This window comes from Capricornis sumatraensis, chromosome 10, assembly GCF_032405125.1.
Source record: "Capricornis sumatraensis isolate serow.1 chromosome 10, serow.2, whole genome shotgun sequence".
Taxonomy (NCBI): Eukaryota; Metazoa; Chordata; class Mammalia; order Artiodactyla; family Bovidae; genus Capricornis; species Capricornis sumatraensis.
In genome coordinates this window covers 56,397,601-56,519,496 of record NC_091078.1, presented here as the reverse complement: position 1 = coordinate 56,519,496, position 121,896 = coordinate 56,397,601, and the positions used below count along the sequence as shown (strand labels likewise).

The following is a 121,896-nucleotide window of genomic DNA, read 5'->3' as shown; positions in this document are numbered from 1 at the left end:
GATGAGCAAAAGCACTTATACAGGGACCAAGGCAACATGGGTTAAGGGTGCTCTTCCTGTTGGTCTGAATACATCCAAAGAGAAAATTTGTTAAAAGTTTGTTGATGGTAGAATTTTTTTCAAACAAAACCTCACGGAGGTTATACAAAACCTCACGGAGGTTACACATCAATATACAAAACAAGTAAAAGTGGAGCAGCTCTGAGAGGAGAGGAGGCCCAGAACCTTGTCCTTTCGTCCTGCCCCTGGCTCTGCAGGGTTCCCTGAAGCATGTCCTTCCAGGAAGCACGCTTACACTTGTGCCGGCAGGCAGGCTGGATGCCCTGTATGAGCTCAGCTGATTGGTAGCCACTGTACTGAGCTGAGAAGCGTTTTGACAAACTGCTTGCATTCAGCTCCCCAGATGTCACCCACTCACTGCATTCACACCCTTACAAATCCTTTCTGAATCCTCCTCTTGAGACATGGTGTGAATTTCCCCACCTCTGAATTCTGAGTTTGGCCCAGGTTGTGATCTCAGTGGAAGCTTCCAAAAGGGTTTGCAGGTTGCCATTTCTGCTCCTCTATCTAAACCTTTGTTATTGTCAGTAGAAACTGTTAAGCAAGACAAGAATTTCAAGCAAGGCTTTAATGGGACTCGTGCTGCAGCACAAGCGAGCAGAAGTAACAGGTTCCCTTGCGCCCAATGGCCGGCTGGTCTCAGATGGGGTGGGGTGGCGGATGGTGCTTCAGATTGCTGGGTCAGGCCGGAGGGGTGGCTTAGGTGGTCTGCCCACCCCCTTGGTGGTGCTGTGTGCAGGGACCATGTGTGGGGCCCTGCTTTGCTCCCAGTACCTCACAAGTGGCAGCTGGGTTTTGGCCTTTTTGTGTCTTATTGCTCATAATTTGTCCCAACGGCAAACACACAGTTTCCTTAGTCCCTTATAGTTTCCTGTATTCTGTTGCTCAGGGAGTTTGTCCAGGTGCAAATACTGCAGCAAAGGGCCCGCGATCCCACCCTGTCTCAGATCCCTTGCCTAGTGAGTAAATGGCCAAGCCAGACCTGGAAGCCTACCTAGCAGGCTGGCCCCAGAGTCTGCATTCTTAGCCAGCATGCTATGTTGCCTCTCGAACAGATTAGGGAAATTTAAGCTCTTTGGAGCTTTCCCAGGTTCTTTCCCTGGGCCTAACCTAACCTTCAAATCCAAGGTGGCTCAATCTAGGAAAGTCGGAATGAAAACAGGGAAGAGACTCTTCCTAGCTGCACTCATTTCTCCTGGTGTGTCCTAATCCACTGTGATGTGTGTGACAAGTAATTGGTTCCTTAAAATATTAGTATTTGTGACTAACTCACTTATAAAACAAGTGAAAACAAACCCCTGGTTCTGCTCATAACTGTCTTCTTATTGCTCCCTTGTGTTCCCATGTCTCCTTAAGAGAGAAAGAGGTCTTTAAAATTTTTCCCAGTCTTAAAATGTTTTTTTGTTTTTAATTACAGAAAAAGTACTGGTACATTTTATCTTCTTTCTTAGTTCACTTGTTCACCCATTCATTCATTTATATTCAATACACATTTATTGTGTGCTTATTACATATTCCAGGTCATAAGGATACAGCTGTAGACAAGACAGATAATGAGCCTGGCCTCTTGGAGTTCTCATTCTAGTACAAAGAAAACAATAATTTTTACTGAGGGCAGGCAATACTTGATGCCCTGAAAAAAACTAAAGAAGGATGAGGAAATGAAGATTCCATGGAAGTGACCAGGGAAGACCAGAGAGAGTACAGAGGGAAGAGTCAATGAACTTATAAACAGAACAAGAGAAATTACTCAACTTGAACAACAGAAATCAGGCTGAAAAAAAAAAAGAACAGGGCCTCTGGGACTCGTGGACTATAACAAAGCATCTAACCTGTCATTGGGGTCCCAGAAAGAGAGCAGGAAAAGAAGAGTGTAGGGCTAAAAAAAAATACTCAAATAATGGCTGAAAAGTTCCCACATTTGGTAAAAGACATAAACCTGTAGATTCAAGAAGCTGGGCAAAGATAAACCTAAAGAAATCCACACCAAGATATCACAGTCAAACTTCTAAAAACTGAAGGCATCACACTATCCTGCAATAATTTTTTTTTTTTTTTTTGCACAGTGTGTCAGTTTTTACTACGTTATGCTATAGTAGGGCCTCCCTGGAGGCTCAGATGGTGAAGAACCCGCCTGCAATGCAAGAGACCTGGGTTCGATCTCTGAGTTGGGAAGATCCCCTGGAGGAGGGCAGGCAATGCCCTCCAGTATTCTTGCCTGGAGAATCTCCATGGACAGAGGACCCTGGCAGGTTACAGTCAATGGGGTTGCAAAGAGTTGGACATGACTGAAGTAACTTAGCATGCACACACATGCTATAGTAACAAATGACCCCCAAATCTTAGTGGCTTATAATAACAACTACTTATTTCTTACTCTTGTTACACATCTGGTCAATGTATCACTTATCCCAGGGCCCAAGCTAAGGGAGAACTCTGTCTCATGTCTTTATCTGTCTCATGACAGAGATAAAAAGGCAATGGCTGAACTATGCAAGGGCTCTTAAAACTGCCGCTCAGATGTGGCAAAGTTATGTCCACTCAAAACTCACTGACCAAAGTCATACAGCCAATCTCAGTGTTTAGGTAAAGAAATGTACTCCACCCACTCTAACAGTAGGTACTGTGAACCCAGATAACAAAGTATGTGGATGCATGATCCAAATACAGGGAGAGAGAGAAGAATTGGAAGCAACAATCTATTCCACCACAATCTGCTCACTGGGTCATAAATATTCATTTCCTTCCTGACTGCCCATAAAATACATTCATCATCTTCCCAAAATTTCCCCAAAGTCTCACCCAATTGTAACATCAAACATTATATCCAGGATCTCATGAGCCACCCCAGATCTTTTCTTGGAAACCTGTGAATGAGAAATATGAATTATCTGTCCTACCCACTCCCAACATACAGTGGTGGGAAGATAAAAAGGGACAGGGAAACACACTACACATTCCCCATTTAAAACGGCAGGGCATGGGACTTCCCTGGTGGTCTAGTGGCTAAGACTCCAAGCTCCCAATGCAGGGGACCCAGGTTTGATCCCTGGTGAGGGACCTCAATCCCACATGCTAGCACAGTCAAATAAACATTTTCCAAAAAATTAAAATAAAAGGGGAGGGGGGCCCAATCCAGGTGTGTGGAAAGAGAGAAGCAGCCTTCCTGCAGCAGGGGAATAAGCAATGGGAAAATTATAAGAGATGTACCCATACCCACATTTTAACCCATACCTACAATTTTGCTCTTCAGAGTAAAATTTTTAATGGCCGTATTGTTTACTGAATGTCGTATACTCACATATGTTTGGTGTTTGGACACTTCTGAAGAACTTAACAACAAAACCTGACTAAAGAGATCTTAAAGAAAGGCACAAGGGAACTGTTATTATTACAGAAACAATGGCTGGAGTGTGGAAGGAAAGCCCCTGCCTCGCCCACACCCCCACCTACACCTCCACTGGAGCACCGCTGCAGGCATTGCTATTTCAATGTATCTTTGACACTTCAGATCTGAGTGAAGCTCAGTTTTGAAATGTAGTGCTCGTAAGAGTATACTGATTCCGAATGCTCGCCCACACATCATATCTTTGGAATGTTTGGGGAAAGAATGCCAGACAAACCTGGCACATGGTCTTCTGAAGTGCGTCCGTGTTTGGCAATCAAAGGTTGCTGAGAGAAAGACGGGTTGGTCCTGGATTGTTCTTTCCAATGCGCTTACAATATGGACAGGCAGATCATCATGGAGTATTGAATCAAAATGAGTATCCTAGACGTTCAACAGTAGAGAACATGGTGTTAAATGATGGTATCCTGAGGATAAAATATCATGCAATTAAAAGCAGTTTCACAGAAATTTTAATAGGCCTTAATATAATTATAATTGTAAGCATGTATACACACACACACACAGAGCCTATTCTCCCATACAAGCTTTGACACATTAGAAAAATACTCCATGATTAAATGCATTAAAAATCTTTCCAAATACTTAGCAATTCAGCGCTCTTGACAAACAGTTCCTCATCATAATTCACCCAGACATAACATAAATTCTAAACTACTTTAAAGAGATTTCAATTTAGGAAAAAACACAATAAGCACATTTCATACAGTAAATAAACTTTATTTTTCTCTTCTGAGATGACATTGCCAACAGTCACAGATTTGCATACGATACAGTTATGTATTGGCTATTTACAATTTACAGTAGTATTTTTTTCCTCTGAAAAATATAAGTACAAAAGCTAAGTAAACAATGAGGTACTGCCATTTGGATTTATCATATGTCAGAGCTTAAAGAACTAGTCTTTAGCAAATATTCAATAAATCAATCTGGATAAAATAGTCAATTAAATGCTCTAATTTATCAGAAAAAAATCCACTAAATTTCACCTCAAAATGTATTGCACAAGTCTTTAAAAAAAAAAAAATCACCCTAAAAATAAATAGGAAAGTCAAGCAGTTCTTTAAAAAGAGGGACAAAAAGAATGGAAGAAAGGAACATAAGTGAGCCCATAAATCAGATTAAGTTATTCAAAATATCTTTTAAACAACACAAAACTCTTCCCAACAACAACAACAACAACAAATTGATAACCCCCAAAACTATCATTGTTTCTCCACTGATATAATAATCTATTTTAAAGGCAGTCTGCAATCTTTCCAAGGGCCAATGTCAGATTTTTCTTTGTCTTCTGGCTACATGAGGGGCCCTGAATACAGCTTCATACTAACAACAGCAAACGTGCACAGTTTTCCAGGTCTGTCCAGCATCACTCTCCCGACTTCTTTAAGATGAAGGTCGCAGCCATGACTGGAAAAGAAAAAGGATGAGGAGAAAAAAGAAATGAAAAAAAAAAACAAACTTTTAAAGCTAACTTTTTGGGAGATTTATTTTTTCAAGTTAAATTATATTAAATTATATTCTATAGTCTGAAGACTGAAGTACAAATATTCTAAATATTAAATCCTGAAGGAATCTTCTAAACATTACAGTACTTGGAATGATCTTTTAGTCAGCAGTCCTGAAAGCAGTATTTGTATATGAAATCAGAAACTGCACCGTTGCAGCATGTACCAAAGGCTGCCAGGCCATGATTAGAGAAGGCCAGGAGTAAGCGCTAGCATGGGGGAAGCTCTCAAGGATGCAGGCTAGATTGAAGAGGAGAAAGGGCTTTTCCTTCTTCTCTATTGATGTTTCTATATATTACAGTTCTCCCAGGATGCTAGGCATAGCAGCAAGGGACAACTGCCTTTTGGTTTAAAAAAATTATGTATGCCTCATCTGAAATTAACAAACTTAATTTTAAAACCTTAATATGCTTATAAGACATGATGTTAAACCTTCCTAATAAGATTTCTCTAGATAAGATTCTAAAAGCCAGTGGTCAAATCAAGTATGAAGTTAAAAATGCATAAAAATAAACCACCAAAGAAGATTAAGTAACAGAGAGAATCTTTCAGTTCTAGAGAAAGTAATAAAGTCTTCTCAACTTTATTATAATCCACCACTCAGGATGTATTTCCAAGAGTTTACTATTTATTAATATAAAACTCATTCAATACACGGTAGTCCTAGAAATCTAGAGAAGATAAAAAGATCTCCTGTGATATTTAAAACCCTTTTTCAGTTATTATTTTCAAATGTTAGCTTGCACTGTTGCAGGAACAGAAGTTCATGTGTGATTCAATAATGTTGCACAATGTCAATGTCGTGAGAGACCAAGAAAAGGCTGGGAGGACTTTTCTAGTTCAAAAGAGACCTGAAGAACATGAAGACAAAATGCAATCTCCCACTGGATCCTGGAATTTTAAAAATTATGAGACATTATTTGGAAAACTGGGAAATGTGAGTATTTACTATATATTAGATAACAGCATTGTGTTAATATTAAATTTCCGAACAGTGGCAACTGTATTGTGAGTATATAGGAAAAGGGTCCTTATTCTTGAAGATACTTAGTAAGATATTTGATTTATGTTTGGCAAGAGTGAGAGTGAGAAAATCTGGCAAAATGTTAATAACTAGTAAATATAGGTGAAGGGTGTATGAGTGTTTACTTAAGTTTAACAAATCTTGCTTGAAATTTTTCTAACTGAAAGTTGAGAAGACAATCAAGTTATCAATCAACAGAAATGCTACATGGTAGCATTTTAAGTGATAAATGATGCTATTTAAATACAGTAAGGAGCATGATACAGTATTTATAATATTATAAACAAAGGTAAAGGTGAGGACTTACTGAGTTAGATATGGGATTTACATGACTAATGATAGCTTTAGACAATCACTAAAACAAGTTAACTGATACACATAAAAAATAAAAATGAGATTCAAATGTAGGCAGAAAGGATATTTGAACTTAAAAGGTTAAAAAAATGCTGTATATTAACATTTTAAAACTTGATATTGTTAGTTGCATGTTAGTTGAATTAATAATCACAGAGAATCTTTAATTATAAGTAAGCTCTATTGACTGTGATTCAGCCTGTCACTTGTGAAAATTCATGCAAAGTTTGAGATAAAGACATACCCTAAATTTTTAGGGGGTACTAAATCATGCTAATAGCATGGATAATATGGAGAGGTGATGGGAGGGGTGTTTAAATGTGAGGACAATCAAGTGTGTCCAAACATGTTAGATGCCTCCACCTCATTGCACTAATACATTAATTAGAAACAGTCACATTTAACTGAAGCAGCTGCCTACAGGTCTCCTCAGGACAAATGCATTATTTTGCTATACTGCATGCTCCCTTGGAGCAGGGAACGGCACCCCACTCCAGTATTTTGCCTGAAGAATTTCATGGAGAGAGGAGCCTGGCGGGCTACAGTCCATGGGGTCGCAAACAGTTGGATACAACTGAGTGACTCACACACATGATCCCTAGAAGTAATAAAACTGCCATTTATTTTCAAATTAACTTTACTAGTGCTCATTACCTCAGACTAGCCTGACTCTAAGCAAGCTGTGTAATATTTTACATTCTGGATTCGTGAAACATATCACTCTTATCTAGAAAATGATTTTTCATTTCTCTCTCATAATCTTTATTAACTTTGAAGACCATTCTCAAGAAATAAAACACAAAAAGGAATATAAAATACATAAACATTTTGGGGAGGATTTTTTTGGCAAAATTTCAAACAGCAATTTTGAAACTTTCAATTGCTATTTAAAGAACTAAAATTTCCAAGAATTATATAACATGGGTGGTGGTGATTATTAATCTATATATTAAAGCAAAATTAACAGAAAATCCCTGTATTAATCCATAGCATAATCATATTTTCATTAAACAAAAGAACAAAAGAATTCCAGCAAAATGGTTAGTATCATGCAATGCATTTGATTTTTTGCACAAAAGACACAAGACATATTATTCTTCACTCACCACATGCTAACTAAGCACAGACTGATGGTTTACTCAGAAGATACCACTGCGAGGTGAAGTATACTACAAAGCCAGGAAGAAAAAAGCTTATTGGGTTAGTTTTAAGACTTAACATAACACAGAGATTATATGTATTTATGAACTTCAAAGGATTAAACTGAATGTACTTAAATTTCTCACATATCCCCAGACCAAGGAATCTATAATCACTCCCTCCCATCCTAAATAACACTACACAGTGGAGATTTTACTCAGAACTTAAAGAACACAACTATAGATGTACTTTATACTTAATTACATATTTATATGCTAGATATAATAAAGTCATGATTATTTGGTTTATAAAAGGATTTGTTTCATAATTCCATTCAAGCATACATTACAATTTGATTTACATAATTTCATTTTACCACCAAAAATTTGGGGGGAAATGTTGATGAACATGAATACAGTGCATCCATACATCGAATTTCCCTCCTAAAAAATGTTAATTTTATCAATGAACAGCTCTCTTATTCAGAAATAGTTCCAGGAATGATGACCCAAACCAAAGTTTGCCTTCAAAGGGACCCAACCTCTGCAAACAGTTTAACTGTAGCAACCTTTTGCAATAAATTCAATGTTCTATTTAACATGGTCATAATCCAAGATTATTAACTGACTTCCTGGTTTGCTTTAAAACAGTATCAGCAAAGACAGAAATTGTTTATAAGATCTGAGCCTACTCTTAGTGTGACCAACCTTGGAAGCATCATTTTATTTATCAATTATATTTAATGTGAGGTTAGTAAGAAGCAACAAAATCAAAAGACAAACTATAAAATAATATTTGCAACACACACAACACAATAAGGCTAACATCCTATTGGAAAACTTGCAGGAGTATGCAAAAAATATATATATATGTATGTTCCCTGTGTCTATGAATGTTAAGTATTCAAAAACTAAAATAACCTACATGTCTATGGATAGGAAATTGATGAACTCAACTGGAGGACATTCATATATCAATCAATCAAAAGAAGAAGGTACATCAGTTTCTAATGAGGTGGAATATAAAAACAAGTGAAAAAAGCAAGCTGTTGCACACTCTCATTTTATAAAGTCAAATACCTAAATGATAGAGGAATAAACATACTTATGTAATTGTAAAGCTGGGGGTGTTCACAACACCAACAGCAACCATGATCTTGTCAGGGTGGAAAGAAAGAGCTGGGAGGCTGAAGATCATCAAGGTCTCCCTTTCTAAGCAATGTTTCTGCATTGTCTGCAGTGTTTCTCTGCAATGATCACATACTATGTAATCTGAACAAAATTAAGAGGCAAAACCACTTTTAGGATAACAAATACGTGGTCTACAGGTGCAGTATTTTTCACTATGCATCGGTTTTATGTGCATCTGCTTCTTGAATCCACCTTGCATGCAGCTACAGAGACCATGCAAAGGAAAACGTAAATGTCCACTGGAATGGAGAACACTTCCACCTATTGATGCTGAAAAGTTCTGATGGTTTTATTAATTCAGAGCAGATTTTTTTAAAGGAATTCCAACCAAAGGGAGAGAAGTGAGAAACACTAAGTACAAGACTATGCCTAGAGTAACAACTGATTGAGGATTTGACACAATACAAAGGATCAGCATGAAAGCAAGGCAATAACAAAGTACAGAAGGTCGGCCTTTAAAAATGACCACATTAGATGGGAAATGAAAACAAGCCAAATCTTATTCAATAGAATAGAAAAATTTTCTTTTAACAGAGTCAAAGAAAATAGCCATTTAGTTTAAACATGTCATTAAGTTTGCTAGCACTCTAGAAGAACCACTTTTTAAATAACAAAGAACTTCTCAATCCCAAGAGGTCATGGAAACAACCTAGATGTCCATCAGCAGATGAATGGATAAGAAAGCTGTGGTACATATACACAATGGAGTATTACTCAGCCATTAAAAAGAATACATTTGAATCAGTTATGTTGAGATGGATGAAACTGGAGCCGATTATACAGAGTGAAGTAAGCCAGGAAGAAAAACACGAATACAGTATACTAACACATATATATGGAATTTAGAAAGATGGCAATGACGACCCTGTATGCAAGACAGCAAAAAAGACATAGACGTGTATAGCGGACTTTTGGACTCAGAGGGAGAGGGAGAAGGTGGGATGATTTGGGAGAATGGCATTGAAACATGTATACTATCATGTAAGAATCGAATTACCAGTCTATGTCCGATGCAGGATACAGCATGCTTGGTGCTGGTGCACGGGGATGACCCAGAGGGATGTTGTGGGGAGGGAGGTGGGACGGGGGTTCATGTTTGGGATCGCATGTACACCCGTGGTGGATTCATGTCAATGTATGGCAAAACCAATACAGTATTGTAAAGTAAAATAAAGTAAAAATAAAAATTTTTTTAAAAAAGGTAAAAAATAAATAAATAAATAAATAAAATAAACTTTCTTAGTGTAATTATCCTAAATAAATAAGACTTTCTTGGAAAAAAAAAATCTGATGGTGTAAGGGCAGTCTTACTCAATTAGACAATGAGATAAGCTAAACACTTGTGTATTCACTATTGCTCCCATCCTGAAACTGAAACTACTCTGGCCATTTAAATTACCTGCTGCCGCTGCTGCTAAGTCGCTTCAGTCGTGTCCGACTCTGTGCGACCACATAGATGGCAGCCCACCAGGCTCCCCCGTCTCTGGGATTCTCCAGGCAAGAACACTGGAGTGGGTTGCCATTTCCTTCTCCAATGCGTGAAAGTGAAGTCAATCAGTCATGTCCGACTCTTAGTGACCCCATGGACTGCAGCCCACCAGGCTCCGTCCATGGGATTTTCCAGGCAAGAGTACTGGAGTAGGGTGCCATTGCCTTCTCCCACCCATGACAAAATCAAGCATCAGGCACAAGATGCTACAAACTGAGAGGAGTAAAAAGGCTGCCTTAGGGAACACATGCTGTGTGCATCTGGCATGGTCTTTAACTGACTCCTGCATATAAGACCATTTTTTTCTCACTTGAAAGAACTTCAAAATTTACAACTAACTTAATACTTCAGAAGAAAAGAAACCTTGCAGATAGAATAATCCAACATATTAATTTTGCCAAGCAAGGCTAGAAATATGAAAAGTGTTTGTTTGCTCAAAGTCATCTAGGGGCTGAGCTGTTGAGTGCTAGTTCTCCCCACAACATAGCTGCTGACATTCAGAGGTGCAGAGACTGGAGATGGGACATGGCTGGAGCAGGTATCCTTCCCATAAAGTGACTTGACTGTCGTACTGAGTGAGGTCTTTCATGATTTATCTTGAACATTATTAGTTTACCTTTCCAAGTCTCATTGTCTAAGAAAGACTAGTCCTACCCATTGCTACATGGTGGCTAAGGAACCATCTCCACTAGCCCCACCATCATCACAAAACTCCAGCTGGGGCAGTAAACATACTTTGGTTCTTCAATAATCCTAGCAAGATGTTAGTTTTGTGAAGAACCAAAGACACTGTAAAGAAACAAGTCTCAGAGATTCTGAGACTTGTCAAATGAAGGATTAGAATTCCTTTTCTCCACACTGTGATCCTTAAGTAAAACAGACTTTAATTATGCTCAGCAATGTAATCGTACTTAACAGATAATAGTTTCTCATCTACAAAGTATGTTCTTGAAATTAGGTTAAACTCTGAAACCACTTATTAAATAGTAACTGTTGAATTCTGTAGTGGGGTTTCTCAAAGACTATAAAACTCACTGAAGGGAAGGGAGATACATATGGTACAGAGGTGATATACTGAAAAATACCTTACGAGCAGTCAGGGACAGTTTTTGATCCATGCCAGAGAGCAAACTTATGATCATTAGGATTATAAAGCAAAGGTTTTAGACAGTATCCCTCCTCTAGTATCTGTTAAATAATGCCAACGCTGATGTGGCCCACACTGTCGGCACAAAGTGCAATGCACCATCTCTCAAGCGCCCCAATTACTAACAGGCAGAGGAAAAAGCTCTGCAATGTGGCAGGGTTTGCTTGGCTTACTTATACCAGCTTTGCAGCCCTGAAATTTAAAATAACAAAGCAGTCAACACTGCTGATTTTAACAGAGAAGAAACTGTAGCTGTGGTTACAACGAATTGCATAAATGGCCCATCTGGAACATACATTTAAATTAAAGCTAAGGTGACTAAGTAACTTTAAAATGATTATTTTAAAAACTTCTAACAAGCTTTGCTTTCTATACATTTAGATGTCTTTCTATTGGATACTTCTACAGAAGAGGAGTTACTATTCTTAGCAGCACTTTGCTCTCATCAGGTACAGCTCATCAGTGTATGAAGTTAGTTGTGATTTCTTTAAGAGGTTTGTTCAAAACAATGATTCCCATCATTCATTTATGAATGACAGTGACCTTAAAGCCAATGTGACTTAGGCTTCCACTTTCTCCATATAATCTTAATTTTCCATCAAATAAGGAAACAATCATGAATGACTCTATCAAGTACCAAAAATCTCTTTATATTGACAAAAGTTTAATCAAATTGATGTATACGTAATCTCTGGGATCTCCCTCACTTCATGCTCACTATAACATTTCAAATTTCCTAAGCATTTGCTTTTATAACTTGAATTATATTACATAACCATGTCTTTTATTCATGTATGAATGAATGGATGCTTTTCCCTCCACCTAAAATGAAAGATTCCACAAGGTCAACAACCATACCTTCCATGTCTTCAATTTTTATTTGCCATAACAAGCATCAATAGAAGAGTTAATTGAACTCATTTATTAAGCAAAAGATAATGATGGATGAGACTGCTTAAAATAGTAGTGGAAGTCTGGGGCTTTCTTTCTGAGCCGGTCAGCCTCTGGGATAAGTAATTAGGAAGGACCAGTCACCAATTCATCCCTATCTAGAATGAATACCACTTTATTCATGAATAAACAATGTAAAGTTTTGCAAAGATTGTTTTTCAGTTAAACTCAAGAAAGAAAGAAACTTTTCCATCTGTCTTCAAAGGTTTTTTGTGTCTTTTAAAATTTTATTTATTTATTTTAATTGGAGGCTAATTACTTTACAATATTGTAGTGGTTTTTGCTACACACTGACATGAATCAGCCATGGGTGTACACGTGTTCCCATTTTACATGATTCACTATTTACATGTAATCTATTTGAATAAGGCTGCATGTGGGGGACCGGTGGGGGTGGGGCCGGGGGAAAGTGGGGGACGGTACACGGTGAGGGCAAATGTCCTACCACATTTGCCAAAGCAGTGACTTAGGACGAGTCTGTGCTATATTCCAAATCCTGACAAACTGCAGCCTAACAGTAAGAGGAGAGGCTGGCCATACCTCATCATCAAGTAGAGGCTACAGGAGAATGAACGAAGATTTAAAAAAACAAAACTTTCTATTTACTTCATTTTAAAATATTTTCTAAAATATCTGGACCATAATGACAGAATCATGTCAACAGGCTCAAACTGCATTGGAGATTTTGTTTTCATAAAGACAGTTGTTTTACTCAGTGAAGAGGAAAACCACTCTGAATGAACTACAGGTTACAGAATTGGATGTTTGCTAGAATTTAAAACAACATTCTCTCTAGTGATGAAGGGCATACATTATAGTTACCTACTTCTCTATCAAAAATACCTATAACCAGAGCTAACTACAGAGGTATGACAATATTCTTCAGACCACTAGATACCAGGGAGAAATGTTTTACGAAACACACACACACACACACACACATACACACACACACACACACACACACAATTAAAGGCTAGCCAGAATAACTGCAGTTGTCCCAGAAAATATATAACAGATAACACAATATACAATGGAGTTGGGCCTAAAGTCAGGGATGCTGGATGACTTTCAAGGACGCAAGGAAGATGTCAGAGTAGGCACTGGGTCAAAGGAAAGGAGCATCACAGGGGGCTGATAAGTGCCAGGGGCCAGGGGCGTGGGGGGGCGGGGGGCGGCGGCGGGGGTTAGCCTGTAGGATAAAAGCCTTCCATCCAGGCCCTCTCAGGGTTTTTGGTTGAGTTCCACAGGTTAGAACCAGAACAGACTTGCGACCCCAACAGAAAGGGCGATTTGGGCTCATGATAAGCCAGAATTTGTTTAAGAAACACACAGTCTGTAGAGACAAGATGGTATTCTTTGAGATGTAATTACTTATTGACTTAGTCCTTCTTACTGGAGACACTCAGACGTGGGCTAACCCATCACTAAAGAGTAGATCTTTGTTTGCTTTAAATAGGAGCATAAAAGAAGAGCACTACTGTCCTCACAAAATAGGTAAAGAGATTGCAGGGGAAGATGTGCAAGTCCTGCAGGCTACTAGCAAGACAAGAAAAGACAGAAGAGAAAGTTAGGGGTCAGACAGGAAACATCACAAAGTTCATACTCTGCTTAGAATGGATCTTATTCCGGTATTGGTGCAGGGCAAAAAGAAGTTAGGCAAGGGGAATTGTGCATAATTTATGAAGTGTGTATTTGTTTCATTTCAATCATAGCTGACTTCGCAGAAAAATTTCCCAATAATTCAATTATCTATTGATACTTTCCCTTGTAGGGTATAGGCCAAAAGCTCAAAAATGCTTAAATTCTTTCACTCAGAATTATTACATTTGGAAATCAATTGAAATAGATTTAGGAACTATAATCTACCAAACACCTACATCATGATATAATTTGGTTTAAAAAAACTATTAGTCAACATAGCAGAACAAATGCCTTTTCTGTCCTTCTCAGAAAGAGCCCAAGTTCCAGAAATCTCATACAGTCATGTAAGTGTCAACCTCATATGTATTATTAAATAAGATTATTCTTTCCTTGAGGGCATCCATTCAGATTTGCCCTCAGTTTAATATTCATAATGTAGTTTTATTTTTCAGGCTATATTACAATAAAGATGAAAACTTTTAAAATTCTCTTACCAACTCAGTCTTTGTAAATGAGACAGAATGTAAACAGACAAGATACAGTCGTCTTCTATCTGTAGCCTATACTTAAAGCTTACCATGAGTCGAGCATCTTCCCTTTCCAAAATTTTCTGAGTCTGATCATCAGGGAACTTCAGCACAGTGGTTATAACCTTTGCCATGGTCTACAAGAAAGATAAGAGTCAGTCACTAGACAGCAGAGCAGATGACTCTCACCCCATTCTGACATGTGCTGCCAGTGGAATTCTTTAGTGCTCTCAATGGAAGCCACGACCAAAGAAGTATGATGTGAAGGTATCAGTCAAGGAAGTAACAGTCAATCCCAGAATTTCAATTTGAAAGGACCCCTCACAATGCCTGGGTTGATATTATTTCAAGAAGATGTATTTATAATAGCATGAAGCTATATAAAGTTCTAATGTTCTTGGCCCTTTGTCTTATTAAAATGAAACTTTATTACTCATTCATTTTATAAGGCTTTTTATTTGTAGAAATCTATCTAATAAGTGATGTATTGCCAAAACATATGCTCTAAATAATCAGAATTAGATACTCCCAAGTTCAGCTTGAACTAAATCACATCATATATCTCGTAAACATGGGCTACTGCATGAACATGAACATGCTTATAGGTATTTTTTTAAGACATGCAGCACATCAGCCTAATAGAAATACAAATTACATTTTAAATAAACACAAGATGTTTTGTTTGGTAGAAAACAGGATGAATCAAAACATTACACATGGTGGCTTGCAAAACAAGATCATAAACTGTGCAGATCTAAATAAATATACCGTAAGCCAGACTGTCACCCATAAGCTCGTGGAAAATTCTCCTCAAAGGCTGAAATTCCCTATTTTGTATCAAGGTGAGATGGTTTGAGGGAGACAGAGAGGAAAGAAGATACCACTTATGAAATAAGTAGGATAACAAGGTCAGCGCTCACATACAAATTCAGGTACTAGTGCTCTGCTGAGGATGAGGAGCAGCGCTCCTTACTGTAGGGCTACAGAGGACGGGAGGCTCACCCAGGAAACTGACTCTTAACATCTGTGTTCATATTACATGACTGTGCATGTGTTCTGGGAAGACTGCAGGGAGGGAGGGAAGTGTGACTGGAGAAGGTCACGGAGCAAAAGATGACATAATATAGGTAATCAAAATTTTAGGAACACACAGCATTAGGAGAAAAGCATAATTATTTCCAGGAAGAATGGAGATGTTAGAAAAGAACTAACATTTTAAAAATTCCTATTATGTGTTAAGCCTAGGCAAGGCACTTCATGTATTTCTAATACTTATTTCAGCTAACAGGTCAACTAACACTATTCTTCAACCCCAAACCCCAAACCATAAAGAGCAAGATTTTAGTGTCTGACTCTCCTTTCTTTATCTTTGCCTCTGCCAGCCTGATGATCAAAAAAATACCTTTAATACAACTTAGTTCCTGGAGAATACCAAAGGCATTTTACAAAAATCCTCACCCTTTAAACTGTATTGCCTAGACAGAATAGAATCTTCTGTGCTAAACTGAAGTCTAGAAACCAAGCATATATGTGGCATGAAATGGCAAGAGAAATAAGCAGTAGTAATTGTTTCAATATTCTTCTTATTAACACTCTGTAAATTTGGCTTATCAAGTTCGAAAGACCCCAAAGTCCATTTATACCCATTATGAAACCATATATGTTATACACTTATACACAAGCATGTCTGTCAAAAGAAAAAAAGAACTGTGGCTAGTTGCCTCATCACACTTCTAAAAACATTAAATGGGAAACCCACCTCTAAACTCATCAGCGATGCTGAATTTGCAGCTGGTTACCCAGTAAAGACTTACAGCTCTTCCCTGGCTTTAATGGAAAGCCCAGGTTCTCTGCCATACCATGGGAAAGAAATCAGCCTGTCTACTCTACATACAATATCCTCAGGCCCTGGGAAGTAAGGAAAAGTTCAAATGAGCCACCTGGTTTAGAAGTGGCCTCTCCTACCAGGTTTTCCTTAGGGAGCGAATTCAATAAAGGATAGAATGAGAAACACTTTCTATTGAAAAGGAGAACAGGCTGAATCTAAGTACCAAAAATAGCATGAAGGATCAAAATCCAAGGGAAAAAAGTGCCAGGACAGAAGAAAGAGAGGAGTTTACTTAACTTCATACTGTAAGAATGTGTATCACACATGTGGTCTTTAAAAAATCATCTGCCTCATAAAGTAAGGAACACTGTGTGCAAAGGCAGATGAAGAAAAACAGGTGGGATGACATACAGATTCTGCTGGACAAGAAACAACGGCAGATGACGATCAAATCACAAAGGCCATTCATGTATCCTGGCTCATTCTAAAACCACAGCCTGGTCTCCATTTCAAATTCTTTGTTAATATATAGGAACTGGGCAAATCAACAAAAGAAATGTCTAAAAACAGACACCGTGTCTACCCTTGAGGGTGTCAACTCTTGCTTCAAACTTTTCAGGGCCACCCTCCAATAACCTACAGGTAGAATTCTGAAATACTCCAGGCCGTCTACACCTGCAGCCCTAAGCAGAGTCACTTCTGCACCACAGAGGCAGTGCTTTAGTTGGAGCAGACTCCCTGTCATTCCAAAGCCCACACTCACTTTCCTGTCTAGGACTTTCTGTCTGGGCTTTCCTCCTCTCTGAGCTCATCTATCAAAATTTATGCCCCCTTGTAAAGGCCTGTATACACACCTCCTTCCCCAGGATGCCCTTGACCTCCCCACAAGTAAATATGGGGATGCTGCTTTTCAGAGCCCTTGCTACACTCTGCATCACACTATGCCTAGTGAGAACAGCTCCACCTTCCCACTCTATGGTAAAACAGCTTAAAAGTAGGGATGGTATCCATTTTCATCTCCAGATTCATCATGGCAATAAACATCAGGCCACATACAGGAAGTGTTCGATAAATATGCAATAAATTAAACTGAGTATCTACTACAATTTTCAATATTGACTTATAACATGTGATGGCAGAATAAAAGACTACTCATTCTTAGTAACCAGGAAAGCACACTGAATGCTGAAGATACAGCTCACAGGGAGCCACCTCAGCACAGATCCCTAGCTGCCCGGGCCTCAAAAACATCCCTTATAACCTGCCTCCCGGATCACGGCCCAGGATAACTGCAGAGCTCCAAAAGCACACGCTGAGACCTGGCTGATCTGGCCCCACCCCAGAAGGTAACTCCTGCTGGGCTGGGCCTTTCTTTAGGAATCAGACTCTGAAAGGATCTCACCCCATACCTGCTTGCAACCTCTAGGACACACAGGCTGAGGCAGTCACACCCTCATTTCATAGATTGAGAAAAGGCTAAATAACTAATTTAGCAACAACTCTGGGATCATAGCTTTAGACTCATAAATACACCAAAGGAGCTAAACTTCTGAGAGGCTATTTTTCTTAAAGAAATGCTTTTCCCCTTTCCCTGCAATAACAAGGTAACTTTACCTAAGCCACCTCAAATACAGGCTGCTATCCAACAAGGGCATACTAACAGAAAGTTACATTTCATTAGCTTTGTTTTTTAAAGATAAGAAGAAAATTCAGTTTTAGATATCCTTTGATTTAAAAAAAAAGTTCTTAAGAAAAAAAGGCACTGAATTACTGTGAATTAATACATCCATCCTATGATGCACATTCAGGATCACACTGGATATTTCTTCAACTTGAACTATCTCATACACTGAAATTACATTTCTGTTGTATCAAGGACTCAAACGATCTCTAGCCCTGTAACTCCTGATGTTTAGCAGAATCTACAACCTATAAATTCTTAATATTCTTTTAAGAGATTTTTCATGCCCTTATTTTTAGGTCTTATTTGCCAAAACAACCCCTGAACTGTCTTAATTCCTGAATTTAGCACTTAGTAACTCCCACAAACTCATAAATTAAAACACTGACTGACTGTTTCTTAGAAAACTCATTATCCCATTCTCAGCTAAGATATAAGGACAATGTAAAAATTCATGAAGGTAAAAAGTTGAAACAGTATCAAAAGCAGAAATTGCTTCAAATGAAAAATTTTAAGAAAGGCTCATGAATTTCCCTAAGTATATTTAATTCAATTAAAGATGTATTTACAAAATGTCCAATATAAGACTTTTAAAAACACTGCAGGGATACAAGTTAACAATAAGACTAGACTCCACACTATAAGGGACCTTATAGCAAATTTAACATCCTAGAAAACAAATTAACCAAGCATTATTACCTATGCAGTGTGGTCATTTTTAAATGATCAATATTTTATATGTACAAGAATAACTTTCTTACACTGACCAAAGTACAATATTTCTAAATAACCCTACATAGTCTTTCTTAATTAGGACCATTTCCAATACTATCCACACTACCCTTAAGTCTCCATGAAAATGAAATTTCATCTCCTAATCTTAAGATCCAAAGTCAAAAATAGCCACATGCTTCACAAAGTATTAAGTTAATGAAATTTTTATCATTATTATTTAGCATCAACAATCAGTATTTTTAAATTAATATTTTATAAATGTAACAAATATAAGCAAGATTTGCCAACTCACTTTTGCAAACTCAGAGCAATAACACAATTACCTATTGCCTACTATCAGCACATATGGTCTGCTAGCAGTAAACACACAACATCAATATGTTTATTAAAAATGGGATACAGTTCCTTCTAAATTAAAACATATGACAAATCACCAGACACGATTTATACCTTAGTCTCACGACCCATCATATACTCAAAAAGCACTTTGCGCAAATACTCAAACTCGGTAGGTTCTCCAAAGAGCGAAACATCAGTATGGTACAAATTGCCACCTGTCAAACAAACAAACAGATTAAACTGTAAAGAGAAAACCAGATAAGCTACTTAGCACTTAGAAAAAGATAAACTAAAAAACAAAGCAACAGAGAGGCTTTACCCTTGTATTAACTGTATTGTGTTAGATTGCATTACGATATGTATATACATTGTATATGATAATGCATATAGCATTCCAACTGGTATTTTTCCTTTAGAAGAGAAAACAAGTATTATTGCAGCAGTTTTATTTCTCACATCTTCCCCCTCCTCCAAGCCTTGCCCTTCTTCTGCTTCATCTTTCTGGCATAACAATTTAAAAAGACGAGGCCTAGGGAATACAAAGATTCCTTAAAACCAGTATTTCTCTCCCAAATACTATGTGGTTGGCTTCAGACAGTCTATGGTGACTAAAATGAACAATTATTTTTACTTTGTTAAGGAGTTCAGTAGCTCAGAATAGTATTTTAGTTTTTCTAGTATTCCAAACCTAAAAGCACTGAAGTTTAAATCAAGTTTTCTAAACTGTTTTGAAACATAAGGTAGATAAAATAACTTTAAATGCATTAAGTAGTAATGCCATTTTAGTGGTTTTCGAATACTTTGCTTCAATATCTTAAGACTGTCACAAAATATATAGTTCATCTATTAGATCAAGCTCCATTTCAATTTAAAAATAAAGAATAAATATAGTTCAAGTATATGAAATCATAGTATGAAAAACTTTAATCTGAATAAATTCATAATTCTGTGCTATGTGAAGTCTAAACTCGCATTCACTTCCAGTACAATGGCACACTAGGTAATCTGAAAATCCTTCTGCACTAAGAACTATCTAAAAGCAGAGCAAAGAGATTAATGTGCAAATTCAACCAGATTGCTAGGATTGTTGACAAGAATTAGTGAACTGATAGACAAACTATTTTATAACAGTGCCTAACACTTAGTACTATATGTGTGTCAGCTATTAAAAAACTGTACATTTGTGTTCATTTTACAATTTAAAACTGAAAAAAAGAAAGATTAAGTATGAAATCCCTAAGTTGAAACAAAAAAAAAAAGAATCAATACTATATTCTTTATGTACTGCTGGGCACCAATTCAGCAGTTCTATGCTAAGAATCACATATGTTGACTTAGCTATGGAAAACAGTCTCTGAACCAAGAGTCTTCTCTGCAATGAGCCATAGGAAACATCCATGTTGGTTTTCTCTTCTTTTTGAAGTGTGTTTTGGAAAGAATCTAAAGCAAGTCCTTGTTTAATTAAAAACTGTATAATATCTTATGCTATTTCATAACATAAGAGTTTTCAAAAACACAAAAGAATGTGAAATGGCTTAGATTCATGCCTGAGTGCCTTACAGGAAAAAGCAGAAAGATTTACAAAACATTTAGCAAAATAAAACTACTCTTAATACAGCAAGGCTGTGCAACTGAGAATGGGAAATTGTTACAAGATTATTCAAAGTCATGACTATCTCAAGGGAACAACTACATAAAGACTCAAGCTCATCTTCAGAATTCTTTGTAAGCAGCATACATAATTTAAGTCAAGACAATAATACTTTCAAATCATCCTTCGCCACTTTGAAATGTTATTTTTACGAAATTCTTTTCTCCTTAAATCCTGGTTTAAATATAGCAATTAGTATTAACTAATTAGTAAAAACAAAACAAAACCAGAAGCATTTAAAATATGTAACTCTGTGTTTATATGGTACATGTAGTGGAAATTCTAAATGTTTGCATATACACAGAAGAGTCTGGAAAAATATATGCAAATCGTAAACTAGGTCCATCTGGAAAGTTGAGAACAAAGTGGGAACCTGCAGTTTCACTTATACATGGCAACACTGATTTTTTTTCCAAACAACAAATACACATTAATTTTGCTTTAGATTACTATTATTCTTTCCATAAAACTAGCTGTTATTGATTAATTTACATATATTCCTTCTAAAGAATGAGATCAGCAAAGACAAAAATAAAAATCATCCAGAAGTCCCCCAACACAAGATACGCATGGATAACATGAGAGATTATTCCTACCTTTGTAAGGTGTCCCTACAGTTGTTGTATATACATTCTTCTCATATTTCTTCAAACGATCTTCTAAATTGTGAATCTAAAAATAACAAATATTTCAATCTCAAAATTCATATGGAAATAATGTTTAAAAAAAACTGCTATAGCCACTAGATTTTTTTTAATGTGGAATACAGAATATAGACAAAAAGAAATTAATACATATGGTTTCTCAGATACGATACCAAAGGCAGAGACAAAAGGAAAAACATAAAATTTCTGTGCCTCAAAGCACATTATCAAGAAATTGAAGAAAACCCACAGAATGGGAGAAAATATTTGCAAATCATATATCTATTAAGGTACTCATATCTAGAGTATATAAAGAAGATTTACAAATTCAGCAACAACAAAAAACAAATAACCTAAGTTAAAAATGAACAAAAAACATTGCCCTAAAGAAGATACACAAATGATAAGATGCTTAACATCATCAGTCATTAGGCAAGTACAAATTATAACCATAATGAGATAGCACTTCATACCACCTAGGATAGCTATAATCAAAACACCTGCTAGGGAGGATGTGAAGAAATTGAAATTCTTATACTTTACTGATCAGAATGTAAAATAGTATCCACAATGTAAAACCATTTGAAGGCTCTTCAAAGAGCTAAACAAGTAACTTCCATATGATCTAGCAATCCCACTACTGAGTACATAACTCAAAAGAAGGAAAGAGGTGTTCAAAAAGGAAATCAACCCTGACTGTTCACTGGAAGGACTGATGCTGAAGCTTCAATACTTTGGCCACCTGATGTGAAGGGCCAGCTCATTGGAAAAGACCCTGATGCGAGGAAAGACTGAAGGCAAAAGGAGAAGGCAGCGGCAGAGGATGAGCTGGTTACATAGCATCACTGACTCAATGGACATGAATTTGAGCAAAGCCCAGGAGATAGAGAGGACAGGGAAGCCTGGCATGCTGCAGTCCATGGAGTAAAAGAGTCAGACACGACTTAGTGACTGAATAGCAACAAGAAACAATCCAAACATACATCAACTGATGAACAAACCATAGGATCATCCATAAAATGAAATATCATTACTCCATCAGAAGAAGGAGTGAAGTACTAACGAATATTACAACACAGATGAACCCTAAAAACACTATGCTAAGTGAAAGAGGCTAGGTTAGAAAGGTCATGTATTATATGATTCTATTTACATAAAATACTCAAAAAAATAGGTATTTTGAGTAGTTGAGCATGCCCTGGAGCAGGGCATGGCAACCCACTCTAGTATTCTTGCTTGGGGAATCCCCACAGACAGAGGAATCTTGTGGGCTATAGTTCATGAGCTCGCAAACAGTCAGACACAACTGAACGACTAAGCGCATTTATATAAAATATTTGGAATAGGTAAATCCACAGACATAAAAAGCAGATTAGTGGTTGTGAGATACTGGGGAGGAGGTAATGGGGAATGAATGCTTAATGGGTACAGGGTGTTTTCTTTTAAGGGTCATGAAATGTTCTGGTTTCAGAACACTGTGAATGAACTAAATGTCAATTAACTGTGTACTTTAAAATGATTAAAATGGTCAAGTTTACGTGTTTACTACTATAAAAATAATCAGTACAAAAATTGTTATGCTAGGACAGTTTGAAGACTTGAGTGTGCGAAGAGAAGAGAATTTTAAAGCAGTAAACTTGAGATAGATGAGAAAAGCAAAAACACTAGGAAAAAAAAATAATAAGGTAACACTGGGACTTAGTATCTATCTTTGGGAATTTTAAAAAATATATTATGAAAAGTTTCAAACATACTCAAATACAGAAAGTATACTACAGTTAATGCCCATCACCTAGTTTCAACAATTATCAACATTTATATGTACATACGAATTGTAAAAAACTGGAAAACTCCTAAAGACTTAGTCTTCAAACTCAGCCAGTTGACTTAGGTCACTCTTCCTCCAGAGTCTGGAAAAAGACTTAAGTACCATGCACCACAGGTATACATACACCAGTGTCTGCATGCTTGTGCATCCTTCTAGTGTACACACATGATCCCATTTATATTTAATCACTAGATAACACATGGACAAATAATATTAAACCAAGACATTGTAACCACTAGGAAAAAGCAATAAAGACTGATGTTAATGTACTTTCCCTCTGATAAAAGCTTCTTTTATAGAACTTAAGTCATTACAAATTAAATACAAATTGTTATCCAAAATGTTAAGCACTAGAATAACAGGATGCAAATGTTCTTGTTTAAATATACATGATCACAAATTTATAAAGATATCCTCCAGCACTTTCAGATTTAGAAATAAAATTTCCTGTGTGAGACAAGATTGGAAAACCAACTATTAAATGAGTATTAAATCAGTTCTTTTTTAAAAATTAGCTAAATGAGTTCCAAGAATATACTAATATAAATCAAGGAAGTCATTTCAAAATAAAAAGCACTGATTAGACCTGTACCTGTTCTCTGAACTCCTGCTCTTTCAACTTTGAGTCACTGATTAGAGTAGTCTTCTGTGCTAGTTGTGTCTGAAAGAACAAACGGTCAGATCTGAGACTATGGGTTTCATCATCACTTGGACACACTTCTATACTGCCTGCTAAGGTTTCCTTGTTAAAACAAGTCTCTTCATATTATAACTTAAAATACAGAATGCTCCTGAAAATGGATTACCTTCACTCAAATTCAATGAAAAACTAGTCTTACCTGTAACTCCATAATTGTTACCTAAAAATGGAAAAGAAAAAAAAAAAAAGAAATAAGTCCATGCACTAAAATCTACAAGAAACAACAAAATGGAACAATATGAAATTACAAGGAAACAAAAATTCAGTGTTACAGTCTTAATAGAGTGGTCAGATTTGAGATGAAACAACTTTAACTACTTGCTTTTAAACCTGGTCTATGTTGCTATATAAACTATTACAATGTAAATATACATGTGCGCACTCAGTTGCTCAGTTGTATCCCACTCTTGCGACCCCATGGACTGTAGCCTGACAGACTCCTGTCCAGGCAAGAATACTGAGGGGCGTTTCCATTTCCTCCTCCAGAGGTAAATATACATAAACTCAGGTAAACACAAAGAAAAATGACTAGAAGGTCACTTGTGAAACTCCTAAGAATGATGACCACTTGGGAAAAGAAGGCACCCACCAGGAACAGTTTATCTATATACATCTGTATTATCTGACTTTTTTTTTTAACAACAAGAATATATTTATCTATTATTCATACAATTTTAAAAAACTAAACACATTAACATCTATTTATAACATATGGGCTCTTTAGGGAAAATTCTAAAGGACTATTCTAGGAATCCACTGTATGCAATAATCACAAATTATTTCTCACCCAACTCAACACTGATATACCAGTTCAAGACCTCTCAGAAGCACCGAAGATGCTCAAGAAGGAAAAGAATAAAAATTCAAAAAGAATAAAATAGAAAAACATTTTTTAGAGCAGGAATAAAAATTAAGGATATTCTCTCCTTTCTTATGCTACAAGTTAAAGGACTCAAAAGACCTCCTGAATATTAATTTCACAACGTTTCAATACTCTGACATCTTGACACAGGTCTCAAGGCCACCTTATACAATATTAGTACTTAATTTGATACTGAGGAGAACAACACCTTAGAGAGTACAATACATGTATCCATCTCATAGGAAGCAACATTTAACAGTAACAAGTATATTCAAATAGTGACCAAGTGGCAAAAAATTTTAAAATTAAAAAAAAGTAACTATTAAATGTAACTAGTAGCTCCTGAAGAAAGAAAGGAAACTCGCTCATTGCTAAAACCACTCGCTCATTGCTAAAACCACTCGCTCATTGCTAAAACCCAGAATCCGTGCACCACGTGGCCCAGCATGGTAGAGCTGTCTTACTGTTGCTTAGTCACTCAGTCGCGTGCAGCTTTTTTTTGACCCCATGGACTGCAAGCCGTCAGGCTCCTCTGTCCATGAGATTTCCCAGGCAAGAATACTGCAGTGGGTTGCCAGTTCCTTCTCCAGAGCCGTTTATAAAGTCCTTTTCTCTCCATTTTGGAAAACTGATCCATGCAACTGGTTATCTAGAAAATTACTATCTGGTCGCTGACTTCTTCAGTGACTCCTCTGTAACCCTGGAGGATGAAGCCATGAACAGCGTCCACCTCTCCCAAGGCCACTTGACAGTGCTATGAAGATCACACTAGATGAGTTAGAACATATCAGAAGGAGGACGGCCCACTGCCCTGGCCTCTGAATGAGGGCTCACAAGCCCTGAGGATATGCATTTGTTGGGGTGCACAGCAGATCAAGAAGCCACAGGGTAAACATGGTCCATCTTTCATAGCATCATTTTTACATAAAGACTGGGATTATAAAAAAGCCCAGATATGTAGTGCCAGATCTCTTTGAATTGAGCCCAATTTTCCAAAATAATCCCCTTGCATCTACAACTGAGGAGAAAACATTGTTTTTCTCAAAGGTATATAACAAAAAACATTTTTAAGGATATATTATAAAGCAGAATATAAAATATATATGAATTTTTAGCACAAAATATAAAAATCTAAAACTGAGATACATTCCATGGACCGTTTTTGGCTCTGCCCCAGGGCTACAAGGTTAACTGTCCTCTGCTGTCCTTTCCACAGGGAAGCCTGAGAAGCTCTGGTATCACAGAAACACCTAGGTTTTGAAGTCTGCAGAGTGGATTTATATTCCCAATACAACACTTACTGTGTGAGCTCCAACATTTTATTTAATCTCTTTGAAATTTAGTTTCACACTCTATAAAGAGAGGCTACAACTTCTCTCTTCAAAGATTTTTGTTAGGGTTAGATGAGGTAGGTGTGCATAGTAGGAGGCGAGTCAACAAAAACAACAAGTTTTCAAGGACTGAGTAAAGCCCAGTCCAGGTCCCCTCACTTTATCGCTGCTGGGAGTCTCCTCCTGCTCTAGCCTTTGCTGGTATTTCTTCTGCAGGTCCTCAAATTGAGTCTGCAAGTCCATTACTTTTGCAGTCATTTCTTCTTCACGAGCCTTTGGAATAAAAAAAGATATATATGTTAACAAACATCTCAAAAAGAATGCAGTAAAGAAGCAACATGATATTGCAAACTACCTCTGTGGAAGAAGCAAACACCTATATATTTTCTAAAACATAAACCACTATTTTTATTGTCATTCATTTCTGTGCTCTTTTCATGCCTCACTTTTAACTCCAAGCCCTTTTTAAACCTGCTCATTATTCCTACGATCACTTTTCCCACCTTTAGTCCTCTTATCCCCACCCCATAAAGCTCGTCAAGCTGACCCTTAAACTAGGATTCCAAGGTTTAAGCAACATTGAGGTGTGTGACAGCATTGTGACTGAACTATAATACAGAATCTATGTTCTAAGACTTCCATACTAGGATTTAATTTCCAGAAAATATCCAATATAAACCAGCTTTATGCACACCACAACTCAACTAGCTAGACACTTACTGATCAAAAGAAGTATGAGTTTTTTCCTCCCCCAGCTCCTTGCAATGAGCTGGTCAAGTCAAGATGGTTCTCTGTCCTAGTTAGCAAACCTGCACATCCCCTACACAGACTGAAAACCACAACAGTTCTTCTTTGGAGTAAAGTGTTCAACTATAATCTATTTCTGAAGGGAGGGGAAAAAAAAACTGTCCAATATATCAGTAACTAACTAATGTAAGGTATCCATTTGCCTTGACCTTGGCAGAAAACAGACAAGGCTGCAAAAGTAATACGTCACTTATTGGTTGAAAACTCCTTCTTTCAAAATTTGGCAGACAAATCATTCTCTCTTCTGTTCTGACTGCCCTGCTAATAGGCCTGCCCATCCTAACATCTTTTCATTTGTCTTGATAATTGCCATCATTTGTTGTACAAAGCAGTCCAGACCACTCCTTGCTCTTATAAATCTTGCAATAACCTTTGTGCTAAAAGGACATTTGGCACTGGAATATTGATCAGATTTGAGTAATGAAGACAGGACAAGTGTTTGCTGTAAAAGGCTAAACAGGAAAACAGCCACAAGCAGGTATCTGATTTAACAGAAGCTGACTTGTCAGAAGCAAGAAATGTCATTATTCTCAAAAACAGGTCCAGAGGCACAAAAAAAGAAATGAACCATGAGACACCTCAAAAGTCTAAATAACTTGTCATAACTTATAATTTGTCATGAAAATTCAAACAAATAAAAAAGATCGAAGCCCTTCTCACAACATAAGCGAAGCAGGAGTCTCTCGTAACTAGCCCCCGACATCTGCCAGGGAGGCATTCGAACATAGCCTCCACCCCTCACACGCTACTGACCAGAAATTACTGTAAATCTATAACTGCCCACAGTTCTGGCTTATTTACTGTTTTTATTCTACCATCACATATACTGTGTGTATGTCTTGTTGATGTGGTCCAGCTTTGTTTGAAAGATCACCTCTACAGCTACGAATTTGGTTAGGCTCAGATTCTGATATGACAATTAGCTACATCTGACATTTCCTTTGACAGCTGGGAGAAACCAATCTGGAGCAAGCCCACTAAGAATTAGAAAAAAATCCTTGATGTGTCATTTCTAATTGAAGAAATAGCTCTGTGGTTTCCTTTGTAAAAGCTTTCTGTCTTCTTCAAGGGAGGAGGGGGAGCAATATTGCTTGCTCTTAACTAAAAACAGTAAGAAAAACTAAACTAAGTATTTATGCACATACATGGAAATTACGTTTTAAAGACTATTATGCCAAAGCCAAATCACTAAAATGTGCCAAATGTCAAGAAATCAGTCTTGTATCTAAATAGCTGCAGGAGCTCCTCCCTCCCAGTGAGGCTGCTCTGAGGTCGGGAAGGCAGTCAGCTCCCTTACTTGTCAGACTCAGTTCCTTTAGATGTCACCACCGTCTTTTCCCAAATGAATGCTCCCTTGCCTACCAGGTGTCACTGCCTTCAAATTCACCAAGTGTCTAGTATGTGCCAAGCATTTGGCTGGGTCCTCAAGACTTGAGATGGATAGCAAGATCCCTGCCCACAAGATACTAAGAGTCCAGGGGAGAGGACAGATACATTAACACATTCCTACACACATATGTATGTATGATAAAAATGACATGTCGAAAGGAAGCAATAAATATAAATAAATATAGAATATCAAAGGAAGACAGGTGCAATTCATTCTGCTTTAAAGGGTTGCAAAAAACCTAAGTGAAAACAATATGCTGCAGAAAAGCACATTCAAAAAGCTAACTCTGGCATAGGACTGGGAAAAAAAGAAAAAAGAATTTTTTTTTTCCTGTCTGCATAAGTAAACACAGGACTATTACATAAGAGACTAACGGTCACCTGCGGAGGGAGAAAGGGAACAGGTCATAGAATACAGAGAACAGTGTGGGGACAATTTTCATTAGGGACCACCCTTCAAGTATACTTTTTTATGTTACTTTGATCTTTAAATCATGGAACATATTTGACTCAATTTTTTTTTCTAAATACAAGTTGAATTTAAAACTTAAAAAACTGTCCAAAGAGAGATGACAGCCAGCAGTACTAACTCATGAAGTGTGAGAATGAGCTCTTATGGCTCCAGGAAAAGCAGGAGCAGAGGTGAAATACAAGGAGGAAGGAGTTAAAGCTGAGCTCGGCTGGACCACAGACTGACCCAGAGGAGGGGCACCAGGACAGAGGGAAGACACTACACGTGTTCAGGGCAAGGGATATGATCCCACGTTTATCTCCAGACAGACAATAACTCTGACAGGAAGAGATGAAAAACCAAGAGCAAAGAGACCAACTGGGAAATTAATACAACAGACCAGACCAGATGCAATATAGCAGCAAGGACCGTGGAAGAAGTGGTGGAATTAAGAGGAGAGGAACGTTCAATGTGATTCAATGAAACACTACAGCTGAAAGTCTATTACATGTTGGAGACCATGCTGGAGATAACACAGTTAAAGGGAGAAAGGTTCTCTCTCTCCTCAGGAAGTCAGGGAAGATAAACAGATTTCAGGTTCTAAAAGGTGTGTGGATGTGGATGCGGATGTGTTAGGGACTGAGAAAGACAGGAGGCATGAATCAAGCTGACAAAGTTCTCAGCTTTCTCCAATGGGGGGGAAGCAACTCTAAGAAAGTGAGCTAAGACAGTAAAGGCAGGAAAGTGAAACTGTCTCTGTGTTCCACTTTGCTAGTAACAAATCCCACAATAACTTTAATGGATGACCAAAATACAGCACTCTACAATGTCATCATTAAGACAAATCATCGATCTGATAATGGCTTTTTTAGAGGGAAAAAACACTAGCACATAATACATACAAATCGCATATAAAACTCCAATTCTGGAAATTTTTAAATGGGGAAATGGTAACAGAATATGCCTCAAAACCAAAGCAATATAGAGTGTGCTCAGTATTGGTAATACTAATACCTTTTAGTTATATTTACTCTTTAAAAAAAAAAAGAAATCTTCAAGACAGAGTATGTATTTGGGAGTTTGAATGGGGAGTGCTGATTTAATTACCAAGTCAGTCCTGGAGATGGCATTGGAAGTCTGAGGCCACACTGTCTAATACAGTAGCTGCTGGCCACCCTGTATAGTAGGTATGAGCACTTGAAATGTGGCTAATCCAAGCTGAGACAGGCTATATATGCAAAAATACCCCAATTCTCAAACAATTAATATATATATAATATGTTAAATATAATATATATATATCACTTTTATACTGACTACATTTTGAAATGACAATGTCTTGGATATAATGGGTCAGTTGCCATATTATTAAAATAAAATTCACCTGATTCATCTCTTTCTAATGTGGATAGTGCTGCTACTGCTGCTGCTAAGTCGCTTCAGTCGTGTCCAACTCTGTGCGACCCCATAGACGGCAGCCCATCAGGCTCCCCCATCCCTGGGATTCTCCAGGCAAGAACACTGGAGTGGGTTGCCATTTCTTTCTCCAATGCATGAAAGTGAAAAGTGAAAGTGAAGTTGCTCAGTCGTGTCCGGCTCCCAGCGACCCCATGGACTGCAGCCTACCAGGCTCCTCTGTCCATGGGATTCTCCAGGCAAGAGTACTGGAGTGGGGTGGATACTAGAAAATTTTAAATCCCATTGTGGTTTGTACCATATTTCTAGTGGACAGTGCTGGTCTAAGGTACAGGAAGGGGTCTGGGGAAGAGTCCACCCAACTCCTCTGGCCCATCCTCTACTTCCTGTCTCTACTGCTCTACTGCTCTAAGCCTGAAGCTGGGAGGACCATTTATTTTCTAGTAAACACCACATCTTCCAGAAGGAACCATACAGAGGTCAACTGTCACCTGTCTCCCTGTTCACTGACCTCTCTGCCTACAGAGGTGTGCTGTGATCTGCAAAGTCTGCCTTGTGCTACTGGTCCCCTGACACACACACTCAGAGAGACAGAGAGAGAGTTCACAAAAGGGAACAGTATAGCTCTGGCACGGTCTATCCCCTGCACATGAAGCTCCCTGACTTAACTACCCATGATCTATAACTGTTCCCTTCCCCAAGTTCCTTTCTTAAAAAAAAGCCTTTATAAAATACACGAAACTAACAGAGTCAGCGCTCTACTACTCGCTTTGTAGTTTTAAGGAAATCATTTAACTATGCTGAACTCATTCTCCTTCTGCAAAAAAATTAAATAAATAAACCACAAAAAAGGAAAAAACAGAAGGTAAACCTAAAACTAGTTTTAATGTATCTTCCAATACCCAACATTCTCTAAGCATTCAAGAAACAATGATTTTTTTTTAAAGCTTTGCACACATATACTCTAGGAAAGTATACGAAAATGTGAAATTATTCAAATTTTCTTTCATATTGAAATCTATAGCTCAAAAACTATATTAAAGAATCACCAAAGAATTGATGCTTTTGAACTGTGGTTTTGGAGAAGACTCTTGAGAGCCCCTTGGAATGCAAGGAGATCCAACCAGTCCATCCTAAAGGAAATCAGTCCTGAATATTCATCGGAAGGACTGATGCTGAAGCTGAAGCTCCAATCCTTTGGCCACCTGATGCAAAGAGCTGACACAATGGAAAAAGACTCTGATGCTGGGAAAGATTGAAGGCGGGAAGAGAAGGGGACTACAGGATGAGATGGTTGGATGACATCACCAACTCTATGGACATCAGTCTGAGTAAGTTCTGGGAGTTAGTGATGGGACATGGAAGCCTGGCGTGCTGCAGTCCATGGGGTTGCAAGGAGTCAGACGAGACTGAATGACTGAACAGAACATTTATATTCATGTAACATATCCCAGAATTCCAGCTTTTTCAATTATATTTAAAATAATTATTACTAGAATCTGTTCCTGGCTCAGACCTCTACTGCTGCCACAGCCAGACTAAGGCAGGATTCTCTGGTTTACCCATTCGTAATCATCAAATGGTTCTCAGCACATTATGAACTAAGGCTTGCAGTAACTAAAGAACCTGCACTCCAAGAAAGAATAATTTACATTGTTTTATACTCAAAAATATTCTGGAGTCCAAATACTCACTAGCATTCGGGGCTTATCTTTATACATGAAAACGACAACGCTAATCCGCCACTAGCAGAATAAACAGTACACTGCATTTATCTTTCAACTGCATATAAAAGGTCTGGCTGGTGTATTCTTCTTTTTCATCTTTTTCCTCCCTTGAGATCAACAAAAACTATGCAAATCGGGTAGGGATGAAATAAAATTAACTGGCCCTCCTGAAAAGATCCCAGTTAAGCTCATACACATACTAACTGTCTTAAACACAAGCTCTCAATTCTTAGTCTGGTGATCTCACAATTTGATCTGAATCTGGGAGATAGAGAAGAAAATCCATTCTTCCCCTTACTAACTCACTGTTGCTTCAAGTATGCCTGGTAAGCAGACACTGATCAGAAAACTACAAACCTAGCAGAAATCAAATAGACTCCTCATAAATCTGCAAACAATGGAAAAATACTAATTTCAATAATACTGAACTCCCCTCCCCCCAAAAAACCCTCTACATTAGAAAAACAGGAAATCTGACAGCCCAGTCTTCTTTAGCACTACCATGAAATCTATTTCACCTAAATTTTAAGAGAGAGAGAGAAAATAAGGTACATCAAGGATTTCTTCATATCTTTTCGCCGTTCTTTTTAGATCATCTTCTTTTTCTGCAATTTTTTTATATAACTGATTTGTCTCTTCTTGATGGCTTTCTAAAAGTTCGGCCTCCACTTCCTGGGCTTTATCTAATCAATAAAAAAAATGGACACATACAAGAAAATATATTAGGTAAGAATTAATATCTATATCCCACTATCTGTAAGAATCCTTGTTCCAAATTATCAATAAACTTGATTAAAATCAACTGATCAAATTGATCAAATGTATCCTTCTCAGGGAGCAGCAGTGCCTTCATCAGGTAATTAATCAGCCAATGCTTTCAGGTTCTTCCACCTGCTCCTTCCCTCTGAAAGGCAAGTCACTTTCAAGTAGCACAGTTTCCATCAGTGAGCTTTCTTGGGCAAGAATCATTTTGTTTCTACTGTTTATAATTACATAAAGCACTTAGCACAATGTGAAAAGAATAAGCTTAAATTATAAATAGCCACTGCTGACTGATTCTGATTTGATTTTTATTGAATTCAAAAGTTTACTTACCGACGGTCTCCTTTATGGTCATTTCCAGTTCCTGTTCCTTTTGTGCCAGCTGTGTATGAAACTCTCTCATCAGCTGTTTTAATGTGGAATTGTGCTTCAACTCAAGATCTTCCTGCTCCTGTCTGAGTACCAAAATATGAAGAGCTAATTATTGCCATACAAAAAAAGCAGTGCATATAGTCAGATCTCACTGGTATCAACCATATTTAAGTGTGTGTGTGTATGAGCACACATGTATGTGTCTCCAGCCACAGAAAACTTCTGGAAGGCTAAGTAAACTATGATTAACTCTAGGGAATGGTCCTGAGGATTTGAGAATTTTCATTTTCCACTTAAAATTACCATATACCATATACATCATATACATCTATATAACAACATTAATACTAAAAATAATAGAACAAAAAATAATTACTGGGTTATGTACCTAATAATCATTTCATATGCAAGGAAAGAGTTTTTCCCCCTTAAATAGACATGGAAAAACACTGCTTCTTGCATTTTATTGCTTTTATTTCTCTTCAGCATTTAACTTAACTATATTTACAAATTTGATTATTAGCAAATTTAGGTTATGAAACTTAACTGTATTAAGACACAAAAAAGATTTCATTAGGGAAGATTACCTCAAAAATAATCATACTGGAAAAAAAAAAAGAAAAAAAAAACTTCCTTGGGGCTTCTCTGGTGGTCCAGTGGTTAAGACCCCCGCTGCCAATGCACAGAACACAGGCTTGATCCCTGGTCCAGGAAGAACCCACATGCCTCGGAGCAACTTAGCCCATGCACTACTAACTACTGAGCCCACTTGCCCAGATCCGGTGCGCCACAACAGGAGAAGCCACCACAATGAGAAACACATGCACCGCAATGAAGAGTAGCAGCCTCTGCTCACGGCAACTAGAGAAGGCCTGCACACAGCAACAAAGACCCAGCACAGTCAATAAATAAATAAGATAAATAAAAGCTTACTTGATTTTCTCTTCCATTTCTTTTTCATACTCTTTCTTTACTATATCCAGTTCTTGCTGATGCTCCTTCCGCAGCACTCGAATATCTTTCTGCAGTTTAACCACCTCCTGGCTCAGCTTCCTCTTCTCCTGCTCCGCCCCTGCTAATTTAAACTCCAGGTCATTGTGATCGACCTCCATGTTACTAAGCAAGCTGGGCTGAACCACGTGTGATGTGGACTTTCCTTCAGCACTTTCTTCCAAAACTTCTGTGGGTTTACTTTTTCCATTCATCTGTTGTTGTAGAGCCTGTAAACTTTCAAGTTTTGAGGTCAACGCTTCGATTTCAACTCTGTGTCCTTCCCTCTCTTTCAATAAGCAGGAATCCAGCTCTTTTATTTTTTGCTCCAAGATCTGACAGGTCAAGTCCTCCCCCTGGAGCGTTTTCTGGACATTGTCAACCACATTTTCCAAGTTCTGCTTTGCCCCTGTGTTATTTTTATCTCCTTCTTCTTCCAAATGCTGGGAAGAAACCAAGGAGTGTTTCTTGTTTTTTCCTTCAAGTTCTTCTTGAAGCTGATTTATCGTCACTCGATCCTCATGTTGTTTTGCTTCGGCCTGTTCTACCTTTATTAAGAGCTCCTGGTACTTGCACTGTATTTCAGAATGAGAGGAAATTATTTCTTCTTTTTCCTGCTCCAGCCTCTGCACTAACATTCCCTTTTCAATTAAATTTCTTTGTAAGACACTGAGTTTTTCTTCACATGCATTCTGCACACAGCCTTGGGAATCTGCTTCTTCTTGCTCAGTACACACTGCCACATTTTCTGACAATCTAGGTACAGCTGACGTTTCTGTTTGTGGTGAACTTTCCACGGACTTCAGTTTTTCTTCCAAGACGTGAATTTCTCTGTCTCTTTCCTGCAGTTTCATAGTTAGCTCACTCAGATGGCTTTCTTTGTCTTTTCTGTATTGCTGTTCTTTCTCTTCCATTTGTGATAACAACTGTTTCTTGATGGCAGCAATCTTTTGTTCAGCTTTTTTCTTCAGTTCTGCTAATTTCGCAGCACCTTCTAATTCAAGTCTATCTTCCAATGCTTTTAACTCCTCTTCTTTGCCTTTCACAATTGAATTCACATGTTCCAATTCCTTCTTCACAGATTCAAGTTCAGATTTCATGGAAGATGCTTGCTCTTCAAGTCTTAAGACTTTTTCTTCAGCCTCTTTAACCCTGTTGTCCTTCTCTTCTCCTAACTCTTGGATGTGCTGGAGTTTCTGAATCATTTCTTTCTGCTCACTATCCTTTTGTTGATGGTAATTTTTAAGAACTTCATTTAAGGACTCGATTTCAATTGTTTTCTGAGCAACATGCTCCTCTAATTCCACAATTCTCATTGTTTGAGTTTTTAACTCAGTCTCTAAATGGAAATCCTTTTTCTCCATCTCACTCTTCTTATCTTCCATCTCACCCTTAAAATATTCAAATCTTTTCTTTTGCTGATCAAGGTCCTCCTTCAATAAAGTTAACTGCTCATCCTTTTCACTGGTTTCCTTTGTTTTTAACTCAAGCTGCATCTGCAATTCTTTACTAGTATTTTGGTACTGTGTAAATCTTGACTGTGCTTTCTTCTTCCACTCGGAGAATTTGATGGACAAGTGATCTGCCTGTTCCAGAGCAGACGTTTTCTCTTTACTCAGAGCTTCAACTTTCAAAGATAAATCTCGCACTTGATCCAGCAATTCCTGCTGTACTTCTTCATGTCGCTTACTTAGTGATGAGATGGCCGCTTCTTTTTCAGCTAGGCTGATGCTATTCTGAAGCTGGGCATTCAAATCAGCTAGCTGTTTACTAAGACTGCTGATCTCAGCTTTTTTTTCTTTAAGCTCTTCTTTCATCATGGTGACAGCATTGATGTTTTCTGACAACTCTTTCTTCAACTGTGTGATACAAGATTCCTTTTCTGAAGCAGCCTGTTGCTGATTTCCTCCTTCCTTCTGTAAGGCTTCTTTTTCTGTGACAAGACCTTCGATATCAGCCTTCATGCTCTTAATCTGACATTCTTTTTCTTCCAACTGATGTGTAGCATGTTGAAAAGAACTATTTAGTACATTCTGCTCTTCTGTTAGCTGTCTAAGTTGTGCTTCTAATTCAGAAACCTGGCAAGTTTTGCTTCGTAGTGCCTCCTTCACTTTAGCTGTGTGCTGTTGACAATGGGAGATTCTAGAGAGAATGGCACTGATTTTACTGCTGCTGATGTCGACAAGCTCACTTGTTTTAGCCTGTAGTAAAGCTTCAGTTTTCTTAGAGTAAAGGTCTAGCTGAACTGCTAGCTCCTCGGACAGCTTTTTGAATTCCAGGCTTTTGTCCTCCAGGCTTTTCTTACTGCTGTCGTGTGAAGATTTCAGACTCTGGAATTCTTCATCTGTGGTTTTCAGCTTCTCAGTAAACTCCAAAACCTTGAGCCTGTCTTTTTCTGCCCGCACCTTCAGCTCAGCTACTTGCTCTTGCAGGAAAATGTTTTCCTTCAGAGAGCCATTCAAGTCAACCTCCAGCTTTTCAAGTTCAGCTTTTAGTTTAGTCTCATTCTGTGTGAGAGAATCCATGAGAGCAGCATTCTGCTTCAACTGTCCCTGTAATTCCTTTAACGCGGTATCCTGCCTAGCACCCTCTTCCTTCAGCCACGCCATTTCCTTGTTCATCTCTTCTTTTTCACACCCAAACAGGAGCATCTTTTGCTTCAGTTCTGCTACCTCTTGTTCTTTCTCCTGTAACTGGATATCATGTTTTTCCTGAAGTTCTTCGGCTTGCTGACTAAGTTTCCGCTCCCAGACTGCTATGACATCATCGAGCTCTCGCCTGTGTGCCTCAGTGAGACTTTCTATTTGCTCCTTTTGGTTTGTCTCCAGTCTTGACACCGCATCATTGATTCCAGCTGAGTTAGCCTGTGCCATTTCCAAAATTTTGGCATTGAACTGTTTTTCTTTCTGACTGAGCTCCAGAGCAGTATTTTCAAGCTCTTTTTTAAGTTTGGCTTCCTGATCCAACAATTTCTTCTTTAACATTTCTTGCATCTCCTTTGCTTTCTGCTTAATTTTTTCCATCTTTTTCTCTTGATTTTTAAATTTGGCTTCATATTCCTCTTGCAAAACACGAATACTGTCCTCCTTGGCTGATAATTTCTGTTTGAGTATTTCTATTTCTTTGCCTTGGGCTTCTCTCATTTGTAAAATAACATTTTCCTTTTCCATTAAGAGTTGCTTTGTCTGTTCCTGCTCTGTGCTGTTATCTTTAAGTTGGGATTCATAGAGTTGGGTTAAAGATTTCACTTTTTCTTCCATTTCACGATTCTGTTTTTCAAGCTTCTGCAGTAGATCCTGCACCTGGATTTTGTGAGTGTCTAACTCAGCACAAACATCCTTCTTTTGAGCTTCAACTTCAGCTACCTGTTTGGTAAGAAGAATTCTTTCTGTTTCCAAATCCAACAACTTCTGCTGCAACTGGGCCAGCTGGTCCTCATGGACTTTAGCCTGCTCATGCGCTGTGTTCTGCAGTGACTGGAAAAGTTCCAGCTTAGTCGATGCCTGCTGGAGTTCCCCTTCAGACCTTTTGATGTCTGCCTCTAAACTTTCCACATGGGCCTGATGGTCTTTTAAATGCTTGTCCTTTTCCTTCAGAAGAAGCCCAAGCTGGTTAATTTCATCTTTTAAGGCCTTTTCAGTTCTCTGGATAGAAATCTCTTGTTCTTTAATGATATTGTCAACCTGTTGTTGGTGATGATTTTTCTGTTCATCCAGCTTGGCCTCTAATTCCTGCTTCACTTGACCTGCTTGATCCTTTAGTACAGAAAGTTCTTCTTCTAGCTTGTCACGCATTTTTAATACTTCTGACAATTCAGACGATAATGATTCCAATTCTGTTTGCTTCACATCAAGCTTTTCTAAAGTCTTTTCATTCATTTCTTCTATGTGGGCCTGAAAGAGTGTCTCTCTGTCTTTCACCAATGTTTCTTTCTCTCGCTCATACTTTTCTCTAAGTTCTTCCATTTCAGTCTGATGCTGTTGCTTTAAGACTTGGAGCTTTTCAGTCCAAATGTTATCTTGCTGATGCTGCAGACTTTCCAATTCTGTCTTGTGTTTTTCAACCATGATTGTAATTTCTTTATTGTGCTTATTTTTTTCAGCTTCCAAATGAATAGTTAAATCTTCTGATTGATTTTTATTTTCTTGCAAGCTTTTTTCCAAAGAACTTTCTAATTCGAGAACTCTCTGTTAATGAAAACAGATGTGTTTTTAATTTATTAGCAATGATACACATGACATGATGTCTACACCTCCTTAAAAACTACAATTTAGGTAAATAATCTTGCATGTTGTATCAAATACCAGAAAGGACAAAGAATCTGTGCTCGGTTCCTAAAGGAATCATGTAATGAAAAAAAAGATTCTATTTTTTACACAGTTCATAATTCCAGATTCTATTTGGTTAACTATTTCAACTATCTACTTTTCAAAACCATTCTGAATGGATAGTGGGGGGGAGGGAATGATAAACTAGATAACAGTAACTGTTGGTAGAAAGATGAGTATTTTTTTCTGTTTTTAAAAAAGCCTATTATAGTATTCTATTACTTTTATAACTTAATTTTGAAAGAAAAATAATGTATCTGGCTTTTCACCAAAAATTATTACTTAGATGTTTTCAAAAAGAAGGAACTTACACCAGAGTAATTACCAAAGTAGTTTACAAAAAGTAATAGTAATAGTAAAATATTATTATCTCATGAAAATATCAATCTTGATTGAAGGAAAAAGAGCTAATTAAGGCAGAGCCAAGGAATATCAGAACTGGAATAGTATTAATTATCAGATGCAACCTCTTCATGTGACATGTAAGGAAATTAAGGTATAATTAATTTATAAAGCGAACAAGTGAAAGATGCAGGCCTCCTGAGTACCCATTCCCCTTGACTATGCCACCTTACAAAATGTTGGAAGTAGGCTAATAAGACATAGTTTAGAAATATGCATAAGAACTGAGACTGTTTCACTGTCTAAATCAGAGCAAAAGGGTTTAAAAAGTCTAAGTAGTATTAATTTATTCCTAATAGGTCAAATATTTCATGCACTGTTAAGGGAAAGAATAGAGGGCCTTAAAAATGTGCACACTGAGATAGACATACTTACCTGCTCATCACAGGACTATTTTTTAATATGGGAAAACAGGAGAAAAATTAAGTGTAAACGCAGAGGAACAGGGTATATAAACCGATACAACAGAAAATGAATAATGTCCAGACATGGCATGAGATGAAGGTGAAGAGGTAAGAAGGTGTAAGGGCAAGTGCTGCCTACAAAAGGAGGCCTCTTCCTAAGGACGGAGGTGAGTAAGTAGTGGAGCAAGGATGCTGCACTGCTTACTGAGGGCACAGAATCGGAGCGAGTGCCTGACAAATACAGTCAACCAAAGGCAGAGAGTCAGGAGCACCATGAGGCAGACACCAGACCCCTCCCACAAATAGCTCTACAAATGGAGTGTACATATGTGTGCGTGCTCAGGTTGCGTCCTGACTCTGCGACCCCATGGACTCCAGCCCACCAGGCTCCTCTGCCCACAGGATTCCCCAGCAAGAATACTGGAGCAGGTTGCCATTTCCAGGAGCACACGTATATGTGTATCTAAAACAAAGTCTTCGCTACAACTTTATATTGACTGTACATAATAAGAGTTTTCATGTATTAATACAAGTAACCCTACAGCCCAGGGCCCTGAACAGTGTTTAAACTTACAGTTCTGTATGTCTCTGCTTCTTGTTGAAGGTCTCGAAGTTTATTTTCACTCTCTGTGAGGATTGCTTTCTTCTGCAACTCTAACTCTTCCAAGGCCAATGATTCTTGCTGATCTTTTTCTTGAGTGATCTTCAAATATTCTGACTGACTTTTTTCCTGTGCCAAAAACAATCATACGACCTTAGACCCATGTAGATCTTCAGCATTCTCAAAGCACTGCCACAGGAATCATTCATTTCATTTGATCTGCACACCAGACCTGTGAGGTAGGCAGCATCGTTACCTCTCTCTTCTCACACTCTGGTCTGCAGAAACAGGGCATAGTGGCTTTCCCAGTATGGTCTGGCCACTCTTTGCCACAATTACAACTAATATGAAAAATTTTGTTTCCAGTAGCCCTACTGTGCGAGTGCATGCTAAACAAGTCACTTCAGTCATGTCCAACTCTCTGCGACCCCATGGACTGTAGCCCGCCAGGGTCCTCTGTCCATGGGACTCTCCAGACAAGAATACTGGAGTGGGTTGTCTTTTCCAGGGGATCAAACCTGTGTCTCTTATGTCTTCAGCACTGGCAGGAGGATTGTTTACCACTAGCACCACCTGGGAAGTGTATGTACTATGTATTCACTACTTAAAATGCTTTGCAAAATATCACTGAATGTGCAGGGTCACATAATTGTCACTACCTCTAGAGTTTGATATTTCTACTCTAGGCCATAGACTTATATAATTTATATTAATTTAGGCTGTAAATTTATATAATTTGTGAGAAATACCTTACTATGATAGGGAACCCCACATGGAAAAGCTAATCAAAATGAGATTACATGTGAATACATGGAGTAGATCAAGGAACTCTAAAGGTCTATACAGCTCCTAAGATCTGGCCCATTTCACTCTGGTGAAGTATATCGCTTTAAGGAAAGATTTTGTACCATACTGTAAGCAGATTGATTTTTTTAAAATTAGTTTCTATAACATCAATTTTGAAACATCATTTTAAACATACTAAACTGTTTAACATAAACTATAATTTAAATGCATTGCCATCTATGCCCATAAATATAAAAGAGGAAATGCTAATAGTCTGCAGAATTTTGACTTTCAGTGCCAAACTAACTTCTTTGAGAAACTAGGTAGGAAGAGGAGTGGAAGGGGACGAGAGCACGTGCAGGTATGTGTGCTTCATGTGTTATCTGTGTTCTGCGCTCACTAGTCGGAGTATGTCTGAAATTATCAATTCCCAAAACACAGTATTAACAAGAGTCCAGTGCCCCAGTTGCATGTTACTTGCTCAGTCATGTTCGACTCTTTCGTGACCCCTTGAACTGTAGCCCACCAGGCTCCTTGGTCCATCGGATTCTTCAGACAAGAATACTGGAGTGGGCTGCCATTTCCTTCTCTAATTACAGTGCCCCAATTACTCCAGCATGAAAACCCACAGCAGGTCTTAATGGCAAGAATTTTTAGCATCATCCCCTGCTTCATTTACGTCCCTAGTGTCTCACTTTGTCCCTTTAATTTCCATGCTACTATTTACGCTGTCCTGTTGTAATTTTTAAGTACTCTTGTAAACAACTTCAAATCCTTTTTGGATCAACAAAGAATACAAATATGTGCCCATACAGATGTATATTTCACAACCATGAACTAAACCCCTAACCTCAGCCAACAGTACTGTAAATCCATGTGTCTCTTGGCCCCACAGAGATTACAGAACTCCCTGACTCAGTTCAAGGATCACAGCTGCTGGAAAGCCTCAGAGCCCCAGGTACAAACCAGAGTGAAAACAGAAATGCGGAAAAGAAAGGAGATGAAAATTATAAAAACTATTCCTCATCCTTTCACACTAAAAGTATTTTTTAATTATACCTATTATCTTATGGATAATAACTTCACGTAAAAACAATAATCTAGATTTTTGGCATTAATACTTCTGGAAAATCCCATGGACGAAGGAGCCTGGTAGGCTGCAGTCCATGGGGTCACTAAGAGTCAGATATGACTGAGCGATTTCACTTTCACTCTTCACTTTCATGCACTGGAGAAGGAAATGGCAACCCACTCCTGTGTTCTTGCCTGGAGAATCCCAGGGACAGGCGAGCCTGGTGGGCTGCCATCTATGGGGTCGCACAGAGTCAGACACGACTGAAGCAACTTAGCAGCAGCAGCAGCAAGGTAACTTATCTAAATAGGCTTTTCACAATTTAAATAAAATAGTTTTTGTTTCAAACTTTCAAATTATACCATGCCAACAACTCTTTCTTATCTTTGCTTTTTTGGTTATTATTTTAGTTAGTTCAAGCCAGTTTTTTCTTATTTTACTTTATTTTTTTAACATCACATAGACTGAAAATTACTGATATCGTTCTACTTAAAAGGAAAACTGCATACGTGCTCAGTCGTGTCCGACTCTTTGTGATCCCATGAACTGCAGCCCACCAGGCTCTTCTGTCCATGGGATTTTCCAGGCAAGAATCCTTGTTCCTCCAAGGAATGTTCCCAACCCAAGGATCAAACCCGAATCCCCTGTATCCCCTGCAAAAGCAGGTGGATTCTTTACCACTGTCCATCTGTGAACTGGGTCATTTTCATTTTGTCCTCTTTAAAATGCATTCAAGCAAGCTTTCTGAGCCTTAAGCTCTGATACATTCAGTCTGGTATCTGATATCTATCAAGACATTCTTGCTAAATTATATGCAGTTGCTGGCCAATTGCTTCAGTTAACCTATCCTCCCCTTTATTTCCTCCTAATCATAGCCTACAGCCAGGGTGAGAGGAATGATCCACAAACAAACTGATTAATGAAAGCTTGTTAGACAAGCAAATTTAATGTTCAGACAATACTAAATCAACAAATTCTGACAGCCTCATTCCTGCCTACAGTCAGTCTCTCTGCATCCTCAAAAGTCAAGGCTGAGAGTAGTGTGACCTCAACCTAGAAGGCAGGGGTGAGGGCGTGACAACTTTATAATGAGGGAAAAACAAAATACTGTAGGTACTTACAAGAGCTAGTCTCATTTGCTCCTGAAATTCTGTTTCTTGGGTCTGAAGCTTCTTCATCAGTTCCTGCTCTTTGCTAGCCAACTCCTCTTCATGAAGCTTCTGTAATTTAGCAATTTGTTCTGAGGATTTCTGAAAAGCAGCCAAATAGTTAAAAGTGAAACATCCAGATAAAACATGTCACTCTACAACAAAATAATACTTTATTATAGTTCAATCATCAAGCTAACAGATTCCTAAGAGGAAAAATCAGAACATATTTCTCACATAAATCAAAAGTCACAAAATTCTTGAGAGTTTAAAGAAAAACCAGTAAAGGCTTGCTCCTCATTTAGGACATGAAGAGCTGCAGCTTCAATAGTCAATCCTATGGGGCTGAAGTGCCAATTCCACATCTTATAAAGATGTTCCCACCAAACAAGATGGGGAAGCATAGCAAGGGGAATAAGGATGCATTCAGAGAGGGCACTCCACCATGGGCAAGGTGCCCTGGCTGCACCCATCTAATTATGCCTACCTTTCCAGGCATGTACTACTACTTACTAAAAAGTTTAAGTATTGGTCTTGTTCTTTCTTGAATAGGAAGACTCATATCTTATAAAAATGTCAAACCACCCTAAATAAATTTGAAAATTTAATAAAATCAAATAAAACTACCAAGCAAATAAGGGAAGGCCCACTGGACAAAATAAACATGGAGTACTAGCCACTCTCTTCTGAACATAAGAGTAATGAGGAGGGGCTATCAAGCACTAGAACAGCACGAAACTAGAATATACTGTACAACTAGCAGCAGTGTGATACCAGCATAGGACCAGACAAAGCAGTGGGGCGGCACAGGGAATCCAGAAGACCCAGACACAGCACTACAATGAATTAGTATGGAATAAAGGCAGTACGGCATGTCAGAAGGGAAAACACAGGTTACGAAAGAAGTGATTTGAAGACTACTATGTAGTCATCTGGAAAAGATTCAGGTTGGATCCCTACCTCACTCCTCACACTAAATAAATTTTAGTTGGATCAAAAATTTAACCATAAAAAATGAAATCATAAAAGTGTCACATGAGAAAAACACTTTTTTTTTTACTCAGTTGAGAATGTCTTAAAGTAGAACAAAAATTTGCTAACATTTAAGGAAAAGAAAACTTTTCTGCATATCACCCCCCCCAAAAAAATGATAAAGACAACAAATTGAAAATTATTTGGATAAAAATATCTATCTCCAAGGGCTAATTCTTACTATAAATAAAAAACTTCAGTAAGAAATCAGTAAGAAAAAGTCCAACAGTCCAAGAGGAAAAGGAATCAGGATTTGATCAGGCAACTCAAAACAGAAAACTATAAATTCCATGTAAACATACAAAAACATGTTTGTCATATTGGTAAGAGATATGTATATCAAAACTACAGTGATGTCATTTTTAACTTAGCTTATAAGGATTTTTAAAGAGTCAGGTAACAACATCTTTGTCAGGGCAGGAACATATTCTAATACTTGAATATAAATGGTCCTCCATCAAGCTTGTAGCAACTAGGCAATGATTAAAACTGCACATGACTTTTGCCTGAGTAATATTCCACTTCTAGGAATCTATTCTAAAGAAACAGACGTTAGTGAATATGATAAGGATATTCACAATTTCCAACGATAAAAACTGAAAGTCTAAATATTTATCCATCAGCAGAAGACTGATAAAATTATGAGCTATTCATAAAATGAAATCCTGAGCTGTCTTTGAAACAAAAAGGGTATCACTATTAACTCAATAACAAAGAACAATAACCAAGACAGATTATTAATTTGGGAAAGCAAAATACAGAACATTAAAAATAACATGCCATCTTTTATTTAAAAAAAAATTAAAGAGAGGGTTAGAAAGCAAAAAAGAGAAATTATATGCAGAGATGACCTCTGGGAAGTATACTCAAAAAGATACACATTCATTTCTTTATCAGAATGCTTTTTTCCTATATCCTGAACATCATGAAATGGACATGGTCTAAAATATAAATTTACTCTTCTTTACTGCAGAGAGTGTAGGAAAAGTATAAGACTTAAGTTTCAAAACTGCTGTAACCCACTGCAATCTAGAATTATTCTTACTTTCGTGACATCAACAACCTCCTGCTTCACACAACTTAATTCCTGCTGAAGTCTGACACGTTCCTCCTCACTTGCTTTTTCAATGGCTTTTATTTGCTCATCCATTTCTGCTTTCATTTTTCTCCGTGCTTCTTCTGTTTTTTGGGCTGTACTCAGGGCTTTCTCAAGTTCCTCAAAAGCTATAATGAAAACAGCAGAAAACAAGTATCTCAAGAAATACTATCATTGAGCTAAAGTGTTTTACATTCAATTGACGTGAACTAAGAGCAGCAGCAGCAGGACATGTTAAAAAACTCATCGCTGTTTAAAGCCAAGAGGCATCTGAATGGTAGTTCAACAAAGCCACAAGAAAGGTCCAGTCACTGAAAGCAATTTGTCATTGAGTTCTAGATTCAGATATTAAGATGGCTTATACTGTATGAACTTAGGCTCAGCTGGAAAAAATATTAAATGACTAAAGATTTGCCCCACTCTCCCCACAAGTGTCATGGATAGCAAATTCATAGAAATGAATACTTGTACCTACTCTGTAGCATATAATTGCAATTGCTTCTTTGTCTGCTATGCAAGTTCTTATCTATTATCAATAACTAGGTAACACTATTGTATACTCACTGGGATATTTTTAAGGATGAAAAAATTCTTCTTTGACTAATCGTATTTTCAAAAAAAACCCCTCTTAACCATATAATAAAAGCAGGGTTTTTTCCCTAAACATTTACTGGCTGAATCACATATTTAACCAATGTATTTTGATATGAAACCTACTACTTATGTAAGTTTCAAATTAATGTAGCTAACTAGTAAGAAATCTTTTCCTGTTTCAAAAGTGTACAAAAAGGCACTACTAGCATGGAGTTTTGGGGTGAAATAAGTAAGAATACAGGCTCTGCAAAAACAGTCACCTAGGCTACAATAATAAGATCTTTAAGGACAGCTCACCCAGCATCAAACAGAATCTGACAGCATGGGTACAAGAGCTGAGCAACTAGACACCGAAACTACATGAGTATGTGTGTTTGTGTGTATATGTGTGTGTGTGCATGTGTGCACTGTGTATGTGTGTAAACACACACTTTCTCTCTCTCCCCCTCTTTCTGACAAAATAATGTCCTGTGAAAATCCTAGTGCTATTATCATCCTCAACTATTTTCTTTAGTCCTCAAAGAATAGAAGATTTCCCTTTACCAAAGAGAAGAACTATAAGTAAAACATCAATTTTCAAGATGGGTTTTAATCCTTTTATGAAATAAATATTCAAGGTGAAAATTCATTGACGTGTAGTATTTTCACTTTCAGTGGTGTAAGAAACGTGGAACTTCAACCGATGACATCCCATAAAAAGCCCTTTCATTAACTACAATTTCACTTAACAGATAGTGGTTTTCGCAAAGAAACTGCATACCTAAAGACAAACTTGTATTCTAAAGCATTTTCTTAACGGAGAAGTATAGTAGGTATAGAAAAAGGCAACAGAAAGATGGAATTCTGCTAACAACTGGAAAACACAACTTACTTTGCTTATTACCTTAAAAAAAAAAAAAAAAACTTCTCTGCAATCATGCATTTGATATTTAAAAAAAAACCTATCCAACTTATTCATTTTATATGCCCAAAGTATAAAATCAGAGCTCAAATAAGGTCTAAATTTTAAAGGCATATTAATTAAGTTTAATTATTTTTAAAGATTGCCTACTCCAACTTCAGTGATATTTGCCTGCAAACACCAAGATGATAATCCTTAGACATAAATATTCTGGTAAATAAAATATTTAAAGGAATATGATATCTTTTAGCTATTCTTTTACTATAAATTCTGGTGTCCAGCATAAATAAACATCTCTTGCTCATAATAAGAAATTAGTTTCCTTGTTTCTTAAAAATCAGTCAAGTAAAATGATCAATTACAGGAAAGAAATCTTGTAACAGGGTGCGTACTGCTTAAGTATGAGCTGAAGGCTTACATATGGGAAAGAAAAACATGGAAAAAGGAATGCTGGTATTTTTTAATGTTTGGATGTCATCACCATCTTTTCCTTACAGCTAATATTCAGCATATAAGATTGTATCTTAGCATTTCTAAGCACTTCACAGAAATATCTTAAATCAGGCTCTAGAGAACCTGAAGATAGCTATGATATTCTTCCAGCAAGACCGAGTTTTAAATGAAAAGCTTCTGTCAATTAAGCAAAACAAAACTGTACATAGTCAACACCAAGTGAAACTTCCTTTTTTTATAATTCCAGAATCCAATAAAATATAAAAATAGATACAGGGCTCTCACCTTATTAATCAACAACAACAAAAATCAATGCCACAAAGTTCCTTTTGGATATAATTTTTCAAAAGTTAATCTTCCTAACCATACTCAGTAAATTTTAGTACATTCTACATGGTAGTGTAATTTTAGTGCTCAATACTCCAAAACAGTTGTCACTTGATTATCCATCATATAATGATTAATGTAGGACAGATCTGGTTCCAAAGTTCTCATCTAAATTTAATCCTTTCTTCCCACGCTCTGCCACCTTGTCAAAAAACCATATAATTTTATACCTAAAAGGACACCTTTGAGACTTTTAATTCGACATCTTCATTGAAATGTAAGAACTGAGTCCTCCAACGTTTCCTTTGGATGATAAATCAGCTTAACTATACAGAGTTTAAGGAACAATCCTTATCTTGCATTATTTTTTAAAACTAAGAATGCTGGCATTGATCAGGCTCAGCTGAGCAGTAACATACCTTACTGAACCAGAATTTTTGAACCAATCAGTTACTGATGGCTTCTAACTCTCAACAAAATTCACCATGTTATGCCTCTGACAGACATACAAAAACTCACTGCTTTCCATCTCCATCGTGCTTTATGAAAATGTTAAGTCCCCCCAAAACAAAATTTTAAAGAGGCAGTAAAACACGTTTCTATATCCATGTACAGAAAACTTATTTCAAACACATTCTACACTGCACCACAAATGAAGCCACTTCTTTACAGGAAGTCTGTCTCCAAAAACGAGTCCCATTTCAATGCTGAAGGAGGATATGCTGAGAGCCTACTTACTAACCAGAAACATCTCACCTTCTGATCCTGCAACCACCAGATACAGTAAGTGGAGTCCATGGCCTGTAATATTCTAAAAGCGAATTCCCCCTCCCCTTTCCAAAAGGAATCTACACTAGGATTTTAACGTTGAGTACTAGAAGAGGCATGTTCTGAAGGCCTACGTAATTTACCTTCCAATTCCCAACAACATGAGTGAGTGGGGAGGAAGAAAGCGTGCATCAGCCCCAGCTGACGAGCCTTCTGCCAGCATGCAGGAGTGAGCGGGGAAACCGTGGCCACAGCACACATCAACAGGAAGGCTAAGCACCAGCTGCCGCCAAATGTTGCAAGAACACAGGGTGTTCTTCCAAAGCAAAATTCAATGTATCTCAGGCAATTTTCGTTTTCAAACAAAATCCTGTGAAAACATTTCTACGAAAAATGTAATATATCTTAGGAATAGTCCTCTATCAGTTACAAACACAGGGCAGACCTTTTACTGCCAGCTCCTCACCTTCCCCTTAGACAAGGTTCTCTTACATCCATGGGAGGTATAAAAATGGACAAATGCTCACTATAAGAGTTACATGAGCTCAGTAATCCAATCATTCATTCATCATATATTTATTAGATGTTTGCCATCTGTCAAGCATATGCTAGGCACTGGGTGATATCAAGAAAATATTTCACAAAGATAGTTGAAGTTGTAAGGTGAGGGAGGGGGGGCGGTGCAAAGTATGAAAGAACTAAGCCTAAGCTAAGAACTAAGGCTAAGCGAGGACGACTGTGGCATTTGCTTTGTCACTTCAGCATCCTTCCCCGCACCATCCTCAAAGTCCTAACCAGTCATATTACTAACAGCAAATGCCAGAATTCTGAGATTCTAGGCATCATTACTATTTTGTAGCACTGTCCTGGAAGACACTTTACGACAAAAATAACAAGACCCACTCTACTCCCCCTGCAGGGAATAAGGAGAGAGGCAGAAAAGTGGAAAGGCTGACAACCTCTAGATTAACTAAGAAGCTGAACAATAACATCAAGAATGAGTAAGTAAGCCAGCACCTATTTCTTTATCCCAGCAAAAAGCTGCTAGAAATGCATGAGGTATTAAAAAAAAACAAACCAGCTAGTACCATGAAATGAATAAAATGCAAATTAACAGAAAAAAACAACAAAAAGTTCTTATTTATCAGAATTCCCACCCAATCATCAAGCCTCTTTTGTGAATAAAAGCAAAAGTCTAGAGCAGCAGTTTTCAAAGTCTGATCTCAAAATCCTAGAGTCCCGAGACTCTCTGAGGAGCTATAAGGTCCTCCTTTTTCCAAATACTTCTCTGCATGAGTGCAGATGTTCTTGATCTATTTCAACCAAATTAACATATCGCAACAGACTGAATGTGGAAACAGGCATGAAAATCCAGTTATCTTCTATTAAGTTAAACAATAAGATAAGCAAAGATGTAAAATAAGGTTTTTCTTCACACTAAATTGTGTTTTGGGAAATACAGGTAGTTTTCATTAAAGCATTTATACTTACATGTAATAGGTTTTTAACTGTTATTTTTAAATGAACTCTTTTTAAAATTTCTTAGCTTTAATTTCTAATATAATAAATACCAATCCATATTACCCACATAACAAAAACTCTTTGGAATCTTCAACAGTCTTTAAGAGTACAAGGAGATCCTTGTGTCTAAAAAGTTTGGAAACCACTGGTCTAGAGTTTACATAAATGAAAATAAAATGATACTACCACCCAGTGGCATAAACCAGCTAGTGCAATACTTGTAAGCTCGGGCCTTCAGAAATCTAATAAATAATCATATTTTACAATGGAAATCTACTTTTCAAGCCACTGCCCAAAATACATAACAAAATTCACTCTAAAAGATTAACTATGCTTTGACCTTTAAAGTTTTTACAGATCTATCCAAATTTTCACATACTCCTTACATTAATCATGCAAATTCATCTATCAAATATTTTGAAAACTTCAGGATGATCTTGAAAAACATTAGGCTAAAGCTAAGTAAATTTAATTAAACTGAAAATATGATTCTGTAATAACTGTGTTCCTCTAGTTGCTGATGCTTTCCAGTAACAGTGACAATTGCCAGGAACAGAAGGAAGTGCAGAGTGACAATGACCTTCCAAAGATATGGATGCACAGCTACTACTGCAGAAGCGTATCAGGCACCTACAAATACATGATTATTAAGTAAACAACCTATATCAAAATCTAATTCCATTTAAAATAATAGAGTTTTCCCTCAGGTGTTCATGCAGTGCCAAAATGTGTACCTACTATTTGCCTAAAATGGCACTCTTAAATTCTACTTTAATTCCTAATTTTTTGCCTGAGAAACATGGAATTTTCTTTGTAAAGCTTGTACTAAGTACCCATGATAAGGAAAAAAAACAGCCCTTACCCCAGTCCTGTTCATACAAGGCTTGGGAAAGGCACCATGATTCACTTATTGGCATGTGTGGATGCACAAAAATAAGATGTTTTGTGAGACTTAAGACTCCAAAAAAACCTCTGTGACAAATTATCAGCAACTAACAAAACATTTAAATACACATGTGATTTTTGTTTGTTATATAAATATGCATAAATCTTATACACTGTTTAAAAATAAACTATTTTAAAGGGTTCTTCAAATAAATATGTTCCACTGAATGCCTTTGGTATTATCAGGCCTATAAAATACAAATGAAGGAAAAAAAAAAAAAAACTTAATTCCTGAACAAACACAACATGACAATAAAAAAGCAAACAATGTTATGAGTTAATCTACATTTTAAAGGGCAGCCAATCATGTAAAACACAGAACTTCAGCAAAAACAGGGCACATGAAAAGGAAACAGGGTTTATGGAAGTTAATTCACTCTGGAAACTTTCCTAATCCAAGCAGAATATTTTACTCATTTTGCAGAATTGCAGGCAAAAACAATGGGGGGAAGGTGTTAATACTACGATGTGGGTTTTCTTTTATAATGGCTATATTTAAATAACTTAAAAATAACTAACAAAAAAGAGTAGAAATTTATGGGTCAGACTTTATCCTGAGAAAAAATTCAAAGATGGAATAAGCTATATTATAAAGTTGTTATAGTATTATTCATAATAATGAAAATAGAAAATAATCCAAGTGCTGATCAACAGGGAGATGGTTAATGATGTACATGCATTCTGACAAAGCCATTAAAATATGTTAGTACATTAGCAACACGGAAAAGTTCTCCTAATATAATGCTAAATAAAGAAAAAGGAGCATACAAAATTATATGGACAATTATGATTACAATTATATAAAATAAGGATTATGAAAAGACTAAATGGAAGTGTATTGAAACAACAGCAATGTGCTTTCATTTTCTCTACTTCCCAATTTGTTTTTTGTAATATACTACATTAATGATTAGCCAGCTACTCTACCTCCTATTTCAGTTAAAAACATACACACACATGCACATACAAAATAGCCGAGACTTCGTGTGAACTTAACATTCTGTATGGGTGCTACTGAAGAGGTAATATTCTAGACAATTAGTAATAATACCCAGCACTTTAAAAACACCATTACATATTTAAGCTGAATCACCAGAATTCTCCAAATTTAAAATCTGGTTACTTGATGATATGACCATCTATTTTAAAATAACACCTAGAAAGGAATACTATCAACAGTGTTGTAAAATGCTTGTAACAAAAATATTTATTTTTTGGCTTTCTTTATCCACTGAAATAAGTAATTTTAAAAACACAAAAGTGCTACAGTAGTGTTCTTTAGAAGACACGCCTAGCAGTTCCACTGTAGAGCTGAAGGCTGATACAACATCCAGCAGGCGTGTTACCATGTACCCACAGTCTAAGTATTTTATGATAGCATTATTCTTTTTAAAATCAGAGACACTCAGATTTCCTTTGTCCTCCAACATATGAGAAGCACCAGTTTGTCTAGAAAAACTGTGAGAAGCAGGGCAATAGACTGTTTTCCAAGAAAAGTAGTGGGGAATGTATTTGAGCTGATTTGACCTCCAGAATAAGTGTGCCCCCCAAATTAGTTATTTGTCTGCAAATACCCACATGTCAAGAACTGCTAAATATAAATTAATTTTTTACAATAAAAAATGCATTGGAAGAGTTCAGATTCTTTGATTAATTATTTTATGTACACATTTACTTCTAAAAATCTTAACCACATGGTCAGCTTTTATGTGTTTAGCCTTTGAATTGTAAATCTAAGAGAAAGACGAACATTTAACAGAGAAACTAAATTCTCCAAGCACCAGATGATATTCATATGCTACTACAGAAACTCTACTTCCTTTACAAAGACATTTTCTTACTTTTATTACTAAATTTGGACTTTTCTGTTAATTGGAATAATCACTTATAAGTGAACCAAGAACCATATTATATTTGAACAATTCTGTTCAGACTAAACTAAAACCATTAAATAAAACTCAGTTGATGCACAAAACTAACTTTCATTACAGATTTTAAAGGACAACATCCTCAATATGGAATCAGTATGCTACAATTTTCTATCATTAACCCAATAATTATGACACAAATATAATTTCAAAAATATCTATAAAAGCACTCATTGTTATCCAAAGACTTTCCAAAGTAAATATTTCTATTAAATAACTATAAATCTTAATTCCCTCTTTAAGTATTTATTAATTTTAAATACTTTGACAGTACTATACACAAATAAGTTTTTTAACTTATAGGCTATTAAGTATTTATAAACAGTTTTATGAAAATCATATTTAAAGGCAAAATACATAAAAGGTACAAACTACCATGTATAAGCACAAGGAACATAGCCAATATTTTATAGTAACTATAAATGGAATACAACATTTGACAATTGTGAATCACTATGTTATATACCTGAAACTTATATATCAACTATACCTCAACTAAAAAATAAACAAATAAAGACAAAATATATCTGGAGTTTCAGAGAAGTAGGAGAAGGAGGGCTATATTACAAAACAGTTGACTGCAACAGCAGCCTGGGAAATTTTTATCCTACATATGAATTAACTGTATGTTTCACCTGCCTTTTCATCATTCACCTCATTTTATTTGTTATTCATGGGTTTCTATCCCCTCACCAAGATACACCTCAATTTAAAAAGGAAATGTAACCCTTCACCAGCATTTTTTTCTCTCAGCTGGCTACAAGAGTCAACAAAAGCAACCCTAAAAATGAAAAGGCTTGACATGAGAAACTCAGACTTTGCAATAGGTTTTTCTATTCACAGAAACCAGTGTTTAACAGCATCTCATAAGTCTCCAACTGCTTCAAGGAAGTTGTTAGAGATTATAACCTGAGAGATTTTGTTACTAATGCTCTCTAAAGGGAAATCGTCTTAGGTTTAAAACAACTGCAAGGAGATATTTCGGAGCACATCTAGTGTGAACCAACTACCCCTCTCATTCAGACCCATTCCTCTCCTTAAACCTTACAATCTGGTTTCTAAAATCATTTCTGAAACTGCATTCTAAGAATTGAATCCTCAGGCAAATTAAAAGAAATTTTAAAAAATCTTCATTCTACCTTCTGCATTTTTGGAAATGCCTCCTATATTCCCCAGAAGCCTAAGTGGCCACTATTCCTATGACATCCCAAGTTAACTTTTTTCTTCTCATTTACTTCTCTTCACCAAATGCAAGATCTCTATGTTAAGAGCACAGACGCCAGATGCAAAATGCCCAGATTCAAATCCCAACTACCCACATTTAGTTTCTGTGGGTGAATCTAAGCAAGTTACTTAACTTCTATGTTCTTAAGTTTTCTTATCTCATTCCTTATTTGTAAAATGAGAATAACAGTATACAGGTCACAGAAATGTTAAGGATTAAATACACACACATACGTGAGTGAATACAAGCAAGGCACTCATGACAGCCTTGCAGAAAGTGACAGCTGGCCATCAGCAGCAGGTGCCACCGCTGCTGCCAGTAGAGCAGTCTCAGAGAAATCAGCCTCTTGCGTAATGTGACCCACAGACTGCAACCTCAGGCTAATGACTCCAGAAAGACGCTCCAATGTCTTATTTCCAAATTTCCACAAGTCAATTCCATCTGGAAAGCGCATAATTGGCTCAAATTCAGAGAATCTAAGCAAACTTATCATTCACTCCATTCCTCAGAGTCCTCATTTAGACTCCCTTTCTTCTGGAGTCATGTGATTCATTCAGTCTCCACACCTTAAATCTCTGATGTCTTCTTAGACTCCTGCTTTTCTTCTGCCCCTTCAAGCTGGCTGGATACCAACTTCTGCAGAATCAACCCCTCCTCTTCTTCCCAGATCCACCATCCTAGACAAGGCGGCCAAAGCTCTCAGTTTCCAAAACCTGGGTTTCTACCTTTGCTCTTAAGTTCAACTTTGCACTTCGTTTCTTTTCTACATACAACACTGGTTTCCATCACATTTATACTTTCCTATTACGGGTTTCCTAACATGGAAAACACACCAAAGTCTAAACTCAGCTACTCAGTATCTTTACAGATTTTAATAGTCAGTTCCTTCACAATCCAACTTCATTTTCCACTTCAGCAAGAATGATTTCCAGCTGACACACACACCACCTATGGTCACTGTGCCTGCTTATGATCTAGAATCTGAAATGTGTGTTGCCCCGCCTGTCTGTGTAGGCCCATTCTATTCACTACCTGAGGCCCAACTCAAAACTCCCATCCTCACGAACCTGAAGGTCCCATTCACTCTACTCTCATCCCTTTCAAGCATCTCTCCTTTCCTGTCTTGCCTTACTCAGTATCATACCCTGCTGAACACTGTGCTGGTCTCAACACTTCACAGCCTAGCATTTGATGGGTCAGAACACAATGCTGCTATGTATAATGCTGAATTATTCCATCATTCTCTTAAAAAAAGTAAACTGTATCTTATACTTTTTGTTTATCCCCAAGCATCCATAAGGTAGCAGTTATTTAGTATGTACCACACTGTGCCTACCTGGGCTGTTCCAAAAAGTACACCTAAATTTTGACAGCCCAAGGCAGTGGTCACCAAACATTTTCCACAAAGAGCCAGATAATAAATACTGTAGGCTTTGCAGGGTTCTATATAATAGGCCCAGCATGAGCTGCATTACCAGCACAGGCCATAGTTTACCAAGCCCTGCCTCTTCTAAATAACAGTCTACTACGTCTTTATAAAGAGGCTCTAGAGTTGAACGTTTTTATCCATATTTAACTAATTTTTCTAAATGTTGGTTAGTCAAGCGCTTCACATGACTTCTGAGTTCCAACATGAAACAAGTAACCCCTGATTTCTTACCAGCTCTTTCAGACTTTTCTTTCTGTTCCCGTAACTCCTCTCCCTGGGTAGTCATCTGTTTGATGCGACTGCGAAGTTGGGCAATTTCTTCTTCTTTCATTTCCAGAGTTTCATGCATCTGACGTTTTGTCTCTGCTATTACCATTCCCTAAATAGAAGTGCAGACTCTAAAGCATTTACATAACAAAACTGCATTATTAAGAGCACACAACAAACTTACTTTCAAGGGCAGAAAACATAATGTTTCTTACTAAGTAGAGCATAAGAATTATTTCAGTATTTCACAAACTCAAGTCTGTGTCCTGAGTATATACGACACTATGTACTACAATAACTTCAGTTACCTGGCATATATCAGGGTATTTCTAATATAAAAATTGTTTTAATAATAGTTTCAATCTTTAAACTGTTAAAAACACATTTTAGTTAAAAGATTTATAATCTTTTCATAAATGCTTACTATAATTTTCCCTGTCTTAGTAAACAGTTTACAATAAATCAACAAAATACAGCCTTTTGTACTTGGCTCACAACCAACCATGATTACTGAACTGCGCTCTAACATAGGGGAAGACCCAAAGGCTGCCAAGAGCATAAGGTCACCGCTGCCATACTGGATGGACCGAGACTGTGGTACAGATCTACCTGGTTTTTCTCTTTCCTCTTGTGACAATCTCTGGTCCCAACACCACTCCTTATTACTGTCAGTGGGGCAATCCCATTCCTCCAATTTGCTAACTGTCTTCCCACTTTCTGGATAATCTACACAAGAAATGAAGGTCGCTGGGGGGAAATATAATCAAATAGTAGATGTTAAATCAGTCATGTGCAACTAACAAACAAAAAAAAAGTGTAGTTCAACTTGTCTCTTGAAAACTAAGACTCTGTGACAGCTAGTTTATAATATTACTAGGGTTTGTCAACTCTTGTTTTAGGGTCTGACTCTTCCAGATGGCTAATATTAATGAACAGATTAAAAACCAGGTAAGAGGGGCATTATTATACAAATTTCAAAACAAAATTGTGAGCCTTCAGTTTCCTCAAAAACCAACTCACAGTGGAAAGAGAGAGGGACAGAAAGAGAGAGGAGTGGAACCTATAGATTTAAAAAAGCCTTAAGAGTCACAACAACAAACTGCAATAAAAGAACCTCATTTGGATTCTGCGTCACAAAAAAGGCCAAAAGTGCATGAGACAAAAGGGAAAATCTGAAACTGCTAAGACTGTTATCAAGGAATTGCTATTAAATTTTTAGACATGATCATGATAATGTCATTATATTATTATAAAAATAAAAATAGTCCTTTATTTTAAAAGACACATTAAAATACTTATAGAAGAAATGATAAGATTTCTTAGATTTGCTCTAAAACAATCCTGGGATGAGGATACTAGCAGCTGGGAATATAAGATGAAACAAAATTAGCCTGAGATATTACGTGTTGAAGTTGGGTGATGGGTTCACAGGAATTCCTTTTATTAAACTTTGTATTCTCTATAATAAATTTTCTCAAAAATTTTTTTAAGCAAGGTCTTTATGAAGTTAATGGAATATAATATAGTAAAGTGGACAGAACGAAAAGACTGACAATACATTTCAACAGCAGAACAGCTCTGACACTTTCTTAATTATATGGTCACTTAAAATCTGTAGTTTTAAGTACCAAACTAAAGAACATGGTGGATGGTGTAGAACTAATTGGAAGCTACTTTGAAAAAGAAAAAAAAAAGGACCCATGAACCTGGCGCTGAAAAACTTTAGTCAGAACTGTTCATGAATTTTTTTAGTTGTCTTTGCTGTCATAGCTGAAGCTACTGTCCCAACTCTAAATCGCCAATCTCACCTATACACTCTAAAGTTTATTTGCAGAAATTTTTATTTATGTTAATGTATATATTACTACTGCTTTATTTTTTGGGCAATTTATCTGACAGATTAATCTGTTTCTATTATATTTGAAAGACAATACTTATATCATTCACATTTAGTAATGCCTTAACTATAATTTAACTTTTCTCTAAAAAGTAGTTATGTACTATAAACAAATTTCTTTTGCAACAGCATTCTAATCTACAAATCAAAATGCTGACTGGATCAAGAAATCACAGATTCAGCTTCACATGATACAAAACTAATAGTTATATAAATCTAGAAATGAAAACAAAGAGGTTTTTTCATGGAAGCAGCCATAATAATTTTGGAAAGCAGAAGTCTGAATGCTTCCAATTGCTTCCAAAAATGAACTGGGGCAGGGGGGCCCTCGACAAATTTTAGTATCATAAGTTTTGTTGTTTTACCTTATCTTGTTCAAGCTGTTCAATTAAGTTCTTTGCATCACGCAACTGAGTGATAAGTTTAGTCTTCTCAGCCATATGAAGCTCCTAAAAAAATTTTAAAAATTCATTTCCATCTCTAATAAAGTTTCTTCTTATATGCGAACTCTAAACATTTTATCTAAATTTGAATACTCCTACAAGTCTAGTAGAAGAGAACACAGGATGTGTCAAAAGGACGATAAACGGTAGACTCCCAGGGCACTCGAGGGCCCTCTCCACACTGTCTACGGAGCAAGGGGCAGGCCTTCCAGAGGAGGTGGCGGCCACGCTGGGGCCTGAGGATCTAACCGTCACTGGGCTGCAGTAAGCACACCACACTCATTCGCTCCTTTACCTTCATCTTTTCTAGTTCTTGAAGTCTTTCATCCAGTTGCTCCTGCAGGGCTTCTTTCTCACTAGTTAACTGCGCACACTGCTCCTTATGTGACCGAATGGTCTCCTTGCAGCGCTGCAGCAGGTTCTCCTGACGCTTAACTCTCTGCTGAAGTGCTTCCACTGCTTTAGCAGAAGCTCCATCTCCCACTGTCAACAGTAAAGCAGCATAAACAGGGGCTGTCAGTAAAGAACCTGAGGACTCCCCTGGATTCTGTTAGTGCACAGAAACGTATGCTCATTCCAACACTTTGCTATACTCTGAGCCACTCAGAGCAGAGAGGGGCACCCTTTCCAACTTCTACCTTGCTGCTATTTGTGAGATCTGTAGCTGAAGGAGCTGAGGAGTACATTCACCTCTTCCGTGGGTCCACCCTAGCCCAGATGACACACAGCACTCAAGAGTTAACTAATGTTAACTGAATCCACCCTCCTGAAAAGACAGTTTCATGGCCATCTTTCCCTCTTTGCCAGTGCCCCCTGTGCCTCAGAGCCTATACCAAAATGATCCGTAAAGTATTCCTTCCAAAGTATTCTCATCTCGTCCAGAGAGGAGTCCTGGCAAGTAAGCTTTCTCCACCTCCTTACATTAATGAAACAGGCCAGAGAGTATTTCAAGAGCCCTTACAGGCTGGTTGCTCAGATAGATGGCTGTTCAGCTCTTTGCTCTGGTGCTGGCTGGACCAAAAGTTTATCATCAATTTCTTTGCAAAGAAGCTAGTAAATAAAAACTGGAAATTTTACTGAATAGATACCTCAAAGTCTCTAAGACTATGGTGGACTATAATTGGATTTTAAAACAGAATTTAACTACTCTTTCTTCTCAGTTAGAAAGCAAGTAATAGGGCAAATACTGGGATCTTTTAAAGTAGAAATATGTAAGCAGTATTACTTAAAAACAAAAAGAGACAAATAATGACAAAGAGCATATTCCTTAATCTTGAGTAGACCTGAGCTTTTATATGAAGTCTAGCTGCAACTCTCAATAAAACAGTATAATGTAATGAATTTCAATGACAATGCAAATGTATGCTACTCATAGACTTTCAAGTAGTAAAACAATTACTTACTTTCTCCCGAATAACAATAAACAAAAAGCCCAAAAAAACCATCAAAACTCTTGCATCTGTTAAAAACAAGACAACAGGTCCAAGATGGAGGATTATGTTAAGCCCCAAGCCACCAAACTGAGACTTAATTACAGTTTTGACCTCTCCCAGAAATGGAATCTTAAGCCAGTTCAGCAGGAATCACCCGGTCAACACTAGCGAGGTCACGAGCCTGACAGACCCCTGCCTCCTCCAAAGGAAAGGGGCCCTGTCACAACCAATCCACTCTTCGCTACTCTAACTTCCTTGTTCCACTCTCTTCTGTCTATAAAAGTCTTTCATTCCTTCATTTTGTACAGCTCCCAGGAGCTCACTGAATCTGCTAGAGGAGATGCTGCCCAATTCATGAACCACTGAATTATCCCAATAAGATCTTCTAAACGGACTCAGTTAAATTTTGTTTTTTAATGCATCTTTCTAGAAATATGAGGGTCAGGGACGTTTTCCTTCCACCTCAGTCCATGTCTGTTAGTTCCTGCCCTAGAATCGCTCAACACCCTCCTCTAGTGTTTAACTTAACCTCCTGACAAGCTGAAGCTCACCTACTGGCTCTGCATCACTGTCTGTGTTCTCTTTAGTGACGCCCTCAGCCTCCGGTTCCATCTGAAGGAGTGGTTTTGGTAGCTCAGCATTCAATGGGCCATTTCGTAACCGTTGCTTCAGCAAAGAAACCTAAAAACAAAAAGGTTTTCATTAGGGGAAGAAAAAAATTATGGCAGTAGTACTTTCTTTAAAACAGAGAAGGGATAGAGTAAAAGGTATCACTTTTGCTATAATGGAGGGAAAAAAATAAAAGTAAAAAATTTACTCCCAATGCGAACAATTTTGGTATTTGCTATTTTCAGTGATATCTTAGGCAGAAGACACAATAAATCAAAAATTATCCTTAAAACTAACTGAGTTGAAAAGCAGAGTTTTAAAAATAGGCCTTAAAAAAAAAAAAAAACATAGAACCTATCACATATCCCATCAAAATCCCTTTATTTTCCTTTATCTAAAAATTCCACACTTTTTTTTTTTTTACCTGAGTCTGGAGAACACTGATATACTGATCTTTTTCCTCTAAAGATGCATCAAACTCCTCCTGAAGGTGTTTTTTTGCTTGTTGGTCCATCTGAAGCTCCTAAAACATAAAAGGATTCACAGGCAGTTTTCAGTATAAAACAAAAAATATGAACCTGAAGTTTTCAAAACTTAAAAACTGATCAACCCAGACTGTATTACTCTTAAGGTATAAGCAACAATAATTAGAGAATAATTAGCATTTAAAACAGTAGTATTTACCTCAACAAATAATTCTGTTCTTTAAAGAGTATAAAGATCCAAGAAGAGAAAACACTTTTAGACCTTAATCACTGCTGAATTAATAATTCTGTAGAAAGGATTTAAAAAATCTTACTTAAGATAAAGGTAAAACTTTATCATACTTTAAGACATCTTTCTGCCTGTGTTATCTTAAATTCACTTGATCTAAAACTGAATTGTTATACAGTAAGTAACTAGATGATCAATAGAACCTTCCTTTTTCCAATACATGCAAGTGATCAATTGCCAAAATCAGAAGCTTCCTCAAATGAAAAGGTTGACCTACTGGATCACCAAACAGTGATATTTCAAGTTCCTGACGTTACTTAAAATGCTGCTTTCCTCAGGTCATTAATAAAAGCATTCCTAACTAAATCCAATGGTCTTTACCTCCCCATTCAGTCTCTAATAATTACTTCCTCAAGCGAGGTACCTGCTTTCTGCAGGTGCAGAGCTCCTCCTGTCTTTAGAGTTTCCACCATGGCCTTCATTGATCCTATCGGCAGCTAGCCCTCTGGGCTCAGTTTCAAGTCCTCAGGGCTTCTCCCTGACACCTGCTCCATTAGAATGCTGGAGATTAACACCTGGAACACAGCGGATATTCCATCCAAACCCTCTCTTTTTCCAGGATTTGTACTTTTCTCATTCTCGAAGCTCAAAATAGTCAGTCATATTTTATTTATCTTTGCCAATCTCTGCATATAATCAAATTCTTTCGTTACCTTCTCCACAATGTTTAGGTCCTTTTTCCCCATACATAACCATAATCCCAATCTCTAATAATTTTGAAGATTAATTTCCTTCAGTAGGCTTTCAAGAGAGAATGCTTACCTCAAGTTTTCATCTGATTTAATCCACCCCTCACACAACTCTGGAAACTTTTCTTCTAACAGTATTTTCAAGGACTCATAAGCAACGCCCTCTTCTTGAATTGTTTCAAATTTACTAATTCTCAAAACGCTGAGGTACTAACTGTCCTCTCTTCCCAACACCCACACAGCCTCCAGGCCTCCCAGCACAGGGCCTGCTCCTCTCACTGCTGGCTTGGCCTTCCCCCACAGCCGGAGTCTCCAAATGCTGGTCTTAAGATCAAGACAGGTTTTGCTTAGATCTAAAGGTCTTTCATCTAAACAACGTACCTTATCCTAAGACTATGTCCTTCCTAATTGTTTATTTTTAAAAAAATTTATTTCATGAAATAATGACAATAAAAGAACCTAGTTCCTCATTCTCAATGTCCTCACTTGAAAAAAATAAAAGTAGCCCTATGACAAGTCTCTTGTCCCCCATTTCTGGAAGGAAATGATCCATGAAATCCCAAAGTCTGGAAAGCTACTGTCCCCCACGAACCTGCACAGGACAATTCTTTAGTATGGAACAGCTGTGCATCTCCTTAATAGCAATGCAGTCCTTTACTTTCTTTAAAATTCATTCCTTTCAAATAATTTTCTACTTTCTACCATACTAGATACCAGCCCACAGAAACTTCTGTGATTTATATTAATATGAGTGTTCAGGTTCTGAATGTTTTCGTCTCCTCATCTTAAGCAGTCCTTGCATATAATGGAAACAATTTTTAATCATGTCCCCTGCTCCTTCCTTATAGAGAGACCTTATTCTACCACTAAAAACTTCACAAATAATAGAGACCATAGTTATAAAGGAACTGTCTGCTTACATTCTGACTACAGCCTACAGGGTGGCTAGCCAGTTGTACACCACCACCATAACAGGGTCCCACGAGCTCCAGAACTGGACCCAGCACCAGGGCTTACTTTCCACTTTTAGAAAGTTCTTCTAATTAGATCCTTGGGGTCACTAAGAACAACCCTAATCCTTCTTCCATGTGACACTACTACCAGACTCTGAAGCCTGATTTCTCTCCCAATAAATCTCCTCTCCACTATCCCCTAACTCAACAAATGATGCCACAATTCACTATCACCCAAGCCAAAAGTGTTGGGTTCAATCTTGACTCCTCTCTTTTCCCCCATTTCCAATCATCAGCAAACCCTCAAAGCAATAGCAAGTCTGACCATTTCCCACCACTTCCACCCCTGCCACTACCCCCACCACTACTACAGCTGTTTTAACGGGCTCTCACTTCCACTCTTAGCTCCCTATAATGAATTCTTCAGAGTAACCAGCGTGTGACCACCCTCTAAAGGCCTCACTCAACCTTCAATCCTTCATGCTGCTTTATTTCCCCAATAGAACTGTTTACTACCTAACAGTGTGTTATATATGTAAGCATATATGTATGCGTGTCTTACCCACTAGAAAATGAGCTTCATTTGGTCAAAGACTTTGTCTTATCCATCCTTATATATTTGGTATCTAGGAAACTTACCCTTGATGTAAAGCTACACTATTTGAACTTTTTAGCACAATAATAAACAGCTCTGTACCATTACTAAACATAACAACCAATTCAAATAACTGTCCTATTGTTGGGCCATTTGGACTGTTTGCAAATTCGGGCACATCCTGGAATTAACATTTTTATGCATAAGTTTTATAAGATCTTTCTGATTATTTCCCCAGGTATTTTGATGAGTGGAATGTATCAAATACCTTTAACTAAGAAAAACCTTTTGGGTAAAAGTGCCATATTATTTGTCCCTCAACAAAGTGCTAAATGTACCCCTTTTCTAGTAATAATAGAAAGTGACTGAGAAGAAACAAAACCTGAACTCCTACTCAGCCCAAGACTCCGCAATTCTAGTTTGACCTCTAAGACACGTCACAGAAGTGTTAATATTCGGAAAACCATGCGTAGGGGTCAGCGGCCATGCAGTGGAGAGGCTGGAGGAGGTGCAAGTATAGCAGCTGGGCATCTTTTGTTTCTGGTGAACGTTAACTATACTTGTAGAACAAATACACCGCAAGAGTTAAAAAAAAAAAGAGTATATGTATTATGCTTTATGATCTAAGAGCATAGATATGGAAAAGGATTTTTTAAATGTTGGAAGGATTGCAATAGCATATAAAAATGCATTTAACTAATTTCAGTAATCATAATTGATGACAGTATTCAGTTCGGTCGTTCAGTCATGTCCAACTCTTTGCGACCCCATGGACTGCAGCACATCAGGCTTCCGTGTCCATCCACAACTCCTGGAGTCCACTGCATCAGTGATGCCATCCAACCGTCTAATCCTCTGTCGCCCCCTTCTCCTCCTGCCTTCAATCTTTCCCAGCATCAGGGTCTTTACCAATGAGTTGGTTCTTTGCATCAGGTAGCCAAAGTACTGGAGTTTCAGCTTCAGCATCAGTCCTTCCAGTGAATATTCAGGACTGATTTCCTTTAGGATGGTCTGGTTGGATCTCCCTGCAGTCCAAGGGACTCTCAAGAGTCTTCTCCAACACCTCAGTTCAAAAGCATCAATTCTTCAGCACTCAGCTTTCTTTATAGTTCAACCCTCACATCCATACATGACCACTGGAAAAACCATAGCTTTGACTAGACAGACATTTGTTGGCAAAGTAATGTCTCTGCTTTTGAATATGCTGTCTAGGTTGGTCATAACTTTTCTTCCAAGGAGCAAGAGTCTTTTAATTTAATGGCTGCATTCACCATCCACAGTGATTTTGGAGCCCAAAAAAATAAAGTTTGTCACTGTTTCCACTGGATGCCATGATCTTAGTTTTCTGATTGCTGAGTTTTAAGCCAACTTTTTCACTCTCCTCTTTCACTTTCATCAACAGGCTCTTTAGTTCTTCTTTGCTTTCTGCCATAAGCGTGGTGTCATCTGCATATCTGAGGTTATTGATATTTCTCCTGGCAATCTTGATTCCAGCTTGTGATTCATCAGGCTGGCATTTCATATGATATACTCTGCATATAAGTTAAATAAGCAGGGTGACAATATACAGCCTTGATGTACTCCTTTCCCAATGTGGAACCAGTCTGTTGCTCCATGTCCAGTTCTAACTGTTGCTTCTTGACCTATATACAGATTTCTTAGGAGGCAGGTCAGGAGATCTGGTATTCCAATCTCTTGAAGAATTTTGCACAGTTTGTTGTGATCCACACAGTCAAAGGCTTTGGTGTAGTCAATAAAGCAAAAGTAGATGTTTTTCTGGAATTTCTTTGCTTTTTCGACGATCCGGTAGATGTTGGCAATTCGATCTCTGGTTCCTCTGGCTTTTCTAAATCCAGCTTGAATATCTGGAATTTCATGATTCACATACTGTTGTTGAACCTTGGCTTGGAGAATTTTGAGGATTACTTTGCTAGCGTGTGAGATAAGTGCAACTGTGCAGTAGTTTGAACATTCTTTGGCACTGGAATGAAAACTGACCTTTTCCACTCCTGTGGCCACTGCTGAGTTTTCCAAACTTGCTGGCATATTGAGTGCAGCACTTTCACAGCATCATCTTTCAGGATTTGAAATAGCTCAACTGGAATTCCATCACCTTCACTAGTTTTGTTCGTACTGATGCTTCTTAAGGCCCTCTTGACTTTGCATTCCAGGATGTCTGGCTCAAGGTGAGTGATCACACCATCATGGTTATCTGGGGCATGAAGATCTTTTTTGTATAGTTCTTATATGTATTCTTGCCACCTCTTCTTAATATCTTCTACTTCTGTTAGGCCCATACCATTTCTGTCCTTTATTGTGCTCACCTTTGCATGAAATGTTCCTTTAGTATATCTAATTTTCTTGAAGAGATCTCTAGTCTTTCCCATTCTATTGCCTTCCTCTTTTTCTTTGCATTGATCATGGAGGAAGGCTTTCTTATCTCTCCTTATTATTCTGTGGAACTCTGCATTCAAATGGGTGTATCTTTCCTTTTCTCCTTTGCCTTTCACTTCTTTTGTCTTCTCAGCTATTTGTAAGGCCTACTCAGACAACCATTTTGCCGTTTTGCATTTCTTTCTCTTGGGGATGATCTTGATCACTGCCTCCTGTACAATGCCACGAACCTCCATCCATAGTTCATCAGGCACTCTATCAGATCTAAACCTGTGAATCTATTTGTCACTTCCACTGTATAACTGTAAGGGATCTGATTTAGGTCATACCTGAAGCGTCTAGTGGTTCTTCCTACTTTCTTCAATTTAAGTCTGAATTTGGCAATAAGGGGTTCATGATCTGTTATTTCAAGTCTATGAGGTTTATAATGTTGGGATTAAGGCAAATGAGCAATTTTGGATCTTCTCAATTATCATCAGGTTCTTCCACAGATGAAATGTAAGGAAAAGAAAGGGAATAAGAAGACAAGTAGATTTAGAGAGACTTAAAAGATACATCAAAAAATTTTTTACATAGGCAAGACTATAGCATCTCAAGGTATACACTTAGGTGATAAAACCTTAAAAAAAATACAAGGAAATACATTTAAGTTAGGATAGCAGTTACTTTTGGAGAAAGGGAAGGCGCTGTGAATGGGCTGGGAAGCACAGAGGAGCTTTTGGATGGCCAGCAACATTCTACTTCTTGACTATGGTGATGGCTACACAGTGGTCACTACATATGTGGAAGCTGTATTTTTGTCATGATTTTCTACATCTGTTATAGTTTATGATTAAAAGATGGTAAAATGATTATGATAAGTGATATAGCAGAGACCTAAAATGCTGTTCTCTAACCAATTTAAGCCAATATTTTCCAATCTTCTTAAGGTAGGACCAGAAACAGAAATTAGCAAAGCATGACTCCAAATGATAAATATTTGCCTGGATTTGATAGTTTACTGTAGAAATTATACCCTTCCCCCCAAATTACAAGAAACATAATTTTTGTTTTACTTCACCAACAAGGTAAAAAGGTTGCTGATTAGGAAAAAACAAAAAGAAGCCTGAACTACCTAAGAGACAGGTTAGCCTTAGAAGTTGTCACTGACTGTCTATGCAGGCAAATTACACTCTATTGTTAAATAAGCCATTTTTAAGTCATTACAGGAACATCTTAGAGATATAATGGATTCATTTCAAACCAACACAACAAAATAAGTATTGCAACAAAACAATACTTTTGGTTTCCCAGAGAATGTAAAAGTCATGTTTACACTATTTACACTAAATAACTATTTAGTGTGCAACAGCATTAAAAAAGCACATACCTTAATAATTCAAAAAATATTTTATTGCTAAAAGATACCATCATCTGATAACACAGGGTTGCCATAAACCTTCAATCTGTAAAAATGCAAGATCTCTGAAGCACAATAAAGTACAATAAAATAAGGTCTGCCTGTAATTTCACCAACACGTATCTTAGGGAAACCACACAAATAAAAACTAAGGTCTTGTAGGCTGATCTAGCTAGTTTTCACTATAATGGGGTACATATGAAACTATCCCAATACATAAAACAGTCCCGATAAATATGAGAAATTTAGTCACTATTCTCAAAGTACTGTTCTCAACTTACCTCTCTTAACTCTCCAATCCTCCGAAGTGCTTTATCCTGACTCTGACTTAATATACCCTTTAAAAGGAAAAAAAAAAAAAGCTGGTTCAAACAATCACATGACATAGTAATGAAAATCAAGTTAAAAAGATCACAAATCACTGAATTTTACTTCCAACACCCTTTACTTCTGCAACTATGCAATCACAACTCTCTCCTGCCACTTAGTGGTAGATTTATGTACATCTAGAAACAAAAAAACACAAATCAAAGAAACACAAGCAAGGTCCTCACAGAACTTAGGAATAAGATGACCTTTTGAGAATGAGTTTATGGAATATTAATAATACAATGGATTAAATCAGAACTATCCCCTCACTTCTACAGACCACATGTTTAACAAATTATCAAATCAAATACTTTATGTGTAATAATCTAATTTTCACACGTTAGGGACAATTAGAATAGTGAAATCAGCAACAAATAACTGATGTTACTATTCTCAACTGATTATATTCCAAACCAAAGTCATATAATTTAATGTTGTACTCAAAGCAGACTATTATTAATGGTAAATTAAATATTTTAAAATAATATACATAGGGAAATAAAGTTTACCAAAACTCACTTTACAAATAACTTTTTGGTTATACAATTAATGTCTCTTAATGGGACAAGATGTTAAACTGTTTTAATAACTTGTACAGTAAGAGTGAAGACTATCTGCATTTTATAAATAACAGCACCATCTGAACTGGAGTGACAGTTCCCCTGAGCTCTGACATGTGAATTATCACCTGGGACGCCTGCTGGGAAATTTCTGGCCATGAACAGGATGACAGAGAAGGGTAGAAGTAAGTTACCAGGAGAACTATAATCACTCCTACTCTCCACACACTTTATAAGCAGCCACCTCAGGAAACAGAAGAGAGGATGCTTATTTTTGGACCCTGATATAAGGATAAGAAACAGATGTCTTCAGGTATTTGAAAGCGAAAGTGAAGTCGCTCAGTTGTGCCGACTCTTGGCCATCCCATGGGACTGTAGCCTACGAGGCTCCTCCGTCCATGGGATTTTCCAGGCAAGAATACTGGAGGGGGTTGCCATCTCCTTCAAGTTGTATATTTATCTACCAGTAAAACAAAGATGCAGCCTACAGACTGACCGACCAGGAAACATACTTGAGAGAGGCAAGCAAGTTAAATCCAAACTTCTTATATACTGCTCTCGAGGAAGCCCATCCCTACCAGAGGCAAATGAGATTTCTCTCATTCTCTTCATCAAAATCCCTAATAGTAAAGCAGGTTAAATACTTTGGTCATATGAACAATTATTAAAAGCCAGGGTCTTATTACAAGATCCTTTCTAATTTTAAAATTACATATGAATCAATATAAATAGCCAATAAATCACTTACTTGTAGCTTTTTCTTCTCTCTATGAAGAGCCTGATAAGCTGTAACAAGCTAAAATAAAGAAAAAGTCACTAATAACATCAGTCATTCCTACATAAATGCAGTTAATTGTTCTAAACTCTGCTAAAATATCTCATTATGAAAGTCAAAAAATAAGTCAAAGAAACCCTTTAATAGACAATTCAAGTTAATTATATGCATATGCAGTTGAAACTAAATAATATAGGTAATATATTTCTAAAAAATAAAATGCAACTTGACTATAAAAATACTAAATTACATTTGATTTCACCTAGACACAAACCTCTAATACATAATTCATAAAATGGGATCTCACCTAGATACATACTTCACATACCTAATTCATAAAATGAGATTAGAGCCCATTGCCTAAAGACTACTCAAACTGTGGTCACAGATCAGTCTCACAAACAAAAACATCACCTGGAGCCTGCTATTTAAATAGAAAAAGAAGTTCTTGGGCCCCACCTCACACTAACTGAATGAGAAGCAGAGGGAGGGTGGAGAAAGCAATGTGAGATTCAGAAGGCTACAGGCAACAATTCGCTCCAAAATTTTACTAAGAGTCCTGGCCAAAGGGCCTCAGCACCAGTAAAGGTCTTTAACTAGATACTGCCACACACTACTTACCACCAGGATCCAGTGGAGCTAGGGAATCAACAGTTCAGCCAACGACAGGCGTAAAGACCAGGCCATAACATGAATTAGAGAACATGAGGAGGAAATTTTCCTACTAGCAAAAAAAAGTCATGCCCCTACCTCACAACATTTCCCTCTGTAGCCATTCAACCTTCGTTCCGTCCTCCGCAACCACTGGATCAACTGCTCTTTGCTGAGACTGTCTAAATTCCCAAGTGAGTCTTCAGTCTCACTCTCCATATCAGAGGGTGGATCAAAGAAGGCAGCAGAAGAGTCCAGGTCGAACCGATTCAGGGATTCTCTAGAAGACGTGCGTACCAAAGATTCTTTAGAGGAAGATCGGACTAGAGATTCCCTTACTGGACTCCGAAACAAAGACTCCACAGACGGCACCCGGAGTTGGAGCTTCTGTGCAAAAGACTGCGTGTCACTTGACTACAACCAAAACACAACAAAACATGGGGGTTAAAACACACCTTTAGACTTCTATTATTCCCTAATCACTAGCAAGAACCTGTTAAAAGCTCTAGCACCTTTAACTTCATTCCTGACATTTTACACAATACAGTGTTTGCTGAAAAACGAGAGACACCTGGTTATTTCTGAAAAGGCTCTGGACCTTGAGTCAGAGGACTGGGGTGTAGGTCCCAGGTCTGTCACTGAGCAGTGGAATGACCTTCACTAAGTCACTTCCCTTCAGTTTGCCCATCTGTAAAAAAGAAGGAAGCCATGCTTTCCCAGCAGACCTCACCTGTGTGCTGTGCGATTCATCCACTAAACTAAGATCCTTGGAGGCAGGGGCCAGTAATACCACAGTGTACACCCAGGACCTCAACTGGGGATATGTACTGTGAGGCGTGAAGTGTGTGGCTGAATCTGGAGTCTGCCTGGAGGCGCAGAGTCCTTAACACTCTTCTCAGGCAGAGGGTAGGTAACGCAGATTGAACCCATTTTGCTCAATAAGAGAACACAAGGCAGAGCTGACTGGTGACGTTCGGCTCTGCTCTACTTACCACCGTCTACGGGGAATAAACGTAAGCGTTACAAAATCATGAAGGGCAGTGACAGTCTGAGCTCAAGCCCCTGTGCGTGGATCAGTAAGCCTCATGTCAGAAACAGTGATCTGCAAGAGCTATTCTCTTAATTAGCATATTAATATTAATGATAATGCATTATTTTGTAAAACAGCCATGGAAAATACTATAACTCAATAACTTGTCTCATTAAAAGCAGCATTATTTTGTTCACATGACAGCAGTCAGTACTTAAGGTGTTTCCTAGAAACTCATTCTCATTAGTGCAACAGTAACAGTGAGTGGGTCTGAGTGGTAAGATTTTAGGTGATTTTCACTTTCATTTTTCTATTTTCGTGTACTTTGCAATTTATTCCTTCATAATGTGCAAGTTTTACCTCTGTTCTGGGACAGGGTGGAGAAAGTTTTAAGGGAGAGGAGGGACCCTCATGCTCAAAACCCTGAAGACCCACTTTACGCCTACTCCATTACCAGCCACTTGTGACCCACACAAAAAGTGCTTTTCAGCTCCTATAGACAATCTCCTTGTAAACTGCCTTAGGACAAACAAGTGAGAAATTTGACTAGCACTAGAAATAACTGTTATTTTAGGTGAGCTAGGACTAATGAACAATGTCAAAGACATTATGTGCAGAAGCTCTCTGCTTGGCAGGAAGGTGACTGAGTGTCATGATTCAGCCTGTTGGGCTGCCAAGCAAAGTTGCCTAAGTTTAAATCCTGGTTCCGCCACAATCAATGTTCAAGACATGAGTCAAGTTACTTAACCTCACGAGTCTTTTTTTCACCTCTCCAAAATAGGGATGACAAAAATAATAATGATGGTAATAATACTACTACCCACCTGATAAGGATGCCACAAGGACTGAATGAGTTAAAATGTACAAGCAAATCGCTTATAATGTAGCAAATATGCAATAACCATTGATTATCAGTATTAGAGAAAGAAGACTAAAAGACAGACTTTCACTTAAGAACCATACTCAAGCTTGTGCGGCAGACTCTTCTGGCTCTACAGTGCAGGAGCTTAGACCACAGGCTCTGCATCCAGACTTCATGGGTTCAAGTCTTCCTTCCACCACCGACCAGCAATATGACCTTAAGCAAGTTACACTGCCCCTCTCTGCCTCTGTTTCTCCATAAGTAAACTGCGGAAAACAGCACTCACCTATCTATCAATAGATATCTAATCCTCCCTTCTTCCTTTCCGCCAGACGCCAGTTTCGTTCAGGCTAACAGTACAGCCAGGTTAACAATCACCTTCTCAAATACGAACTAAAAGCACAATGAGACACTACCACATATCCACTAGGATGGCTAACATTACAACTACGGAAAACTCCAAGTATTGGTGAGGATATAAAGCCATCCATTTTGGAAAACTACTAGCATTTATTAACATTAAAACTAAACACATGTGTACTCTGTGGACCAGCAGTTTGATCCACTGGAGAAGGGATAGGCTACCCACTCCAGTATTCTTGGGCTTTCCTTGTGGCTCAGCTAGTAAAGAATCCGCCTGCAATGCAGGAAAACTGGGTTCAATCCTTCGGTTGGGAAGATCCCCTGCAGAAGAGAAAGGCTACCCACTCCAGTAGTCTGGCCTGGAGAATTCCATGGACTGTATAGTCCATGGGGTCACAAAGAATCGGACACGACTGAGCAACTTTCACTTCACTATATATCCAGTACAAATGTATAATTATGTTCAACAAAAGACATGCACTAGAATCTTAAAGCAGCACTGTTCAAAACAGTGCCGAACCTGAAACTACTGTTGATGCTCTTTTGTTGTCTTTTGTTGAACATAATTATACATTTGTACTGGATATATAGTGAAGTAGTTGAGCGACTGTTATCTGATCATTAACGGAGTACTAGATAGCAACAAGAATTAAAGATTGATAGCCACAAATAAGGATATACATGAATCTAACACTAACAGTATTAAACAAAAGGAGCCAGACACAAAAGAATATCCGCTTCTGATTCTATTTACATAAACTCTGAAACAGGCAAAATTAATCTACAGTGTTAGAAGCCACAACGGTAGTTACCCCCACCCCCGTGTGAGAGGAGAACAGAAAGGAACACAACGGTTTCTGGGAAGCTGGTAATTTCTGTTTCTTGATTTTGGGTGCTGGCTAGAAAGCTGTGTTTGGTTTGTGAAAATTCAGAAAGCTGTATATGGACTACACGATACTTTTCTGTATGTAGATATTATAGTGTGATACATTACATTTCAATTAAAGGATTTTTAAAATTAGCTCTGGGCTTCCCTGGTGGTTCAGTGATAAAGAATCCACCTGCCAATGCAGGAGACACTGGTTCGTTCCCTGATCCAGGAGGATCCACATGCCTCCGAGCAACTACGCTGTACCCCTATTAAGCCTGTGCTCTGGAGTCTGGGAGCTGCAACTACTGAGCTTGGGTGCCCTAGAGCCTGTGCTATGCAACAGGAGAAGGCATGGCAACGAGAAGCCACACACCACAACTAGAGGGTAGCCCCTGCTCACCACCACTGGAGCAAAGCCCACACAGCCACAAAGACCCAGCACAGCTACAAATAAAAGAACTAACAAAATTATAAAAAATATAGATTTAAAATGATAAAAAAATTAGCTTTTCCCAAACTCTGGTTCAGCCACGAGTGGGCTGTGTGCCAAAGTTCAGCCAGTAACGGATACTACTGAGTGGGACTCTAAAGAATGGGACCTTCCGGAGTTTTCTGGCAGTCCAGTGGCTAGGACTCCACACTTTCACTGTGGGGGCCTGGGTTCAGTCCCTGGTCAGAGAACTAAGATCCCACAAGCCACAGAGTGCAGTCAAAAACCGTGATGGAACCTTCTAGAAGAAACATTATTTTCCTGATGAAAAAGAATGTATCTTTTGTCCTGTTGAGAATGGAGATTTATTTCCTGGAGGCCAAACTTGGAACTGTGAGGGTGAAAGGCAGTGATGAGAATGAGAGGGAAAACGGAGTGCAGGACAAGAAGTCAAAGGGAAAAGGGCCTCTAACAACTGTCTCCAGCGTTTCTGCTACATGAGAAACTCAACCCCCACTGGCTCCAACCACTGTCAGGCTTCTGGCACCAAAGACATTCAGCGATTTGTAACTCATTGTTTAAAAAGCTGATGGGGATTAGAGAAGGAGAAATGAAATGTGTAAGTAAAAATAAATGAACACAGAGTTACTTTTTAACCCCTTTCTGTCTCACCCGCTTGACCCTGTTTTCACTCCTCCTTCCTATTTCCCCAACAGTGTTGTTGTTCAGACCTTTATCCTCTACCAGCTGGGTATCTGTAGCGGCCTGTTCTCCTGCCTCAAATCTCTTACCTACCAATCTGCCACTGTGTCACACAGTCACTAGGATTTTTAGGATTTCTTCCTAAAATATAATTCAGTTCATTTCATTCTAGTTCTTAATTTGAACTCTCACTTATTAGAAAGATCAAAATCCTTCACTTATGTTCAAGATTTCCACTTCCCAAGACCCATTTCTTTGTAAAATCACCCCTCCACATAACAGAAACTTAATTTTTTTTTTTGAGAGTTTACCCTTAAGATGATAGTGTGTTTATTATACATTAGTCCCAGTAACCAGTTCACAAAACAATTCTTTCAGGTATATAAGTTGATATTTTTACCTACTGTTCCTAATAACATGTATCTAAAAATGTATCTTGATTTTTTTTTTTACTTAAGTCTAATAGGTAACTTCCTATTTCCTGAGCAAATGCATTGTCTGTGTGCCTGTGTGTGTGTGTTAGTCACTCAGCCGTGTCCGACTCTTTGCGACCCCATGGACTGAAGCCCACCAGGCTCCTCTGTCCATGAGATTTTCCAGGCAAGGATACTGGAGTGGGTTACCATTTCCTTCTCCAGGGGATCATCCCCCTCTGTACTATCGCCCAAAGTTTCCGTGCATATGGAAACCCAGACATCCTTCAAAAGTGAGCTCAAATTTCTGGATTTCTCCCATCAGAAACTGCCTTTCTTAATGGCTAAGCACTTTACCAGGACCACTGCTGGAGCACATACTGCCTTCTGACTCACCATTAGTTGCTTACTCACTGATATAACAACTAACTGTTTATGCCTTAAAACAACTACAGAGATAATACAGCACAGTGGTTAAGAACAGACTTTTCCTGATTTGAATCCAGCTTTACTACTTACTAACTTTAAGACCTCTGTTTCAATTTCCTCATCTATTAAAAAACAAAACAAAATTACTCTAGTAGATTGTTATGAGGATTAAATGGGCAAAAACATTTAAAACAGTGTCTCGTATAGGAAGCACTAAATATGTTTTCCTACACTGTATCCACTGCACACACACCCTCACCCCAAACTTTATACTCTTAGGACAGGATCCATAGTCTCTACTTCTGTAGTCTTGCCTCAGTACTTTCCAGAGGAGGTGCTTAGGACACATTTGTTCAGCTAAACCTTAACCTGGCAATATGATAATGATGATCTAATAGGAAAACTTGAAATACTCAATGACTGGTCAAAATGATACGTATCATTTTTTTTATATAGTGTATCTTATTCTAGAAATCATGGGAAAGCATTAATACAACATCAGTAACACTCTACAATAACGTTCATAAGCTTTATTCATAAGAGAAAACTGCAAACAGCCCAGGTGTCCGTCAATAGGTGAATACCTACAGAATATTCATACAGAAATACTACACAACAGCAGATAGGAAGGAACAAACTACTGATAACTACGGAAAGGATGAGATTCCAAAAACACTGTGCTGGGTGAAAGAAGCCTTCCGCAGAACAGTGTATACTCTGTGAGGCCACTCACATGAAAATCTAAAATAACCAAAACTCATCTGTCGTATGGTAGGAAAAAATTAAAGCAGGTTGCCTCTGAGAGGAGCACCACAAGGGAACTTTCTGCGGTGATGATAATCTTCCATAACCTGTGGCTGGGTTTGGCACATACAACTGTCAAAACTCAGTCAATGCACATTTGAGGCTTGTATATTTCATTTTATATATAATTCACTTCAAAAAAGAAATTACAAACACTGATTTCTAGATAATGATATGCATACTAAAACATTAGTACTGTGGCCTACAACTTTGAAAGGCATCAAAAAAATAAAACAGATTGAGGTACAAATAGAGGAATGAATATATGGCTAGAAAAAAGAGTATGATAAAGTACCAGTGGCAGAATTGAGGTGTTAGGTACACATATGTTCACTTTATAAAGTTCCTTCAACTTTTCTGTATGTTGGAAATTTTTCATAACTATTGAAAATAAAATTAAAAGCAGTCTTTCACTTTGAGCAGTATTCAAAAACAGCAACGAAAATTTCAAAATTTAATTTTACTACTATAGTTTCTTTTTTAAAAAATTAATGATTTTCAAAACCAGACTTTATCCCACAACCTAAAAAAAAGTAACAGCATATGAGAATGGCCATTTAAATTCCTATGTTTTGCTCTACTGAATTTAGTGAAATTCAGTTGTTATTTTGCTTTTGTTGTTTTTACTGAAGGTTAGTTGACTTACAATGATATGTTCATTTCAGGCATGAAACATACTGATTAGATATTTTTACAGATTATGCAATAAAGTTATTACAATGTTACTGACTCTATTTCCAGTGCGGTACATTACACATCCCTATGACTTATTTATTTTATAGCTGGAAGTCTGTAGCTCTCAATCCCTTTGCCTATTTCACCACGCCCCCACCCTCCTCACCTCTGGCAACCACTAGTCTGTTCTCCACATCTCATTTTAACAGCATATAAATTTAAATAAGGCAATGCATGGCAAAAAATTATAGCTGGGGAGACTGATGCTTTTGTCAATCTATGATAATCCCACTATCAATAACTAGTCACTGGTCTCTGGGCAAGTAATTTAAGGTTTCATGCCTAATATCTCATCTACACAATAAGAGGGTAATACTAGATCCTATAGTTATCCTAAACTGCCAAAACACTAAAACTATAATCTAATAAAACTATTTCACAGCTTCTCAGATAAGGATGAATGCTCATATATACTTGCTTTACAAACTATATTTTTCTCTATTACATGGTGGCATACACTAATTATTTTCAAATATCTGAGTTTTTTAAGTCTGTCTAAGGTAAAGGTAAAATGTCAATCTATGAATGAAGAGTCATTTTGATTAGCTGAATGTTATGTACCGATTACCTGAATTTTGTGTACCGAATTAAACTGAAGAGTTAACTACTGTTAAGTATAACAGACATTTTTGTGAAAAGGGTATACTACACTTTTCTGCTTTTTTAGATAGACAGTGAGTAATGCTTTGTAATGACATCTCTGCCACAAACTGTGTGCCAAAATCTACTGATTTACAGAGTATGATCTACCCAGTAGTAAGGGGGTCACAAGCAGCTACACTTTATAAACTCTTGGGCTTGCTTTTCACCATCTCTTCTACCTTGGTGTCAACTCTGATTTCCTGCTTCCAGTTACAGTAAAGCATTCTACCTGCTTCGGGGATATCCATTGTTCCTAATTTGCTAACAGCAACCAACAACCAACCTGTCAGAAATTTGTATAAAAGCAAACAGACTCTGAGTGGAGGTGTCTCCTTGTAACAAGAATTAAATGAGATCACGTACATAAAATGATTAACAACACCCGAGACACAGTAAACGCAATAAACACAACTAACTTTCTGAATATCACACAAGTTCATTCCTCACCTTAATCAAAACTTAAGTCTCTCCTGAGTTTGATCAAAACATTGGTTGTTATTCATTCTAGTTTTTGCATTCATAATTATATTCAGTCTGTCTGGACTATTCTAGAATAGAATAAGCATTCTAAATAATATTTTCTGATTAATATTCCTTAAAGATCACTGGATCTGTCCAGTAACATTTAGACTGATGCCTCCCAATATTTTACCCCTCTCTCAAGGCACTTGTAAAAAATTATGTATTTGTAAAAGGACTTGGGATTAATTGGGGATGTTTCAAGGCCCAGAGACTTGGCCCAGAATCTGACTGGCCTCCCTGGAAAGAATGAGGTTCTCAGCTCACAGGTAAGCTGTTCATGGAGTTTGGGAAGCTAGACAATACTTTAGAATGTTTAGTCTGCATGATTTAGTTCATAAATCAGGTTGTTGAGAACTGCCTATGTTCATGCTCCAGGTCCACAGAATCAGAATGTTACTGCCCTACACTAGACACTGTTGAGAATAGCCAGGTTAATGATGAATAATCGTCAGTAAAGCCAAAAATAATAAATGTTCACCTCAGACACTGCTATCATTAGGATTTTTTTAATGAATTTCTTTCTTTTTTGGAAGGAGTCAAAAGAAGGTTACATGAGTCCCACTCTCCAAATAACTTTTTAAAGTCAAAGATAAACTTAATTCGCTAGTAATAAGATATTCTGCATTAGAACAAACTTTAAAAGAAATGCCATTTTCTTCACATCCCCCTTCTAGAATATGTAGCTCAACATGTCTTTCAGTATGACTTACTCCTAATCTTTTACAACTAGAAAGTCAATCTTTTTTTTCAAAGTTTCATCTTCAGTGCCATTAGGTTTTTAAATGAGCAATAATGGAAGCTTACAAGACTGGTGTGTGTATACATATATACATACACATATATACATGTATTACTTTCACTTTAAACTTTTTCCAAAAAACCATCAACAAACTTGGATTTACCATACATACTGCATCAAGTGTTTGGACATCACTGTTTCATTGTAAAGTCAAATGCTAATAATATATAGACTGACACTGAAATGACTTGCTCTTTCTTTTAAATAACATATAAAACAAACCTGAGGAGTTGTGGGTTCACTTCCATTAATACTGTCGGGAGATTTTGTGGCTTGGAAAGACGCATTCTAAGAAAAACAAAGAAACACTGTAAAGAGAGGATCAGAAAACTAAAGTTTTAAAACTCTTAAGAATAAAGGCCAAGTACCAAAACCTATCAGACACACTTATCTATTAAATAAAATTAGTAATTGCTCACTTATTAGAATTTTTTCATGCAAGGCAAAACTAGTATGGTAAGTATTTTAGAAAATTCATTTTGCTATTTTATCTGTAACTAAACAGCAAGGATTAGTACGTAGCAAAATTTATTTCAAACTAATCCCATGCCTCCCCCCATTACAATCACCCCAGTTTTTTCCCTCAGTACAAAATTAACATCAGGAATTCAATCAGCAAAACTCATTCAAGTAGAAAACTATCCAGAGGAAGTAATGTCAATTGTTCCTTACAATTAAATACTATTTAAAGTTATTCGGGCTAAGCTCTGAAAAATATCTTCCTAATAAGAAATGAAAATGCCTCATTCATTTAAAGCCACCAGTCTAAATGAAATTGGGAGGACAGTTTTCAGAAAAACTTAAAATTAAAAATAATTTCTTCCACAAATGAAAGTTTTTTGTTCTGTTCTGTTGGTATGACAAATGTTCTTACACAGCATTCTACTTATTACATCAAACCTGTGTGAGTTCCATAAGGTTTGATATTCTTCGAGACTCAAAATTCTACACTATTCATAATACATTAAGTGTCTAACTAAAATTAAACCTATAGAAGCAGCTCATGATAAAGTAACGTCCATGTTTTAAACAAAAGCATTCAACCAGACACTAGCCACTACGTTTCAATAACTTGGTGCTTAAAAAGTACATCTCCCTACAACCTCTAGGGCTAACCAAGAAAAGGTCAAATACATGACTCTTCTTATTCTTAAATACAAGTGGGGAAGGCATGCAACTTTGCAAAAGTGTTCTCAAATTTTTGAACTCTCATTAGGTATTTGATACTATGAAATAATTAATTTTTGTTGTGATAAATGTACTATGACTATGTAGCTTTAGTCTTTATCTTTTAGAACTATATAACAAAATAGGTAAGATTTCTGAAATTTGCTTCAAATAATCCCATGGGGATGGGGGAGAGGGGTATCTGCATGTGTGATGAGGGCGGAAGGGGTATGGTTAGGGAGGTGTGAGGGGATGGTATAAGATAGCCATGAGTTATTATTTGCTGACACTGGACAATGGATATTGGCAGAAGGACAAGAAATCTTATGCAATTTTTATTGCTATTTCCACTCTTGCTGTTTGAATTTTTCCCTTATAAAAGTTTAAATACCTTGTCCCTCCAACATAAAAAGAGCTATCAAATTTTATCAGTCCAAGACACCTCCTTAAACTTACATAGAGAAGAACAGTTAGGGGAATATAGGAATTAACTTTTATCTTCCTCTTCTCTGCCATCTCAAAGAATTAGAAGCTGGATACATGGCATACATTTGTACATTATAATTAATGCTTTCCAGCCCTAAAAATATCCTATACTACACACTCTAAAATAAAAGACATATTTCACAGAGATCATCATCAAGTCTCTCTGCCAGGCAACTGAAAAGTAATTGTCTATGTGCAGCAAAAATGCTTACGTATACTTCATATTCAGTTGCATAGAATATTAAAAAGATGTTTACTCAAGACTAGAACTTTAATAAATAAAATTAAATTAAATGAATTTTATTTATCAAGGGAAAAAAAGGAAAGTAACTGACTGTTAAATTATGGAGAAAGCAAACAAGAGGGCTCCGTAAGAGATTCTATTTTATGTAGTAAAAAAAAACCTGGCACATTATTGTGATCCATACAAAAACAGCTATTCTACAACTGTTTGAAATACCACTCTATCAAACAAACAACATAATATTTAAAAACTTTTCTTTCCTGTACCTGTATTTTAATTTATTTGCTATACCATATATCAGGCTTCCCTGGTAGCTCAGATGGTAAAGAATCTTTCTACAAGATTCTCACGGGAGACCCAGGTTCGACCCTGGGTTGGGAAGATCCCCTGGAGAAGAGACTGGCTACCCACTCCAGTATTCTTGCCTGGAGAATCCCATGGACAGAGGTGCCTGGAAAGCCCCAGTTCATGGGGTCGCAGAGTAAGACATGACTGAGTTAGTAACTGCAAAAAATACTATATATCTGAATGAATGCAAGACAACTAAAGAAAGTACTGAACTATGTTACCATGAAAATTTAAGTTAGGAATCCCTAGAAACAAAAATTACAGATATTGTCACTACGTATAATGCCTTCTTCATTTCTGCCCTGCAAATTCTCATCTTTCAACTTTCAAATGCCTCTTATTTTGTGAAGCCTCCTATGGCTGGCCTGAGGGACTAACACATTTCCTATGCTTGTATTTTCTTCTACAATGCCTTAATTCTTTTGAATTGTTAAGCGTATTTTGACATTTTTGTCTCAATACTATACTACAAACGTTCAGAGAGCTAGAACCCTACAATTTGCCTGACTGATAGTAGAGGCTCAGGGATTGCTTCTTAACCCCTTATGCAGCCCTTCTTTCAGTGCAAGAAGACTTCTGAATGCCTCCCGGCCGACAGAAGCCCAAAGAACTAGCTCAACACACATCAATACTCAACGGTCACCAACACTGACTCCTGGAGGCAACTGTTAGATAACAAGAAAATGTTTCTAAAGTCCATTTAATTTAAAAGTACACACAGGTTTCCTGCCAGATTTGTCTTCAATTATGATTTGTTACATCTTTCAACAATCACTTTTAACTGCTGTAAGGTTATACCATGGTTTTATGTGAGGAGAAATGTTGTTACCTGAACAAACAAACAAACAAAATTTAAATAAGATTATCACAGACTTTCAGCCTACTTACCATATTTTAAATAGTTCTAAAGTCTTCATTTTAAAATTATTAGCATTTTTTTGTAATAGGATAGGTATTCAATACAAATTGTTTTTATGTACTTATAGAAGTGGACCTAGAAGAAGTTCTTTTTTTTTTTTGTCAAGCCTCCATTACTACTACATGAAGTGGAATATCATTTTATATTTTTAAAATAAGTTGGTAAGTTATCTCTAACTGGGACTCCTGTCTCCCTCTCAGGACTGAAAACAATGAGGTATAACTGGTAGCCCAGAACCAAGAAGAGACCGCTATTACTGAGAGCCAAGCTAAGGCGTCACAAGAATTCTCAGCTGCTTTCTTTTCTAAAACCAAGTTTAGAAGGAAGGTAATATAGGACTGCTACTGGCCACATGCAGACCAAGTCTTTGCTGGCTGCATGAGTAAGTATGAGTGTGTGCTTAGTCGTTCAGTTGTGTTTGACTCTTTGAGACTACAGACCGACAGGCTCCTCTGTCCGTGAAATTTTCCAGGAAAGAATACTGAAGTAGGTTGCCATTTCCTCCAAGGATCTTTCCAACCCAGGGATCTTACCTGTGTCTTTTGCATCTCCTGCATTGGCAGGTGAGTTCTTTATCACTGAGCCAAGTGGGAAGCCCCATGAGTAAGTACAGAAATGTTCTAATGTCATCACCAGCTGCTTAATAAATTAAATCAACTCTTATTGTTTAAAAAAAACCTCAATCCCAGTTCAGTTGGTGTTCATTCTAACACCAAAAGCTATCCTTACTTGGCAATCAAACTTCTAACTTTTAATTTGCTAAATTTATTAATTTAGCAAATTTTCCAAAGTAGAATTATACACAAGATTCAAAATTGTATGAATTCAGTCAGCTGAAAGATAAAGAGGTAATTTTTTTCCTTTCAAATGTTTAATACACAGAAAACTGGTAGTCTCCCAAAATAAGATGCAACTAACTTGTTACAGTAGACTCCACCTGGCTACTCAATATTGCTTAATTATGGATTTATATACAATGATTTTTTTCATTCCTAAAAATGTGAGTAACATCTCAAAATATTCTTGGCCTCCTACCATTAGTTGAACAGAGATTCCTAGCAATACATACCTCTTTTAGTTAATGAGCAAACATTCCCTAGGGAGGAAAACTTAAGAGTTCATACCAAGTAAAAGTATTCTTTGCTATATTAATGAAAACAGTGTTAAACTTTGTTGCTGTTAAAAAGCTAGCCAACACACACCAGCCATCAGAACTCAGCAGTTTACGCTCTGATTTTTTTAGAGCAAGGTTAGCAGCACAGCACTGAAAATGCTTTGAGAGGTGGTCAGTGACAAGCAACATGAGATATGTTTCTAGAATGACCAAATTACTCTGCTTCCCCACATAGGGAATGCAGAAAGCGGTGGAAGGACTCACCACACTTTCAGTCTGGGTTTTAGGCTGCTTGGAGGAATCCAAAGCAAAGATAGTATACTCAGAGAGAAAAGCAGGCTCTGCTATCATCCCGGCTAGGAGCTGTCTCATTCAGGGTAATGAGCAGAGGCATAAACATAAAATAAAGGATGAAAAACAAATCATAAGGGCATGTTGCAAAGTTCTCATCCCACAAACACACACAACACTCTAGTGGCCTTGCACTACCACCACTCTACCCACAGAAATAGTAAGCTCCTGGGAAGGTTCAGGGAGATGAGCTGAGCTGTTCTGGACCTCAAAACTCAACTTTAAACAACTTATCGACAGACAAATGATGTATGCAACAGGCACCCTAGCACACAGCACGTCTGGCAATTCAGCATTAAAGTCTACACCAATAAGAACAATTCATGATAAAGAACACAAAGCCTTAAATACTGAGCTGCTCATTTCTATTGACAGAAAAAGACAGCATGGACATTTATGGGGCAGATAAACACACAAAACTTTAATCATTTATTTGTACTTATATACAAATAAGTCTTCTCCAATACATACAGCAGAAATTTTTAAAACAAATTGATAATAAATTTTAAGGATAAATTCTATTATACTATAGATAGCTCTTTTGATATTCATTCTCATCTACATAATTTTCTTTCATAAACTGTATTACTATATACCAAAATACTATCATGATTTCGATGTGTAAGAAATTATAATTAAAATGAACTTTTTGACGGTGGGGGTTACACAAACACACAAAAGTTAAAAATTGCATTTCTAATTATTTTTCTCTACCTAGCCCATTCTGGGGCCTGCTTTTTTTTTTTTCTGCCCACAATTTTCTGTTCTTTTTCAGAAAATTATTATTACTTCATTTACCTTACTGAAGATACTTGTTTTTCAAAGTCTTATCCAGACTGCCCTTTTAATTATTTTAATTTCACCTGGAATAAATTGATACAGCCCAATTTCTGTTTTTATTGGTTGTCTTCTCAGCATTTCTTTTATCATTTTCATTTACAGGCACCTTTTCAGGAAAGCATTACCCTTCCCCTTCCTTCTGTGCTCACCCCTCCTTATCCAGTCAGTCTGACTCCCTGAGTCCCAGTTTGGGTTTCCAGCCCCATAGCAACACAGAGGTTATCCCAGACTCAGTCACTAAGCCCATGTGAGGTATGGTTCAGTTCTTGGTCACACAGCCTCCCTAGAGACAGCAGCTTCTCACAATGGGCCACAGAGAGCTCTAGGCATCTAGGGAAAAGCTTTTCTCAGCTGCCTTTCATGAGTGCCGTGAGCCCCACTTTAGCCTCTGGCCTGTAGCACTAAAACAAATTCTGGCAGCACAGAACCCTTCCGGTCCTTCTCAACCAGCATTCAAAGAGAAAATTAAGTCCTAATGCCAGACCTAAGGCATCTGCTAGCTAGCATCCACTGTTATATGGCATGAATTAGTATATCCCCTCTGTACTACTCTATCCTCTTTTAGGAAAGAGACCCTGGAAAGCTTTGGGGTTTTATTTTTTTGTCACACCGCATGGCTTGTGGGATTTTAGTTTCCCGACCAGGGACTGAACCTGGGCCCCAGCAGTGAAAGTGGAGAGTCCTAACCACTGGACAGCCAGGGAACTTCCAAAAAGTTTAGAATCTTCTAGTAGCTCTACTGTGACAAGAAGAGGCCCTGTTTCTATCTTCCAAAACTCTGTTATATATAGCTGTTGTAGCAACAACTGACTTTTTTGAGTCAAATTTATTTCATTCTTATTTGCAGTAATGTATACATTAGGTACATAATACACTCAGAAAATACAAGAAAAAAAATCCACTATAGCAATGTATGAGAAAATACGCAGTACAGACTGAGGTTAAATCATCTTGATCAAATCCAAGATCATAAATTATGGCTCTATTATGTCTATGTGGGTAATTTTACTAAACATAAAAACATACAGTCTTTAAACAGAAAAGACAGCAAAAAAGGGACAAGGTGTCTAATGTTCCCTAGCTCTATTTAGCACTGAAAAGACCACGGGTATATAAAGATGGTAAAAACTAAAAGAAAAAACAAACCCACACATCAAACCAGAAAACTGGGAAAGTAGCAACACAGATTCAAGGAATTTCTGGTAAAGTCTCAGGGCACCTGAGACTTAAGAAAAATAAATCATCAAAGATCAGCCTGCTACCCCAGTTAAAAAAAAAAAAAAATCAGCCACTGCAATCCTGAGGATGCTCAGTACATTCAGCAAGAGAATGGAACCAACTGGTTCATCATATGTTTAACAGAGAAAAATGAAGACAGAAGACTCATATTACTAATATCAGGGATGAAAGAGGGAAAATTACTACTACTTTACAAAATAAAAAGGATTACAAGGCAATAACAGCATGCCAACAAACTGAACAACATGGGTGACATAAAGAAGCAAAACTGATGCAGGAAGAAACATAAACTGTTAACAGAACCATAAAAAGTGAAGAGGCTGAATTGGTAATCAAACACTTCTCATAAAGAAAAGCCCAGACCAACTATAAAAAATGAAGAGGCTGAATTGGTAATCAAAACATTTCTCAAAAAGAAAAGCCCGGATCAGATGGCATCATTAGTAAATCATACCAAGTATTTAAAGAATTAATACTAACCTTAAAATATATATATACACACACATATATGTATATACACACATATATATACACACATATATATATGTACACATATATGTATATATATGTATGTATGTGTATGTGGGAACACTTCTCAATGTATTTTATGAGACCAATATTTTCCTGACACCAAAATACTGCAGACCAACGGACCAGTATCTTATGAATACAGACAAAACAAATCCTTAAAAAAAAAAACAACCTAGCAAACCCAGCAATATAAAATTAAACACCATGAGCAAGTGGAACTTATCCTATACAGGATTGGTTTAACACCTAAAACCAGTTAATACATCATACCAACAGAGTAAAGGACAAGACCACATGTCAATCTCAAGATGCAAAGAAGGCATCTGACAAAATCCAGCACTGCTTGGTGGGAAGAACATTCAACGAACTAGGAACAGCAGGGAATTTCCTCAACATGAGAAAGAAAATATACTAAACGCCATGTTAGTATTATACTCAACGACAAAAAGACTGGAATGCCTTCCCTCTTCCCTCCAGGACTGAACGCTGTCCCTCTTCCCTCTATACTGAACACCTTCCCTCTGCGAGACAAGTATGTCTGCTTTCACTACTGCTCACCTGAAGGCTCTAGCCCAGGAAATTAGGCAAGAAAATGTAATAAACGACAGCAGATTAAGGGAAGATATAAAACTGCCTCTACCTCCAGATGACATGATCTTCTACAAAGAAAATACTAAGTAATCCACTAAAGGAATCATAGAACTAATAAATGAGTTCAGAAGGTTATAGGATAACAAGATTAATGATAATTTATAAAAGTCCTATTTTTTTTTCCTGTGGAATAACAAGAAAAATTAAAATGAAATTAAGAAAACAACTCAATGTATATTAACATTAAAAAGAATAAAATATTTGTGAATAAATTTTAACAAAAGTAGTATAAAATTTAAGCTGTAAAAACTATGAAATTTTTTTAAAAAAATAAAGAAGACCTAAATATATAGAGGAGGAAAAGGAAAAGAAAGAGAAAAATAGAAAGTTTCTAATTACTTAAATCTGATAAGGATGGCACAAAAAGTATAACTCTCTCTCTTTACAGAGTCAGAGGTAATGTAAATAAAATAAGTATCAGACAACAACAGGATATTAATAATGCACTCTGACCAGTAGAATTGATTTAAGGAATGACCAACTGGCTTAATATCAGGAAACCTATTCATTTAATTCATGTTTTATCATTAGAGCAAAAGAAAAAATATGAGAACTGAACAGATATCAAAGGCAATCTAACAGGCATATCTTCTATTTGGATTAACTGACAGAGGGTAGGTAGGTTATAATCCAACAGTCTAACAAAGAGAAAGCATATCCAGCTTTGAAAGTCAATCCATTTAGGAGCAAAATTAATTCCAAACTTACAAAGAAATATTTCTCACCCATCACTTTGGAAGATAATTCTTAATAATTCCTAAAGAACACCACCTTCAGAAGCCCTGAAACAAAGAATTTATTTTTTTAAAATGCTTAGGACCTGTCAAAAGCTGAGAGTATCAGGAATCCCTGTTAGGGGTCATCACATGAAACAGTGAAAATTTTCTGGAAATACAAAGACAACTACTGAGGTAAGAGATGGCATTTTGTTTCTGAAAAATAGCTTAAACCAAGATAATAAGAAAGAAAAGGAGATATCTTTCTTGAAGCTTGGGAAAGCATCTAGTCCAAAGCAGCCTGATGCTTCATTATTTGTTTCCCTACAGTGTCACTCTTAATATAAAATGTCCTGTCTGTGCTGTTCAACAGGTGGTGAGTATAGATAATGCTTTTTCTTTTCTGTGCAATAATGATCTTTTGTATGTGATACACAAATTACAAGTATTTTCATATTTCTGAATTCATTTGCCCTTCACAAGAACCCTGTGAGAATGGATATTCATTTTACCACAATTTAAAGCTGAGGCTCTGAGAAGTTAAAGGAAGCTGCCTAAAGCCACACAGCACGTAGGGATGGAATCCTAGGATCCTCCTACTACTCCAGGCTTGTGCTGCATGTAGGGAAGCAAAAGAGCATACAGGATATGTGAACAGACATCTACTCACAGAACAGAATCCGTCAAACAACTAAAATACTAAAATCGTTATTTGTTTCTATGCATCATTTTTAGCCAAAAAATATATATATATATGAAAATAAACTGATTTCTAAAGATTAATTTTAAAATATGAAAAATGTGAATAGACGAGTTCCTGGAAAAGAATGGACATGCCTACTTTGAGCCCCATCTGTGAGGAAGTACCTCCAGAAGACAACAAACCAGAGAGCAGGGTAGGCAAGAAAGTGAAAATGTCATTCCTTCAAAAGTTCAGCAGGCAAAGACAGAGAGAGAGGTAACACCCATGGGGCCCTAATCCACGTAAGGCTCCATCTGCTTCCCTCCCCTCTGGACGGGACCTAAGCAGAGACAGTGAAGCAGGTCACCCTGCCTTCCCAAGCTGCCCCCAGTAACAGCGCAGGAAGCGCCCACCACGTGCACGGCAGCATGTGAGGAGAGGGACGTGCCGTGCTACTGGCTATCCCCACAATCCCAGGAGGAAGGCACTGCTGTTCCCATCCTACACATGAGAAAATCTAAGTCACTGAAAAGTTAACTTTCAAAGATCCTTCAGCCAGCAAAGCCAGACTGTTCCAAAAACCACCCCCTTCTCACTCATCTATTCCAGGTATTACTCCAAACAAACAAACATATTCTCATTTTCCTAGGAAAGTCTTCAGACTGAGCCATAAAAGGAGTGCAGGAGTTACACGCGTTGCAATAGAGACGCACCTTGAAAACATGATGCCGAGTGAAAGAAACAAACACAAAGTCACATATTGTGCATCCACTTATGCAAAATATCCGAAGGGGTAATCCACATCAGCGGTCACCTGGGGCTGGGAGGAGGGCAGAATGACTGCTTAACGAGCAAGCAGTTTCCTTTAGCATAATGAAAACGACGTGGGACTAGACGGATGTGATGGATGCACAACACTGCGAATGTACTAAACGCCACCTTTAGTTTGCTTTAAAATGGTAAATTTTATGTTATAGGAATTTTATCTCAGTAAAAAGAAAAATCAGAGTGGAGCAGAGGGCACGAGGACAAGTAGTTCATTTGCCTAGTTAGCCCTTTACGTGATCCTACACTCTATACTGCTCAAAGGCACCCAGCTCCAGAGGCAAAGATTCAACTCAAGCAACACAAAGGGGAAGGAAGCCTGTGCTGAGGGTACTGAGGCTGGGCCTAGGAGCCCCAAGACAGAGTATCAGGCCAACTGGACAGATTCACCGTCTGTGCAGGATGAGATCCCAGAGTCCCACAGAGTCCCTCCGTGTCAGGGCACATCAACCTATTCCCCTTTGCCTTCAATGTCTACAATCATATGGATGATTTTTTACACCCCTATAAGGAAGCCTGGGGCTTCCCAGGTGGCTCACTGATAAAGAATCTGCCTACTAATGCAAGTGACACAAGTTCGATCCCTGGGTTGGGAAGATGCCCTGGAAAAGGAAATGACAACCCACTTCAGTATTTCTGCCTGGGAAATGCCATGGACAGCGGAGCCTGGCAGGCTACCTACACTCCATGGGGTTGCAAAGAGTTATACACAACTTAGACAAAACAACAAGGAGGCCTGAGGCACTGCTACCAAAGACAGACTTATTTAGATTTATATAAAATATTTACTAACACAGGAAACCAAACATATTAGGATTTTCCCCAACATCTGAGAAAAGGCAAAACATTTAATTGACCAGAAAATCAACATAATGACACCATTCTACTTCTCAAGCTTTCTAGATAACACAGACTTTATGTACTTCCTGAAGAGATGGACAAATAAATATTTGTATTTTTAATTAAACTTCCACATTTTGCTAAAAAGAAACTTAAACTAAAAAGTGAGGGTCCCATCACTGACAGAGTATCCTTCACCTCAGAGGTTTAACAAAATGAAAAACTCAGGGAGTTTGGTAGAGAGCTGATGACTTAAAAAGATAATTTTATGTAATGTCCTTTTAATCAGTAACTTGATCGTGAAATTTAGAAGTCCCTTATTTATTTCAAAATAAGCTGAACTAAGGTGTACATTTCACTTTGTGATCAAAAATATTTTTTAGAGTTGTTTAAAAATGCTTTAGACAAAGTGATGGTATTGCTTTGGCTGTCAAACAGAAACCATTTCCTAAGCTATCCCTATAAGCACAGGAGCTTTAGTACTGGAATATGGGGAAAAATAAAAATAACCTTTAGCTTACTTAGCCTGCTGTAAAAGAATGCTGAAACGATCCCTTTCAGAAAGGATTATTTTGTAAAGATACATTCAATTTAAAGGTTTAAAGCATCCTAGAAAAAACAAATTTTTAAAAAAAGCAATAGTAGCAATCAACAAGTTATTTTCATTGTTTCAACTGTATGTAAGCCAATATACCATAATATTAACCAATATACTAAGTATAGGAATGATGCCATTAACACTGACTGCAAAGTGTTTTTGCTGCTCAATACTCTAGCTTTCATTCAAACTGGTTTCACATATAAACTAAATTCAACAACATTAACTTGAAATCTTAAAGTTAAATAAATGCAATATTGTAAATAATGCATAAGAAAATAAGATCACAAAGAAAGTATGCATATACTTTATACTTGTATATAACTTTGTCAGATTATTTAAATATATACACTAAGGACACAGTATACTATTAACTTTCAATGCAAAAACTACTATGAAGTTTTTATTTTGCTATCAACATCTACTAAATAATGGTTTTCAAAAATTATGTTTTAAAGTAATCCTCATCAAGGCAGTTTGGAAAAAAATCTTTACAATTTTTAAATCTGCATACACCCTATGACCTAGCAATCTCATTCTTAGAAACCTATCCTACGGAATAACAGCATTGCAAATTATGCACTACATACAATGCTCAGTCCAACACTACTTAAAATATTGAAAGGCTATAAAATTGGATTCATAATACTGAAACTTTTTCCAAACTAATCTATAGAATCAGTGCAATCCCAATTAAATTCTCTGTACATGTGCTTTTTGATTCCAAAATCTGATTCTAAAATTTACATGAAATTTATATGGGAAGGTATAGGAATAACTAAGACATTCCAGAAGAACAAGGTGGCAGTGCTATGGATTGAATGTTTGGGCCCTAAACCCCAGTGATATCTGGTGATGGTACTTGCAGGCAAAGCCTTTCGGAGGTAATTAGAGTTAGATGAGGTAAAAAGAGTGGGACCTCTATGATGAGATTACTGCCCTTATAAAAAGTGAAAGACAAGGAGAGGGGCCTCCCTACTCCTCCATTTCCCCCTAGGTGCACGCAAGAAAGAAAAGTTATGCTAGGACATAATGAGAAGACGGTGGTCCTCACCAGATACTGAATCTGTTGGCACCTTGATCTTGGGCTGCCCAGCCTCCAGAACTCTGAGAAATAAATGTTTGTTGTTTAAGCCAGCAATCTACAAAATTTTGGTTTTAAAACCAAGACAAGGAAGACCTGCTCTACACTGCAGGCAAGATTTCATATAAAGACAGTATGAAGACAGTATGGGAACAAGTCAAAGACAAAGCAAACAGGAGAACAGAAAATAGAGTCCAGAAACAAATCCACTCAAATATGGACACAACTTCTGGTAGCACAGTAGAGCGGTGTGGACAGAATGAAACAACTGGGTAGCTACAGGGGGAGAACGGTGGTAGTGAAACTTGATCCCTACCTCATACCATATTGAAAAAACTCATTTCCAAGGGAGTATAGATTCAAATGTGAAAGGTAAAATAGGAAAATACTCTCAAGGATAAAAAAGAATACATGTAATAAGAAATGAAAAACACTAGCCATAAAATAAAATATTGATAAATTGGACTACATTACAACTAAGAACTTCTGTTCAAAGGATACCATTAAGAGAATAAAAGGCAAGGGTCAGAAAGGAAGTAGATATCTACAACGCATATATCCAATTAAAAAAACTCCTATCCATACGGTACAAAAAAGAACTCCTACAAATCAATAAAACAAAGATAAACCAACAGAAAAATGAGCAAGAGCCTGAAATAAGCATGTCACAAAAGAAGTTATCAATAGGCAGATGAAAGATGCTCAATCCCATTAGATGAAATATACAGATAAAAATGCTCAATCTTATCAGTCATCAGAGAAATGCAAAGTAAAACTGCAACAGGAGAACATTACATACCCACCAGAATAGCTGAAATTAAAGACAACTTTCATAAACTCCTGGTAGGAAGGTAAAGTTCTACAACTATCCTGAAAAAGATACTAGGCATTAGCTTCTAAAGTGTTAAGACTACATATACACTTTAACCCAGAGGTTTTCCTCCTATAAGTACGTAGCAAAAGAAATGTACAATAATCTTCACAGCAGCATAATTTAAAATAGCCAAAAATTAGGCAACCCACAGGTTTAACTATAATGTTTACGACAGAAAGCATACTTAAGAGGTACTATTTAGAAAAAGCAGCAGCAGCAGCGGCATGTATCAAAAGGGCAGGACGATGGTACTCTTCTGTAGGGGAGGGAGGAAGCACTACAGTGGCTGGCAGTTTTCCTCTTCTTGACCTGATGGTGGCCACACGGGGATTCACTTCATAAAAATTCACTGATGTGTGCACTTTGTTTTACCCTTTTTTCTGTACTTCTGGGACTCTTACAATCCTTCACAGAAAGAAAAAATGTTGGAAAAAAATCTAATCTAAGCTATGGTGCCAGCTGCATGTCACTTGGAATCAGTAGTTACTTCAGTGTTTCCAATCATAACCTGAAAATACAGGACTTCTCCCCACATAATGCTGAACAAATTGTTATCACATCATTCTGAAAATTTCAAATGTTAAAGGCAAAGTATATGATCCTCTCAAATTAAGATATATAAAGAAAACACACTTTATAAAAGCAAAATTACTATTAGCAAAAAAAGTTACTAAAAAAAGATCTAGGAATTAAATAATTGACATGTCAAAAAAATTCCCATTTTCTTATAAACAGAAGCACAATAAGCTTCTTGTAAGTTTATTAAGGATGAAATTCTAAACTTACCTCTCTGTTGGGTGTACCCTCATCAAGTGACTCTGTAAATGAAGACGTCCTGCTCCTGGTTCTCGTTGGTGTTGAAGAACTGGAGGAAGCCTAGATTAAAAGATTATTGCACAAATTAGAAAGACTACACTCGTGAGCACACTACATACTATATAGTCCTTTCTCACAGTCCATGCCCAAAGAACCCAGTAAAAGGAAGGAAAAGAGCAAACACATGAAAAACAAAAAAAGGTAAGTGAAATGTCATTAACTAGCAGACCCAGGCTACCCACTGGGTCCTTGGTCTGATTCTGCCACCAACTTGAACTATGACCTTCACTAAATTAATTTTCTGAGTGCTAAAATAAACCTCAAAATAAGGTTGTGATGATAAAATTATTTTATTAGAGGAGACTGAAACCAGGTGAGAAGTATATGAAAACTTTCTATACAATCCTTGCAGCTTTCCTATAAATCAAAATTATTCTAAGTTCATTAAAAATAAGTTTGTCAATTCAATTGTGAAAGTGTCTTCCAGCTCTAACATTCAATTATAATGACCTGTGGAGGTAAATTGGAGAAGGCAATGGCAACCTACTCCAGAACTCTTGCCTGGAAAATCCCATGGACAGAGGAGCCTGGTAGGCTACAGTCCATGGGGTCAGGAAGAGTCAGACACGACTGAGCGACTTCCCTTTCACTTTTCACTTTCATGCATTGGAGCAGGCAATGGCAACCCACTCCAGTGTTCTTGCCTGGAGAATCCCAAGGACGGGGGAGCCTGGTGGGCTGCCGTCTGTGGGGTCGCACAGAGTCGGACACAACTGAAGTGACTCAGCAGCAGCAGCAGCAGTGGAGGCAAACACGTCTCTAGTCAAAGGTCTTACTCTGAAAACACTGGGCACACCACACCCCAGTACTGAGATGCCAGTCCATTAGTTCTGTGAAGGACTGCAAGATTCCTACAGTCCTTAGTACAAGAACCTGTAGGATAAATTTAAACAAGAAGCCCCAAACTGAAACTAGACCCTGAGGTCCACTCTAAGGTGAGCTAAAACCAGTCCTAAAAATATAAAGCCAACACTTCAAGATGCCCTCTCACCCATAACAAGATAAGCCTTAACTTATCTACACAAAAAATAATGTCTTGATGTCTTACCCTTTTGTAGTCTGTACAGCACTACATAAATAAAAAGCACTTAGTAAATATTTCTTAAAATAAATGAATGAACAAATGGAACATCCATCTGTCAAGTCAGCGTGTGCTGCTGTGTCTATGCTGGAACAGAGAGGTCACAAGAAACAGTGTACACACACATACACACATATGTGCATATTCAGTGTACAATTAAGTCTAACATTTCTAATCAACACAGACGTTCAGTAAATGGTCTTGGGACAAATGGCCATCCATATGGGGGAACAAAATCAGTCAGACCTTTAGTTTATACTTAAGCTATATTAAAGACTTAAATGATATTTGGGACTTCCATGGCAGTCCAGAGGTTAAAATTCCTCACTTCCACTGCAGGGAACTGCAAATCCCACAGTCCTCTGGATGGGGAACAAGAGGTGAATAAAACAGATTTTTATGTCAGAAGCAGAAATCGAAAGGAATAGTTTAATTGGGAGGAGGGGAAAACATCAACAAAATGTGACAAAAGTTAAATAAACTCTTTTTCTAAAAAGCTCTTATAAGTACTTAAGTCTGAACTCCAAAAACTCACCAACCTAGTCTTCTCTTCATCTAGGGCAGGTGACCTGAGCTCGCCCGATGAACATACCCACGTGAGACTCTGAGTCATATATGGGCGATATGAGAAAACAGACATGCAAAATTAATAAAGCTCGTCAGCTGGTGAGCGTGGAGAACAGGGCTTCCTGCAGTCATATGCAAGAGCTGTGCATGTGAGATGCAGGGCGCCAGACTGAGGCGGCTGCAACATTCTTAGTGCTGTCCCCCAGCTGGGCTGAGCAGAGCCATCAGCCCAGACTTTCAGGCCCTCCTTAAAACTCTGTAAGTCACCAACAGAATTATTTATTTATTAACAGATCCCTTTTCTGCTTAACTAGCTGGGCTGAGTTCTGTTGCTTACAACTCAGAATTCAAACACACACATACCTTCTAAAAGATGAAACAGAAAAATAAACACATGATAGAAGGAATGTGCAGAAGTTACCTTAAGGGACTCAACCCAGACAAAAAACAGGAAGAGTAAGGCCTCAAAATCGTAAGCAACAAAATAGTTGAATGTGAAATAAAGTTGAAGCCTTATCAATGTTTTAGAAGGCAAAGGAGAAAAGGAAAGATATACCCATTTGAATGCAGAGTTCCAAAGAATAGCAAGAAGAGATAAGAAAGCCTTCCTCAGTGATCAATGCAAAGAAATAGAGGAAAACAATAGAATGGGAAAGTCTAGAGATCTCTTCAAGAAAATCAGAGATACAAACAGAACATTTCATGCAAAGATGGGCACAATAAAGGACAGAAATGGTATGGACCTAACAGAAGCAGAACATATTAAGAAGAGGTGGCAAGAATACACAGAACTATATAAAAAAGATCTTCACCACTCAGATGATAACGATTGTGTGATCACCAACCTAGAGCCAGACATCCTGGAGTGTGAAGTCAAGCGGGCCTTAGGAAGCGTCACTATGAACAAAGCTAGTGGAGGTGATGGAATTCTAGTTGAGCTATTTCAAATTCTAAAAGATGATGCTGTGAAAGTGCTGCACTTAATATGCCAGCAAATTTGGAAACCTCAGCAGTGGCCACAGGACTGGAAAAGGTCAGTTTCCATTCCAATCCCAAAGAAAGGCAATGCCAAAGAATGCTCAAACTACCGCACAGTTGCACTCATCTCACACGCTGGCAGGAGAAGGCAATGGCACCCCACTCCAGTACTCTTGCCTGGAGAATCCCATGGGTGGAGGAGCCTGGTGGGCTGCAGTCCATGGGGTCGCTAAAGAGTCAGACACGACTGGGCAACTTCACTTTCACTTTTCACTTTCATGCATTGGAGAAGGAAATGGAAACCCACTCCAGTGTTCTTGCCTGGAGAATCCCAAGGACGGGGGAGCCTTGTGGGCTGTCTATGGGGCTGCACAGAGTCAGACACGATTGAAGAGACTCAGCAGCAGCAGCAGCACATGCTGGCAAAGTAATGCTCAAAATTCCCCAAGCCAGGCTTCAACAGTACATGAACCATGAACTTCCAGATGTCCAAGGGATTCAGAAATTGGGAGAGGGCTTAGAAAAGGGAGAGGAACCAGAGATCAAATTGCCAACACCTGTCAGATCTTCAAAAAAGCAAGAGAGCTCCAGAAAAATACCTACTTCTGCTTTATTGATTATGCCAAAGCCTTACTGTATGGACCACAACAAACTCTGGAAAATTCTTAGAGTTGGGAATACCAGACCACCTGACCTGCTTTTTGAGAAATCTGTATGCAGGCCAAGAAGCAACAGTTTAGAACTGTACATAGAACAACAGACCGGTTCCAAATTGGGAAAGGAGTGTGTCAAGGCTGGATATTGTCACCCTGCTTATTTAACTTATATGCAGAGTACATCATGAGAAACGCTGGACTGGATGAAGCACAAGCTGGAATCAAGATTGCCAGGAGAAATATCAATAACCTCAGATATGCAGATGACACCACCCTTATGGCAGAAAGAAGAACTAAAAAGCCTCTTGATGAAAGTGAAAGAGGAGAGTGAAAAAGCTGGCTTAAAGCTCAACATTCAGAAAACTAAGATCATGGCATCTGGTCCCATCACTTCATGGCAAACAGATGAGAAAACAGTGGGAATAGTGACAGACTTTATTTTGGGGGCTCCAAAATCACTGTGGATGGTGACTGCAGCCATGAAATTAAAAGAGGCTTGCTCTTTGGAAGGAAAGTTATGACCAACCTAGACAGCACATTGAAAAGCAGAGACATTACTTTGCCAACAAAGGTCCGTCTAGTCAAAGCTATGGTTTTTCCAATGGTCATATACAGATGTGAGAATTAGACTATAAAGAAAGCTGAGCGCCAAAGAATTGATACTTTTGAACTGTGGTGTTGGAGAAGACTCTTGAGAGTCCCTTGGACTGCAAGGAGATCCAACCAGTCAATCCTAAAGGAAACCAGTCCTGAATATTCATTGGAAGGACTGATGCTGAAGCTGAAACTCCAATACTTTGGACACCTTATGCGAAGAACTGACTCACCGGAAAAGACCCTGACACTGGGAAAGAGTGAAGGCAGGAGGAGAAGGGGACAACAGAGGATGAGATGGCTGGATGGCATCACTGACCTGATGGACATGAGTTTGAATAAGCTCTGGGAGTTGGTGATGGACAGGGAGGCCTGGGGTGCTGCAGTCCATGGGGTCATGAAGAGTCGGACACGACTGAGCAACTGAACTGAACTGAGGAAACTTACGTGTGCTTGTGTGTGCTTAGTCACTCAGTCGCGTCCAACTCTGTGGCCCATGGACTGTAGCCCTGCTCGGCTCCTCTGTCCATGGAATTTTCCAGGCAAGAATACTGGAACAGGCTGCCATCTCCTTCTCCAAGGGATCTTCCTGAACCAGGGATCCAACTCTTATTTCTTGTGTTTCCAGCACTGGCAGATAGATTCTTTACCACCAGCACCACCTGGGAAGCCCCAAAAAAATGACTAGAAGCCAACAGTGTGTTTAGAAAATGGGAAAGGAAAGCAGTCACTGGACAGTGTTTATCCAGGACTGAAACTAAATCACAAATATTCAGAACAGTTCAGAAATAATTCTCACTGAGGCTGAGGGAAATGTAATAACCATTCCCACTCATAGCCATGAATTTCAACTCATACCAGCTTCAAAGACCAGATGTTTCAAACACTACCAATATGACTGGGAGAAGCTCCATTTGTATCTCCTTTTATATGGTTATATGTAGTATCTCCTTTAATAAAAGGGCTACTGAGAGGGCAAAAGTTAGGAAAGTATTACTAGGCCACAGGAAGTAACTCATAGCCAACCCTCTCTGCTATGATTCCAACATCTCCAAAAAATTAGGGGGTTAATAATTCAGCTTTCCAAATACCCAGATGCCAAGAAAGGGCTACTCCAGACAAAGACCTCCAAATCACTTGAAAAGTGCACCTCTACTGTGAAACTTCTTAATTGGCACAATGATTTCTCATATGAGCCTAATCTTTAAATGGAGCTTCATCAGCTCTGGAAAAATCAGCAAAATCAAATGTTGGGGTTTATGAAGTTAAAGTATAGATTCTAAGACACACTGCCCTCAGAAAAGTAGTACCACATGGCCAAGCTTGGCCTGATGGTTTGTAGGTCTGCGTCTGGAGTTGCAAAAGTCATGAGGGAATGGACGTGACTGCAAAGTATGAAAATACGCAAAAAAACCTAACTGTACTTGAGTATTTATCGCAAAGTCTTGCATCTTTAACAGCTACCCTCACTTTAAAATATATAGGGATTTACATTCCTTCAAACTAAATTTGCTCTAATTAATCCTCACAGCCATGAGAAATCTGAAGACAGATGTCTAAGCTATTTGTCAAGAAACCTGATGGTTATATCCAGGCTCACAATATTTTTATTGCCAATTGAGTATTAATTGACCATAGCCCTCAACTTCATTATAAGAAAAAAAAATTTTAGTCACCGTGGTACTCAGAATTCAAAGATGACCCAAAATCACCCTCACCTTGCAAATATGCAGTATCACTGCCCTGATGATCTTACCTTTCAGAGCAAAAAGGATTTTGCAGGTATATTTAAGATTACTACTCAGCTGACTCTAAGCTAACTCAGAGAAAGGAGACTATCTGAATGGGACCAACCTAATCACACAAGCCCTTCAAATGAGTCCAGAGTGCGGCGGTGGGTACTCCTGCAGCCCTGAAGGAAAGCAAAGGCCTGTGAGGGTCGAGCGGTGAGGAATTGTGGGTGGCACTAGGAGCCAAAGACAGTAAGGAACAAGGGCCTGTGTCCCACGGCCACAGCCACGTGAGCTGGACCAGGACCCGCATCGCCAGCGAGAACACAATGTGGACAGCAGCCTGATCGCTGCTCGTGAGGCCCCGAGCAGAGAAGCCAGCCACGCCATGCCAGACTTCTGACACACAGACTGTGAATCAGGAACTGGGCGATTCGGCAGTAAGGTTGTGGTCCTGTGTTTCTCAACGTCAGGAAACTAATGCAGTCACCTTTAGGAACAGTAAGCTTTAAGATTTAACCATCTTGAATTCATAACTTTAGATATCTGTATCCATCTGACAATTCAGCTGTCTTAAATACAGTAGCTCTTCATAGGAAAACTCTCAGATAATAGAGCCCCAATGGAATAAACTTTGATTAACATAGTTTTGACCAACATAGAATTTCTCAGTAATACGAATATCTAAAATTTGTGTTGTTATCTTTAGAGTGTGCCGTTCAGCCTAAGATTAATGATTTTCAATGTCTAATTTTTTGGTATAGTTAAAATATATTAGATACATTTGATGTAATAGAGATTTAAGAGTTAGCGGCTACGTTTATCAACATTGTTCTTATACAGACAGCATGGTATGGTGAAAGAAGTTTGGCTGGGTTGTGGAATCAATTAGAGGATGGGGATCAACTTTTTTTTTAATGAAGGAATATTTGGGGTCAAAATATGGCATCTTATGTCATAAAGATGAAGATTCTATAAAACTTTTGTTTTTAGAAGTGTCTGTGCTAAAAGAATGTTATTGTTGTTTAACTGCTGGTCCCAGTGAAAAAAATTTGAGAAACAGTGATCCAGAGAGTACTGGGGAAGCGGATGAGGGACTCAGAAGAACTGCGCACTAGCCCGGATCTTGAAGTGTGCACCCTGATCCAGCCACACAAGCATTCTCAGCTTTCCACCTTCTTGTCAGGAAATTGGGGATAACTGTCCTCCATACCTCCATCTGTTTTAGCTTGTTACTAGTTTAGAAACTAGATAACTACATCTAATAGAATTGCAGACAAAATAAACATAAGGAAATTCTAAATGAGGGATTTTTAAAAAACTGTCCTTATTAATAACTTACATTAACTATGCAATATGAAGTTAGTGACATTAAAATTTTGGCTGCCCAGAAGCCTTTTGACACTACTTACTTCTCAAATTATAGCCCAAGTAGACGAATGGCATTCTCACACAAGCCTAACATCTGGCTTCTTTTCTCCCTGCCACACCCATGAGTAACCAAATCACAGCAAGGACACAGCCACAGACTCCTCCTCACCACGTACTCCTGAAAGTCTCTGCCAATCTACCTGACACCCCAGCTATAAAGGAATGGCCAAAGTAACCTGGAGTTAATATGTCACATAAGCCTTTATCTACTAGTTACAAAATTATTAGAACTTTCCATCATGTCTTTAGTAAAGTACCTTCTATATCCTGACGTCTAAACAGTAGTGCCGGAAATGAAATATTGCTGCTTATGTTATAAATGTTCACCTCTCAAAAATAGCCCTGTAATATAGTTTAACTCCACTCATTCAAAAGTAATTTAAGGAGACTTCTAGTTAAAAATATGGTAGGTGAACCAAAGTTTCTTATTTTTCTCTCCTTTGAAAAGAGTTGGGGCTTCCCTGGTGGCTCAGTGGTAAAGAATCCACCTGCAATGCAGGAGACCTGGATTCAATCCCTGGGTCAGGAAGATTCCCTAGAGAAGGAAATGGCAACCCACTCCAGTATGCTTGCCATGGGAAATCCCATGGACAGAAGAGAAGAGCCTGGAGGGCTACAGTCCATGGAGTTACAAGAGTTGGACATGACTTAGCAACTAAAACATCACCCAAAGAGTTAAATTTCAACCAATTTTCAGAAGAATGAGTGTGAACGAAAGAATGCTAAAGTGAAAGTACAGCTGAGAATACTACAATCCCATGGAGAAGGGAACACTGATAAGAAGCAAGCCTATTTTCATCTCCAGAGCCCTAAAAAGATTTAAGACTTCCAAGTTACAATGCAAGTTATAATGAAGATGTTAACAGGCAGGACCAAAATCAGAAAAATTGGTTGAAAGATCCCCATGTCCCTGGTCCTACCTTACACAGCCTCTGAAAAACCAAAGAAAGGTTTATTTTTCTGGAGCCATTTCAGCTCCAACCTGGATGAAACCAAGCACAGTAAGACAGGAGTGAAGGGCAAAGTGTGTGACTAAACCTAGAGGGACTAATTAGGTGATATTCTGCACAGCGAACAGTGGAACCTCCAGCACAATGCTTCCGAAGCAGCTCGGCTTATAACCTGGCACCCTCTGCCCAAAAAACAAAGGGCTTCACTGGAGAAATCAAATGACATCTTAAAGAGCTCAGGTTATCAACAGGTAGATAGTTCTCCCGATAACAAAGCCAATTGCAGCCTATCACCCAGCAGGGAGTCCCAGTGTTGATCACATGATACTTCTAGATAGCATCAGATTTTTACTGTCTTGCCTTTTAATATGGATACCCCAGAGCAGTCAGTAAAGAAAATTTCCAATGTAAGAGCCAACAACAACAAAATCCACCAAAAAAAATTAAAAGAAAACTTCATAACAAAAGAAAAAAATCAGAGCTATAAGACATATCAGAGGACTGACTGCTCTGGTGGTCCAGTGGCCTAGGACTCCACACTCCCAATCAAAGGGACCCAAGTTTGACCCCTGGTCAGAGAGCTGGATCCCACAAGCTGCAATTAAAGATCCCACATGCCACAAGTAAGACCTGGTGCAGCCAAAATAAATAAATTTTTTTTAATGTTAAAGATATATCAGTATGGCAAGAGCAATGCTATGAAAAAGCAAAAGACAGTAAGAAATAGCCTTTGGAAATTTTAAAAACAGAGTAGGAAAAACTAAAAATTCAATTGAAAACTAACATTGTAGATTAACCATACTTCAAACAATAAAGAAAACAAAAAACTCATGGAACAGTAAATTGAAGCAAACTCTCAAAAATAGGACAAAAAAAGGAACTTCTCTGTGGTCCAGTGGTAAGACCCCACACTTCCACTGCAAATAGAACAAAAAACAAATTAATTAATTAAAATAGACCATGAAGGGTGAAAAATAGTAAATAAGAGACTCTATCCTGAAGGTACAAAAACTAACTGGTCTTCCAGAATAGAAGAGAAAAAACAAAAGAGGGAATTATCAAAGAAATAATATCTAAAAGTTTCCAAGAATTTAAGCACAGGAGTCACCATACTTAGTGAAGCACAATGCAAAAATAAATCTACACAAAGGCATGTTCACCATAAAATTTCAGAAAACAAGAGAAGATCCTAAAGTCTCCAGAAAGAACACGGAGGATAGAGCTGGGAGGCTGGAGTAGACAGTGTGTTTTGTTTTGTTTTAGCATAATAGTTTTTTAGCAGTACTTTATCTTTTAAAACTACAGAATGTATTGTGTGTGTGAGTGTGTGAAGTCGCTCAGTCGTGTCCGACTCTTTGCAACCCCGTGGGCTGTAGCCCACCAGGTTCCTCTGTCCATGGGATTCTCCAGGCAAGAATACTGGAGTGGGTTGCCATTTTCTTCTCCAGAGGATCTTCCCAACCCAGGGATCGAACCCGGGTTTCCTGCATTGCAGGCAGACACTTTATCCTCTGAGCCACCAGGGAAGCCACAGAATGTATTACTTTGATAAAAATAGAAGTAAAATTTCATTTTAAATGTTTATTTAAAAATCATGAGTATCTAGTATATCCAGTAAAAGGTACCCCATATAATTTAAAAGCATAATACACAGACTAAAAGATGATCTATTTCTCATCCTAAATCTCATCCAACAGTTGGTAACAAATCATAAGTGAACTGATGTTATTCCCAACATTTTAGACACTAGCTACTGTTAACATCGTCCATGCTAACTTAAGTCAAATAACTCTATAAAATGAATAAAATAGAAAAATCAGACATCTTTACTCATCTAAGAAATATGCATTTGTTAAGAATTCATAATTTAAAAGACAAATATTTAAGATAAATGCATGTTTATGCAAAAAGTGGTAATTAGGCTTCCAGTACAAGAATGCAGACTGAACACTGTTTACTTCTCTTCCTCCCAAAAACCCACTGAAATAAAGGTTTAAAAAAAAAGTAGAAAAACAGATAAACTAAAACTCTAGAACAAGAGAGGGAAAATCATAAGTAAAAAGAAAACAAATTTTTGAAGAATAAAGGCAAAAGGATTCTAATTGGTGGGGAAGTCAGGGCAATGGAGCCGTAACTCCAAACATACGCAGAAGGCAGCTCTGGGAGAGGCAAACAGCAGGGGTAAAAATCACTAGAATGGGAGGTTACTACTCTCAGGAATGTGTCTCAGGTCTGTCAAACAGGTACACCTGAGTCAGCCTCCTTCAACCCAAACACTTCCCCAGACAAAAGAAACAGCCAAATACAATGAGTAACACCTTGGAGGAGTTAGCGCTCCAACTGCAGAGGCTGGCACCAGAAAGCAGTAGGGTAACAACACACCCAGTTTCACCAGAGCAATCCCAGTCCTGCCCAGTCCACATCAGTTTACGTTTCAAGATAATTACCAGTATCCCCATTCATTAAGAATGTTTGGGTAATAAATCACCCACCTGGTCTTCATAAATATAAACCAACTAACAGCAAGACATTTTTCTCAAAAAAAGAAAAACAATATGACCAGTATGAATACATACAACTATAACAACCTAGAACAATCTGATAAATCAAGGAACAGACTTTAAATATGCTTGTATAGATAACACATAACATCCTGAGAGAGTTTGGGGATGCTCTAGTTTCCATTAAACCACAAGCTGCTGCTAAAAATAAATAAATAAATAAAAGTACCGTGGTTAGCAGAATGGACTTTAGAGCAAGACTGCCTAAGTTCCTATCTCAGCTTTATCACTGAGTTGTGTGGTACTATCTGTCTACACAGACAAGTTACTTAACCTCCCTTGGCCTCCATTTCTTATCTGTAAAATGAGGATAATACAAATCCATACCTTTTATTATTTCATGTATTAATTTAGATTATACATGCAATGAACCAAGAAAACACCTAGGTAAAAATAACTACCCAATGTTGACTAGTGTTCATTTGTGGAAATTAAATGTGATGACTAGAATAAATTCAATAGAAGCAGCTGAAATAAAAATTTTAAATCTTTCAAAGCAATAGAATAAACAAGAAAAAAGGAATATATCAAAAGAGGGGGAAAGGATATACAGAGAATTTATTTAGAAAGATTAATAAGATTTAAAAAAGAAAAAGGGGAGACTAAAAAAAAAGGAAAGAAGAAAACTAGAAATTTTTTAGCCTCAAAGAAAAAGAGAAAAGATTCAAAGATCAAGTTAACCACCAATACAGAAAAGAACAAGTTTGAATTAGACTTTCCATTTGCACACAGGATGCTAGAAGATAAGACTATGTTCCTTCAGAAGGGACTCTTTTCCCTGTTTGTGAAATTTTTTTTATTCCTATTACACAAACTATTATTTTGAGACCCCAAGTTTGGGGTGAGCCCACATTGTTTCGTTTTGCTTTTTATTGTGGTAAAGCATACGCAACATAAAAGTTATCATTTTAAACATCTGTAGGTGGACAGTTCAGTGGTATTAATTATACTCACATTGTTGGACAACCACCACCACTATCCGTTTCCAGAACGTCTTCATCCTCCCAAAGTGAAACTCTATCCTCATTAAACAGTAATTCCTCATTTCCCCCTCCTCTCTTCAGCCACAGACAACCACCGTTCTACTTTTTGCCTCTATGATCTTGACTAATCTAGGTACCTCACACAAGTGGAATCACAAAATAGTCCATTTGTGCCGGTGCTTTTTATAATTAAGTTTTAGTAATATCTGAAAAGGGCTGCAAATGTTAAAAAAATATTTTTTTATTCATGGCACTATGAGGATAGGGAGGCCTGGCAGCAATGATTAACTCAGCAATGAAACCCTTCACCAACATGATTTTTATCTTTAGTAAAGCCCTATGCTAACCAGGACTTTCAAAATACTCCAAACTCTCTGTGCTGTTTATGGTTCAGAGGTTGTAAACAATCATGTGTGTAGTAGCAGGAGTGTGGATAATCCTGTCACACAACCTAGTCTGCCAGCAGAGAGGTTTGACCTAAGACACTCCTTTTATATGCAGGAGACTACTAACTGGAGCTCTAAGTTAATTTTCCAGAGAAAGGTGGTCGGGGATAGCCCCTGTTAATGTCAGAAGAGTGTAGGATAACAGACAGATTTTGGTTTCGGGGGTAGATGCTCGAGCAGATCTAGGGGACCTCTTGAGTCTTGATCCGCCTCACCCGCGTGACCTTGTCATGGATGGGGTCGGGGAGTTATACATCCTAAGAAATTAGAAAGTATCCTATATTACTCTTTATTAATTTTTATCAAATTTATTCTAAGGATTTTAAAAATCTAAGTATAGATATTTGTTGTTAAAAAAGTAAGTGAAACTTGATTTGAAATTGTTTAATTTTATTTTTAAAGTCAGAGTTGACCAAATGTTTACTTAAAATAATATTTGCCAAAGAAGGGTTCAAATAATCTCAGCTCCAAAGAGAAGTGACTGGAGACTACAAAACGGTGTCTTGCTTTTATTGAATGCTTTCAAAAACTGAAGGAACCCCAAAGTATTAATATCACGAACACTATCATTATTATTTTACTGAAAAGTTTTGCAAGTATTGTGATGTAAATGGTTCATTTATCCCAGAATTATCAACACCTGATGACTCACTCTATTTGAAACATACCTGTCAAGCAATCTCACCTCCGGAAATCAAGCTAAGAACCAGGAAATATGTACACAAGGGCCTCCAAAATCTCAAAACAAATGTCTCAATTCGTATTAATGCACTAAAATGCATTAAAGAATCCCTTAGGTACTTGCCCTTATTTTACACAAAATTTTAGAAATTCAGGATCTTGTCTTGATTTAAAGCCCAAAACAATTTAAAACCTGAGAGAAGATAGACATTGGGCAGATAGCAAGGGAGGCTACAAAGTAATCAGGAAAACTAGACCAAGAACAAACACATAAATCCTCCTGAGCAGGTAAAAGCAAACTGTCTTTCACACCCCATTAAATTCCTGAGGGTATAGCACTCTCAACACAAAATAATTTATATTCAAAAAACAAGACATAATATTATACAAATTCAGGATCCTTTGCATGAGAAAACAAGGACATGTTTTATCTGTTACAAAAAGATTACCCCATCCAAAAATATTTGTTTTGCTTAATTCACACTTGAAAGAAATTCTTAACTCTAAAAATAATAATCCAGAATTTCTCAACTTGAAGGGTTCTAAATAGTTAAGGATCAAGACAAGGAACAGAATCAAGTTTCTATCAGCAATTGATCACTAACAATTTACTTTTGCATTCTGGATAAATATATATATATCTACTATATATACACACATATATACCACTATATATATACACATATATATCCATTATATACACACACATATAGTTACATCAAAAAGGATCATTTTAAATCTTCTGTACACATAGTGCTATTTCTTGCTCCACACGCACTGTCTTACCAGAGTCATCAACCCATATGAACTAGAAGCCCTGATGCATTACCTGTAACGCCCTTTTACCATGATTCTAAAGACAACCTCGGGTTTCCCAAGTGGTTCAGAAGGTAAAGAATCCGCCTGCCAAAACAGGAGACACAGATTCAATACCTGGGTTGGGAAGATCCCCTGGAGAAGGAAAAGACAACCCACTCCAGTATTCCTGCCTGAAAAATCCCATGGACAGAGGAGCCTGGCAAGCTGCAGTCCACGGGGACGCAAACAAATGGGACAGGGCTTAGCGACTGAACAACAACAAAGACAACCTCCCTTTGTTAAAGATTGATAGTAATTCTTTTTCATGAAAAAAAGATAACATTTACAAATAAAAAGCCAGCAGCTTGGAGCATATCCTTCTTAAACTATTTTCACTATGTCATACTGTCCCCACAAAACTGGGATCCCACTTTACATGCTGTTTTCCAATCTGTCTTTTAATACAAGTTAGAGCCTACTTCTCTGTGGGCTCTAACTCTAGCTGTCTGACATCAGGAAAGTTACTTAATCTCTCTGAATCCCATTCCAGGTATGGAAGATTCTACCTTGTAGATTTATGTGACAATGAAACAAAATAACCCAAGCAAAATACCTAGCACAGTAAGAACCTAATAAATGTTGGTGTTTTTTTAAGGCTGCATAATAACCAACTATATGACTAAACTTATCTAACCAATTCTCTACTGCTGAATATTTTTGGCCACATTTTACCTATTAAAAACAACACTGAAGTGAAATTCCATGTGGCTAACTCCTTAATACATCCTGAGTTCTCTCAGAATTTTTAGAGGTGGCATCCTGGATCCGTGATACGTAGAGTCCCTTACATTCACTGCTGTGCCTCTTTCCCCACATTTCTCACCTCATTTTATTTTTTCTTTCTTTCTAAAATTAACAGTGTTTTGTAAAATTTTAAAAGCTCACAGTAAATGTAATCTATTTAGTATTGGAAGTAATATATTTAGTATCCAAATCTTAATCACTATTTACAATTCCCTTAGGAGAATGAACAAGTTTTCAGTACCATATTCTAATATACCTCAACCACTGTTTCACTCTAAGAAGCTTTAAATAAACTTCAATTTAAAGTTTCAGAATAAATTCAATGCAATAGATGCTTGATTTAGTAGTTATTGGTCATTAGTTTTTAAAAGTTGTGTAAGATAAATGTTCTGTTTAAAATGTTTTAGAAATGCCTGCCAAGTAGTCAAAACCCAGCTTTTCGTGTAGACACTCTAAATCTGTTGAGACTCAGATAGGAGTCTCAAAAGAAGCAATTTTGCAGAAAGAAGCAATTTAGCAGAAGCCCTCCTCATTGCTGAAAGAACCACGTGCTGCCGGCACCAAAACACACATTCACAGCTGCTTAGGAGACTGTTTCTGCTTCGTTAAATTAACACTACTAACGCGCCTCCTTTTTCCTGGAAATTGTCATTTCCTGAAGCAAGAGCATTCGTGAAAAACAAACATTAACAAGACTCCTGAAGAAGCAGAGCCGAGCTGCGGACGCGCGCAAGCCCTGCGGGCCCCACAGTGGCCCGCCCCTCCGCCCGTCCCGGATCAACCCAGTTATGCGAAGTGACGAACTCGTGACAGCCTCGGGCACTGGACGCCGGCCACGCCGCCACCTCTCTCGGGTCCAACGCTTCTGCAAGCAGCCCGGCCAGGAATGGCTCAACCCCTGGCCCTCACGCCTGGACCAGGGTTTGGAATTAAGACTCCGTCACGGGCCAGGGGCCCCTCCGTTAATCAGTCTCGGGTCGGGGATGAGAGGAGGGGACAAAGGTCAGATATTACAAGGGATCCTGGTTTTCCCATTCCGCCCTCACTCCTGAGTTGGGGGTCTCGAATGCCTGGGGAAAATCTTCTGTATGGGTCAAAAACCATGCAAGATCAGAGCTCCTCTCACTTATTCTCAGACCAGGCTGGGCATCAGGGGTAAATTAAGAGGTCAGGTGTCACAAACCCTACCAGCCCCAACCTACTCTCCAGAACGGAGTTCTGGGATGGGGAACCCGGGTCAGGACTCACGGAGGACCTGGACCGCCCTGAGCTCATTCCCAGGGAAAGACCTGGGGGAAGCCTCTGGTGAGAAGTCAAGCGTCAGGGCAGAACCTCCGCTCCCCTTTGCCCACGAGCGGGTGTCAAGGGTTGTCGGGAACCAGGGGAGTGCGGAGGCCATAGTACCTGAGTAGAGGCCAGCGCCTGCTGGAGCTGCTGCTCCTCGCTGATCTTTTGCTTCAGTTTCTTGAACATCGCGCAACGCGGGGTCCTGAGGTGGATGAGACCTGTGGGGCGAGTGCTCAGAGAGACCCGGCCGCGGCGGCGGCGGAGGCTTCTCTACACCACAGACCGCGGGGGCCGGGCCTCGCCGCCTCCTCCTTGGGCTCGCGGGCCGGTCGAGACACTCGTCCTGCGGGTGTCGGCGTCGCCGCCGCCGCGTCTCTCTCTTCTGGGTGCCACCGGTTGGCCTCGGCCCCCCATCCAGCCCCGGCGGCGGCGGCGGCGGCGACAACGGCAGCAGGTGAGCAGTGTGAACAAGGCGCCTGCGCGGCCTACGTGGAGATCGGCGAGGGAGCGCTACCGAGCGCCGGAGGGGACAAGCTGGAAGTCCGGCCGGCGCATGCGCGCTGCAGGGTCGCTCCCGGAAAGTGCGGGACTCCGCGCTGCCCACGCTCACTGCCCGTAGACTTGCCCTCGGAGCCCAAGCGTGGGGTGGTCTGAGCCCTACGCTGACACACACCCGGGCTGCGGTGCTTCGAAGTCAGGTGGGGAGGGTGCCGCTTCTCTCGAGGACCGCAAAGCTGACTGTCCCGCCGCAAAGAACCTGTTTTGTGGGTGTGAGAAGAGGAGATCCGGGGGACCTGCCGGGGACTGTGATTCACAGTGTGCTTTTGTTCAGTATTTGTGATTTGGATTTTCTGTCTTCAGTTTCTCGTATTCCTACTGCTTCGCAGAGTGGACCTTTCCCTTTGCTGGGCTCTTCCAGGGGTCAAGAAGTGCCTGATAGGAAGCTCCCAGGGTTCAGATGTTTCAGGCTGATATAGTTTGGACATTGCCTGTATATATATAGGCTTCCCAGGTTGGCGCTACTGGTAAAGAACCCCGCTGCCAATGCAGGAGACTAAGAGAAATGCTTCCGTTCCTGGGTCGGGGAGATTCCCTGGCGGGGGACAGGCAACCCATTCCAGTATTCTTATCTTAAGAATCCCATGGGAAAAAAAATTAAAAAGAATCCCGTAGACAGAGGAGCCTGGCAGGCTAGTCCATAGGGTCGCAAAGAATCACGGCTGGAGTGACTTAGCGTTTGCACGCACACATGCTGTGTGCTTCGTTCGTTGGGTCAGTCGTGTCCGACCCACTGCGACCCCATGGACAGAGCCACCAGGTCTCCCGCATTGCAGACGGATTCTTCACTAGCTGAGCCACCAGGAAAGCCCAAGAATACTGGAGTGGGTAGCCTATCCCTTTCCCAGGGGAACTTCCCGACCCAGGAATCGAACTAGGGTCTCCTACATTGCAGATGGATTCTTTACCGGCTGAGCTACCCGGGAAGCCCTCACATTCATTCATACATACATACATACATACATACATATGTAATATATATCGTGAATTTGAGCGAACACCAGGAGACAGTGGAGGGAGAGGAGCCTGGCATGCTTCCGTCCATGAGGTTGCTAAGAGTCGGACACGACTTAGCAACTGAACAACAAATATATGTATTAAAATATATAAATTACTGAAATTGGTGTATTTTCACATATTCCTTCAAAAATCTTTATCATTCTAAGTGCCAGGTCCTTGGTGACCTTTCCCAGTCCTTGACAGAACAAGTAGACAAAAAAATTGGTAACAATGTGGAAAAGTTGGGTCAGCTAACTTTGCCTTATCTTTTTTTTTTTTGAAAAGACAGGAAACCTGCAAAATACATGCTCTTTTTGGATACACGTGGACCAGTCACCAAGATAGAAGATGTGCTAATTCATAATACAGCTTTCAGTTTCAAAGGATTAATATCATATAGTGTGTTCTCTGATCATAAAGTAATTAAATTAGAAATCAGTATCAGAGATATATAGAAAAATTCCCAAAAGTTTGGAAATTATGCTGTGCACATCAAAATAGTTGATGGGCCAAAGAAGAAACCACCAGGGAAATTAGAAAATATTTTAGAAGAATGAAAATGAACCAAAATTTGTGAGGTTCAGCTAAAGCAGTGCTTAAAAGAAAAATAACAGTATTAGGTGCTTTTATTAGAAAGGAAAAAAGATTGGAAATCAATAATCTACACTTCCACCTTAAGAAGTTTGTAAAAGAAAAATTTTAAATCAAAGTGAGTAGAAGGAATGAAATAAAAGATACTGAGCAAAACATTAATGAAATATAAAACAATAAAGAAGAAAACAACAAAACTAAAATTTGGTTCTTAAAAATGATTAATAACATTGGTAAGCCCCTAGTAAGACTCATGAAGAGAAAGGAAAATACTAGTTATCAACATAAGGAGTTAAAGAGTGCTTATCACCACAGATTCTATAAATATTGTAAGGGAATACCCGACAAATTATCACAACATAGATGTCCTTCAGTCAATGAATGGATAAACAAACTGTAGTACCTTCTTACCATGGAATACTACTCTGACATCTAAAGGATAGAGCGCTGACACTCGTAACAACCTGAATGGTTTTCCTTAAGTTTCGCTAAGGGAAATAAATGAGACCCAAAAACAGTCGTACACATACGTGATATACATGACAACCAAGATGGCTGTTTTCTTGCTGTCTGTACAGAGCATCCCTGCTCGACCAGTCCCTGTCACACCTACACCCTACTCACATAACTGACCTCCCCTCTTAATCATTGACTTGATCAGTAAATACCTGCATACTTGTCCCAGGGCCCAGCTAGCGACTGTTCTCATCTCTAGATCAAAACTTCACCGCTAAGATAGTTTATCAAAGGAGAGATGATGGGCATGCTCCTCTACTGGTTTCCCTGATAACAATGAACCAGCTGGAAGTCAATTCCCCCTATGACTGGTAACCTCCCTCTACTCCCCACCAGCCCAATAGCGAAGACTACTGCCATGTCCTTCTGCTCATTGTGGGGTGTCCATCCAAGAGCTTACTTCAGCCACATAAAATCCCCCTTGCATTAAACCTATGCTGTCTCTGTTTTGCTGACTCCAGACTCTTTCTTTGGTCTTGAGAGTGTGCAGATACAAGGCTTGCAGGCCTGCGAGATGCAGCCCAATAGATTCCATTTATGACATTCTGAAAAGGCAAAGCTGTAGGAAGGGAGCAGGGATCTGTGGTTCTAGGAGTTTAGTAGGGCAGGACTGGGATGAGGTGGAAGTGGTATTAGCTACAAAGGGGCAGGACAAGGGAATCTTTGGGATGATGAAACAGTTTGTATCATAACTGTAGTGGTAGATATACAACGTTGCATGCATTTGTCAAAACCCAGAAAGTTATATACCACAAACACTCAACTTCAGTACCTGAAATGTTTTAATAAAAATTAAAAACCTGAGGCTCTGAATTTCACTGAAAGTAACACAGTTTGGATGTGGTAGAGGCAGCATCTGAACCCATAGTTTTCATGGCTCTAAAGCCCACGCCCACACTGCCACCCACTTACCACGGAGAAATACACTCCAACCGACACTGATTTTTCTATGTTCTCCAATACTTTGCTCCAAAATGATCAACTGATTGATATCCAAGTGTCCTCAACAACATATATTCTTAAAAAAAAAAAATTTATTTTGTACATTGAGAGCACTTATCCACAAATGTGAAAGTGCTACAGCTGTGTTGTTCTTCACATACCAGATTTGTCAACATTTGTAAGGGGTGGGGGTATATGTGTATATATGGGATACATATGTAGGGGATATATATGTATAAAGCCTATGAAAGTGAAAGTGTTAGTCACTCAGTCGTGTCAGACCCTTTGTGACCCCATGGACTGTAGCCCACCAGGCTCCTCTGTCCATGGGGTTCTCCAGGCCAGGATACTGAAATGGGTAGCCATTCCCTTCTGCAGGGGATCTTCCCAACCCAGGGACTGAACCCAGGTCTCCTGCATTGCCAGCAGATTCTTTACTGTCTGAGCCACCAGGGAAGCCCGTATATAATATATATACATACACATTTTGGCTGTAGCAAGTGAGAGATCTGGAGTGGACTGAAATACTTAGATTCTTACACTGTTTTAATGAACTTCACTGGAGCCTTTGAAATATATTATGTTTTTAATGTTTACTTTCAAAAGAATATCTTTTGGCTACATTAATTAAAGTTATATAGGCACTGCCCTGGCAGTCTAGTGGTTAAGACTCCATACTTCCAATGCAGAGGGCATAGGTTCAATCCCTGGTTGGGGAACTAAGATCCCACAAGCCATGTGGCATGGCCAAAAACAAATTTTTTTATTAAAGTTATAAAACAGTTGGAAGACCTCCCATGAAAGAAAGGTCTGCACCTCAGTATCTAAACTTAGACTATGACTCTTGCAGGAATTTAGCTTACTCTTCAGCCTGAGGCCTGTCCTTAAAGAATTTTTCTTTTTTTTGGTATCTTTGTTTTTAATTTAATGCCCATTGTAGGCAGAAGCAAGGACACTAAAGAAAACTGAATGGCTGCATATTATTGCTATTGCATAAGGAAGAGCCAAAAAGTAACTTTCCCAGGGTCATATGATCTCAGAGACAGAACTGGAAACCTATCTCAGGCCTCTTGCCCTTTATCCTGGCCTCCAGCTATAACCTGTTTCACATTCCCTTCTCTTCTGAGACACACCCTGCTCAATTTTTTAAAGTAGTTCAATTTAATTTTTAACACTTTTGTAATTGTTTACCAATGTCCTAGGATTATTTACACAGCTGATAACAGTTTAATGAGAAGAGTCCTTGGAAGGGAAAACCCAACACTGGGTTGACTGAAAAAACCTTATTCCAAGAATGAGGCCTCTTGGTAACAGAGAAGGGCTCAGAGAATGAAGGTGAAGTGTCAAATTCCCTGCTCCTACTGAACAACTATGCGATAATCAGACTCCTAAGTAAACAAATTCAGTCTTGCAAACCTTTGAATCCTTACCTCATACTCAAGATACTGTGTGGAAGAAAGGGCTGGACAATGTAATAAGTAAGCTCATAGTCGAATTACAGCTTTGCCACTTATTATTTACAGTTCTGTGATGGGGAGAAAATGACTGAACATCTTCATGCGTCAGCTTCTTTATCTGTAAAACGAAGGTGCATCATTGTATCCATCATAAATTTCCCATGAAGATTAAATGAGTACTTGGATAACAAGTTAGTATCTTGGAAAAAAAGTCAGATTTATTCCTCACATCTGAAAAATTATTAAAGTAGTAGAAGAAAACATGGGAGGATTTATTTTATAACCCTGGAGTGCTAAAGGCCTTCCTAAGTATAACACAAAATCCAGAAACCATTACAAAAAAGGTTTATTTACATGAAACGTAATTTTCTTATTATTCATGTCAAAAATGCTATAAAATTTTTTAATAATGAAATATTGTGTAATTACTCTATAGTAATGACATAACTATATGGATGAATATATAGTGTAGCATGGATGAACCTTACATAATGTTGAGCCAAAGAAAGCAAAGAAAAGAATATATACCACATTATTTCATGTAGGCAAAACTAACCTATGGTGTTAGAAGTCAAGGGAAATATTGTCTTGGGGTGTAAGAAAGGCATAGCAATAAGGAAGGAGATTTGAGGGGAGATTCTGGGGTACTTGCCAGTTGCATTCTTTGTCATTGGTAATTATACAGATGTGTTTGAGATATTTTTGTTTCCTGATTATTGTGGTGGGTATCCATGTTAAAACTCACAAAAGCATATATCAAAATTAAAATTCAATTTCACCCTATGTAAATTTTAAAATAATAACAGTTTGCCATGAAAACAAAGAGGCATAAAATTAAAAAAAGAATGAGGCAGCCTATGTATACAGATTATGGGGAGATTGCAAGACATTTTGTTAAGTCAGAAACCAAAATGCACTCTGGTGTACATAGCAGACTATCATTAGTGTGATTAACAATTATATTCATTTACGTGTGTGTGTTAGGTTAAATTGCATGAAATTACTGAGTTTTAACTTCAAAAACAACAATGTCATATAGTTCAGTGTATGTATGTATGTATATTTGTAAACAATAGGTATTATAGAATATATCTGTAAAGACACATAAGAAACCAGTGACTGTGATTGCCACCAGTGAAGGAAACAAGGCAGTTGGAAGTATTAGTTGTAGTTGTATACCTTTTTATCTCTTGAATTCATCACCCAAGCATGGAATAACTATTCATTCCAAAATTAATTCTAATATGCAAAAAAAAAAAAGTAGGCAGTGAGCAATACTTTCAAAATTTTAAAGAGTAATTGTTTTCAGTCTCAAATTCTCTTAGAGTCAAATAATTAATCTGTCATCTATGTGTCCATAAATGCTTAGGAAAAATACTGAAGGCTACACATCAAATTATTAGCTTTGGATAGGTTAACTCTGAACAATGTAACTAATTAAAATGGGGAATACAAATTTTGCTTTTCACTCTGTGTGTTTCTTTATGCTTTGAATATTTAAGATGTATATATAAGACATAAAACCAAAGGTGTAGCTACACCCCAAAAGTAGGCACTGTACCCTTCACGTATCTGTCTCAGAACAGGACACTACATTAATTGAATTTGCAAAGGAAAACAGGCTCACTAAATAATAGTGAGATGTGGATATTTTACTCCAGAATCTAGAATTTCTAGTCTAGATTTTCTAGGGGGAACAAAAGTCATGGTTTACATTGTTTAGTGCACAGTATTTCGCTCCAAATCATCTCATTAAATATATCTTTTCTCCTCAAACCACCCTACCTGCTGCCCTGTGGTCACATCTTACTCTCCCCATGCAGATCTCAGCTTTGTCTGACTCATTGTCCTCCACCAGCTCCAAGATCTCTGGCATTTTGTCTCTCCTTTCCTGAAACAGAGCCTCCTCTGCCTCACCTCCCCAATCTTCCACCCCCAGGATGGAAGTCTACCCTGGACAAGGAGAGGCAATTGTTACAGGAAGTCGATTTTGCACTTAGCCACAAAAAAATCCTCTAGTTACTAGGCACTGTCTCATTAAGAGAAAAAGGAAATTCTAAGCACTAAGACTTCTTCTGTCATTGAAAATCTTGAAAGGATGATACTTGCAATTTAAGAAAGTTAGAGGGGATTCCCTGGTGGTCTAGTGTTTGGGACTCTACACTTTCACCATTGAGAGCCTGGATTCAACCCCTAGTCAGGGAAATGCTGCTGCTGCTGCTGCTGCTAAGTCGCTTTAGTCGTGTCCAACTCTGTGCGACCCCATAGACGGAAGCCCACCAGGCTCCCCCGTCCCCGGGATTCTCCAGGCAAGAACACGGGAGTGGGTTTCCATTTCCTTCTCCAATGCATGAAAGTGAAAAGTGTAAGTGAAGTCACTCAGTCGTGTCTGACTCTTAGCGACCCCATGGACTGCAGCATACCAGGCTCCTCCATCCATGGGATTTTCCAGACAAGAGTACTAGAGTCAGGGAACTAAGATCTTACAAACTGTGCAGTCAAAAATAAAACAAAAATTAGAGTTAAAAAAATAGACTTTTTACTGGTATCTTCTTAACCATAGAGATTTGTTATCAACACGTAAGCTAAGGTTCTTTAGCTTAACCAGACACTAGGCTCCTGTAGGAACAGATGAAATAGATGAAAAGAAAATGAAATCGAATGAGGCATAATTAAAAGAAGCAGACTTGACTTTTCAACCCAGGGACAAAACAAGAGGTGGAACACGTGTGACGGTCTGGGATGCTCGTGGCTGCACGTTTCAGACCTTCAGAGAAGAAAGAGCGCGTGTGTCCACCTTCCACCAGGGCTCATCACCAACCAGCTGCTCTCCGTGGCTCCCACGGCAACTGGGAGGTGCTGTGTAACCCTCCCCTCACACTGGGCAGACACCTGAGGCCTCTAGTCTCGGGTCAAAAGCTCCACCCATCCCACCTCCAGGCCAAGCTTCGTCTTCAGCTTGTGAAAGGTTGAAAAGCAGAGCAGCGTTCCTTCCCAGGAGAGCTCTCACCTCAGATCACTCCTGGCGCACCAGTTCCACAGCTCCCCAAGGGCACATCCAGGGACCAGCACCCAGATTCAGCCTCCACAAGGACTGAGACACTTTGGTTGATGGGCGTGCACCTGTGTGGAGTCCCCACCTCCCTGTACTCTTGGCCTCAGTGTCGTCTGCATTTCCAGGCCCAGTAGAATTCTAATCTCCTGTCTTGAGCATAGGACACTTGAAAGGTGATGGGTTTCAACATACAAACACTCTCATGTGATATTCTGAATAAATACATTTTCTTTCTCTCGAACTTTGAGGCTTCTGTTTCATTACAGAATCATCTCACAAGAGTCATACTCAATAAACTGCTCTCTCTCAATGTCCCTGAAATGTGTGATTCTAGAATCTGATTCTTTCTCCCTTTAAAGTGACATGTTAGTTGCTCAGTTGTGTCTGACTCTTTGTGACCCATGGACTGTGCCCACTATTCTCCTCTGTCCATAGAGTTCTCCAGGCAAGAATACTGGGGTGGGTAACTATTCCTTTCTCCAGGGACAGGCAGATTCTTTACCATTCAAGCCACCAGGGAAGCCCATTTCTCCCCTTCAAAAGGCATTATTCAGAGTGCAGTGGCTGCTACTTGAACAGTCTTTAAGAGAAAAACACCAGCCTCTCTTGTATCTTTTTCCATTTTGTATGAAAGAATTGCCTGTCCTCCCAGGGCCGAGGGACAGATGCCAGGCTGAGATGTAGCCTAGCAGTGTGCAATGGCTATGAAAATATTGACTTTTGACAACAGGCCCCAACCACCAACTGTGACAACTCAGCAGCTGGTTTAACTCAGATTATCTGTTGGGTACAACGCCTCTGATCCCTACCCCAGCAACTGCACAATAACACTGACTTGTTTGTTTTCCTTTTTCAGCCACATCCATGTGGGATCTTAGGGCTTCCCCCTGTGGCTCAGTGGTAAAGAATCCCCCTGTAAGGCAGGAGACCTGGCAGGAGCTGTGGGTTTGATCCCTGGCTTGGGAAGATCCTCTAGAGAAGATGAAATGGCAACCCATGCCAGTACTCTTGCCTGGATATCTCCATAGAGAGAGGAGCCTGATGGGCAACAGTTCATGGAGTCAAAAAGAGTTGGACACAACATAGCAACTAATCAATGTGGGATCTTAGTTCCTGGACAAGGGATTGAACCCACGCCCCCCTGCATTAGAAGGTGGAGTCTTAATCACTGGACAACCAGGAAGTCCCCAGCATCAACTTATTTGTAACTTATGGAACGGATCTTTCTCTCTATTGCTATAACTTTCCCACCATACCTAGGAAGGAGGACATTGAATTACAAAGGAACACACAATCGGAGTGACGATTGTTAAGGGTTCATGACACCAAATGACTTCCCAGGTGGCTCAGAGGTGAAGAATCCACCTGCCAATGTAGGAGATGAGAGTTCAGTCCCTGGGATGGGAAGATCCCCCAGAGAAGGAAATAGGAATCCTCTCTGGCATTCTTGCCTGGAAAAACCCATGGACAGAGGAGCCTAGGGGTCACAGGCTCGAAAAGTCAGACACGACAGAGTGACCGTGCACACACACATGCACACATGATACCAACAGGCTGCCATTGACACCTGGTCTGCAGTACATTCTCAGATGCACCTCGGCCAACTCAAGGAGAATTTAAGCCTGAGGCCAGGGTGCCAGCCTTCATGGTGGACTCCCCTCCTCCAGACATATCCCTGTACATTCCATACAGGTATAGAGCCTGTAATGCTCAGAAGCTGAAGTTGAACCAATAATGCTGAAGTAATGCTGAAGAAGCTGAATTTGAATGGTTCTGTGAAGACCTACAAGACCTTCTAGAACTAACACCCAAAAAGATGTCCTTTTCATTATAGGGGACTGGAATGCAAAAGTAGGAAGTCAAGAAATACCTGGAATAATAGGCAAATTTGGCCTTGGAGTACAAAATGAAGCAGGGCAAAGCTAAGAGTTTTGCCAAGAGAACACATTGGTCATAGCAAACACCCTCTTCCAACAACACAAGAGAAGACTTTACACATGGACATCACCAGATGGTCAACACCGAAATCAGATTGATTATATTCTTTGCAGCCAAAGATGGAGAAACTCTATACAGGCAGCATATAGAAGACCAGGAGCTGACTGTGGCTCAGATCACGAACTCCTTATTGCTAAATTCAGACTTAAATGGAAGAAAGTAGGGAAAACCACTAGACCATTCAAGTATGACCTAAATCAAATCCCTTACAATTATACAGTGGAAGTGACAAATAGATTCAAGGGATAAATCTGATAGACACAGTGTCTGAAGAACTATGGATGGAGGTTCGTGACATTGTGCAGGAGGCAGGGATCAAGACCATCCCCAAGGAAAAGAAATGCAAAAAAGGCAAAATGGTCGTCTGAGGAGGCCTTACAAATAGCTGAGAAAAGAAGTGAAAGGCAAAGGAGAAAAGGAAAGATATACCCATTTGAATGCAGAGTTTCAAAGAATAGCAAGGAGAGATAAGAAAGCCTTCCTCAGGAACCAATGAAAAAAATAGAGGAAAACAATAGAATGGGAAAGACTAGAGCAACTGAACTGAACTGATAGAGCTTGAGGTTTGGCGGCAGAGGGGAGACACTGGCCCCACCCTACCTGTTGTTGTTCAGTCACTCAGTCGTGTCTGACTCTTTGCGACCCCATGGACTGCAGCATGCCAGGGTTCCCTGTCCATCACCAACTCCCAGAGCTTACTCAAACTCATGTCCATCGAGTTGGTGATGCCATCCAACCATCTCATCCGCTGTCATCCCCTTCTCCTCCTGCCTTCCATCTTTCCCAGCATCAGGCTCTTTTCTAATGAGTCGGCTCTTCGGATCAGGTGGCCAAAGTATTGGAGCTTCAGCATCAGTCCTTCCAATGAATATTTAGGACTGATTTCCTTTAGGATGGACTAGTTTGACCTCCTTACAGTCCGGGGAGAACTAGGTAGTCCATCCTACCTAACTATTCACTACTCTTGATATCTGTTTTTTGGAATGGGAAAACAAAAGTTCTCAAACATTCTTCCTCTCTCAGCCCCATTTTCTGACACCTCCATGTAGCAGTCAAGGTCTAGTCAAGAAAACACAGTCTATACTACTGTTGACTAAAAAAAAAAAAAAAAAAAGTACAACTTGAGAGTTGAGAGTTAAGTTTTATTGGGGGTAAAATGAGGACTGCAGCCCAGGAGGCAGCATCTCAAATAGCTCTGAGAGACTGCTCCAAAGTGGCAGTAGGGGAGAGTCAATATATAAGGTTTTGGTGAAGGGGGAGCACAGAGTGCCTCCTTCCACCCTGAACTCCCTCAGAGGTTGCAGAAGGCCAACAGCTATAGCAGCACGGGGTTCCATCTCTGTAGAGGCAGATGGCAAATGCCTTTGTTGTTCAGTCATTGGCAATGCTCTTGGTAAGTGCCAGTTTTGTATTTGACACTAGCTATTCTGCTTTATTGACTATGCCAAAGCCTTTCATTGTGTGGATCACAATAGACTGTGGAAAATTCTGAAAGAGATGGGAATACCAGACCCCCTGACCTGCCTCTTGAGAAACCTATATTCAGGTCAGGAAGCAACAGTTAGAACTGGACATAGAACAGACTGGTTCCAAATAGGAAAAGGAGTACGTCAAGGCTGTATATTGTCACCCTGCTTATTTAACTTCTATGTAGAGTACATCATGAGAAACGCTGGACTGGAAGAAGCACAAGCTGGAATCAAGATTGCCGGGAGAAATCTCAATAACCTCAGATATGCAGATGACACCACCCTTATGGCAGAAAGTGAAGAGGAACTAAAAAGCCTCTTGATGAAAGTAAAAGAGGAGAGTGAAAAAGTTGGCTTAAAGCTCAACATTCAGAAAATGAAGATCATGGCACCTGGTCCCATCACTTCATGGGAAATAGATGGGGAAACAGTGGAAACAGTGTCAGACTTTATTTTGGGGGGGCTCCAAAATCACTGCAGATGGTGACTGCAGCCATGTAATTAAAAAATGCTTACTCCTTGGAAGGAAAGTTGTGACCAACCTAGATAGCATATTGAAAAGCAGAGACATTACTTTGCCAACAAAGGTCCGTCTAGTCAAGGTTATGGTTTTTCCAGTGGTCATGTATGGATGTGAGAGTTGGACTGTGAAGAAGGCTGAGTGCCGAAGAATTGATGCTTTTGAACTGTGGTGTTGGAGAAGACTCTTGAGAGTCCCTTGGACTGCAAGGAGATCCAACCAGTCCATTCTAAAGGAGATCAGTCCTGGGTGTTCGTTGGAAGGACTGATGCTAAAGCTGAAACTCCAGTAATTTGGCCATCTCATGCGAAGAGTTAACTCATTGGAAAAAACTTTGATGCTGGGAGGGATTGAGGGCAGGAGGAGAAGGGGACGACAGAGGATGAGATGGCTGGATGGCATCACCAACTCGATGGACGCGAGTCTGAGTGAACTCCGGGAGTTGGTGATGGACAGGGAGGCCTGGAGTGCTGCAATTCATGGGGTCGCAAAGAGTCGGATACGACTGAGCGACTGAACTGAACTGAACTGAACTGATTCTTGATAGATGCCCTGATCGATCCTGTGGGATAATGTTTTGCATGAAAAAAAGAAAGGGAAGCTATTACCAGCTCACTCCCAGTTATCAGTGTCTCATGAGTCTTTAATCATGGCTGCCCTTCCAAGTATATATCAATTGTACTTTCTGCACAATATTTATAATTTCTTTGAAATGATGATCTAGTAGTATCTTAAGAACTCTTTGTTCCTTTTATGTCATCTGCCTTAGTTTGGGTTTCCTTAAAAAGCAAGGATTGAGGAGCAAACAGCCTTTTAGGGAGGTGATCAGGGAGCAGAAGGGAAGGAGTAGAGACAAGGAGAAAACACTTAAGTCAAGAAGAATACAATGGAATACCGCTCAGCCATAAAAAAGAAGGAAGATTGTATCATTTGCCACAACATGGATGGACTTGGAGGGCATTATGCCAAGAGAAATAAGTCAGAAAGACAAACACTGTATAATATTACCTGTACGTGGAATGTAAAAGACGAAACTAGTGAACATAACAAAAAAAAAGAAGACTCACAGACATGGAGAACAAACTAGTGGTTACCAGTGGGAAGTGGAGAGGGGCACGTAGGGATAGGAGATTAACAGGTACAAACTATTAGGTATAAAATAGGGACTTCTCTGGTGGTCCAACAGTTAAGACTCCAAGCTTCCACTGAGGGGATGAGGGTTTAATCCCCGACTGGGGAACTAAGATCCCACATGCCATGAGGTGTGGCAAAAAATATATATATATAAAATAAGCTGCAAGGATATATTGTACAACATAGGGCATGCAGCAGTATTTCTCTTGATTTATTTATTTTATTTTTGGTTGCACTGTGTCTTCATGGCTGTGCTCTGGCTCTCTCTAGTTGCTACTCTTCCGGTGGTGTGCCGGCTTCTCATGGCACTGGCTCTAGGCATGCCGGAATTGTGACTCGTGGGCTCTGAAGCACTGGCTCAGTAGTTGTGACCCAGGCGTTAGGTGCCCCAGGGCATATGGGATATTCCTGGAGCAGGGATCGAACTCTTGACCCCTGCATTGGCAAGCGAATTCTTAACCACTGGGACCACCAGGGAAGCCCTAGCCAGTATTCTATAATAACTATAAATTGAGTATAACCTTTAGAAATTGTGAATCACTCTGTTATACACTTGTTGCTTATAAAATACTCTACATCAGCTATACTTCAAAATTTAAAAAACTAAGAAGGAACATCAGCAGTGAAGGTATCATCAAGAATTTTATTTTGGTTACACTAAGTTGGAAATAATTATTTAGACATCCAATGAAAAAATTAAGTGGGCACTTGACAAAAAAGAAAAAAAACTCGGGTTATTCACAACCTATAAAATGGAGCTGATCACTGCTTAGTTTCTCCAGCAACAAGTCCCTTCTCTGACATAATGTCTGTCACCTCGCAGGCTTTCTTTTCTTTGGCGATCGATGTTAGTTAACTGGAGAGAGCATTATGTCAGCCTCTAATTAGAGTTATTCTAAAGATAAATAGCTAGCCTTTACTGTTGGTGGCAGCTGCTTTCCAGATGCCAAAAATCATCCCTGAGATCTTTTCTTACATTAAAAAATGGTCCCAGATGCTGCTTTTCACAAGCTCCATACTTAGGTCTTCTTGGATATTTTCAGTGTGTTAGTCCACAGGGTTGAAGCCATTACCACACTCATTAATTTTTCATGGAGTGTTGTAATAGGAGTCCTGGATTCAGCAAGGGAAGCTGGGAGCTGTATTAATAATGTATGTTAAGTGCAGCTGGTTGGCACTTCTGTCATCTTAACATCACTGAGAGTGTCGGAGAGGGTGAACTTTTTAAAGAGATACTCACCAAGCCTGGGGGTGCCCATCCTGCAGAGGTCAGTTGAGGGTCACCCATCTCCCTGACAGCTTCACCTCCTCATCTAGAACGCGGCTCTCCAGCAAGTCACAGAGATGGGGTTTGCACAGGAAGAAGGCAGGGTATGCAGATCCAAAAAGGCCTGATTTTTTA

General features: G+C 38.4%; 1 protein-coding gene across 1 annotated transcript; it reads right to left on the bottom strand.

Annotated features, from left to right (window-relative positions):
* Positions 1–4,191: 4,191 nt before the first annotated feature.
* Positions 4,192–107,441, bottom strand: GOLGA4 (golgin A4). Its single transcript, XM_068983096.1, has 27 exons — positions 107,373–107,441; positions 106,593–106,833; positions 97,487–97,725; positions 91,619–91,708; positions 77,546–77,611; positions 68,821–69,135; positions 68,044–68,091; positions 66,648–66,704; positions 59,987–60,085; positions 59,505–59,634; positions 57,816–58,003; positions 57,443–57,526; positions 55,145–55,292; positions 44,772–44,950; positions 42,668–42,796; positions 39,662–39,817; positions 33,897–38,140; positions 32,925–33,046; positions 32,382–32,512; positions 26,199–26,312; positions 23,986–24,006; positions 23,739–23,807; positions 21,271–21,346; positions 19,135–19,238; positions 14,491–14,577; positions 7,459–7,521; positions 4,192–4,876 (listed from the first exon to the last, which is right to left on the bottom strand). The coding sequence occupies exons 1-26, from the start codon at positions 107,439–107,441 to the stop codon at positions 7,492–7,494; spliced, it is 7,236 nt and encodes a 2,411-aa protein (XP_068839197.1). The 3' UTR covers positions 4,192–4,876; positions 7,459–7,491.
* Positions 107,442–121,896: the final 14,455 nt, after the last annotated feature.

Coding starts and splice junctions, on each gene's coding strand:
- GOLGA4 (XM_068983096.1), bottom strand. CDS start 107,441: ATGTTCAAGAAACTGAAGCAAAAGATCAGCGAGGAGCAGCAGCTCCAG. Junction 57,527..57,815: donor AAGAACTAGAAAAGATGAAG/GTAAAGGAGCGA, acceptor AAATTTTTTTAG/GAGCTTCATATGGCTGAGAA. Junction 42,797..44,771: donor AGGTTGTTGATGTCACGAAA/GTAAGAATAATT, acceptor GCTGCTTTTCAG/AAATCCTCAGAACAAATTGC.